General features: G+C 38.4%; 7 protein-coding genes across 8 annotated transcripts in view; 6 read left to right on the top strand and 1 right to left on the bottom strand.

Annotated features, from left to right (window-relative positions):
• The first annotated feature begins 704 nt into the window (after positions 1-704).
• c4b (complement 4B (Chido blood group)) lies at positions 705-30,801 on the top strand. The gene is made up of 41 exons (XM_017471217.3): positions 705-865; positions 1,765-1,954; positions 3,406-3,577; positions 3,879-3,949; positions 4,073-4,161; positions 4,308-4,390; positions 5,412-5,499; positions 9,743-9,860; positions 9,956-10,082; positions 11,778-11,890; positions 11,967-12,128; positions 12,344-12,514; positions 13,964-14,149; positions 14,333-14,500; positions 15,892-16,024; positions 16,162-16,233; positions 16,884-17,087; positions 19,011-19,122; positions 19,291-19,361; positions 19,480-19,619; positions 21,142-21,357; positions 21,436-21,487; positions 21,707-21,790; positions 21,881-22,087; positions 24,248-24,323; positions 24,491-24,671; positions 24,828-24,929; positions 25,629-25,791; positions 25,938-26,152; positions 26,284-26,442; positions 26,644-26,703; positions 26,795-26,885; positions 27,178-27,355; positions 27,492-27,582; positions 27,698-27,772; positions 27,861-27,963; positions 28,247-28,336; positions 28,760-28,846; positions 29,633-29,716; positions 29,829-29,961; positions 30,106-30,801. The coding sequence occupies exons 1-41, from the start codon at positions 801-803 to the stop codon at positions 30,245-30,247; spliced, it is 5,124 nt and encodes a 1,707-aa protein (XP_017326706.1). The 5' UTR covers positions 705-800; the 3' UTR covers positions 30,248-30,801.
• Positions 30,802-33,001: 2,200 nt separating this feature from the next.
• On the top strand, positions 33,002-44,889 carry tnxba (tenascin XBa). 2 transcript variants are annotated; one of them, XM_017484961.3, is made up of 16 exons: positions 33,002-33,442; positions 34,190-35,006; positions 35,934-36,044; positions 36,130-38,150; positions 38,229-38,355; positions 40,069-40,191; positions 40,276-40,419; positions 40,497-40,616; positions 40,701-40,856; positions 41,191-41,315; positions 42,109-42,241; positions 42,328-42,479; positions 42,592-42,688; positions 42,759-42,920; positions 43,001-43,164; positions 44,361-44,889. In XM_017484961.3, exons 2-16 carry the CDS (start codon positions 34,319-34,321, stop codon positions 44,466-44,468), a joined length of 4,431 nt encoding a protein of 1,476 aa, XP_017340450.1. In that variant the 5' UTR covers positions 33,002-33,442; positions 34,190-34,318; the 3' UTR covers positions 44,469-44,889. The 2 variants fall into 2 exon arrangements, with proteins under 2 accessions (XP_017340450.1, XP_017340307.1); XM_017484818.3 differs by having other exon boundaries at positions 33,003-33,442; positions 36,130-38,355.
• Positions 44,890-47,885: 2,996 nt separating this feature from the next.
• LOC108261472 (steroid 21-hydroxylase) lies at positions 47,886-57,464 on the top strand. Its single transcript, XM_017462366.3, has 12 exons — positions 47,886-48,026; positions 49,570-49,752; positions 49,895-49,984; positions 50,099-50,253; positions 50,420-50,515; positions 50,623-50,733; positions 50,874-50,960; positions 51,713-51,799; positions 54,423-54,536; positions 54,707-54,873; positions 56,599-56,702; positions 56,799-57,464. Exons 1-12 carry the CDS (start codon positions 47,897-47,899, stop codon positions 57,038-57,040), a joined length of 1,566 nt encoding a protein of 521 aa, XP_017317855.1. The 5' UTR covers positions 47,886-47,896; the 3' UTR covers positions 57,041-57,464.
• A 1,613-nt stretch (positions 57,465-59,077) lies between these two features.
• Positions 59,078-63,767, top strand: LOC108275085 (uncharacterized). The gene is made up of 3 exons (XM_017485700.3): positions 59,078-59,235; positions 60,987-61,080; positions 62,119-63,767. Exons 1-3 carry the CDS (start codon positions 59,195-59,197, stop codon positions 62,650-62,652), a joined length of 669 nt encoding a protein of 222 aa, XP_017341189.1. The 5' UTR covers positions 59,078-59,194; the 3' UTR covers positions 62,653-63,767.
• Positions 63,768-66,063: 2,296 nt separating this feature from the next.
• Positions 66,064-82,263, top strand: si:ch211-257p13.3 (kinesin-like protein KIFC3). The gene is made up of 19 exons (XM_053681223.1): positions 66,064-66,752; positions 67,233-67,329; positions 67,788-67,954; positions 68,069-68,321; positions 70,432-70,583; positions 70,893-70,958; positions 71,078-71,215; positions 73,043-73,240; positions 73,698-73,871; positions 74,053-74,200; positions 75,137-75,267; positions 76,113-76,224; positions 76,352-76,533; positions 78,087-78,191; positions 79,289-79,419; positions 79,557-79,677; positions 79,779-79,908; positions 81,109-81,338; positions 81,715-82,263. Exons 1-19 carry the CDS (start codon positions 66,654-66,656, stop codon positions 81,844-81,846), a joined length of 2,766 nt encoding a protein of 921 aa, XP_053537198.1. The 5' UTR covers positions 66,064-66,653; the 3' UTR covers positions 81,847-82,263.
• Positions 82,264-85,379: 3,116 nt separating this feature from the next.
• ccdc12 (coiled-coil domain containing 12) lies at positions 85,380-99,295 on the bottom strand. The gene is made up of 7 exons (XM_017479372.3): positions 99,137-99,295; positions 91,947-92,020; positions 88,348-88,427; positions 88,027-88,088; positions 86,461-86,495; positions 86,305-86,381; positions 85,380-85,783 (listed from the first exon to the last, which is right to left on the bottom strand). Exons 1-7 carry the CDS (start codon positions 99,221-99,223, stop codon positions 85,704-85,706), a joined length of 495 nt encoding a protein of 164 aa, XP_017334861.1. The 5' UTR covers positions 99,224-99,295; the 3' UTR covers positions 85,380-85,703.
• Positions 99,296-103,046: 3,751 nt separating this feature from the next.
• The window catches only part of nbeal2 (neurobeachin-like 2), a 66,426-nt gene continuing 47,576 nt past the window's right edge, over positions 103,047-121,896 (top strand). Inside the window, exon 1 of the mRNA XM_053681217.1 lies at positions 103,047-103,453. Coding sequence (XP_053537192.1) covers positions 103,418-103,453 — 36 coding nt within the window. The 5' untranslated portion in view covers positions 103,047-103,417. The remainder of the gene's footprint in view (positions 103,454-121,896) is intronic.

The following is a 121,896-nucleotide window of genomic DNA, read 5'->3' as shown; positions in this document are numbered from 1 at the left end:
ACATATATCAGTACAGTATAAAAGATGATTTAAGATGATTCTCAAATGTTTATATCTCACTTTATCTGGCATATCCAGCTATTGCCTGTCCCTTTACTACTTTATTTCCCCCCTGTATACTATTTAGATGTTCATTCATCAATAAAACTCAATATTACACCAAATCGTGTACATTCCCATGTTTTATGGATTAGAGGCATTTTGCCCCTGTTAGGACTTTATGTGTGTGTCTGTCTTTATAAGAAGGGGAATCTCAGTGTGTTTTATTTCACATATAGTTTAGTTTGATAGCTATAATGATATCCTTGTAAATAAAGTGTCAACAAAAGTTTATGGGACGTGTTTGTTTTCTGATTTCTGAAATGTCTGATTTTCTGTGTCATGGGATAATGCACTGCAATTCCAATATTAAAATGTTTAGAAATAGCCTTATTATTATTATTATTATTATTATTACTACTACTACTACTACTACTACTACTACTACTATTATTATTATTATTATTATTATTATTATTATTATTATACTTTACTTGACAAAATAAACAATTTCGGGGTTATTTTTTTATTGGCACTATATGCATTGTTTTCTGTGAAATCACATGACTTTAGAGAAATTGCACAAGTTATCTTATCCAAATAGGAGTACAGGTTGTGCAATATAATTTCCCGGGGGGAAACTATTTTGGATCCTCCTTTTACCAGATAAAAACTGGTGATATGGAAAAAGCAGCACAACAATCACTGGAGCTCACTTGGAGCACAGACACCATCTCTGAAAGTACAGAGAAAGTGTGAACATGGGTTCTCTTCTGTATCTGCTGCTCTGCTCAGGTTATATTGCACAGCTTGTCTCTGCAGAGGAGTAAGTATACAGTGTGTGATTTGTGGTTTTGTTACTTTGGTGCCTTATCACAGCTTGAGTTCTGTGCTGGTCATTTGAACTACTGTGCAATTTTCTGTTTAAACTCAGTTACCAAGTACTTATTGCAGTGAGAGTGAAACCACTCAGTGCTCAGGGCAGTGGTGACTCAGCGGTTAGGGCTCTGGGATTCTGACTGGGAGCTTGTAAGTTTGAATCCTGGTACTGCCAAGCTTCCACTGCTGGGTTCTTGAGCAAGATCCTTAACTTTCATCTGCATAGATTAATTAATAGTTGCTTTGGATAAAGACATCTGCCAAATGACATAAATATAGATGAATGGGTTAGAATTTAGATTGGATGTGTCCATGCAGGTCTAGGGAATTGTCAAAATTTTACAGACATTTTTTATGTTTCATTTGTGTAGGCAACTGTATTTTACTACCAAATGACCATCAAGTTTGGTATGAAAAATATTTGGGTTTTGTTTTATTGTTTTGTAAACACTTTTCAAAGTGTTTACAATTCACAAAATCTTTTAATAGCTAGTACAAGGCCCTTGAAATAAAGTTCACAGTGCTCGTAAGAGTGAAAAGTGATCCACTAATCCAGACAGTTATTTTAACTAATATAGATGAATTTGCAACAATCTGAAAGTACCTATACCACTGAAACAAATTTAACCCCTATCCCACCAGTCCTGGGAGTGTCATATTGCTGCATATTAAATAGAATAAAATGTTATGCTTCTGGTATTTGGAAATAATTTAGAAGAATGATTAAGCAATCACATGAAAATAACAGAGAAACTGTGGAGTCTATTGAGGAGAAGAACTCCTCAAAAGCCTGGAGTTGAAAACACATGTTTTTTCCATGACTGAAATTTCTTTTGAATATGTTAGATTCCTGGTGACGGCTCCCAGCATTATTCATGTTGGTGTGAAGGAAAAGGTGTCAGTCCAGGTTGGGGAGGGACTGCTGAACGTACCTGTGACCTGTTACTTAGAGCAGGAGGTGGGACGTGTTCTTGTGTCAAAGCGCGAGCCCATATGGATCACTGAAAAAGGAAAAATTGAAACACTAGAGCTTGAGGTAAATAAAATGTGCTTGAATTAAATAAGTCAGACATGGAAACATATATGGTCATGGGGAAAAGAAAGTATACCCTTCTTTACACAAGCGGTGGCTGTGGCTCAGGTAGTAGAGCGGGTTGTCCACTGGTCCCCAGCAAGACATTGAATCCCAAGTTACTCCCAATAGCAAGCAAGCACCTTGCATGGTAGCTCTGCTGTCATTGGTGTGTGTGTGTGTGTGTGAGAGAGAGAGAGAGAGAGAGAGAGAGAGAATGGGTGAATGAGAAACAGCGTAAAGCATTTTGTTGAACCACTAAAAAGGTGCTACTAAGCGCCTTCACTAGGCTTGACAGTTGGTATGAGGTGATTGTGGTGATATGTTGTGTTTGTTTTTTGCCAAACATGGTGCTGAGGATGATTACCACACATCTCCAATTTGGTCTCATCAGTCCAAAGGATACTGTTCCAGAACTTTTGTGGTTTGTTCCTATGCCATATTCGTTTTGGAGAGATGGAGCTGTTTCCTAGTAACCCTTCCATGAAAACCATACTTGTTCAGTATTTTTCAGATTTTTATGCTGAGCAAAAAATGTACTGTGCTTACAGAGTCTTGTGGGTCACATGATGTAGCTTTTGGGTATTCTTTATATCTCTGAGCCTTAAACGGACTGAGCTAGGACTGAATTTGCTTAGATGCCCACTCCTGCATAGATATTGAAATCTGTTGTGCTTTTTGTTGTGACCTAGGGTTAGCCTATTTAATTATTTGTTTGTTTATAGAAGTTGGTGATAGCCACCAAATTGTTATTTAAGCCTTGATAAATAAAAACAGAATTGAGGCAGGGTGTTCTTTCTTTTTCCCATGACCATAACACATTCATTCATTCATCTTCACTAACCATTTTATCCTAGTCAGGGTCAAGGTGGATCTGGAGTCTATACCAGGAACAATGGGGCATCCATTGTGTGTTTCCACCTCATGCCCAATGTTCCTCAAATAGGCTCTGGATCCATGACAATCCTATAGTTTCATGGTTTTGTTGCTTTGAATATTTCATTTTGTGAATTCATCGCATGTATTTTATTTCTTCTCATTTTTTCACATTTTCTTCAAGCTTCATTTACATTAATACCCTAAAGTGTTTACAAATCGTTATGCATATGATGATTATTTCATATCAGTTACCCAATCATGCTCTTGAATACTTATAGCCCCAGAATGAATATAAACCAAGAATATATGTTTTGTTTGCTAATACCAGATCAACAAGTAAATAAAGAAAACCACAAAATAAATTATACACCTTAAAATGGAGTTTGCTATCCTTTCTGTTTAAATGCACTAACACAATTTTTGTTGTTTCTGGAGGGTTTTTAAGCATCTCATAAAAACTTATTCAATATCATGTGTAAATACTTATGACTTGGCCTATATTCTTTACACATATTTTAATTATACTCTTATTAAAGATCTCGACAGACAAAATTGCAGGCTTAATATCGGTCAATGGAGAGCCACCATATCTCAATCTGGTGTGTGATGTTGGTGAAATTAAGAGAAAGACTCGGGTGTTGGTGTCGCAGCACAGAGGCTACATCTTCATTCAGACAGACCAGCCCATGTACAACCCCACACAGAAAGGTACAACAGAAATTACTCAAACTAGAACTATACACTCTGCTGTCTGTTTAATAGATACCTCCAGCTATCAGCTATAGTATCAGATAAACCTTCCATTGGGAAGGGCTGGATGATATAAAGATATTCAATATGTGTACCTGATATACTGTAAATGCCAATGAACTAGCTATACCAAGTACACTGAATGTAATAACAATGTATTAAAACAATGTTGTTGTTGTTACATAACTGTAAATCATAATTCCATGTAAATACATGAAAGCTTAATGAAATGTTAATCATGTGTCAATTTAAATTTCAGTTCGGTACAGGATTTTTACTCTGGATCATGCCATGCGTCCGATATCCGAGATGATACATGTTAACTTAAATGTAAGTGCTTCAAACAGCGATAGATACAATACCTGACAGAAATGAAATGAATAAATAAATAAAATGCAAACAGTTGTGCACCTGTCGTTGCCCATCACCATTTGACTTTGATATCCATTGCAGAATGCAGAAGGGAACACGATCAAGAAAATGCTTGTCAGGTCCAAATCAGGCATTTACAGCAATTATTTCTATATTCCTGATGTTTCACAGTATGTATATATTATCCATTCTATTAGTCACTACTGCTCGTGATTTCTCCCAAATATTTTTGCTCGTAGACCTAAACTGAATCAGTTGGCATTTTATTGAGCATGTGAAAAGCCTTTAAGGTTCTTCATCATCACACTTTCTTCAGGCCAGGTGTGTGGAAGATCAAAGCTTACTACAGAGGTGATGAGAAGAGTGCTACTATTCAGGAATTCAAGGTTCAAAAGTTTGGTACGCAAAAAGAAATGTTCAAAATTTCAAAATTTCTTTGTTGCTTTATTTTTTTTTATTTATTGTTATTAGTAATTATAAGAGCAACACTGTTCTTAAGAAAATAGTTTTATAGCTATGTTTATTAGAATGCAACTGCTAGACATTTACATTTGATATGTCTATCTATACAGTTAAATTTGAAGCAATTTCAGTGTACACAAATACTATGAAGGTGGTCATAAAAAGCTCTAATCCTCCCTCAGGCCTTATTCTTAATCACTCATACATGGTGTATGTGTGCAAATTACTGTAAAAGCATTAACAAACCATGAACACCAGCTAAGCTGCTGGTGAAGCTACTTTGCAGTTGTCAAGCTACAATGTACTCATGACTTAAAATAGCTAAGCTACCACTGAACTACACTTTCATAATGGAGCTAGCTACAGTTCAAGCCACTGAGAAAAAAGTAACAAGCCTTACTTAAGCTACTTTATCAAACTGATTAAAGGGAGAAAGAAGAACATGTTAATGTAACTTTATAACAACAATCGTCAAAATAAGCAACAGATACAGAGAAGGTTCAGGTGGGATCTGGGTCTAAAACAGATCTGCGTTTAGCTTCAGGATATTGAAAATGCATAATTAGATGATATAGTATCTTCTTCATCTTCTTTTTATTATTATTATTATTAATATTATTATTATTGAAAGAAATTACGTTACATGCAAATTATGCATTCAAGTTATATGAAAATCATTAATTTATAAGAGTCATTCAAATATACTCAAGCTGTAGGAATATATATAGTATATACTGTATCTATAGTTAAGTTCTATTGAACCATTTAATTTATTTATTTATTTTTCATTTATTTTTGGTTGAATAATGATTTGTGCAAGCTCATATACATGAGTCATTGGTATTTTTTTTCTAGAAATCTCTTAAGATATTTCAGATATTTCCCCAAATGTAAAATTGCTCAACATTTTCACAATTTCAATTCAAGATGTTCAATTAATCCACAACCTTCTGTTCAGTCCTTCCTAGTTTTGGTGTAACCATCAAGCCTGAAACTGACCATCTACTCATGAGCGCTGAAAACTTTAAATTCTCCATTGATGTTTCGTAAGTTTTAGAAACTATTTCACTTCCTTATTAACTTGTAAAAGCTTTAATGGATATTTCAATGACTCATACTGACTGGTATTACTAATCGTTTCATGTTTGCTTTCAGTTGCTTTTTATTATTATTATTATTATTATTATTATTATTATTATTATTATTATTATTATTATTGATGACATGCAAATAATCCATATTGCAGCAGTACACATCAAATGGCATAGCTAAACATGTCATCATTTTTATATTTTAAACAACCAACAATAAAAAAAAAAGCATCCAAGAAATATCCTGATATGTTTTAAGTTGCTATTTGATGAATACATCTTCACTGACATATGCAGTACACCCCATGGAAATTGTTGGCTTTTTTGACATTTGGACAAGCAAGCATTTGATCATTTTTGGAACAGTGCCTATTAATAAAGTGATATACTATAAAATGACACATAAAATTAACATTTTGAAGTAATTTTCCCAATTTAAAGTAACAAAAAACATATCAGTCGCATGGAAAAAGTAAGTACACCCCTACATTTATCACCCTTCAAATCGATAAAATTAGAATCAGCTGTTGAAGATTGTGTGCCAGTGATTAGAACCTGCTTAAGGAGTGCAGGTGGAACCGGTCTTATTTATACCCCTCTCATATCTAGTGTCTAGTGTTCCCTTTGCTATTGAGGTGCGTGGTGTCATCATGCCCATATCTAAAGAATTCTATAAGGCCTTCAAAAAAAGGTTGTGGATGCCTATGAGTCTGGCAAGGATTTAAAAAGATCTCCAAATTATTTGAAATACATCTGCAATACATTGAAATACATAATCTACAAATGGTGCAGATTTCAAATGACTGCCAATTTGTCCAGTACTAGAGGTCCCAGCAAATTCAGACCCAAGAGCAGACCGTCTGATGTAAAAGGAATTCTCCAAGAACCCCAAAATTTAATCACAGGATCTGCTAGAAAGTCTTGCAACTGTTAGTGTCAAATTGCATGCTTCTACAATCAGAAAGAGATCGCACAAATTTGACTTGCATGGGAAGCGTGCCAGGAAAAACTCTACAGACTACAGACTTTAAAGACATTAAAAGCCTAGTATTTGCCAAAGAGCATTTAGACAAAGACCGTGCCTTTTGGAATAATGTGCTGTGGACAGACGAATCAAAGATAGAGCTGTTTGTCCACAGTAACAGCAGACATGTTTGGTGCAGACCAAAGACAGATTTTCAGAAGAAACACCTCATACCAACTGTGAAGCACGGTAGTGGAAATGTTATGGTTTGGGGTTGCTTCACTGCTTCAGGGTCTGGACAGCTTGCATTCATTGATTCAACTATGAATTCTGCATCATATCAAAGAGTGCTTGAAAATAATGTGAGGTCATCTGTCCAAAAGTTGAAGTTCAACTGAAAGTGGACCTTTTAATAGGATAATGATCCTAAGCACACTAGCATGGAAAAAGAAGGCATGGAGGGCTATTGAAGGGCTTAATCAAAGCCTGGATTTGAATCTTATTGAAATATTATGGTGGGATTTGAAACAGTCAGTACATGCAAGAAAACCCTCAAACATCTTGCAACTGAAAGAATATTGCATGCAAGCGTGGTCAAAAATTCCATCAAGCCGATGTCAGAGACTGGTGGACAATTATGCAAAACCCCTACAAGAAATTATTTCTGCTAAAGGTGGCAATACTCGCTTCTGAAGGCAAGGGTGTACTTACTTTTTGATTATTGTTGATATTTCTGTTGAATAAATGAGTTAAAACAGCAAATTTTTCTTGTGGTTTTGTTCAAGCATATCAACTTTATTAATAGGCATTCTTTTGACTGTCCATGCAATAAAATAAAATATCAGATGCCATGAGTGTGTCTTCTATATGACCATGGGCACTGAGTCTATTGTCAGGCAACTGTTTGACGTCATACACAACAGCGCTACACCTTCGTGCATTCGCTAAGAATAGGCTATTGATTGAGAAGCAGGAATTCAGCCAATAGTTGCTGCAAGCCTTTTATAATTGACCAGTTGGTGTGTGTCAAGGGGGAATGACGGAGAGGGGATAACGCTAATCAAATATGCGCAGACATGTTGTTTTTTATATCATGATTATCTAACTCCATTACATGTATTTCCTTACTCCCCAAGCCTGCACATTGGTTCATGTGACCAATGAACCAGAAAGTCCAAACATCTCTCTCCTGAAGCTTCATACTGACTGTAAAAATCAGTCTATTAGCTTTATTATGTATAAGAAGCATACAGTATTACGAGGAGATTAAAGTAAATCCAGAAAGTATTCCTAGCGCTTCACTTTTTCCATATTTTGTTATGTTACAGCCTTATTCCAAAATGGATTAAATTCATTATTTTCCTAAAAATTCTACAAACAATACCCCATAATGACAACGTGAAAGAAGTTTGTTTGAAATCTTTGCAAATTTATTAAAAGTAAAAAACAAAAAAAAGGACATGTACATAAGTATTCACAGCCTTTGCTCAATACTTTGTTGAAGCACCTTTGGCACCAATTACAGCCTCAAATCTTTCTGAGTATGATGCTACAAGCTTGGCACACCTATTTTTGGGCAGTTTCTCCCATTCTTCTTTGCAGGACCTCTCAAGCTCCATCAGGTTGTATGGGGAGCATCAGTGCACAGCCATTTTCAGATCTCTCCAGAGATGTTCAGTCGGGTTCAGTTGTAACTCCTTTGTTATCTTGGCTGTGTGCTTAGGGTAGTTGTCCTGTGGGAAGATAAACCTTCACCCCAGTCTGAGATCAAGAGTGCTCTGGAGCAGGTTTTCATCAAGGATGTCTCTGTACATTGCTGCATTCATCTTTCCCTCGATCCTGACTAATCTCCCAGTTCCTGTCGCTGAAAACATCCCCACAGCATGATGCTGCCACCACCATGCTTCACTGTAGGGATTGGCCAGGTGATGAGTGGTGCCTGGTTTCCTCCAGACATGATGCTTGCCATTCAGGCCAAAGAGTTCAATCTTTGTTCAATTTTTGGTCTGAGAGTCCTTCAGGTGCCTTACAGGCCTGATTGGTATAGTGCTGCAGAGATGGTTGTTCTTCTGGAAAGTTCTCCTCTCTCCACAGAGACACCCTGGAGCTCTGTCAGTGTGACCATCTGGTTTTTGGTCACCTCCCTGACTAAGGCCCTTCTCCCCCGATCGCTCAGTTTGGCCGGACGGCCAGCTCTAGGAAGAGTCCTGGTGGTTCCAAACTTCTTCCATTTCCGGACGATGGAAGCCACTGTGCTCAGTGGGACCTTCAATGCTGCAGAAATGTTTCTGTGCCCTTCCCCAGATCTGTGCCTCGACACAATCCTGTCTCTGAGGTCTACAGACAATTCCTTGGACTTCATGGCTTGGTTTCTGCTCTGACATGCATTGTTAACTGTGGGACCTTATATAGACAGGTGTGTGCTTTCCAAATTATGTCCAATCAACTGAATTTACCACAGGTGGACTCCAATCAAGTTGTAGAAACATCTCAAGGATGATCAGTGAAAACAGGATGCACCTGAGCTCAATTTTGAGTGTCATAGCAAAGGCTGTGAATACTTATGTACATGTGCTTTTTTTGTTTTTTATTTTTAATAAATTTACAAATATTTCAAACAAACTTCTTTCACGTTGTCATTATGGGGTATTGTTTGTAGAATTTTGAGGAAAATAATTAGTTTAATCCATCTTGGAATAAGGCTGTAACATAACAAAATGGGGAAAAAGTGAAGCGCTGTGAATACTTTCCAGATGCACTGTACGTGGAGCATTCGCCATACAAGGCCCTGTGGATAAGTTGCTTCTTTAGAACATAAACGAATTAGAACGAGTACATTAATATAAATCTGTGATTTATGGAACAGTCAGATCACATGTCGCTGAATATCCCAGAAAGAACCAAGTTATTTTTACTTATATATTGAAATATTGGCTAGTTAGTTCTGTCTGCCATTTTGTTTTTGTTTTTTCTCACTTGGTCCACAACTTTTGTCCTGATTAGTCAGTGGGAAAAAATTTCTTGACATCACTTTGTACTCACCTGCTTTCTGGCTGCCTTGCTCCCACTTTCCATAGGATTAAATGTAAAACGGTCTTTACCAGTTGAGGGAAAATGCCTAGTGTAAAAGCATACTGAAGTCTTTTTAATGAAATTCTGCATTGACTAAGTAAACTTGTCTGCTCTATGATAAAATAATGTGTTGGTAGCTAATGCAATACATTAACTCAATAGATATTCATATGGAAAGAAAATCAGTGGTGGATTTCACTGTCGCTTTGGGGTGAGAAAGGAGAATACAGATGGGCCAGATGAAATCACGTTCATTAAGGGGCTAGAAAAAACTGGACCAGTAAGTCACAGCATTTGTACAATATTAAGTAAAATAAAAGAAAGAGGAATATACACAGAAATCCCTTCTCATTGACCTGTGTTTCTCCCTTTTAGGTAAGAAATGGTGAAGCTGAAATCACTCTTAAAATCTCAGACATCCTGGAGAAACTTGCAAAACTAAAGCTGGAAGCCCAGAATGGAATTAGGTTCTACATTGCTGTTACTGTCACAGATACCATAAGTAAACACATTGGAAAGATCATTTGATGCAAGCTGTTATACGAAAATGAATTATTTATACAATATATTGAGTTTTGTTTCATTTATAGAGCTGTAATTATATTAATTATAATTATATGGCGTTGTTAATATTAGTAAGTGTCAATAGAAGACAGAAGTGGCTCGTGATTATAGATTTTGTTGGGGCATGATGACATTATTAATGAAATAGCCAAACATCAAACAAAATTATGTTGAGAGGCTATCGCACATGACTTATGCTATAGGTTTCTATCTAGTGTATTTTTAGATTAACTCCGTTATTGTCAGAAAGCTGAAACATAGTCATCCAGCATGCAGTCTAGCAGCTGAGTGCATTTAGATGTACCTGTGTTGAACTGCCTTCGATACAGCAAGTTTGTTTTCATTGCCATTGTCTGCAAGGTGCACACAGTAGAGCTATTATCATTAACCAGGGTTGCCAGGTTTAAGCTAAATTTGCAGGCCAACTACATCTCAAAAACCACATGAAAGACCTAATTCTATCCCAAAAAATCAGCCATTGGAAAATGAAGACCCATTTATCTTCCTTTTCTTGACAAGGTCACTGTGGTGCACATGCATTTCTGATGTACAGACATTATTCACTCCGATTTGTTTGCAACAGAAATGTTTCTGTACATCACAGACAAACTGTCTGAAGTTACACTTTTCATCTGTTTGCAAAAAAAATGTTAGATTTAATTTCAGTGAGTTGCTATGAAACAAGATCTTGGTAGCTACGGAATATTTTTAAACAAAACGTTGACAATAGCCACCACCTCATTAACTGTCCTGTCGGTGGCTCATCCTCTGAGCAGGGGGCAGTGTGATTCTAGTCCCAATGGGCCTCTATTTGTGCTTGTTGCAGTTCCTATTTTTGACCACTGGGTGCAGTATTAACTTTATGGAGCTAAATTGCAACAAAAGTTGTGTTCATTTATGAAGATTATGTTGATGAAAAAAACATGTAAGAATCATAAACTTTTGTTGGTCACAGAGCTTATTTTCTGCAATAATCTAAAAACCAATGGAAAAATCCTATTGACTTTTTGCCGAGGGAACCAGGGTTATGCTAACTTCCGGGTTGGCCTACAAAAATACGTCATCCCTACAGCACTCTATTTCAGGAGAATTTAAAATGTAAGCAGTTGTGAATGGGAAGAGAGGAAAATTAACATTTGCCCCTATGGACATGCCACCATTGAATAGAGACGAGATGTTATGTACATGAAGTACAATTATGTCAAGTTGCTGTAGTAAGTGAAAAAAAGGATAAGATGCTGTTTTTTGTTGTTGTTGTTGTTGTTGTTGTTTACAGTAAGATTAGCAACTCCCCGCCCCTGTACCCCCCTGAATGACTCTGATTATGTACTGACTAATTGTCTAAATGTAGGTGGACCTCATGTAACAACTGCAACAATTTGTTTTAAGTGAACATATTTTTTTAAACAATATTTTTATAATTATGTTGCTAATTCAAATTCCCACAAGTTTTATGAAATAGTCTTCCTTTTAATTGTACACAATTTAGCAAAGTAGCAAAAAGCTTCATGAATCAGTCCATTTATTCAAACAGGATGACTTTTTACTTAATTATAAAATCAATATGGATTGACCATTTTGGCTGTTGAAACTAATCATGTTTGAGTGTAAAATGACTTCATGTCCCTGCTAGGTGGTGAGGTACAAGAGTCAGAAATATTACTTCCCATGGTGTCACAGAGATACAAAGTGGACCTGGACAGAACCAGATCATACTATATTCCTAAAATGCCTTTTGAAGTTAAGGTAAGCTTTTCCCTTGTAAGCCTCATTTACTGTAGTCAAGTAATAGTTGTTAAGTTAAGGGTATCTCATTTATTAGGTAGTGGTGCGTACTCCAAATGGCCTGCCAGCTAAAGACGTTCCGGTGAAAATGAGTGTATCACACACCAAAGACAAATCCATAACTGCAAATACAGACAATGAGGGAGTAGCGTTTTCTGTTTTCAATCTTGACGAATCACCGCGATCCATTTCTGTTGAGGTGAGCATTTTAAAACACTTGGATTCCCCCCCACACACCCCAGTAGGATTGATATGTCACAAACATAGAGTGTTTTTTTTATATTCAAGTACAATATTAATACGGTTTATATTTTGATTAACATCATGTTTTGATTAGCTTAAAGTAGCTGAAACTGCTGAAAATGTAATAAAATGATTGTGATAGTGCTTATGTTATGTACCCATATCTGACAGGCAACCGTAGATGGATTTAAGTCAACAAAAGACATACGCATTGCCACTTCCTCAAGCAGTGACTTCTTGCATATCAGTGCAAGCAATAAAGTTTTGGCACCTGGAAATCAGCTGAGTGTTAAGTTTGACGTTGTCAGTGGCCAACCAAATGATGGATACATTTACTACTTGGTAAGAAAACTAAATTGTACCATGTAAATTAAACATGATTGAAGTCATTTGAAATGAATATTGTTTTAAAAAGCCTCTGGGAAACATTGCTAGAACAGGGTTCTGCTGCATGCATTATTCTTAACAGCTGGAAATGGCAAATATAGGGAGTGTTTTAATATATCTTTGATGAAGTTATACAGTAGGTTACTTAATATAAAATGTTTAAAACCACTTAAAGGACTTTAAAATTATATATGTAGTATAATAAATTATATGCCTATGCGAGTTAAACGATTACATGCGTATGATGGCTAAACTTATTAAAATAAACAAACATGATCAAACATTTCAATACAAAACTGCAAATATGCCCAGGTTCTCTAACCCACAAAAATTACAGTAAGGCTACGCTGATAAGCCCATGATGTGTTGTATCAGTGTGGATAAATATACTCTGTGGATAATTTTAAAATGGATGAACTGATGGTTAGGATTCATTGATGTATGGAATGTATTGACCCACACTGTTTCCCAGTCAATATTTCTATTAAGATGAGCCAGATCCGATAACTATACGTTTGCCTTAGGGAAAACATCTGTGTTATGTTCTGTGAGACAAAAGTAAAGATAAGAAACAGTTCCTTTGCTTGGCACATCAAGAATCCAGTTCACTACCGGATGAGTTTGAAGGTTTGTACTCCATGGTACCTTATGGGCTTTTAAAGCTGCATGTTGTTTGAAATGAAGATATAAAGTATTGCAGGAAATATTAAATGTTTTAATTAATTCTTTGAAAACAAGGATTGATTCCTCTCCCTTTATATAATTAAACGTCATAATACCCTTTATCGTCCAAGACGACTGCACATAAGGTTACCAAACCGGAAAGTAAATTCAAATTGTGCCAAATAGGTGTGTGAGTATGCCATGTAATTTAATTGTAAAAGAAACTTCAATCTGTTTTAATGTCTGGATTGTGTAGGATAGTATAGGCCCATAATCTAATGAGCACTTCCTATAGGAGAGGCCAGAAAAGAAAAAAGTCTTGTGAACGAATTGGAGAAATTAACTCTTTTTCTATTTGTTTCCATAAAGTTTGTGAACAAGGATGACATTACTTACTTAATATTCATCCATTTAAATTCAATTTCTGTTCTATAGAGCATTAAGAAATATACTGTATAGCTGAGCATGTGGTTGGTTATTTACTACAAAGCAAAATACATATATAACTCCATATTTTGCATTCAACTTTCTCTTCGAATAATATTCTAATAATATTTTGCAAGCCTTTACAGTCAAATTCTTCAACTTTTCTTAAAACATACACTCACACAAAATCAAATATATTTGTGAAATCTTGATCACATATTGTTTTCATTACAACTTTACACCTAAATTGCTCTTTTCTACTTTTTCAACATTTAAGTATGACTTTTCATTGTACATGATGTGTGCTCTCTTCAGGTCCTCAGCAAAGGTACTCTCAGAAAGTCAAGTTCTGTTGCAATAGGAAATGTAGCCACTATCCAGCTCAACATCAGCCCTGACATGATTCCATCCTTCCGCCTCATTGGATATTATTATAACACACATGGTGAAATTATAGCAGATTCGATCTGGATAGATGTCAAGGATGTGTGTGAAGGAAAGGTAAGCTATATTTTACTTACTGTTTTGTTTTTACTCATAGTTGTTGTTTTTTTTTTAAAGTTACTGTTTCAAGTATGCTATGGCTAAATGTAGGATTAGCAAAGCAACTCTTAATGTAGAAAATGTAGCATCTTACTGCAGGTTAACAGTTTTTATGCAGCTCTTTTTATGTGTCGTGCATAGGTTGTAGTGACAGAAAAGGAACAACATGTTAAAAATTATTACGATCCAGCACAAATCATTAATCTTAACATTGATGTGGGAGACCAACAAGATGCAAGAGTGGCATTACTGGCTGTGGACAAAGCCATCTACAGCCTGAACGCCCAAAACAAACTCACCCCAAAACAGGTACAAAATGCAGATTAAAGAAGCTTATAAGATATTTACAATTACTTTTGTACATTCAATTGTCTACATCCTCATATTTGTTATATATGAGGATATATACAATATATACATACATGATATATACAAATGTATCATGTTATTACAGCAATACTGCAAAAAAAATGGCATCTTAGCATATATCTTGAATATAGTCAAATATAGCTAGTATTTCCTATTATGCCTTTACAATAAACCAAATGTAATTTGGTTTATTAATAAGATTATTAATCTTATATCTAGTTTTTTTTTTTTGAATAGACGTTCTGTTGGCAGATAATTTTGCTCATTTTAAACATTTATTTCTAGAAAGAAGCAACAATTTTCTGCCAATAGAATAAGAACATTTAAAGCTTATCTTTTGTTTTAAAAAATTATAACAATAATAACAATAATAATATTAATAACAACAACACTAATAATAATGATGATAATCATCATCTAGAAATAATTAAATAATATTATATTTGGTTTATTGTAATTTTGACTAAATTTTCATTTGCTAAGTTGCCATTATTTTTGAAGTGAAAGAATATCTACTACGAGCAATCCCAGTTTTAAAATTGTTAAAGTGGAATTCATGATTTTAAAGACAGCTTTCCAAAAAAAAAATTGCGTTGGTTTGTTTTGTACATTAGAATAATTTCCTGAAGGTACATGAAACACACTGTAAATACCGCAAATATACTTTCAACTGTGGAAATTTTTTTCCACCAATATGACATGATAATATTATTTGTAATAAATAAATAAATAAATACATACATACATACATACATACATACATACATACATAAATAAATAAATAAAATCTCCAAAATTATGCATAATTTAAATTAATGGTAAATCCCCCATTTCATACACATTATCATTATCAATACACACTGTGTATAAAAATAAAAATAACCCCACATTTTCTCCCCCAATTTGGTACTGTATTGTCATTTCCCACCCACTTACAAGGTGATTCTCACTTATCACACAACAACTACCAACCAGAGAGGTTGGGACAAGAATGTGCTTCCTCCAAGCAACATGAGCTCACAGACATATGCAGTTGGCTAGTGTTGCTCTGATTGACATGGGAGAGTGAGTAATGCCATCTTTCCCACCCAGAAAGCAATCTTTGCTCCCCTGAATCCCGGCTATGGGTCGCTGTGACATCGTCAGGATTCAAACTCATGATAATAGAGTGAACACATTTCTGTCGCGCCACTCAGGAGCCAAAAATATTTTTAACTTGAGTTTTTTGTGGGTTAATAGCACATCATATAATCTGAGCATATGAAAAATTATTCTGCTTTTAATCAGTGACACTTTTTAATGCAATGCTAAACTGTTTGGTTTCGGTGCAGGTGTTCTCCTCTATGCAGTCTTATGATCTGGGATGTTCGTATGGTGGTGGTGAGAACACTGCTGCAGTATTTAATGATGCTGGACTGACTTTCCTCTCTCACTCTTCAACTGTCAAGTCACAGATGAGGATAGGTATATAGGGCAATATGGGGAAAACCTCAAGTGTGTTAATAAACCGGATAGCTTGTTGATTTTATTGTCTTGGCAAAATTTTAGTAACCAATAGTATATGAAATGTTAGTTACCAATTTGTCCTATTTCCTCTGTAGGATTTGGCTGTGAATCAGGTTTCAGGCGGCAGAGACGTTCCATAGATGTCCAGAAAGAATTGGCACAAAAAGGTGCTGAATTGTTTGAAAGTCCTCGTCACTGTACATCAGTACACTGCAAAAAAAAAAAAAAAAAAAAAAAAGACATTGAAGCAAGTGAAAATATCTTGAACATACTAAAATCAATCTAGTATTTCCTGTTATAAGATTACAGTAAACCTATTACAAGATTATTACACCTATTTTTAAGCTTTTAATCTTGAAATAATCTTGTTCTATTGGCAGATAATTTTGCTAATTTTAAGCATTTATTTCTAGAAAGAAGCAAAATGATCTGGCAATAGAATAAGAAAATTTAAAGCTTGAAATGAGTAGGAATGTCTAGGAATAATCTTATTTGTTTTGTTGTAATCTTATAATAGATAAGTCTTACTATATTCAAGATATTTTCACTTGCTACGATGTCCAGTTGCTGGCACCAACAATCATGCCACAGTCAAAATCAGTGAGATGGTTGATATGAACAACACCCGAAACTGCTGGCCCATATGTGCATGATTTTATACATTGTACTGCTGCCACACTATTGGCTGATTAGATAATTGCATGAATCAATATGCTCTGTGTGAGAGTGCTCACACATGCTCAGAGTGCATGTGTCTGTAAGTTGCTTCTCTATTAACTGTTCAACTCACGTATCTTCCTACTTTTGTCTACAAAAGAAACTGAGTACACAAATGCAGTATTGAAGAAGTGCTGCCGTCATGGCCTAACGCTGCTTCCAATGAAGCTGAGCTGTGAGGAACGAAATAAAAGAATAAATGCAAGTAAAGAATGTGAGGAGGTTTTCCTAAAATGCTGCAACTTTGCTACCCAGCTGAGGGAAAAGAAGAGGCAGGAGGGACTAAAGAGTAGCTATGGCAGAAGTAAGTATTACTAACAGCCTGTGGTCTACTTATTATACACACACACACACACACACACACACACACACACTTCTTTTTATAAATTAAATTGTAGGTCTTCAGTATAGTGCATATAGATGCATGTTGTCGGATCCATGTGCCTAAAGCAATTTTAGGGAACTTATATTTCAAAGTATGATGATGATGCATAAACTACTATCACAAATAAAGAAAGATAAGATTAACACCATAGTTAATCACCTAAATCAGGGCATCTCCAGCCTTTTTTGGCCAGTGACACAAAAATTCTCATGAACATCCCCCCACAAACCATAACTGTGCCATGCTTACTTTTATTTAAAAAGCTACTCTCCAGTGTTAATGATTGACATCACAATATGTTGGGTGTGATGCTGCTATGGTCTGTTATAAACAGGGCTTAAGAGGAACTAATGAATTTTTTTTAGTTGTTTAATTGTTGTTTTAAAATGTTAAACAAATCAATTTAGAGCTACAATATGTGGTTGGTAAAAATAAATAAATAAATAGATCTCCTCAACCCCAAGTTTGAGAAGTTGATCCTATGAGCTAAATGACACTCAAAAAGATTTCAAACTGAACTGTAAAATGTTTAGCCATTTCATATACAGCGATGTTAAACATATTGATGAGCTCTGTCTCTCTTAAAACTTTCCATCATGATAATGATTGTAGTCATCATGAGTTCATCATGAGCTGGGTCTTAAATTGAAAACTCTAACCTGACATGTAAAAGTATTTACTCTATAAAATACAGAAAACTGGTACACTAAACAGACCATTCGGACAGGTTTATAGGCAGGAGTTTCATATCACAGCCAATCAGTAACTCCGTTTCCCAGGAGGCACCGCTAACTACAAACATGGCCGCTGAGGACTACACTTCCCACACACACACGCTCGCCTTCTCTGGAGTTCTAACTACACACACCTGCACCCAATCTCACACACACTCACAACACAGCATATAAGAGACTTTGGGAACATTAAGACTTTGCGAAGTAAATGTTCAGTTGACTTGTTCTCTGCCGTTATCCAAGTCTTAGTTCTCGTGTTCTGCCAAAGTGACTCTGACCATTGCGTTTGCTCTTGACCTCGATTCTCTGCCTTGCCTAGTTTTTTTGTTTGCCTGATTACCCAACCCCTGCCTGCTTATTGACCACGGACTTACCCTTTTGGATTATTGACATTTATCTGCTTACCTGCACTTGCTTCCGTCTCCGCCTACAAAGTGTGATAATGAGAGGCTTTTGAAATTCACACATGAATTGTAATAGGAAAACTGGTTAGTATTAGTACTCAGTAAAGGTCTAGAATAGTACACAATAACATTTCTAATGTTAATTAAATAAATGAATTAAATAAAATTGAAAAAAAAAAATGTAATGAATTTTAAAAAAGAAACTGTGAGCTTCTCTCAATCAAGCGACCCAATGTGGGGACACAACCTGTAGTTTGGGAACCCCTGATTGATTGATTGATTGATTGATTGATTGATTGATTGATTGATTGTGTATGATTATGAACTACTGTCAAAGCTGTATTAATTATTATTAGGTTTGTATTGTTATTGTATTGAGGCCAAACCTCTAGATCTGAATGGTTTTTGAATTAATTCTTTTTGCTATTAACAACAATGTGTTTCTTTTTGTAACCTGTTAAAGCTTTGTAAAGCTCAGTAACTTACAAATTATAATAAACTTCCTCAACTTGAATCTAAATGCAATTTTAATGAAACTAGGGAAAGTGTTGTTAATCTGCTACAAAATGTGTTCTCATGGAGATTTGGTATTTGTTCAACATTGGAACTGTTTAATGTTGTTGTTGTTGTTGTACTGTAACATGCCCATGACAATTTAACTGTGGTCTGCTCTCCTCCCACTACCTCCAACCTCAACCAACCAGCCTCTAGTGCCAGTGATATTGAAAACTTTTTTGACAACGAGGTCCAATATATCCGCCACAGTTTCCCTCCCAGCTTTCAATTTGAAGATATTCATGTGAATGGCCAAACTACGTAAGTACACAGCTGGCACACACACACACACACACACACACACACACACACACACACACACACACACACACACACACACACACACACACACACTTCTGACTCATTATGTTCTCCTGACTATTCTACTGTGGTTGTATGGTTTAATTGGTCTTCTGATGTTTGTTTTAGAAAACCAATCATTCTCCCTGATTCCATCACTACCTGGGAGATACAGGCAGTCAGTGTGTCTAGATCGCATGGTAACCCGAATTTTTTTACTGCCTAATAACTGGTTCACCGATTTAATATAAAAATTTGGATATGATTAAATGGTCATCAGAGACATTTAGCAATGTTACACTTACTTATCACTTTTAGGTTTTTGTGTGGCCGAGCCTCTTGAAATACGTGCCTTTCAGCAGCTCTTTATCTCTTTGCGACTACCCTACTCTGTCAGGAAGAATGAACAAATGGCCATTGTTGTGGTCATCTACAATTATGGCAAGCACGAAAAAGAGGTGTGTGAAAAAAAAAAACTCTAGAACACAATGTTATGTCAATGTTTACAATGGGAAATGAGTTTAAATGAGTTTTTTCTGTACTAGAGGTTTTGAGACAGTGTTTTTCAATAGCATCTAGACTTTTGCCTAAACAAGAGCATTTGCCATTGAGCCTGAAAAAAAGAGAAACGGGGTTAACCAATTAGAATAGTGCATTTTTCCAATTTCTGTTTGAAATCCAGCTCGTAATACTCTGAATTTACTGGTTTACTACAGGAAGAGAAAATGAACAGTAGATAAAATGTAATTTATCATATTAATCACTTTCAGTGGAACTGTCATGAAGGTCATTATGTCAACGTTATTAATATGGTGGGATTGTTTGGTGGTAGATTGTGCCTTACATGATTAGAATAACAAATTTGTATCCTCATCGCATCTGTCACGATTTGGAGGCAGAGATGGGTGCAAGTGCAGATTTTCAGTTTTAATGAATACCAAAACAAAAACTATGAACAGGAAGCAAAGCACTAAGGCAAGAATCAAACGTTAACAAAGACCATGAAAACAAAGACATAAACGACAGCAACGAAAGACAAATGCTAGACTAGGTGTGCAGTGCAAACTGTGGCTATATACACATAGGTGCTTGTTAAGTTAATGAGAATCAGGTGCAGGTAGTTGTGTGATGATGATGCTGCTGTGTGGTGCAGTGGCTGCTGGGAACTGTAGTCCGGAGTCCCTACTGGCATATCCATGACAGCACCTACTTCTGTCTCCTCTTCACATTACATCATGTGCACACTCAAAGTACATGAGATCATATCAATATTATAGTACAGATAAATCAGTCACTTTACTTATCATATTTCATAATTAGCCAATGTTCTGTAGTTTTAGCCTGTTTGGGAATTGTAAACTGTGCATTTGATTTGCATTTGACATGAATTGTCAAAATGTCACTAATATTGTAATGCAGAAATTAAAATTAAAATGTCCCCCACTCTGGTTTTGTAACAAATCGCACCCCGATTTTATCAATAAAACAATTCGGTCTCTGAGTAAAATGGTGTGTCAGATTAAGATGCTGTCTCCACCAATGTCCTCTATCCAGCCATTCATTTTCTGTGACACTTATTTTACATCCTCGGAATATATTTTAAATAACATCCAAGATCATACATTTCAGCATAACATATTGTATTGTGGTTACATCAAATTGTCAGAGGTCTCAATACTGATGTGTGCAGTTTCTCTATTAAATCCTCATTATGCAACTAAACTCTGAATATAGGCCAATACGAACTTCTACAGAATATTTGAGGTGTTTTATGTATGTACTATACAGAAAAACAATATACAGTGAGACAACAGTTTTAAAAAATGAGATATTTAACATATTGCAATTTCTACACAACTAGATGTTTGATATATATATATATATATATATATATATATATATATATATATATATATATATATATATATATATATATATATATATATATATAATTATTTATTTATTTATTTCCCTATACAGCTTGCCGTTCATATGAAACAAATAGATGGCCTGTGTTCACCCGGGGCTTCATCTACTGATTCCTATGTCAACATCAGTTTGGCCAAAGGTAGCTCTGAGACAGTGACCTTTTCTGCTGTTCCTCTGAAGGAGGGTGAATTCCCTATCACTATCCAACTTTATGACAGAGAATATGAGTTGGGTGTGGATGCCATTCAGAAGACACTGTTGGTGATGGTAAGAGGAGCTGGATTGGATATTTGGTAGATTGATTTAACGATGAGAGAGAAATCATGTTCTTTCTTCACTTTGCAGAATGAGGGAGTCCGTGTAAAACAAGAGGAAAGTAAATTAATTAACCTGGATGGTAATTCATAATGATTTCTTTTATTGGTTTTATTCCAACCTCATCATTGTCATGTACTATTTCAAATGCAGGAAAATGATTAAATGCAGGAAAATGAACTTTGAGTGTGTTACAGTTAATTCATATTCACATTCAGATAGCTTACTTAAATTACAAGTTTGATACATAGCGCATTTTACATATGCTAAGAAGATTAATAAAAAAAACTTCTCTACACAGGTAGAAGTGAAATGTATATTGATGGACGGTTACCAAATGGTACAATTCCTGGCTTAGGTGGCAATGTATTTGTCAAAGTTGAAGGTATGGTGACATGATCCTTTTTTTTTCCTATGGTCAAAACAATAAGAAATGTCAGTAAGTAATTATCTCTTATGTCTCAATAATGAACAGATGAGATATTTGGTACAGCAGCAGCTACACCCCTACTTACACCAAGCAGTGTGAAGAAGCTGATCAATGCCCCTCACGGTTGTGCAGAACAAACTATGATCAGGATGTCCCCCACGGCTCTGGCCATCCGTTACCTGGACTCACACAACCGATGGCTGGAACTGGAAGCTGAAATGAGAGACAACGCTTTGGGCTACATAGAGGAGGGTAAACACAGAATCAATGCACTAATCACTAAAAAAAAAGGGGGGGGGGGGGGTGGACTAAATTTAGAAAGTTTTAGGAAGAATTACTACTCTTCTGGAAGATAGATACAAAGCTTTTGAGCAGAGAATATCTGCCTTCCACTGATCTTACTTAAGTAAAAATATGACAAAATGATTGATGTGTACAGTTTTTTTAGTCAATCTTGTTTCCTATTATGTGCACAGAAACTTACATTTTTATTTAGACCTTCAAAGTACTTACAAAACACAAATGTCTCTTCTTCCCTATGCTATAAATCTATTAAATCAGCTCAGTTAAGCATCCAATCATTTCACTTTACCATACAATCAATTTGTCAGTGTAGAATCTGTGGTGACTTTCTTATGCGGTAAAGAATCTAAATATGTTGGAGTAAGTAAATTCTCATTTAAAATCTTTGCCTCCCTAGAAGGCATGAATTCTGAATTCATGAAATCTGATTTAATTAAGCATGTTGAAATAAGTTTAGATAATTTGCTAAAATTAACTGGCTGTATTTAACTGTTAGCTTGTTTTCTTTGCTAATGCAGATTAGGTTAGACTAGCATCGATTCCAGTAGCTAACCTAACTAGATAAGCAGGCTAGTCAAATTGTAATGGTTAATATTGCAAACTTACAGAGAGTGAATTATTGATTTCAGGCAAAATTGCATAGTTTTTGATAAGTAATAAACGTCACTTTTCGCAGAGAACATCAGTTAAAGCATTTATGTAAAATCATAGATTGTAAAATTTAAGGGACAAAGTAGGATACCATGTGCAATGTAGAAAGTGCCATGTGCAATGGTGAAATCTCCAAATAGTGCCGTGAAGTAACAAAAGTTTTCTGTATTAAAATGTTTTAAATGTTCTTAATTAGGTTATTGAGCCACTTGATGGCTAAGGCGTAGAAACTGTGTTGTACCTTGTGGTCAGATAGGTCTGATAATTCTTCCTGACTGGAAGAACAGAGAACAGTGGATGTGCTGGGTGACTGGGGTCTATTAGGAGCCCAGGTGCCTTACTGAGACAGTGTGTGTGATAAATGTACTGCAGTGTGGGAAGTATGTATTGTATAGAGATACCCAGTATACAGTATAATGGGATATACTGTGCATTCCCATTATACATTATACATTCCCAGCATATAATATAATACCTCACAGCCATAGCTGTAAATCATTCAGTAAACTTTTGGGCTGAATGAACATTTACCACAAGAGGGAAGTATTACTCAAGTAAGCTCGGCATGACTCAAGTGAGCTCTGTGATGACCACAGGCAAACATTCAGGGATGCTATGCTGCTTTGGCATTCAAACAGTGAAACAGTGGTTGTGTGATATTGTAACAGTTGTGTTTTAGCGTTATTACATTGTAGCAGATATATTTTGAAATTGTAGCAGTTTAACAGTGTTGTTTTAGAATTGTAACAGTGTTGCTTTGGCATTGTAACAGTGTAACAGTGTAACAGTGTTGCTATGGCATTGTAATGGGATAACAGTGTTGCTTTGGCATTGTAACAGGATCACAGTGGTGCTTTGGCATTGTAACAGGATCACAGTGGTGCTTTGGCATTGTAACAGGATCACAGTGGTGCTTTGGCATTGTAACAGGATCACAGTGATGCTATGGAATTGTAACAGGATCACAGTGATGCTATGGAATTGTAACAGGATCACAGTGGTGCTTTGGCATTGTAACAGGATCACAGTGATGCTATGGCATTGTAACAGGATCACAGTGATGCTATGGAATTGTAACAGGATCACAGTGGTGCTTTGGCATTGTAACAGGATCACAGTGATGCTATGGCATTGTAACAGAATCACAGTGATGCTATGGCATTGTAACAGAATCACAGTGGTGCTTTGGCATTGTAACAGAATCACAGTGGTGCTTTGGCATTGTAACAGGATCATAGTGGTCCTTTGGCATTGTAATAGTGTAACAGTGTTGCTTTGGAATTATGAAAATGTAGTAAATTTGGAATATTACAGTATAATTTGCTTGATTGTAAGGCCAACAATGTACATATGTATGCTTTTATGCTTTCCCTATGGGTTTTTTGTTTGTTTGTTTGTTTGTTTGTTTTCAATTCTACATTAGCACTGTATGTTCCTAACTGCTGATCATTTTAACAGCCTATGACAGGATTTTGACATTCAAAAAGCCCGATGGCTCATATGGAGCATGGACAACATATCCCACCAGTAACTGGTAAGAACTTCTCTAAGCGGGTTACAGAACTACCAGTCTTTGTAAAAACACTATTTTATTTTGTTAAACTACACTGCAGTATACAGACCCACAAGTATATTTAAGAACACAGGTCATGGTGTGGCATAAGGACTTGCATATGATCATCTGCCACTCCTTCCTTCTAGGCTAACTGCCCTGGTAGTGAAGGTGTTATCCCTTGTGTCAGAGTGTGAGTTATCAACAACTGATGGCAGACAGATCGTCTCACAACTCGAAATTCGGAATTCAGTCAAGTTCCTTATTGAACAGCAGAATAAAGATGGGTCATTTGCAGATCCTAATCCAGTCATTCACAGAGAAATGCAGGTCTGGAAATTTATTTTTGATTATATTAGTTTCGCATTACATTACATGAGAAAAGACATGCACAAGATATTTCAAGTTCAAGCACTTTGTTAATAGCAAAAAAACATTTCAGAGTTATATAGACTTTATGTTGCTTTTGTGCTGTTTCTCTTCTAGGGTGGAATTGGGGGTGTTGAACAAGATGCCTCCCTTACTGCTTTCATAGCCATTGCACTTAAACGCTCCCTTCCTTTCTTGGACGAGGAAACTGATTCTGTGGTAAATAGCACTGTGTATGCAGTATCAGTGTATGCAGATAGATGATATTGTACAAGACAATTAAACATTTGACTAAGTAGAAGAATTATCATTGTATTCATGCATTTAATATGTAACACTTAGCATGTACAATGCCCTCCTCTAATATTAGGACCCTTGGTAAATATGAGCAATGAAGGCTGTGAAAAATTGTCTTTATTGTTTCAACTTTTGACAAACTATTCACAAAAATTGTTGCACACCTATATTTAACAATTTATATATATATATATATATATATATATATATATATATATATATATATATATATATATATATATATATATATATATATATAAACCTGTGTTGTGTTTGCAGTTGTTTGGTATCCATGAGAATAGAGTATTTTTGTGAATTTTTTGGAACAAACGATCAAAAGGTTAAACAACGAAGACAATTTTCCACAGCCTTCTTTACTCATATTTACCAAGGGTGCCAATATTAGTGGAAGGCACTGTCAGCGTTACATATTAAATGCAATAATACAATGTTAATACTCCTACTCAGCCAAATGTTTAATTTGTTTTCAATAGAAAATTGGTTTTTTCAATAAAAAAAGAAAATCTCAGTACAGTTTGTAGTTTTTTTTTCTAAAAATAATACATAGTAAGGTAGCATGTTAATTGATTAACATAATTGATTTTTGTCCATAATGTTTAGAACAGTAGCATCTCTCAAGCCACCGGATATCTTAGCTCTCGTGTTGATGAACTACAGAGGCCGTTTTCTCTGGCTATTACAACCTACTGCTTATCAACTTGTCTTGAAGACAAGAACGTGGCTTTGTCAGCTTGGAAGAGACTTAAAAGTCTAGCAATAAAAGGTAATAAATAAAATAATGCCAAAGCATATTTGTTTCATCCAGTTTCTGGACAATAGCACATATCATAATAAATAAAATATTACCTATGACCTGCTCTGGAGAAAAAGGCTAATGTGTAACATTCTCTGCTGTCTTTTACCATTCAGCTGGTGACTGTAAGGTGTGGAAGGATAATGAGGACATGCGATTGCTAGATGAGAAGAAACAATACCTGGTTCCCTCAGTGGTGGCTCTTACAGTTGAGACCACGGCATATGCTCTTCTTACTGCTATAGAACTTAAAGATTTTGAAGAGGCAAAATTGGCTGCCTGCTTCCTGACCTCCCAAGAGAACTATGAAGGCGGGTTCAAATCCACACAGGTGAGCCAGACTCAGGGAGGTCATTATTTCAGGCTTTTACCCTTTATATTGTTTGGCTGTTGGAATGGAAGGCATTCAGTTTTAGTTTAAACTATTGAAACAGTCTGACTAATTGAATTATTTTGTTCTAGGATACAATTATAGCTTTGGAAGCGCTCTCGGAGTATGCAACGCGTTTACCCCCAGTGCCCTTAAATACAATCAGTGTGCAGTTCACCAGTCGGAACAGGAATGAAAAAGAAAGTTTGGTTTTGAACAAGAAAGGCGAGAAAGTGGAGACCGATTTAAAGGTATACCGACTTGTTCTCGGTGGACTGCTGGATAATTTATTCACCCGAAACAGCACATCTGAAACAGCACACCGATCCAGACATTAAACACATTAATCACATCACCAGTGATCATTAATCATTAGAAATCATGATCTCTGTGTTCATTTAGTGCTAGAGCAAGTTTGTTCTTTTGCATCAGTTTTGACGTCTTTGTTTCAGAGACTGCTGGGAAACGACATAATTGCAGAGTTTTCAGGGAACGGACAAGCAAAAGTAAAGGTAATGCAGACATTAACTAATACATTCTGTCTATGAAATGATGACAAGTGTCAGATTAGAATAGATCTGATTTTTCTATTGCTCTTCATAGGTGGTGAAGGCTTACTACGTCCCAGACACTTCCAGCGACTGTAGTCAACTGTCAATAGATGTGACAGTAAAGGGCAAAGTAGAGTACACAAGTAAGGAAATCATGCAATTTGAACTTGTTTTTGCTATTCTTTTTATTTAATCTATATCAAAATTATGGTGAAAATGTAAGGTTGTTTATTAAAAAAAAAGAAAAAGATATGTGATCTCTTTTTCTTCTTTCTTCTTCTGGTTCTATTTCTTTCTTTTGCTCTACTTCTTATTATTCTTATACTTCTACTACATCCTCCTCCTCCGTGAATTATTGTCACTTTACTCATATAGACCTGCAGTGTTGCAAATGAATGATGAAAACTTTGCACTTTACAACTTTCTCTTATCCAGCTCAGGTAACAGAAAACTATGACTATGACTACAGTTACGATGATCCGAATGGAAGGAGGGAGGAGGAAGACTTCCCTCAATCAGCCATCGAGTGGTTCGATGCTCGCACAAGGCGCAGACGGGACACCCAGCAGAGCCAGAACGCTGATGACATAGTCAAATACGAAGTGTGCATCAGGTCAGGAGCTCCCAATACTCTATTTCATTGCATCACTGTTTTCTGAAACTCAGTGGGTTTATAGCCCTAAAGCATGTACGATGTGTGATATCGAGACTTGCAGACTAAAAGCTCCATTTTGTCTCTTCAATTGCAGTCACTCCCTGAAGCTGAAGCTCACAGGCATGGCTATTGCTGATATCACATTACTCAGTGGCTTTGAGCCTAAAACCGAGGATCTGGATTTGGTCAGTGGTAGCATTGGTTTCCATGGTTTACATGTTTACAGATACAGTATGATTAATTTTTTTTTTTTACATATATTATTATATTCACCCAACGTTATATCACCATTTTTAACAGTTAAAGGACGCAGAAACCCAGTACATATCTCACTATGAGTTTGAAAATGGAAGAGTCCTGTTATATTTTAATAAGGTGAGACAAATAAGCCCCCCCACACACACACACGCACATACACACACAAAGAAAAGCAGCTAAGTAACCCTGCCTCCTCTGTCTACAGATATATAATGGCCATGAATGTATTGCATTTGAAGCTGTACAAAAGGTACCAATAGGTTTGCTGCAGCCTGCTCCTGCTACCATCTATGACTATTATGAACCAGGTGGGAACACAACCCTTTCACTGCTTTCCCATGTTACTGAATCAAGTTAATCAAGTTAATTCCATTTTACTGAATCAAGACATCTCCACTGAACTCATTCGACATCTCAGTGGAAAACAGTTAACCGATTTGATTTATTTTCACTGACATTTGAGTCATAACCTACAACTTACTTAGAACATAGCTTACAACTTTTGTATGTGTCAGCTTTTCACACTGTAGTTTTGTGTTGTTCTGTTATAACATGCTGTATGTAAGCTGTTATTCCTACTGTATTTCACAGAAAGAAGATGCACTGTGTTCTATGCAGCCCCAGGCAGGAGCAAGAGGGTGTCTGCACTGTGCTCTAATGAAGTGTGTCAGTGTGCTGAAAGTAGGCCTTAAACTTGTTTTTTTTTTCTTTTTATTAAAACAATATACAGTGTGTGTGCATGTGTGTGTATGTATGTATGTATGTATGTATGTATGTATGTATGTATATATATATATATATATATATATATATATATATATATATATATATATATATATATATATATATGTATATGTATGTATATGTGTGTGTGTGTATCTTACTTATTTAACTTCCATATATTTTTAGCAAATTGATTACAATCCAAACTATTATTTAATGTGAAACATGATGGGAAAGGAGTTCACGTTGTGCCAAACCATAACTCACTATGTTTGAGCAAGGGTTCCCCTGTGCCTTCTCAATTCACGGCAGCCTTACACAAGCACATGGTCCTGTTTGTACAACACGCACACTGGTTGCTAATAACTTATTTGTTTGCAGGGGCCTGTTTCAAAGAAAAACAACAATCAAGTATCCAAGAGGAAGACCGCTTCAGACATGCTTGCTACCAGCCTGTAGCAGATTATGGTTTGTATTTTCATTGAAAAACTACTAGAGCACTAATTCAGTTTTCTAAAATTGTAGAACAATTTAAACACATTAGTTCTGGAATGCATTTTATGTATTTTATTTGAAATTGTAAGTGAAGTTTTTCTTTTTGATTTACGTAACAATGAAATTGGTTTGAAATGCAACTTTTGTGAACGTGTAGAAAATGAAAATAAAGTTTTTTTGGTGGCACAATTCATTTCAGATTCAGATTTTCAAAGCAATTCAATTGGCTCATTGGCTGAAATGGTGGTGGATCAGTTCTTTGCTTTTCCAAAGTGCCAGGATGTAATGTTTTGAAGTTTTTCATCTGAATGATTTGAACAACTGCATTTGAAATGGATTGTGGAAACAAAATTGAATTAGAAACTTCTACACCTGATTACTATAATTGAATTTGAATCCTCAAAGACAAACCATGAAACACAACTGCAGTTTAATGTGAATCACTTGCAAATTCTTGTAAAGGCATAACTGTAACAGATTTGTACATTATCAAAATATATATTGTAGTTTTTTTAAAAAGTGAACAAAGATCTTAAAGTAAGAGAAGCAGTTCTTCTAATGCCGCACACAGATAGAAAAAAATGGATGAAATGATATAGGGATTTATGGTAAAACTTGTAATCTAGGCTTTTAAACAATTTTTGTCTGCAAAGCCTTGACAAGATGAAAAAATATACTCAATTGATATCTGATGTCTGTATGGACCAGCCAAATGGTCCCTGTTTTGTCTTTTGTAATTGTGTTTGGGTTGTGTTGTAGGCTTCATTGTTACTGTGAAATCTGTAGAGGATAAGAAAACCTTTGACTTTTACAACACCCACGTGACTACGGTTCTCAAATTCAGTAAGTCTCTATAGCCCTTTTACTGTGCTTAGTATGGACATGTCTTGGATTTAGGTTTGCAGATTTCAGTACTGTGCACTGCATGTCTAAAATCTGACATTCTGACTCATAGATGGAGATGTCAGTGTGGATGAAGGTAAGACTCGATTTTTTGCCAAGAGGAAACATTGTAAGAGTCAACTGAAACAAGGAGAGACTTACCTGATCATGGGCAAAGATGGCTCTACTACTGACCTCAATGGACAGTGAGTGTTATCTTGCTCTTTAGTGTGATCCTCCAGTTGAAGGATGTGTACTGGATGACAACTGTTCTATATATTTTGCAGTGCTTTATTGTTCAGTATGTAATACAAATTATAAACCACTGACACACACCCTCTCTCTTTCAGAATGCTGTACCTCTTAGATTCACATACATGGGTGGAGCAGAAGCCTACCAAGGAGAAATGTGAAGCAACAACTATGAAGTTATACTGCAAGAAATTTAAAGAGTTCCTAAGAAAATACCAACTTGAAGGCTGTTCCCAGTAATTAAGTCAATCAGTGACAAAGTTATCGTACAGTAAGTACACCTGAATGGAATTACAATAGTACAAATTGATTGCATGTTGGGGACAAACTTGTTTCTGTCACTGAGAATCTTCTCCAACATCCAAAAGTCTAGAAGTTAGCACACTCTTACTGGATAGAAATGGTAGCATAAAATATATATTACTCTCTCCTGACTCAGAAGGAAAGCCTTGTTTGGAAACCTCAATTATTTTCTACACTTTTCAACATAAATGACAACCAATTGCTCCTAATTATTCTTAGTATATGCACCTTTTAGGCAAATTTTATAAATATATTCTACTTAATGTGCTTTTAATGATCTTGTGCAATGCACGGTCAGTTACATATAGTATATATCATCTTGTTATTTTTGCATCTTTGCTGCTGGCTTTTGCAACAAATTATATGTTTACTGACAGTGAAATTCTCTAAAGGCTTCTCAGCTCTGTTTATTTCGAGACTTAAGATATGTACAGATCGTTTGCTCTTATAAAATCTAATATGGTCCCCCAAATAAAATACTTAACCTAAAAGTATTGTGTATGTCATTATTAAAGTAAATTTAAAGTTCAAGTACAATATAAAATGTTTCAGGGTAATAAATCAAGGTTAAGCAATCAAACACAAGTAAAACAGTTTAAAAAGTCATAAACCACTGACCACACACAGGTGACCACATGATAGCATGTGTTTACGTTAGCATTGCCGCACACTTATTTATTTGGCCAGCTCTTTCACCTGTACAAACCCTTCCATTTCATGCTCGTCCTCAGATCGAGCCTCATTCATCAGTTCAGAGTGGGGTGATCCAGTTTTCCTGCCAATACTTTTGTTTATTTTGTTGAAGTTGCCCACCCTCTACCCTCATCATGAGGTGAGGTGTGTGAGAGGAGCCTTTGTGCTCAGGTGAACTCAAAACTGTATGAAAAGGGCAGGACATTCAAACACTGCAAACACTTAATCTTACGATGCTCTTAAAAAAGTATGAGAAATGAATTGCTTAACTAAAATGGCGAGTCGTTTAGTTTAACCTGCTGGGAAAGGCAAAGGGGATTCTTTCAGGTGGAGCAGAAAGTATAGAGAGCAGTGAGAGAGGAGGAGACGAAGCGTGAACAATCAGGAAGGAGAAGGTAAGGAAGGTAATGGGTGGAGGTCAGGAGATTGGGGAGAAGGGTGAGGACTGAGGGGGAACTGGAACAAACCAACGCTTTATGCACTAATATTATTTTAATTTCTGAAAGCCAGTCCAATGTAAGCAACCAGAGGGCTTTGACCATCACTTCAGTCAGGACCAGGTGAATGGCTTCCTTGTCTATCTATCACCATTAAACAGTAAATGCAAATATGAATGTTTTGAAATGCATATATTTTCAGTTGTATAGAAGAAAGGAATCTTTTTATATGACTTTTTATGTGACTAGCGGTGTGTGCTAAAAATGTCCTCCCCAAATACTGTAACGTGGATATGCATTTGGGCATTTTCTTATATATAGGTAGGTGTAAGGGACCAACATTATACATACAAACATACATACAGTAGGTGACTTCAGATTGTAGTTTTGGAGATTTTCTGACCCCAAGACGCAAGTAACGTCTGCAGTTCTCCAGCTGTGATCCTTGGAGTTTTTCTGGCCATTCGAACCATCCTCTTCACAGTGCGTAGAGACAATATAGACACACGTGCTCTTCCAGGTTGATTCATAACATTTCCAGTTGACTAGAACTTCTTAATTATCACCCCAATGGTGGAAATGGGCATTTTCAATGCTTGTGCTATTTTCTTATAGCCACTTCCCATTTTGTGAAGCTCAACAACCTTATGCCGCACATCACAGCTATATTCCTTGGTCTTACCCATTGTAAAATATCAATGGGAATATACTTCAAATATGTTTTTCTCATATGAATTCATAGGGGTGCCAATAATTGTTGCACACATATATTTAACAAAGATTTTTTTGATTAACCTGTGTTGTGTTTGCAATTGTTTGACATCCATGAGAGCAGAGTATTTTTGTGAATTTTTTTTTAACAAAAGATCAAAAGGTTAAATAATAAAAAAAATTTGCTCATATTTACCAAGGGTGCTAATCTTAGTGGAGGTCACTGTACATACATAAATATATAAAACATGAAAATTGCTCACACGTCCCATTTAAATTTTTCTCTCCACTATACAGCAGAATAGCTGATTATGCCTATATTTTATCAGTCCATCAGCAGAGCCACAAGATGCTGCTGCATAAATAAATCCACTTATTTGTTCTCACTTATTATTTTCAAAACTTATTATTTTATAACTTAAGAAATTCTCATTTTTACTTCATTCATCTATAAAATCTCAGTTGTAAATGAGCTTTCATATGTCTGTTTGACCCTGTCTGTTTACATCCATGGCTGCATCAAAGCCTGACATTAACCCAACTGAAAAAAGCAAAGGTCAGCTCAGACACACTGAGGAACTAATGTGGGTCTAATGTAGCATCATGTGAAGCAGGTCCGGGTAGGAATACTATTAAGAACAGACCACCCATCATGGTACAGCCGGGGGTAGTGACAAGCCCTCTTTATGTTCCAGTGGAAAGAGGGGAGGGGGGGAATCCTAGACTGTAACACGTTGGCATACAGCGGGGAAAGTACTCTGCATATCCTATATAGCATGACAAATGAAATTTCATAAATCTGCAGTAAAACAAATTAGGCCACTGAGTGGAGCCTGTGTCAGCATGGGTATATGCTTTAATGCATGTTCATTTGTAGTGCTTTAATATCTGTATCGTGTTCAGTTGTATCACACGTAACAATGAACAGCCATGTATCCAATATAACCTTAGAAAATTTGTCAAGACCACTTACAAATAAAAGGGGTGCCAGATTATTATCATTTCTTTCTTATAATACTTGCATAGGAATGTGTTTAAACTTGCATCATTCTCATTCTAGATCAGTGAAACAGAATAAGTCACATACTTACTGTAAATCAGCTGAGAGGCGGGGAATCTGGATGTTATATTTAAGTCCATAGGTTTGGTTGCCTCCCTCTTCAGGTAGCGGTGTACCTCGTGCAATCTTTCTTCCTGCTAGCTTTCTCAGTCAGTCCATTGGAGATTCTCAAATCAGATGGATGGAGCAACACAATAGCAGCTCAAAACAACAGCTCAAGACAGAACCCAAGTGAGTTTCTATTATAAAAATTATTCTAAGCTTTGATGCATGTTCGCAGTGTTGCTGCTTTAACGGATCAAAAGGATTTATAAGAAAGAAAATGTATACATTAAGTGTTTATGAATGAATGAATTAATAGATGAAAATGTGTAATACATTGTGGATTTCAGACATTCAATTAATTTCCAAACTGGTGACAACCTACTTGACAGAAAGTGTATTAAACACTGATGTATTATTAAATGTTAACCCTGGAAATCTGAACTTCTACCAGAGTAGGTTTTTTGGTGCTTGGAAATGTTAAACTCTCACATTATTTTCGTTACTTTTTGGGGAAAAAGACTTACTAGTAACTCTTTTTAGCTAGAGCTATTTCTAGTAAAACAGTTTATTAGCAATTGCGCTTGGGATCATTCAGTATTCCAAAGATTATATAAGAGTCAAGCCAAAGACATTACCGTCCTTCAGAACCTGAGTACACAGTGTAGCTCTGTTAAGTACAGTCCTGCAGCCAGGTTTTTTTCATGCTAAATATCCAATATTGACCTCATTCCTCTCTTCTGTACACATCAACATTTTTGTAAGGTACGCAGAGTACATTTTTAGCTTTGGCTTTGCATTTCTGGATTTTTGGATTTTTGGATCATGTGGCAGCCCATGAAGGATTCAATATGTTCTATGGTTATCAATATACTGAATATATTTTGATAAATCACTCTTGCTTGTATATTCTAAAAGGCCGTCTTTCTTTTTCAGGTAATACATAAGATTTGGGCAGCAATATCTAAACCAGTATCAGGATTTAATTCTTCTAAAACTGTATAATCAGAGTAGATTTTTGACCTCCACCAAAAGCACTGACTGTTCCCCTTACGTCCACTCATTATGCTCATCTTCCTGACTTTCCTCTTCTTACTAACACCTTTTCCTACTCTTCAAGCCTCAGTAGGTGAGAGGAAAAATGCCACTAAAACAGCATCTCATACTATCACTACACTACCGAATATCAGGCAAAAAACTCCAACCCTCTCTCCTCCCCCAAAAATCAGTAATGTTAGCCAGACACTGTTCTCTACAGCAATGCCTCCTGAGACTCCTAGCATTAAGAAAACCTCCAAAGACAAGCCTCTTCAAGCTTCAGTAGGCGAGAAAAAAAATTCCACCAAAGCAGCACCTCATACTATCACTACACTGCTGAATATCAAACAAAAAACTCCAACCATTTCTCCTCCCCCCAAAATCAGTAATGTTAGTCAGACACTGTTCGCTACAGCAATGCCTCCTGAGACTCCTAGTATTAAGAAAACCTCCAAAGACAAGCCTCCCTCAAGCTTGCCCATCAAAGTTGTCATCACTGAAGGCTGCATTCAGAAGGAGCGTCAGAAAGACATGGTCAACAGCAGCAGAGGGCAAGAAACCGAGCTGAGATTGAAGCCAGGTTCTCCTCTGGTGATGACGCACCACATCAGCCTGGTGTCAGGCTCTTGCACTGGAGGCTGTGAGGCTCAAATGGCTGCACTGAAGGACCGAGTAGAAATCCTGGAAAAGGAAATGTCAGCTTTGAAGAAAAAGTGTAAGATGTCTTAAATACGTATGCGTCACTTGAATGCATTTTGAACAAAAACCACTCAAGGCATTCGACTATAAGTATAAATATGCTGAATTTTGTATATAAATCAGTGCAGGTGGTAACCTGGTGAAAAGTTGTACAATTCTTTAAAACATCTAGGCTGAGATGAATACATTATACATATGAATATGCATAACAAATAACTAAACACCAGGTGGATACTGTGCAGTTTAGATTTCACTAATCTACCACTATTTCGTGGTAGAAATGATCAGCAAGCTGACACCTATTACAGTGAATGTATTTTCTGTCTTCTCTGTCACTTATTAATAGATTTATTTGGAATATTTTAGTGGCAGTGCCACAAACGCAGGGAAGGAGATCAAATATGCCATTATTTGGCAGATAGGGGTAAATGTTCAATGACTAATGTAGACAGAATGACACTTTCCTCTATACAATTATAACATTATTGCCTATTAAAGTTCACAGCATAAAGAAATGCAAGTGTGTTTTTATTATTATTATTAGTAGCAGTAGTAGTAGTAGTAGTAGTAGTAGTATTGAATAATAATTTTATTTGTACTACAATTATAATAATTATTGTGTTTGTGAGATATGGGAAGCTCAGTTTTAGATGAAAGTGGATTGGAAATCCCACTGCACACCTCTTCACCAATGCCAATGAGAAATGTTTTCATTTCTGACCACAGTATTAACAGGAAACACGGGAAAAGAAATTGCTTGACACTCAAGCTGATTAGTAATTAAGAGAATTATGCTAAATGAGTAAAATCCCCTGTGAGCCTTATGAAGTTCTTTGGATAAAGGTTTGTTTGCTAGCAGTACATGAATATTGTATAGCGCCATTCTAATGAAGCATGAATAAATCTGCTGCACTCAAACCACAGAATTTGCCCCTGTGTATAGGCACCATCTGCTCTGGAGTACAGTGCCCAAATAACTGCAACAAGAATGGAAAGTGTGTCAAAGGAAAATGTGTATGTCAGGCTGGTTTCACTGGCATTGACTGCAGCAAAGGTGAGACACATGATGGTTAAACAGACCTGTAGTTTTTTAGAAAGTAATACACTTGTAATGACAAATACAATTTTTATTTTCACAGGTGCTAACAAGGAAAATAAGCTGTCCTCTGATAGTAGCACTGGCAAACAAGAGGCATCAGCCCAGGAACAATCGAAGGCAAACAATACAATAATAACTAAAAAGGACAAAGGGGAAAGGCAAGGAAGAGGTCCAGCAACTGTCGGGAAAAGTCCATTGAACAAAGATTTGCCTCTGAGCAATAATGTGACTCAAAGCACTGTGAAGAAATCTAATGGAACGTTAAAAGTTTTAATGAAACTGGCAAAAAGCACTAAAGAGTCAGCAAATGAAACTGTTCAAACAAATCCAGAAAAAGTGAAGTTGTCAATTTTGTCAACTGTTACTTCTACTAAAAATGACCAAAAGCAATCCCAGGACAGTGTTATGAAGGATCCTAAAGGAGGAACAACTGTTGGAGAACAAAAGTTGGAGAAGCATGCAAATGCAACAGAAGAGTTCAAAGGAAAATATCAAAAGAAACACAAAGGCGATGAAAAGAAAGTTTTGGAAAGGCTTCTAAATATCACTACATCCACTGAGAAAGACAAAAAGCCAATCAAGGAGAGCGTGACACTTTTTAAAGAAGGCTCATCTGGAAAGACATTGGTGGGGAAACACTCAAATGTTACTACTTCCACTGAAAAAGACAGGAAACCAAGCCAGGACAGTGTGACACTTTTTAAAGAAGGCTCATCTGAAAAGACATTGGTGGGGAAACACTCAAATGTTACTACTTACAGGAAACCAAGCCAGGACAGTGTGACACTTTTTAAAGGAGGATCATCTGAAAAGACATTGGTGGGAAAACACTCAGATGTTACTACTTCCATTGAAAAAGACAAAAAGCCAAGCCAGGGCAACATCACACAACCTAAAGAAGGATCATCTGAAAAGAAAATGGTGGAAAAACTTTCAAATGTGACTATTTCCATTAATAAAGACAAGACGTTGCGTCAAAGCAACCACCTACCTAAGGACGGCTCATCAGGAAAGAGAAAAGTAGACAACTTTCAGAATGCTACAGCTGCCAATAACAAAGACAACGAGTTATTAGAGGATGATGAGACAACGCCTAAAAAAAAAGCAACATCTGGAAGCAAAAAGGGGTTAACACATGTACATGTGACTGCTTCCACTGAAAAGGACAAGAAGCTAAACCAGGGCAATGTCAAGCATCTAAATGTAACTAATTTTACTGAAAAAGACAGGAAGAACCAGAGCAAAGTCATACATCGTAAAGAAAAAATTGTTGGAAAAAGGATAGAATGTTTCTTTGGTCAGAAAAGGAAGTTAGGAAAGGAAACAGCACAGAAACTCGTAAACACAATGACCTCTACTGGAAAGGACAATAAGCTACACCAGGGCAATGTTACACTTCATAAAGATGAATCGTCTAGAAAGACAAAGCTAGACAGTGTAATAACATCCACTGAGAAGATAAAAAAGTTACAACAGCGCAATGAGACAAAAGTTCTTAATGACGTTACAACTGAAAAGGAAAGAATGGAAAAATATCTGAATGTGACTACTTTCACTGATAAGGACAAGAAGCGTTACAAGAGTAACACCACACTTATTAAAGAAGGGTCATCTCAGAAGGGAAAGGCTGACAATGTAAATGTAAAAAAGTCCAATGAGAAAGGCAAGAAGTTTCTACAAGGTGATGAGACAACAGCTGTCGCAAAAGTAATATCTGTAACAGAAGAGAAAGGTGTAAATGCAACTACCACCAGTGAAAAAGGCAAGAGTTTGCACCACAGTCACAAAGCAGATGCATCTAGGTTGAACAAAGTAAACAGTGATTTAAAAAATAGCACAATTCCTAAAACTCATGTTGACAGGACAACAAAATTAATTGACATCATACCAGTTGAGGTTCACAACATAACTTCCACTGGGTTTGTTATCACGTGGAATGCTCCTCTGGGATTATTTAGGAATTTCACAGTAACAAGGAAGGAAGCTTGGTCAGAAAGAAGCAGTGAGGATGATGCAGAGGAAGCTGAGAAACGCAAAGGTGGTGATATAAAAGCAGATGAGGTATATAGATCAAACAGAACCTCATCTAAATTCTACAATGCTAAAGCTGATAAAATGATTGCTGAGATGTTCTCACAGGTTCTTACGGGAAGTGCTCGCTCCTATCATTTCAAGAATCTTCGACCACAGAGAAAGTACTCTGTGTCCTTGATCAGCTCTGGGCCTCATGTACAATCCAAAGTTCACCATCTGTTTGTTTCCACAGGTAAATAAACATACTTTCTCTTCTGCACTACAGATCAAGGCAATTAATCTTTTCAGTCCTATGAATGTAAATATCTCTTAAATGGACCTTAAATTGGTGCATTTTAAAAGAGTGTTAATCTATAATGTTTTTGTAGAAAAAATTTAATTATTAGGAATCCAAGCACCAAAGGCGCATAGGCACCCTGTTGTTATTCTACCTTTTCTTCTCCTTCTTCTTCTCCTTCTTCTGGCTATTGTGTATATGGTAGCCCATAAAACCATCTGGTAGTACATTGGAAGTACATTTTTCATTATAACCTCTTCTTCTTCTTCTTCTTCTTCTTCTTCTTCTTCTTCTTCTTCTTCTTCCTCTTATTATTATTATTATTATTATTATTATTATTATTATTATTAGGGGGCCAAGCACCAAAGGTGTTGCCAACACTCTAGCGTCACCATCGGGTCAAACTACTTAATTTGAAAGTACGTTTATGGTCAGAATTTTTTTAACCATGTGTCCAAAATGTAAAAGACCTGGATTCCTGGAACCCTGGATCCCTGCATTCCCTGGGTCGAGACTGGTGCAACGCACCCTATGACGTCATTTTCCGCCTAATTTGATTTTCTGCCATCTTGGATTTTGTCCAAAACTTTTTTTTTTTATCAAAAAAAATTCTATTCTAAAAGGTATGCCTGTAATGGGCCAACAAATCTGATGGCGAAGTCGCCAAACAGGAAGTGAGGCTGTATGACTTTGTGCACTGACACAAATGTTGGTAGGCCACTTCAGGATCATGAGCTGAGGCTATACAACAGATTTCATGCCAGTGCCACCTATTGGTTAAAAGTAACAACAATATGCTTGAGCAAACATGCTCCGAACAAAATTTATCAATATAATATAAAAATAAAATATTATTATTATTATTATTATTATTATTATTATTATTATTATTATTATTATTATTATTATATCTGAGTCCAACATTCTATACAAAGATCTTCTACACTTATAAACTATTTTCTTATTTTGGAGATCATCTGAATATTGCAATATAAGGTGTGTGTTTTATTTTATGGCATTTTTTTCAGTCATTTAGAGAGATTCAACATAAGAAACATCAGCAATATGAATGTGAACGAATCTGAAATAATCATTTAACTGAACAGACCGAAATGACTCGAATCAACAAAAATAGCCAAAAAAATTCATCTCTAATGTTTAATGCCGCCATGTTTAAACCTTTTACACATTTACAATTACTATTTAAAGTTTGTTTCCATTATACATTAATATTTAACATAAACTTTTAAAGCTATTAAATGTTCACATATATTAAATGTTATATTTCATTACTGTATTAAGCACAATTTTGTTTAAATATGGAATGTAAATATAAATAAATCTAAATGTAAAATTTTAATCACAAATTTACATATAGGTAAATGGTAAATTCCTGTACAAATTGCTTCTTATAATTAAGATTTGCAGTTAGGTTTATATTTAACCTATACTTCATGGGATATACTCCAGATCCACCTTGATAAGGATAAAACAGTTACTGAATGAATGAATGAATGAATGAATGAATGAATGAATGAATGGATGAATTTGTCATGTTCTATTGATGATAAGGTTGAAGGATAAGGTTTTTGAAGCACTGTTATTAAAATGATATTTTTCCATTGATCTGTAACAATCCTCACCCTGACTTTCTGTGTCCTCCCCCAGCACCTGAACCACCGACAGAACTGCTGTTCAGCAACATTACAGAAACATCTCTCACCTTGTCTTGGACCAAACCTAAAAGCACAGTAACAGGATTCAAAGTTACATACACCAATTCTGCAAACGGTACTGTAGAGGGTTATAACACTTACTATTTACATGTTTTTAAATGCATTGATTTATGACATGGAGTATACTTTTACTTTTTAGGAGTGACAGGATCCATGTCTGTTGACTCACAGTTGTCGCATGTTCTCATTTCCATGCTCTCTGTTGGTTCCCGGTATGAAATTAGTGTCAGATCAGTTATGGGAGCAATAGAGAGTGAAGCAACCACAGCCTCAGTCGTTACAGGTATACAGTATGCCAGGAGCCTACATGTCTACTGTACATCTGTTTACTATTAGTAATCATCCATTTCTCCTTTCTAGTACCTGACTCTCCCACTGACCTCCAGGCTGTGAATGTCACAGACAGTAAAGCACTGTTGGTATGGAAGCCTGCTCAAGCTAAAGTTGATCATTATATCCTCAGTTATGGTTCTACAAGATGTAAGTGGAGTTCATCTTTGGTGTTTTGAGCTGTCACATCTTGATTGATTCCTTATCCAATTAAGTATATTTCTATTTTTATAGCTCCTAATGTGACAGTGACAGTGATGTTGTCTGGCACTTCTGTGGAGCACCAGCTCCGAGGTCTACAAAGATACACCCTCTATGCAGTAAAGATCATGAGCCAGATCAACAGTCTCCAGAGTAGCTCTGTTTCCACAACCTTCACAACAAAAAGTGGTAAGTCAGAACCTCTAAATAATTAGCCGTCATCCACAGAGCATTAAAAAGTAAGTCTAGTAAACGTCAGATGCACTTCATTGTTACTTTAGTATATGTTAAACATATAAAGCCAGATTTCAGTAGTTAGTGAGGAGTAAGGTGAGTGTTTATTGAACTGGAAACAAAGCACTCGTTCCAAAAATGTGGATTTAAAAAATAAAAAATCTAGATTCCCTTTAAGTTGCTTTGACGTTACTGTCTTGTATTCCCACCACAGCAATTATTTTCTTCTGCCTATTTTAGTTGGTGGAGTTGAGCGTTATCATGTTTTTTCAAAAAAAATGTTTTTCAGGAGTAACGCTTCAGGTAGTGACACCTAGTAAAGTCACCTGGAATTCAGCTTTGATATTATGGAAGACCACTCCTTTAACTTTCAGAAGCTATAGACTTACATACCAGTTTGGAGAAGAGATTAAGGTAAGTATACTGGAAATATATATATATATATATATATATATATATATATATATATATATATATATATATATATATATATATATATATATATATATATATGTGTGTACAAAAGTATGTGGATACCTGACCGTCACACCCATATCCTCTTTGAGAACATTCCCATTCCAGATTTTGTCAAGCCCCACTTTGTTGTTAAAATAACCTCCACCCTTCTGAGAAGACTTTCCACTAGATTTTGGCACGTGGCTGTGGGAATTTCTGCTCATTCAGCCACTAGAGCATTAGTGAGGTCAGGCAGTGATGTTGGGTGAGGAAGTATGGGGTGCAGTCTGCGTTCCAACTCAGTCCAAAGGTGGTCAATGGGGTTGAGGTCAGGGCTCTGTGCAGACCACTCGAGTTCTACAACACCATCCTTGGGAAACCATGTCTTCATGGATGTCACTTTGTGCAGGGGCATTGTCATGCTGGAACAGATTTGCTACTTTGTTCCAGTGAAGAGAAATTGTAAATCTACTGCAAACAGAGACATCCTACACAATTGTGTGCTTTCAATTTTGTGGTAACAGTTTGGGGAAATCCCACATATGGGTGTAATGGTCAGGTGTCCACAAACTTTGGCTATATAGTGTATAACCCTTATATTATAGCTCTTTTATTTGTACCCTAAATAAATGTACGTGCTTACTGTATCCTAGTAACATGTCCATTTACCAAATGAGCACTTGATTTCTTGAGCTTTTAAATACTGTAATGTTATCATATTAGTCACAGCTTGACTTCCTTACATGAACAGGAGCTGATCCTGAGTCCAAATGTGACCCAGTACGAGTTAACTGATCTGGTGGCATCTTCTCACTACACTGTAAAAGTAGATGGAGAAATTGAGGGGCAGTACATCAGTGTCGTTTCTACTGCATTTACAACAGGTTAGCTGGTCACCCTTTCCTGTAAACCCTGGCTTCCTGTATGATTCCTCTAAGTCTGCCATGGTCTCTACCTTCTTCTTCTACAGCGCAATTGCCTTACCCATACCCAGCCGAATGCTCCAAGGTGCAGCTGAATGGCATGAAGAAGTCAGGAGAGGCTGAGATTTACCCTGAGGGCAAAGATGGAGAGGCAGTGTGGGTCTACTGTGATATGGAGACCGATGGAGGAGGCTGGACAGTGGGTTTGACTATTCAGTTTTGCTTAATAGTTTGTTTGTTGCATTCTCTACCACCTGGTATGTTTAAAATTCAAAAGTGTATTGACAAAACCGTGTCTTTTTATTTGCTAGGTATTCCAGAGGCGAGCTGATGGATCTACTGATTTCTTCAGAGACTGGAAAGATTATAGCAAAGGCTTTGGAGAGATGAGTGCAGAATTTTGGCTTGGTATGTTGCTTTGATTACGTTGTATCATCTTCCTCTCTTAGCTTTTCTAACCATCTTTGTCCTATTTCAGGAAATGACGTCCTTCATGCTCTGACCAGCATGGAACCAATGAGCCTGCGCATCGATTTGCGTTTAGGAAATGAAACGGCCTACGCTCATTACTCCAACTTCTCTGTGGGGTCGGAGGTGAACCACTACACGATTGAGCTGTCTGGATACTCTGGCACAGCTGGTAAGAGGAGTGTTGAGAATGGGATATACACATGAAAGAGGTGGGATGTAGTGTAATTTACTGTTTGTGTCTGTTTGCAGGGGATTCATTGAAATACCACAATGGTTCTCCTTTCTCAACTAAGGACAAGGAACCCAGCACTAATAGTGGCCATTGTACAAAGAAATACATGGGAGGTTGGTGGTACAAGAACTGCTACAAAGCCAACCTCAATGGTGCCTATGCCAAATTCTCAATGGACCAGGTATAAACCAGAAATTCTGATTTAATCCGAGTCATGGGTTTAGCATAAGAATATACAGTCTTTATAGATAATGGTTTATTTATAACACATTGATACACTGGACAACAAGTTTTACATTAATTACTCTACAAAAATTGAGGGAAGTTCATAAAATTGACCACAGTAGAAGCAGGAGACAGATGAAATCATTTCATATTATCAATACTATATATTCTGGGGGGGGTTTTCAAGAACTGGTATTTAATATAGCAGTTACTTGCTGTATCAGTGTTTACAATAATCAATGAATTTGAGTTTTCAATAACATTAAACCTATATAGTTTTAGAAATAAAATGTACTGTAATATGATGATTGGCACCCTGTCCAGGGTGTACACCGCCGTGTGCCTGATGCTCCCTGGGATAGGCTCCATGTTCCCCATGACCCTGAATAGGATTAGCGGTATAGAAGATGGATAGATGGATGGATGGATGTAATATGATGCTAGTACTTTATGTTACACATCAAACTGTAAAATAATTTTTGAATGGTCTATAAGAATGGTTCCTAAAACAACTAAGAAAGTTGTATAGCATCAAGAATTGTAATATAATAGTAAGGTTATAATTGCACAATATTAGCAGTCAATTACATAAAATTGTGTTGAATAAAATATACCATGTACCTGGTGATTGAAAAGGTCTGAATAACCGTGCGTTATTCATAATGAAAATCTCAAAACATACACATTAGTAGTCCAAGGGAAAAGGAGTTTGGTTCAATGCAGACCATGAGTGTGTATTATCTGTCTACAGTCAAACTGAGGGTTTGTTTGAAAGAGAATCCTCATTTATCACCCAACTTCACAAGCTCATTAGACTTTCAAGGGCTTCCTTTAGTTGTTTCTGTTTTAAAGATAAACTCCATCCTTTAATTTTCTTTCACTTACTACATGATGCATTAGTGCATAGTAATTTCAATAGATTATCCAATATCCAAGTCCAAACTACCTGTTAACTTCATATTAATTCCACATTTGTGCTAAATTCTGATTAATGGTACCTAGAAAGGGTTTATGCACAGTTTAATACTTTAAATCAGCACCTTAAAATGCAATGTCTTTTACATGGTTAACCTATGAAAAGTGGCAGGTGTGTTTGTGGTTAAGAAAACTGAACAGACTGTGTATTCACTGTGTATTATGTGTATTTATCAGGGAGTGGTGTGGATTGATTGGAAGGGCAAGGACGTCTCCCTCCCATTTACTGAGATGAAGCTGCGGCCTGCCTCGTTGAGTTACGTGACACCGAACACCCAAGGCTAGAACATCTAGCAAAGAGCAGCCGCTGCATGCAGATACACTGTACAACCTTCAACACTTCACATTCTACACTCACACTGTACATAACTTTAGGCAATGTATATCTACTTTTTTTGCAGTTATTATGCCCCATACTGTGACAAAGTTCCTAAATATCTAATATTATATAAATAATCAATCATCCATTGAACATAGTATTTTTTTTCTGCAGGATACATACTGTGTGCCACATTATCTACTTTTTATGACAGTACAGAAGGCTTATGTGCTATCAAAACATTCAGAGGATTTTTTCCTGACTCACACCGCTACTGAAATGAATGCACTGTTGGATGTAAAGGTTACAGACTAGCGTTCTCTTCTGTTCCATTTTTTATAAAGAGGTTTTGTAGAAATACCAAATAAATTGCAAATATTGATCCAATTGGATTGTGAAAGGATTTTTTTTTTGTCCAATACCAACATGTGCACTGTAAAATAAAATTGGTGTAAATGTACAGTATTTCTTTCAGTATTTATAAATGTACAGTACTTCTGTAAAACCTTTTTTTTTTTTTTTTTACAGGATTTTACTGTAAATGATTGGGCAATGCACTGCTTAGCAGTAATATAGCGGAAAAAGCAACGCATAATGGGATATCTAACCTTTTAGGTAGGAGTGAGAACGATTCTCTTTTAGTTAACATCTGCAAATTAGTTAGCTTTTGTGCCCTTTATTTTAGTGTATTTTTAAACAAACACAAACCCTCTTTGGTATAAGTTTATATGCTAGTAAAAAAAATAAACTTCAGTTTAGTATTTTGTATTTGAGTATTTTTTAATCAGTTAGTCGATGGAAGTGATGGCTCAGTGGTTAGGGTTTTGAGCTACAGATTAGAAGGTCATGAGTTCAAATCTTATCACTAACAAACTGCCATAGTTCTTGAGCAAGACTCCTAACCTTCAACTGCATGGTTATATACTGTCTCAGTTGGAAGTTGCTTTGGATAAATGCATTAAGCAGATGTGACAGGTTAGGTTTTATATTGTATATTTCAGTTTATACTGTAATTATACAACCCCAATTCCAAAGAAGTTGGGACTCTCATAAACCCATCTGTTATTCACAATAGAACATAGACAACATATCAAATGTTTCAACTGAGGAAATGTACCATTTTTAGAAAAAAAATAAGGTAACTTTGAATTTGATGGCTGCAACACGTCTCAGAAAAGTGTTACTAAAAAGAAACAGCAGGAGGTTAATTGGCAACAGATCAGGAACAAGATTGTATATAAAAAGAGTATCTTAGAGAGGCAGAGTCTTTCAGAAGTAAAGATGGACAGATGTTCACCAATATGCGAAAATCTGTGTCTATAATTTGTGGAACAATTTCAGAATAATGTTCCTCAACGTAAAATTGCGAATACTATGAATATCTCATCATCTACAGTACAAAATATCATCAAAAGGTTCAGAGAATCTGGATAAATTTCTGTGTGCAAGGGATAAGGGAGAAAATCAATACTGCATGCCCGTGATCTTCAGGTCCTCTGGTGACAATGCATTAAAATCAGGCATGATTCTGTAATGGAGATCATTGCATGGGCTCAGAAACACCTCCAGAACTCACTGTCTGTGAACACAGTTCACCGTGCCATCCACAAATGCTGGTTAAAGCTCTATCATGCAAAGAAGCAGCCGTATATGAACATGATCCAGAAACGTCTTCTCTGGGCCAAAGCTCATTTAAAATGGACCGAAGCAAAGTGGAAAACTGTTCTGTGGTCAGACGAATCGAGATTTTACATTCTCCTTGGAAACCATGGACGCCACGTCCTTTAAACTAAAGAGGACTAAAGAGGACAGGGAAAATCCGGCGTTTTATCACTCAGTTCAAAAGCCTGCATCTCTGATGGTGTGGGGGTGTATTAGTGCCTATGGAATGGGCAGCTTGCACATCTGGAAAGGCATCAATGCTGAAAGGTACAGGTTTTAGAGCAACATATGCTTCCACCCAGATTCCATCCCATCTTTACTTCTGAGATACTCTTTTTATACCCAATCATGTTACTGACCTGTTGCTAATCAACCTAATTAGTTGCAAAATGTTCCTCCACCTGTTTCTTTTTAGTAACACTTACTTTTTCAGCCTTGTGTTGCCCCCGTCCCAAGTTTTTTGACACGTGTTGTGACCATCAAATTCAAAAAATTTTTCCTTAACGTAGCATATTTCTTCAGTTGAAACATTTGACATGTTTTCTATGTTCTATTGTGAATGGGTTTATGGGTTTATGCACTCAGCTGGTTGTAGACTATTGTAAAGTCATCTATATTATGTTACTGGAAACATACAGTTATATACCATAAAAAGTAAAGTAATTACATGTAAGTAGCACATGTAGCAAATTCAAATTATATTGGTCACATACATAACCATACACGGTATGACGTGCAGTGAAGTACTTTTTTCGATTGTCCATGACATAAAAATAGAATTTACATAACCCAAAATTTACTTCTATACAGGTAGGAAAGGAAAAATTGGTGGCAGAAACAATATGACTGTATTTTGAATTTTGACTGTATTTAGCACAGCACATTGCTATTTTGGTTTACTGCTTTATTACAATTATTTGCTGTAAATTTACAGTACTTTACTGGCAACTCTGGAACCAGTAAATGACTGTAAATTTAACAGTAATTTTACAGAGCACCATATAAAATATAAAACTCTATCTACATTGATAAACATATTTGAAAAGTGCAGTATGATCTAAGGGGGATGGAATCCTCACAGAGGCACTATGTGTTCGCTCAGCTGAACAAAGAAGCCATTTTTAATATAGCAGTTTACTAAAACGTCACTTTGGCCAGTTTGGTTTTACAGCAGTGGCTTAAAGCTTGGCTTTTGGTTTGGCTATAAACAGGAATCCACATCAACAGTGCACACCTTTGATTCACTTTTTCAGACTGAACAGTATGCTACACTGTATTAATTATATATATGCTGAATTGCTGTTTTATTTCATATGAATGGTTTCCTTTTCTTTGCCAGGAGCTCCTGGGGTAACATGTCAGGATGTAGTTTGGCTGTTAATATTTTGCACAAAACCCCAGTGTTTACCCTTTTCAGATTCCACTATTCATTCATACTTTGCAAGTACTAAATTTGTCTACACTGTGATAGGCTTCATTTCACATGTAGCTTACTAGATTTCAAATGAATGCAGTAAATATCATCACCCGCATGAATCCAATACCACAGAGAGTCATTCATTTCCTTTACTTTGTGCGACACTGGGCTGATGGTCAAACCAATATTTACCTAGCCTTGATTTAAGAAAGGATCAACAGAAAGCACTGATTGATGTAAAAGATGGAGGAGAAAAATGATTAAAGGAGCAGAGTTTTTTGAATCGCAGACACAAAGACGCAAAGAAGCCACTCCATGTATTCAATAGCAGTGAGTGTAGGAGCAGCTGCATTGCTGTTTGCTCTCTTGGTCATAGTCTACCGTCTTGTAAAGCCACAAAATCTACAAAGTAATGAAGATGGCAAAAGAAGCATTCAGTCTAAAGGTAAGGACATTGCTTAGTTAAATGCAGGTCGCTTTTGCAGGTCATATGTGTTTGGTGTTATATGACAAGGAAGTTAAAATAGGGTGGAGCTATGACAAGTCACTTATAACAAATCAAACGTTTTGTTTTTTTCATCATTTTTTAATTTAATATGCTACAAATGTACAGATGAACTACGTTTTGATCAGGGTCTCATTTACAGTAAAGCCCTGTGAAAACAGCTTATATGTACTCTCAAAAAATGAAATAAATGCACACTTAATTGATTTATTTATTCATTATGCTACACTCTACGCCCAAATGTTTGTGGATACGTGACTATAATGCTTATCGCTGTTTCTATTCCAAATTTAGTCCCCTTTTGCTGTTATAATAACCTCCACTCTTCTGGGAAGGCTTTCTACTACATTTTGGAAAGGTTCATGTGACTTTATCACTTTGTGCACAGAGCACTGTCATGCTGGAACATGTTTGGGCCTCTTAGTTTTAGTGAAGGTAAATTGTAATGCTACAGCATACAAAGACATCTTGTACAATTGTGTGCTTCCAACTGTGTGGCAACAGTTTAGGGAAGAACCACATATAGGTGTGATGGTCAGGTGTCCACAAACCTTTGACCATATAGTATACATGCATCATATAATAAAGTGGTTAAAGAAATTTAAATACTTAATTCCATCCAACAAAGTTAGGCGGCATCTACTGAGTAAAAACAGAAGGTTTCTCTGTTAAGAAAAAAAATATATTGTGATCATCTGCATGTATGTCCAGTCAGGTCATCATGGGACTGTTGTACATGATGGCCACTGACGACAATTAAAACAAATGCATTATTTCACAAATGTTCAAATATAAAAATAGGTGAATAACAAAATAGTGGCATTCAATTTCTATTTTATATATTTATTGTCAGAGTGCATGCAATATATTTAGTCTTAACTTAACCCAAGATACAATATAAACAGAACAAGACTAAATTAATTAAGTTAAGTCATGTGCAGCTCTCACTGAGTTACGTTAAGGTCAGTTATTTTAAACTGGTCAAATTTGGTAATAAATAGGCCTTTACTTTTGGTTTGTTTGTTTTTTTGTTTGTTTGCTTGTTTAAACCCAGTCAAAAGTCAGTCCAAATCAAAGGAGCATTGCAGAAAAAACTGTTTGCAAAGAAAATTTTATAATAGATTAATTGTACACGTAGAACAAGTTAGTTTTTAGATTTAGTCAGCTTTTCAGTAACTCTAAATGCAACAATCGATGTAATATACCTTACAAAAGAATTGCATTTAATATCATCTTCATGAATATTTATAAAGTTTAGCATCAGGGCCTACTATGCTCAAGTGAATGAAATGTTTAATCTGTAGGTTTCGGTACCCATCACTATCCAAATCTATGATCCTGTAGATTTTCTTGCTTTATCACACAGATAAAGGCTTTTTTTAAACACCTTAATCAATAGATCAATTTACCTACAAGAGGTCAGACCACGTTACATTTTTGATCAGATCGCATTGTAACAGTATTGTATCTTTCTTTTCTCTAGCCAAACCTTTGCACTGCCTCTCTCTGCTTTTCCCTCGTTCCCTTGCTCCCTCGCTCCCTGGACCTCCCGCTCTTCCCTTCCTGGGAAACATGTTCGAGCTTAGCCAAGATCATTTGCCCATATACCTGACTGGACTGGCTCGCAGATATGGGAATATCTACCGTCTTCGCTGTGGAAGCACCAGTGAATAATTCATTAATCTTTTCTTAACTTTCACAATTTCAGCTTTAATGCTGTAACTACCTGTATGAATCCAAAACTGACATTTAAAATGTGTTGGTTATGATTGTTGTTTTTTTTTATTATTCCTGTATGTTTTGTGCAGCAATGGTGATTCTGAACAGTAGTGAGCTTATTCGTGAGGCTCTGGTCAAAAAGTGGTCTGATTTTGCAGGAAGACCGCATTCATACACGGGTAACGTCTTATATACACTTTGTATAAATGCATATACTGTAAGCTTAATATAATTGGTGGGCTTACTAGAATTTCATTCTATACCGTCAATCTCTGTATCTGCTCTTCGTCTAGCTGATAAAGTGTCAGGTGGGGGCTACTCCATCTCTCTGGGTGATTACAGCGAGGAGTGGAAGTCCCAGAGGCGCCTGGCCCATAGTGCTTTGCAGCACTGTGTTGCTGAGTCTCTTCACTGTCTGATAGAAGAGCAAGTGCTATACCTCAAACAGGTACAGAATGAAGATAAATTTGTATGGCTTTAAATTATGTTCAGACAGTAGAGAACAATATCAGATTTTTCTTTTGTTTTGGGGTTGAATTTGTGTATGAATTCAAAAGTGAAAATCATAAATGAATGAATCCAAATAATAAATCCAGTTTTTCACTCTTCAACAGGTGTTACTGGACTATAACAAGAAGCCCGTGGACCTGTCTGAAGACTTCACTGTAGCAACCAGTAACATCATTACAATGCTAGCCTTTGGAAAATCAGTTCGTGACAGTGCACTGCCTTTCCTATTATAACATACACTTTCATACCAAAACTAATTCCAGCCTAAATATCAGAACTTATCAATCAGTCTCTTTCTTCTCCTCAGTATGAGAAGAGCTCAGTACATTTTCAGGAGCTACATGGCTGTCTGAATAGGATCGTGTCTCTATGGGGTTCACCGTGGATCTCAGCTCTGGACTCTTTCCCTCTGCTCAGAGTAAAACACAGTCCCTTACTGAATCCCTAAAGCTTACATTATTACATTACATTACATTGCTTACATTATTGTTGTTTTTTTCCTGTGTGGTCAGCTACTATTCTGATCTTATTCACAATATACGAATTATATCCTTCCAGAAGTTCCCAAATGCTTCCTTTACTCGTTTAATGGAAGAGGTATCTAGAAGAGATGAGCTCATTGGCGGCCACTTATATGAGTTAAAGGTACAAATATAGTTTTATATATAAATATATTTATAGTTTTATATATATATATGTGTGTGTGTGTGTGTGTGTGTGTGTGTGTGTGTGTGTGTGTGTGTGTGTATGTATATATATATATATATATATATATATATATATATATATATATATATATATACATACACACACACACACGCACACACACACACACTACTGGTCAAACGTTTAGACACACTCATTCTTTATAATTTTTCCCCCACATTTTAGAATAATAATAAAGTCATCAAATCTCTTTTTTGTTGTGATAAAAAAAATCCAAAATAAATCAAAATAAAAAGTAGCCCTTTTTGCCTAGAATTTCCAGATTTTTTGGGGGGGGGCATTTTCTCAACCGATTTCTTGAGGAATCTCCCTGAGATGCTTTTTAAACAGTATTAAAGGAGTTCCCACTGATACTGGACTCTTACTGGTTGCTATTCAGAATATTTCGCTCCAAGTCGTCCATTAAAAAAAAAAAAATTGTAAATAAAATGTTAGTTTTCTAATGAAAGAAATGAATATATTGGCACAATTATATATTTGCCTACAACACCGATTTCACACATTTAATCATACACCTTCAGATCAAAAGGTTTTTAAGATCATGAGAAACATTTCAGTCAAGTGTCCCCAAACTTTTGACCGGTAGTGTATAAATATTTATAAACGAAAGCAGTATTTGGAAATCTATGCCGTGAATACCACATACTTATATCTTATCTACATTATTCCAGCAAAAGAGAGATAGCAAAGAAGGCCAAGATTTTGCAGCACCCCTCCTACAGTACCTTCAATCACTAGAAGGAAGAGTACCCAAGATGGTAAGCAAGTATGACAGTGGTGAATAAGGATAAGGATAAGGATAACATTTATTGATCCCACACTGGGGAAATACTCTCGTTACAGCAGCTCAGTTACCCAAAAAACAGATAGGAAAGAATACACATTAAAATTAATAAAATTTAAATAAAGTATCTAAAATATATATACAATAGGAATAGAAAAATAAGAATTAGAGTAGTAAAACAATAATAATAATGGTAATATGTACACTATGGACACCTCAGTGTAGGTACAGATGAATACAAATTTGAATTTATAGATGTGTAACACCTTGTTTATATACATGAGTGGATAAATGGATTATTGCACAGTTAACAATAGAGAGGTGAGCAACAAATAATAATAATGTGTGGGTTGATGATGCAAAAAACAGCTAGCAGTGCTACATTATGTTGTTGTTGCATTAAAGAGTCTGACTGCTGTAGGGATGAAGGACCTGGGGTAGCGCTCTTTCTTGCACTGAGGGTGCAACAGTCTGATGCTGAAGGAGCTGCTCAGGGACCCCAGTATGTCATACAGGGGGTGAGAAGAATTGCTCATGATAGACGCCATCTTAGCTAACATCCTCCTCTCCCCCATCACCTCTATGCTGTCCAGAGGGTAGACCAAGACAGAGCTAGCCCTCTTAACCAGTTTGTTGAGACGTTTCCTGTCCCTCTCTGTGCTCCCAACTCCCCAGGAAACTACTGCATATAAGATAGCAGATGCTACCACAGTGTCATAGAAAGTTTTAAGCAGGGTCCTGCACACATCAAAAAACCTCAGTCTCCTCACCAGGTGGAGACGACTTTGGCCCTTTTTGTACAGGACAGCTGTGTTTGTGGACCAGTCCAGTTTATTGTTGAGGTGAACACCCAGGAATTTATATGTCTCCACCCTCTCGATGTCCATACCCTGGATGCTCACCGGCATAGACTGGGTTGGCCTACTGCGGAGGTCGACTACCATCTCCTTTGTCTTGCTGATGTTGAGACGGGGTGGTTTAATTCACACCAGTTGACAAAGTCAGCAATGACCTCCCAGAATTCCTGATCGTTCTCCTCTGATACTCGTTCAACAATGACCGTATCATCAGAGAACTTCTGCATGGGGCAGCTGTTAGTGTTATGCCTGAAGTCCGCCATGTACAGGGTGAGGAGAAATGGAGCAAGCACTGTACCCTGCGGTGCTCCCGTGCTGCTGACCCCCACATCAGACATTCAGTCCTGAAGCCTCACATACTGTGGTCTGTCAGTAAGATAGTTGGTGATGGGTGGAGGGGTGTGAAACCTCCTCGAGTGAGGGATGGTGAGCAGTGGAGAGGTGTGAGCTGTGTAATGCTGATATCTCAGAAGCTCTGAGGTGAGAGTTGGATGATGCCGATATTCCTGGAGCCCTGGGGGTGGAGGAGGGGGTGCCTAATGGCCCAAGAGGGAAAGGTTGAGTCGCTGACAGGTCTGAGGTCTGGTCGGAGGGGGGAGGAGATATTAAAAAACAGATTTAATTCATTTGCCCTGTCACGGTCGCTGGATACAAGGCCCCTCCCATTGTCTTTGTTCTGACCTGAAATTGTTTTTAGTCCCCTCCAGACTTCCCTCATGTTATTCTTTTGAAGGCGCTCCAACTTTTTTTCTGTAGCTGAATGAATATTACATTATAGGACAACAACCGGGCATCATGTCATTTACTGATAGTTATTGCATTGCTCTGAGTATTTGTTACTTGTGAAGTAATGTCCAGAAGTCCAGCTCTGAGTGCACAGAATGACATACTATGAACATATTTGCATCAGATTCATGAAACTGTTGTATGAGATCAAAATGAGCAGTGATTTTAACACAAATTATGAATCCGTTTCAGCTGCATTGATGTCAGCGTCTGCACACTGGTGATTAAGGCAATTAAATGTCATAAACATAAGACCCTCCCTAATTTACCCTCATATACATCTAATTTACATAAAACACACCCTAATTCATATAATATGGAAGCATTTTGGAAGCATATTGACAAAATTCAACAGGAAATGTAGAGTAATATGTCAAATTAATTCCTATATTTGAATTTAAAATTCACAGCAATTGAAAAATATGCAATTTTGGTTTTAATCACAGAATGAGAATTCAGTGATCTCGTTTGCATTTGCCATGTGGTATAGTGGCATTGACATTTCATTTACATGGAAATTTGGCTGTTTTGTAATTTAAATAAATAAATAAATAAATAAATAAATTTCAAATATGTTAGACCAAAAATGGTGTAAAATTGAGAAAATGTCATTTACTTCATACCCATTCACACTCTTTCGTTCAATTTTGTGCATAAAATAAATAAATAAAAACATCTTACTATAAAAATGATCAAATTAAGATGTAAAAAGAGAAACAGTGCTTCTCCAGTTTGCCATAACATAATCTCACTCCTACTGCACTGATTCTCTTGGAAAATGTATTCTGTTTAGCATTTTCAGTTGTCCACACGTCAGTCGGTCATCGGGGCTGGGCGTGCTATGTGAACACTTGTTTTACTATCAGATTTTAACAATATGCAACTTTGATGAAACCTTGATGTGTACTTCTTTATATATTGCTTTGCTCATTCTGTCCTTTTCCTCTCCTACAGACTCTGACAGATAGCCATATACACATGACAACAGTGGACCTGATCATAGGGGGAACAGAGACGACTGCCGCGTGGCTCAGCTGGACCATTGCCTTCCTCTTACATAGGCCAGAGGTAATAATACAAAATGCTGAAAGAAATTTGACACCAAGGTACACAAAACAACATTGAGTTCACATGATTGCTGACTTACACTTAACAGTTTCACACACACACACACACACACACACACACACACACCTTTTCACCTTATTCTCTTTGCTTGATTTTTGATTCCACTCTAGGTTCAGACTAGAGTGTATGAGGAGCTAAACAGCGTGCTGAAGGGTCAGTATCCTCGCTACAGTGACAGACACAGGCTGCCTTATCTGTGTGCAGTGATTAATGAGGTGCTTAGATTGAGGCCTGTGGCTCCACTCGCTGTACCACACAAAGCCATCAGAGACAGCAGGTAACTGCACCAGATCTACAATAGAACACACTGCCAGAGGATTTAAATACCTATGAGGACTTGGACTCGGAGGTATACTCTATGACTTGCAACTTATATTAGAGAACGTCACAGCGGTGTAGCGATAGCACTGCAGCCTTGGGATACTTGGGGTTTGCATGTTACTGGATGCTTTGCATATTACTTACTTTACATGCAGAGAAATCTCAATTATTGTCTAGTCCTACCTATTACAGAAATTGTGTGTTAATAGAAAAGGGGGATTTTATTGAATGCTGGGTAAAAGTGTGCGAACACTTATGTCTAAAGATACGAACAGATAATGATTTTGTTCTATCTGGGTGGTCATGACTATTTTTATACATAGGCAATGAAATAAATGTTCAATACACTATATGGCCAAAAGTATGTGGACACCTGTAGCCCCAAAGTTGGAAGAACACAATAGTCTAGGACGCCTTTGTATGCTGTAGCATTAAGATTTCCTTTCACTGAAATGATGGGGTGTAGCCCAAACATGTTCCAACATGGCAATGCCCCTGTAAACAAAGTGAGCTCCTTGAACACATGGTTTGCCAAGGTTGGAGTGGAAGTCCTTTACAGAACCCTGACTTCAACCCCACTGAACAACTTTGGCATGAACTGAAACACGGACTGTGCATCAGACCTCCTCATCTGACATCAGTGCCCAGTCTCACTAATGCTCTTGCGGCTGAACGAGCAGAAATTCCCACAGCCACGCTCCAAAATCTAGTGGAAAGCCTTCCAAGAAGAGTGGTGGATATTATAACAGCAACGGGGGGCTAAATCTGGAATAGTATGTTCAAAAAGCACATGGGTGCGATCCGACAGGTGTCCACATACTTTTGGCTATATTGCGTATGGCTCTTAAAGACACATTAAGAAAGGCTTGTTAACAATCACATAGAAGTTAGTGGGCTGACATAATATAGTCAGTGTGAATTGGCATGATGATTCAGTCAAGATAAAATAAAATAAGTTTTGTTTTGTCAACTGATCTGATATAATCCATTGTCGCAGAATAATTTTATAGTTTTCAAGACTCAAGAACTACTGTATATCTAAATGGCAAATGGTCTGCACTTATATAGTACCTTTTAGCCTTAGCAGTTCTACAAATAGATTGTTTCTCATTCACCTGCACACCTGCCCACTCACAACACGTGCAAGGCACTAGTCTACCATTAGGAGCAACGCTGGGTTCAGTGACTTGCCCAAAGACACTTTGGCAAGTATAGACGCACGTATAGAGATCAAACCGCGTACATTGCAATTAGTGGACATCCCTTTCTACCACCTGAGCCACAGCCACCCCATCTAGGGCTTAAAAATCTTGATTCCTACTACATAGCCTGGGACTCTCAATTTGGATTCACAGCCGATAACACCTAAAAAGACTTCGATTCAGAAATTAACACATGAACAAACTCTAGGCTTTTTCAAACAACCCATGGGTGGCTGTGGCTCAGGTGGTAGAGCAGGTTGTCCACTAATCGTAGGGTTGGCGGTTTGGTTCCCTCTGCTCTGCTACCATTGGCATGTGAGTAAGTGTAAAAGCGCTATATAAGTGCAGACCGTTTACTTTCTTTACAAACGCTATATACCGGGTCATATCTAACCGTAAGTGGTATAATACATTTAAGAGATATGATAGCAATGTTGCATAGGATGTCATAAGTTTATGAGGTGTGATTGTCCCTTCAGCATTGCAGGATATTTCATCCCTAAAAACACCATTGTTATCCCCAATTTATTTGGAGCTCATCATGATCCAGAGGTTTGGCCTGACCCACACAGCTTTAGACCAGGTATATTAAAATCTAATCTCCTATTATATGGCATATTATACCTCATGAAATCAAACAGAGCTGTATAATGGTGATGGGGAACTTTCTTTATTTAAGAGCGCTTTTTGGAGGGAGATGGGAGCTGTCTCCGGGCTCTAATACCTTTCGGAGGGGGTGCTCGGCTATGCCTCGGGGAGTCTGTAGCTAAAATGGAGATGTTCCTCTTCACTGGATATCTGCTACGGGACTTTCAGTTTCTTCCTGCCAGCTCTGAGGAGCCTCTGCCTGACCTGCGTGGTGTAGCCAGCGTGGTTCTAAAAGCCAAGCCCTACAGCGTTATCGCCTGTCCTAGAGCCTAATAAATCACTGTAGTGAATCTAACTTGTTCTAGGATTTGTGTAGCTCAAACAGGCTTATATTGTAGGACATTGTTTATGGGCTATATCACTGCGTGAAGTCTCAAAATAGATCTATTGCTTCCTTTTTTTTTTCAAAGGAAGTGTATGAGAAATAGATGTTTCTGCTGAAACCGTCGTTGTTAGTGTTGATGAAACTGGTTTGAATTTAGCTTTGTATTTTCTCTTTTAAATGTAAAATAAAAAGAGCTGTGCAAAATGGCAGCTTCTACATTCTTCTAAATCACATAAAATGGATGACACGTTACTCAGAAATATGTATAGAATGACAGTGGCATATTCAAATTTCTAATAAAGTAACGTTTTATGCTGTAATTGTAATTGAAACATGCTGCTGAAATTTACCATTAAAAAAAGCTTAAAATGGTGGTTGTCCATGTGTCAGTCCATGAATGTACAAAAGCTGATAATGAACAGAAATCTCTGTTCAGAAATCTGTGTTCATCAGCAAAGTGTTTTCCCCGCAATAAAACTCAATAGATAATGCTCCCTCCTGAAATTAGCCCAAATCGGTTTGATGGAGGCACAATAGCTGTTTTGCGTTTTGGGTTGAATGTAGGTGCTAAATTCTTTTTCCCATTTACTCTTGACAGAGTCCAAAAGGGGGGGGGGGGGGGGGGGGGGGGGGCTTAATAACCATTAAGTTCTGCCGACTTATATTTTAAACTAATTTGAAAAATCTATTGAATTCAATTAAATTCACTCCAATTTATATAGGCCTAATGGTTTTATCTAAGGACATTGTTACAAAGCAGCTTTACAGATATCTGGATATAGAAACAGATTTTGATTTATCCCAAGTTGCAAGTCAGTGATGGTAGCAAGGAAATACTCTCTGAGACAACATGAGGAAAAAGCCTTGAGAGGACCCTGATTCAAAAGGAAACTCATACTCTTCTAGGTGACACCGGATAGTGCGAATATAAATAATTTCTCTTCAATAACTGTTTACTATAGAGTGCTAAGTGTGTTGGAAAGATATTCAGTGTTAGCATCAGCGTCATTGTTGATTTCAGTAGACTTTTAACTTTAAGTCTATAATATGCAAGTGAAGCGATCCACCATATAATGAAGGAGACTTGAAAACATCACAGTCATCTATAAGGTTCCTCGTGTGATAGGTTACCATCCATAGCAACCTCACGGCAAACAGAGGATGTACACTGTGCAAACAGGTGCAAGCCTAGCGGTGACTGCATAACTAAAAGGGAGAGCAAGAAAGTAACACAAGCATGCACCCTGGGACATAAAGCGGCCTGCCAATCTACTGAATTAAATTTGTGCCAAATGCACTGAACGTAAGTTTTCACGAAACGAACAAAAATACACGATGAGAAAGAAGAAACAAAACTCTGAAACTGAAAATTTGGCACAAATTTAATTCGTCATCATCATTATCATCCTCCTCCTCATCTGGACACTCGAGCTGTCGATCCAAATCTCACCAGCCAATGAGAGTAAAGCGCTGTTAAGCCCACCCACCTGATAGGTTTGTGCCCGAAAGGCGAACGTAAATGAAAAGTTTCAAAAAGCGTAAACGAGAACTCTGGCGGTGTGTTCGTAATCCTTGATTAGTGAAAACGAAGCTTAGAAAGCTATTAAACACAGTTATGCTGTTTATTTGAAGACCATGTTCAATTTTTGCCCCTGACTTCACTGTTTTCAGATTTCGAGTGTTTTTCTTCTTTCTCGTTGTATATTTTTGTTTGTTTCTTGAAAAGTTATGTTCGATAATTCTGGCACAAATTTCACGCCGTAGCATTGGCAAGTCGTCACAAAACGTGAACGGGATGTCCTTCTATCTACCCTTTAGATAGGTCAGTGGGCAAGGTATGTAAGTAGGTAGGTTTTAGGACTTGTTTTGTTTGTTTGTTTGTTTGTTTGTTTTTGTTTCTTTTGTTTTGTTACACAGTGAGAGCCAGCAAATGTGTAATGTGACTCCCATCCACAAAGGGGCAGTACAACACACATGTACACACTGGCCGAATTTGAAATGTCTCTCTGTTTCTTATAGGAAGTGCTGTATATGGAGTAATGGCGAATACACGCGACGGTTCTACTAGAAGGGCTTTGTTTATGCGCGCTATGTAGTGCACTATGAATCCAACAGAAAGCTATTTGGGATTTGACCATTATCCGTAAGTAGTGGACTTACTGTAGTGCACAGCTTGTTCCAAGCCGTGGCTTTGCACATTATATTGTATGTTTTGCGTTATTATATGGTTATAAGGTTGTTTCATGTTATTTCATGCTGTTGTTCATGGTGTTAGTGCTACAGTCGGTGTATAACTCAGATGTTGTTGTTGTTGTTGTTGTAGCTACAGTATGTGTGAGACACATCCTCACAGTAGCCCACCAAATCTTTATTCTTTTAGATTGCAGGTAGTTTACATATTTTGACGTTTATTTGGTCCCTATTTCTTTTATTTTTCTTGACAATCGTTGGTCGTTTTAACATTGCGGAGATGGCGAGTTAGATATCTAGCTGGTTATTAATGTATTTGTGAGCAAACGCATGACTTTTCATCTCTGTTGTTGCTGTAAGTTCTACCAGAGTTTCCTCACACAGTCTATTAGGCAGCTCAGAAATAATGTAACTTTACAGCTATCGAGTATCCTTGAGGGTTTAGAGATTAGACCTCATCAATATACATACACTCACCGAGCATGACACTTTATTAGGAACACCTGTACACCTACTCATTCATGTCATTATCTAATCTGCCAATGGTGTGTCAAAAGTGCAATGCATAGAATCATGCTGGTACGGTCCAGTAGCTTCAGGTCATTTTCACGTCAAACATCATACTCAGTGCAATAAAGAAAACGCATCCAGCGAGCAGCAGTTCTGCAGATGGAAACACCTTGTTGATGAGAGAGGTCAACGGAGAATGGTCAGACTGGTCCGAGCTGACAGAAAGGTTGCAGTAACTCAGATATCCGCTATGTACAATTGTGGTGAGCACAAAAGCATCTCAGAATGCACAACACATCGAATCTTAAAGTGGATGGGCTACAACAGGAGACGACCGCGTCAGGTTCCAATTCTGTCAGCCAGCAACAGAAAGCTGAGGCTGCAGTGGGTACAGACTCACCAAAACTGGATAGGTGAAGACTGGAAAAACGTAGCCTGGTCTGGTGAATCTCGATTTCTGTTGAGAGACACAGATGATAGGGTGAGAATTTGGCCCCAAAAGCATGAATCCATGGATGCAACCTGCTTTGTGTCAGCAGTCCAGACTGGTGGAGGTGGTGTAATGATGTGGGGAATGTTTTCTTGTTCATCAGTGTCCTTCCCAGTCACTGGATCTGAATCCAGTAGAACAGCTTTGGCATGAGGTAGAACGGGAGATTCACAGCATGAAAGAGCAAATGAAAAATCTGAAGAATTGCGTGATGCAATCATGTCAACATGGATCAGAATCTCAAAGAAATGTTTCCTCCATCATGTGGAATCCATGCCACGAAGAATCGAGACTGTTTTGAGAGCAAAAGCAGGCCCTACCCAGTATTAGTATAGTGTTCCTAATAAACTGCTCAGTGAGTGTATATAACTGAATATGTTAAAGATATTTGTACTTGCTAAGATGTCACTTTTACAGTGCATTATTATTATTATTATTATTATTATATATTCATGTAAGACATATTTTACAGACAGTAATCAATAAGAAAAAATGTACGTATAAACTTTTCTAGTGTCTACATTTTAACTAAAACAGATGAGCATCAGCATCTGGTGGCTTATCGTATATAAAATAATAATAAAAAAATCTTTCTGAAACTATGAAAGTCTAGACTTCAGAGTACTCATAGTTATGGCCCTGGGTGTTATTGATGTTATTGTTGTTGAGATTTTGTTTACCAACGGCACATTTTATCTTCACAGGGCATTGATGGACGTTGTACACGAGTTGATCCCACTGTCTGCAAACATCATTCTGTCACTCTCGGCTCTGCCTGCTGCTTTTCACCTGTTCAGGGTAAAATAATGAAGCCTTATTCAGCTGCTCACCTCACTAACTGCTTCCCGCTTTGACCTTTAAGTCAGATGTGAGTTGTGCTTCAGAATACAGTGACTTGCTGTCTGTGCTTTACTGACTGAGCATTTTCGTGTGGTTTACTGTGACTGGGCTTTTATGAAAGAAATCCTCAAACAGATACATGTAGATGTACTTCTCGAGTTTGTATTGAGAGTTGACTTGACTTAGTTGACTACGTTGATGTATGAGGTACGAACACAAATATGGTTTAGGTATACATAGATTACAGGCTTATCTGTTGCATCTCCCTTGTTTTGTGTTTTGTTTGGAAACTATTAGAGCTGAATGATGAAGATGTGTGTGAGGGTTTAAGAAACACAAATATCAGTAGTCATGATCGCAAAAACAATTATTGAGTAACGTAACATTTATGAGTCCATATCAGCATACAGTCATTAGACGATACATTATACGGTCAGTACGGGATTCTGCCGAGTTTTTTTGTGATTGTTGCAGACAAAAAGGCTTAATTTTGCTGCCGCTTATTTCCAAATTTGTGATGCAACTTGCACAGATTTTTTGTGCTTTTTTTGTGGAAAACTACTTGAATTGACGAAATTACAGTTGCACAAATTGTTTTGTAAGTTTTTTTGCAGTGATGTTTGTTGGTAAATGAGACCTTTTAGCTGTACTCATGTTCGACACATGTCATTCAAATAGGGCTTTGGCTGAATGCGCGTTGTGGTGATGTCACATGCCATGCCTTGGCCCAAATCTGCAGAAAATCTGAGGCAATTTTGTAAAATTGGAAGTGCCTCCAAATATTGTGGCGTTTGCTTGATTTTGCGTTCATTCCTGCGATCGTAAAATCCTGGAGGGATTGATTATATGTCAGGTGCATCAATTATTTATTATAATTTAAATGGGGAAAACAGCAAATAGGTTTTTGTAATTATTCCCAATCACATATATGTATAATCCTCTCTCTCTCTCTCTCTCTCTCTCTCTCTCTCTCTCTCTCTCTCTCCCTCTGGGCAGGACCACCGAGCTCCCTCAGTGGGTTTTTTCCTGATTGCCTGCTCTTCATTTCTGGCTGTTATCCCTCTGCCCCCAGCTCTGTCACAAGTCCAGAGAGATCTCGAGTGGGCAGGCGAGATACTGGGCCCGTCCCTGTCTGCCTTCAGCTTTTTGTGGCTCAGTGAAGATCGTTGGACTGCCCATGTACTCCTGATTGGTACAGCGCTTCTTCCGATGCTCTCCGATTGGCTGTCGGAGGACGGCTTGGTGATCATGACGCGCTGTGTGTCCTTATCAGCATTCTCGTGTGCTCTGACAGTGTGCATGTTTGCTGCCAGTGGGACTGGTGTGGTGGGCAGTGTGGCCCTCAGCCTTCCTGCTCTTGTGGCCCCCAGGGTCGGAGCTGGCAGCATGACCTCGCTGATATCTTCACAGGGTGCCAGAGGACTATTGGGGTGGAGTCTGAAAGTCATCATGGCTGTTGGGTGCTGGACAACGAAGTCAGCTTTAAATACATTCCTCCAGGATTTGAAGGGCTGGGACCGAACCCTATGAGTTACCACAACTGGTAAAATGTTTCTTGAAGCTCTTAAACTGATTTTGTTTTACATTACAGTGTGACTCCACAGTGTGCTGCTGTTGCTGTATACCTCATAGGACACAGTGAGTTTGCTGGCTGAAACTGTTGCTTACTGAAGCGATATTTATATACTTGCTACAGCTCATTTCTCCATATCAGCCTTGATAATATATCAGCTGTCATCAGGGTAAGTCAACTAGGGCTGAGGAAGGAATCACATTCAAATTTTCATATTTATGTATTCAAATGTATTCAAAAAGTTTGGCCGAAAGGAAGAAATAACTGCATATAACTGATGATCGTGTAATTAATTTTCATAAATTTACTCATTAATATTTTTTTAAAGTGCCTTAAAAGTAATATTACTTGTAAGCATATAAACATTTACAACAATCACTGTTTTTCAACAGTAGCATCACAAATTGTGTTCTATTGCGCATACAGTGCACTAAGTTGGTTCTTGGTATACTCTATATGAGTGAGCATAAATAGTGTACACAATGCCATTTGGGATTGTGCCTAGACAGCATAATGCCTTATATTAATTTTGCTTGTAATGCCTTATTTTCATCCTGGGTTCTCTAACTCAACAACTTCCACAACAAGAATAAACCATTCAAACTGGGGAATAAATCATAATCTTACCTGTTCAACAAAAAAAAATCAGTCCTGAATTCTTTTCCCTCATGTATTGTACTTTAACCATCTCACACCTGGTTGGCTGCACCTCCTGTCTGTCACTGTGTAGTTTCACTTCTTATAACATTTGATGTATCTGAGCTAGCGTCTGTATGCAAATTTCCGCCAAACCTGACCTCCTGACACAGCACTGCAAATTACTTTTACAGGATTGTCAAGGTGGACCTTATTAGAAAGTGTTTTTTTTTCTCCCATGACTCTTGAGTTTTTTCTTGACAAAGATAAACTGTGTACTGTAGCTTTAAGTAAAAAAGGCTTAAAACTCTTTATTTCTGACTGACCTGGAATCGTGTTGATGTAATGAAGTGTTTGAGACTGAGCTGCTAATGTTAAAAGTCTTGAGGACTTGTAACAAATTCTTAATAAAATTATGAATAAATAAATGAAAGAATTTCTCCCTGTTATTTCTATGTGCCTTTCTTGATCACAGTGTGTTCTACAGGGTGTCCCAAACGTCTCCATACATTAACACTTTTTAGTAAAATGTCTTACAAATTTGTTCATGCTTAGTTTTGTATTCTGTTTCTTTTTTTCAGACAGCGTTTAAGAATGCCTTTGACAAAAGAAAAACGTATTGAAATCATTCTCATGGCTGGATCGGGAAGCTGTCGCAAGGTTGCGATGGACATGGAATTACATGCAAAACACCAGATGTTTTTACACGAGTTCGTTATGAGTGGGACAGATGAGTTCGCGTGTGCTTATAAAGAAATGACGATCATGTAGAAGATGTTTTGTAGATAGTTACATTTTGCTAAAAAGTGTTAAGTTCCCCCATGTATTTAGACTTTTGGTACACACTGTATTTATGTGCAGTAGAAAGCACCATTGACCTTGAAGTTACGCACACTAGGGACTTTCTTTTTTTCTTGTTACTGACGGTGCTTTTTTTGCTCTGGAAGATCCTTAAAAGAGCTATAAACCTTTACAGATCAGCACTTTAACAGCAGCCATTTAAGCACTCTTAATTACACCCTGGCAATTGCTGAGCACTGTGAATGGCTTCATTTACATCTCACAGAAGCAATATGATTAATTATAAAGGCTCATTGATTATGACAATCATGAAAGATTTTAGGTTTATAACATGTCTGTAATAGTTAACCGCCTTTTTTTTATTTTTTATTTTTTTATTTGATCATCCAGCGTATAATTCTGTTTTATAACTCTAAATTTAGTTGGCACATGTTCAGGATCAGGTGGTCTTGTGTAAATGTTCAGCTGATCTGAGGTATTACCAAGAGATTAAACAGAGAACATAGACAGAGGAGGACCACCTGGAGCAATAATGAGAGACAGGGTAATGTCATCACATAGAGCTTGACACCAGTCTCATCTGCTTAAAGTCACAGACCATCATTATACTGAAAAGTTCCCCTTCAGTGTTGGGTTTATTTCATGATGTGAACAAAGGCAACAAAGAATGAAGAAAATTGTTGTGAACAAAAACATTGTTGTAGAAGTAAGTTACCCTTCAGTGCAGGGGTTCTTCTCAAAGATGCTATGACATGCTTCTGTGAGAAAGGACACCGATGTAATAAGAGAACTTACCACAGTGCTGTTGGATGCTTGATTCTGATTGGCCAGAAGGTGAGTCTAAAACATTTTCTAAAACAGCATCATCCTGACAATAGTTCCCACTATAATTAAAATCACAGGTTTAAATGAATGTACTTGTTATTGTTTCCATAGTAACAACTAATTTACAATGACTTCTCTATTTGATGACACATAATATGTGTTATTTAATAAAGCTATTGTTAATATTGTGATGTTTTCTGTAAGGACACGTTTAATTAACATTTATGGAAGGAGTCGCCAGTGTCAGTGCTTATTGACAATCAGAGATAAAGCTGTAATTTTAAGTTTTCCACCAAGGGACGATCTTCAAGACTGAGGTGTTTGCACTTGAGCTATGTCTTAACATCAGGAGATTAGTGGGGGGGAAATGAGGCTGGTGAGGTAATGAGGTTTTTAACTGCCATAAAAATAGTGATAATGGGAACTAATTTGTCTCATGGACGTTCCATCCATCCTTTTTGTGTACCGCTTATCCTACACAGGGTCATGGAGAGCCTCGAGCCTATCCCAGGTGACTTGAGGCACAAGGTGGGGGACACCCTGGACATTGCAGGGCACAATCGCACACCCATTCACACACTACAGACAATTTGGAAATGCCAGTCACACATGTCTACAACACATGGGAGGAAACCAGAGTACCCAGAGGAAACCCCCAAAGCACAGGGAGAACATGCAAACTCCACACACACACACAGGGGCGGAGGCAGGAATTGAACCCCCAACCCGGGAGGTGTGAAGCAAATGTGCTAACCACTAAGCCACCATGCCCCTACTCATGGATGTTCCACAACATTAAATGGAACTATAAACAGCTAAAAGTATGTTATTGTTTAATAAACTAAAACATGTAATTGTTGAAACTTTGCTGTGATATAAGTGGAGTAAAACACTATTACTGGAATATAATCAACTTCGCTTTGGGTCGGACCCCATTACGCCACTCCAGTGTTGATTATTTTCCTAAATCAGCATGCCTCACTGTAGTCTTTTCTTATGGAACAACGGACATATGAAATGCGTCATCCATTAACAGGTTCTTGTTGAACATCGTTCCATTGTATTAACGCAGACCTCCTGACACTGCAGGGCTCACTACGACAACACTGAGTACACTCTCTGCAGCTGGCGTCAGTGAGGGAGGAGGAAAGTAGAGAGGCACACAGTGTCCGTGTTGGAGAAGGAGGGGGAGGAGTAGAAAGAAATCAAGAGGCAGAAGAGCTCGGGCTCATTAGCACCACGTAGAGCTGCAATCGGCGCCAGAAGAATGTAGAGAGAGGAGAATGCTGCTGCTGGAGCAGCTTGATCTATGGGTAAGACTGCAGGCGACCTCAGGGAGCTAAACAATTCATTCCACTGCAAGGACAAAGAGTAGCAATGAAATGTCCTCTGTATGCTGAGTAAGCAGAAGCTCGGCTTCAACCCATCATCAGCTTTTTCACAGAGGAGATATATGTCTTTTGATCCAGCAGATGGGATTAATCTGCTCCTCTTTTTTTTCTGCAGGTGATGGGGATATGACATGGATATGATTACTCTAGACTGCAGATACAGTATGTTTAGCCGGGTATCGCTTGTCCGTGTGTGTGTGTGTGTGTGTGTGTGTGTTGCAGCGCAAGCTGAGTGGGGGATGTTCTAAAGAAACCAGAGTGTGTTTTCCACAGCTGACAGTGTGGTAAAGTGTACCTCGTGGAAGATGTATGCCTTCTACTCTCTGCTGGTCTACATCTTCTACACTGTTTTTAAGAAGGAAGAGGACACTGCACTTGATGGGGCATGTGGAGAGACCACAGAGGTATGTATATCTAAACAAAGAACACACACACACATACACAAATTCAGTATACTCTTACTTACTCCAAATGTGTTCTGTATTATGGTCACTGAATATCACTGGTCATGTAATGTGTAGTGCCAGTCCTATCTACCAGGTATTACTGTAACTGCAGGTTTTCATTCCATCCAAACAGGAAGTTGACCTAATTCCATTTAATCAATTAGTCTCTGTCATTAAATGAGACCAGCGCTTAGCTGATCAGATCTGATACCCTGATCTAGATGCTTTTAACATTCATAAATAAACATCTTCCATCTGCGCTAAAGTATTGCTGAAGGACCAAAAATGTAATGTGACACCGCTTGAAAATGACGTCTCAGTGGCACTTGAAGACACATGGTCAGATGTAAATTTACTGCTATTACTGATATTACTGTTAACACCAATGGAGTTTGACTCTTACATCACATTCTTCTCACGTATGCATTCACACTGTAGGAGCCTGGACATGTTTCCATGGAAACAGGGAGCAGGAGGAAAGGTAGCCACACCCCCAAGTTGAGAAAAAGGCAGTCTGACAGAATCAGTGATTCAAGTAAGTGTTATAATTAGAGATGGCACTGAGCCGATACCCAGGGCCGATACCAGCGAAGAAATGGTGGATCATATATCGGAGGAAAAAAAAAAGAATGAATTTGATCAAATCCTGTAACAAATGGAACTGTAAATGTTTACATACAAAGAAACTTGATTGTATGTGTTGTTTGGATCACTTTAAAATGATATTTGCTCTTTACACTTTATTATATTTGCAATGTAAGTGAACATTGTGGCTTTGTGTAAGCCATGTTTTTAGCTGTGCATTTTTTCCTCTATTTTTTAAGTGTTTCAATTTTTTTTGTAAATGTTTAAAGCATATATGATGGATATCGATATTGGCTGATACTCAAGGTTTCAGTATTGGTACCTCTAGTGTTCTGATTATCATAAAAATAATCATTCATCGTCATATTCACATAAACCTGATGGTCATATTGATGGGTTTTATCCCAGGCAGCAGCAGCAGTGACAGCGATGAACTGTCTCTCAGTGATGAAGATGCCGACGTTGATGACAGTTATACCGTCCCGGCCAAGACACCTTTGGCAGCCTTCCTCTCCTTCAAACAGGAAACGGAAAAGAAGAGAGTTTCCAGCGTCCACACCGAGACAGGGGAAAAGGTAAAGAGCTGTATCTCAAGCTCATATCTGCAGGAATAGCAATAAGTATGCGCAAATAAAGCATAGTAGTAATGAATGTAACACAGCTGTAATTTCTCATATGTCGGTCTGCAGGTGTTCGAGTCTCCTTTGGTGGCTGTGATGTCTCATCTACTGAGCTTCCTGGAGCAGTACTCCCATCTGCAACAGCTGCAGCAGCAGGCTGAGCAGTACCGCATGCAGCTGTGCAGACATCGTGTGCAGCACCGGCGAAAGATGAAAGCCCTGCGCAGCTCCTACAGGCAGCGCCTCCGTGACAAGAGGAGCGTCATTCACAGCCTGGAGGAGGCCATTGCTCAGCAGCAGACCCCTTCACCTGATAACGACAGTAAGGACGTCTGTGTGACTTTGTTTTTCTTTTTCTTTTCTTTTCTTTTTTTTTCTTTAAAAATTCAGACAGAACAGGCGGTGCATATGGTACACTTTTAACCATAAATATTCATTCACTAAGGATGTTAGGCCCCGCCTGCTAAAGTCTACAGCATCTCAGAATTGAGTAATTTCACGTTTACAGTAACATGCCTGATTGAACTTCGAAAACACTGGTCTGCAGTAACGACTATTCTTTTAGTTTTTCTTTCTTTCTTTTTTTTTTAAAATAAAAAATGCTAGCATTTACCTTAGTGAGTTATGGATAGCTGTTGTTTGTGTGGAGCTTTAATAAAGGTTCAGATCTACTGAGTGCTACCCCGAGATGTATGGAAACAGGGAGGGGTTTTGGTTGTGGCAATAGAAGGTGAGAGGGGGAGGGGAGAGAGAAGAACCTTGGAAGAGCAAATGCGAGCAACTTAAAAGGATTGTGCTTTGTGCACTATTCCCTACAAAATGTCCTGTATTCAGTGATCTGAATGGAGAGCATGCATAGCATTCCCTGAGAGCTAATATCAGAAACTCTTTGCATCGCAGTGATATCTATGAGAACGTTCTAAAGCATTACACTATATTTAGATTGAATTTTTCAGGAACTCCAAGAAGTTTACAATAAGTAAAATCAATACGTATAATCAGGGACGTAGTCCCACATTTTACCATGGGGTGGGCAGGTTTGACTCAATGATTTTACAGGGATGGAGCAAAAATACTAATCCACATTAAAAAACAAAATGACATAATTTGGCTACCAATCTGTTTATGGTCTTAATAGAATCCATAGTGCACATAATCTTATCTCGCCTGCTATAAAAACCGCACATGCATCACATCTTTACATTCGGTCAGCAGCCCGTCCTACTTGTAACGTCTTTCTGAGCTTCTGAATTACAAATGAATGTACAAATAAGAGATACCATGTACATACAGTACACCACCCACTTCCCCTGAATATCAGATGCATGGCCTGCATTTGCAGGTTGGAATGTGCTACTATATTTCACGGCATATTAACAGTAGGCATCAGTCGGATGTTCATTACATATTTAACCAATGAGATTTGCAGCTCCTTCGCCTTGTATAAAACTTTCAATGACAGGTTTCATATTATCGACTGGTCTGTGCACTCAAATGAATTTATCTGGAAGATCTTTATAGGGTAGTGTGATTTTAAGGGCACATGCTGGAAAAGGTCCAACTGCTTAGTCAGTTTCTGGACGGAGTTGTTGCTGAAATGCAAAGAAGCAGTCAACCCAAGCCAGAGCAGAGAACAAGTTATTCATTTCCTCATCAGATTACATTGGTAAGAGGTGACGCATGAGGAACAAATGTCAAAAATAACTGATAAAGATGTCTAGACCTAGCTGCTTCAAGTGATTTAGATGCATCAAGTGATTACATACATCACGCTTTTCTGTGGGCTACCAGATGATCTACAGTATCGCTCAAACTGAAGCATTGCAACACTGCCAGAGGAAATTACACATAAATGAATTAGATCTCTCAGATGGCACCAACACCGACAACCGTGTGTGACATTTGAATAGTTTGAATAAAACATAGCGGTTTCAGCTTCTCTTAGTCTTCAAAGTGCACTTACAATAAGAGGGCAGATGCACTCACGTTGCTGTTATATATAGACATGGAAAGGATTTGCCCCTAAATTGTGCTGAATTGCCCCTAAGCATAAATGAGTGTGTGGATGAATGAGTACTCTGCAGTGGTACTCATCTAGATTGTATCTCCTGCCAGTGCGCCCAGTAGAATTACCACCACCCTGACCAGGATAGTGCAATTGCTGAAGATCAATGATGAATTTATATTCACTGATGGCGTGATGTTGAAATATTCTACATGTTAGTTAAACTTTAAACTTGTATGTTTTAGATGCTAATCACTCCATAATCACACATTGTGGTGATGTGATTTATTAGATAATGATCATAATGATGATAATTATACTTGATGATAATAATAATACTGAAAGTATGTACAGTACAACGCAATGCCAGGGAAATTGAATATTATTATTAATTAGTGTGTGCGTGTGTGTGTTTGTGTGTGTGTAGCAGGATCTCCGGGCCTGCATAAGCTGGTGCAGTCTCTGTGTGGCCTGCAAGGAGAGAGGAGTCTGCTGAGAGGCGAGCTGCGTCTCCTCCACTCACAACTTGAGCAGAGAGAGCAGGACCGCCACTCCAAAGTACAAGCCTTCCAACAGCAGGTAATACTAATGCTCTCTCTGTCTCTATCTCTCTCTCACTCTCTCTCTCTCTCTCTCTCTCTTCCCCCATGATGTCATTTTTACCCATCTTTCATCCATCCCATTTCCAGGCCAACATCCCTCCCTGCATGCCCCAGTTTCCAGGCCTTCTAATAGCAGGTACAGCTCTACTTCAGCTTATCCAAGAGGTCCAAAATACCATCTATCCACATATATTTGTATTTTCTTTCATTTGTACACCCACACTGTCTTTGCATCTTTCCAGCCTAAGAAAAATGTCCCAGACCTCATTCTCCTTCTCCTTCATAGATTGATGAGCTGAAGAGCTGCATTGAGGAGCGAGAAGAAGAGATATCCAAACTCCGCATTGCATCTGTAAGCACTCTTCTCTGTCACACCTTCTCTGAAGAATAACAGCGATTATGAAGTAGAATCCATTCCTAAAATTATTCACATGGCAAGATTTGAGCTGGGGCTTTTGTGCTTTGGCTTAGGGAGCAACAGACTCAGAAAAGCGTGTGCTGTGCTTGTCAGCTGAGAATGAGAGTCTGAAACAGAGCCTGTCAGTGACTCAGGGTCTCCTGCAGCAGCTGTCCATCATCCCGTCTCAGTCCAGCTCATTGCTCATTAAGGTGAGACTTACTGGATTTTTTTAAGGTCCTTATCATCTTCCTGTAAATATGGATGAGCATGTATCTAGGCCAGTTTTTGGGTTATGATACCCAGCACGCTGTATACGAAGGTTATATATATATTACATTATTACATAATTGCCAGTGTGAAATGATCTGAACTGATTATTATTATTTTTATTATTATTATTATTATTATTATTATTATTATTATTATTATTATTATTATTATTATTATTATTAGTGGTAGTAGTAGTAGTAGTAGTAGTAGTAGTATATTTGATATAGAGATTGTTGTTTAAACGATATGACAAGAACTTTGGCTTTTTGCCATATCAAATTATTGGTTTGCTTAGGCTTTACTACAATGTTGATACATTTTTGGTACAATGTTGATAACTGAATGTGCATGTGCATTATTACACTATTTCTAGGATTGTATTATAACAATAGCATAAAACAAACAGAAAAGATAATAATCTGTATAGTAATCATCTTCCAAAATTTCAAACCTGTTTCCAACTTGTACAACTATTATGTAGAAAATATGTACTGTATATCAGGCCTGTAGACAACATAGTGGAAGGGGGGGGGGGGGGGGGGGTCCTTTTTTTTTTTTTTTTCAAAAAGTGGACCTTCCTGCAGTTTTCCGACTCATTTTTTATTTACTCAAATATTTCATTTTGGTGACTTTTTATGCACTAATCTGTGCTGGATTAGTTTGTCTGCTGGTATCTTAACGAGCACACTTTTTGATGCACCGAAAATATTTACTACAGTGTTGTCAAATTGCTTACCAAGATCACCTTTTTCAGTCCAAACACACACACACACACACACACACACATACACACACACACACACACCGTTCACAAGCTCAGAGATCACATTAGCAACATAATACATTTAAGGAACTTTATTGGAATACTACTAAACTACAAGTCTGAGTAAACTGAGTAAATAGTATTTCTGGCCATCAGACATCTTATGCACACTCTCTTAGATTTCTTCAACTGATTTCGTGGCCTGAAAAATCCTTGATCATTAAAACATCTCCATCTCCTTATATATATATATATATATATATATATATATATATATATATATATATATATATATATATATATATATATATGTTTGACCTTCCCTGAGCTGTTGTGAATCATCTGTAAATATACAGTATGGGCAATTTATGTAACAAATAGCGTTTGTCAGTTTTTACCCCAACATGAGGCAGCGTACCAGCAAGAATGCACGCTATAGTAGAACAGATCTTTCTGGTCAAATCAAATACATTTTGATTGACATCACTGCTATGTATACAGACACAGTGAGACAAAGTGTACCTGCAGGAACATATTGCATTTGTATACAGAGCTATGAACTGCATATAATGCAAGTAGAAGGCGTGAACATGTGCAACACAAAGGTTCAGGATGGCTGATCAGAGTAGTTGTACGTGCTACCACATTTATGCTTTACTATTATTTAAAAACTGTATTTTGTGTTTATTCAGGTAGTCTTTGTTTTATCTTAGATTTTGTTTTAATTTCTGAAACTATTGAGTATGAGATATACACAAAAGCAAAAAAAAAAAATCAGGATGAGAGCAAATACTTTTTCACAGTGCTGTATATAATGGTGTAATAAAGGTGCTAGCACAAGTGTGCATTTAACATACAGTAATCGTGTTGACATGGTTAAACAGGCTTCACTATGCTGGAAACAATTAATCTTAGAGACCAAGAATTCACAGATCAGCTTTTGCTGTTCAAGGATCTGCTTGCAGCGGCTTCACTGTTGATCCATTTTGCTGTGGCTGTGCAGGAGAATGAGAACCTGCGCAGCCGCGTTCTGCAGCTGGAAAGCACTCTGCAGCAGCGGGTTGAGCAGCTTTCACACCTGGAGCGCCAGAGCGAGCAGGACAAGTGGTGCAGGGGAGAGGAGCTCCGGAGACGAGATGAGAGAGTGAAAGAGCTTCAGCTCGAGCTGGACAAGGAACGCAGCAAGGAGCCTATAGTGAAAGTGAGAGCACACTATACTTCCTATAGTTATCCTTTGATGTCTATTGATTGAGAACATGCAAAAGTATATTATACTCACCAACAGCTTCAGGCTATATATTTATGCCTCACTGTTATAAATATAATTATACATTCCTTATTAGGTTCATTAATTCACAGCAGTTAACGAATAATGAGCTTAAAGATAGAAAACTGTATAATAAGATAGATGGATGGATAGATAGATAGAGCAAAGGGGAACTTGTATATACATACATACATACATATATATATATATATATATATATACTTTGCTAAATTCACCTAATATTTTTATTGTGCTGTGCTCTGTAAACTTAAATGAAAGTTAACATCTCTATCTGTTACACAGAAGAGCACAAACAAACATGTGCATTGATCTTCAATTGTACATAAAGATTGATGGTAGTCGGATTCACTTTAATTTTATTTTCTCACAGTATGTCACTCAGACGGTGGAAGTGGAGTCGCCTTCAACAGTGAGGCAACTCACTGAGACCAGACAGAAAAACGAACAGCTAAAACACAGGTTGTCCAGTCAAAAAGAACGATGCAAACAGCTGGAGGAGAAAATCAGGCTCTCTGATGAAGTTAGCTGCAATCTTCAGCATAAGGTAATTTTAGCACTTGAATCAAAAATCTGGATAGAGTTTGACATTAAAGGTCCATCTGAAGTTGAAATCATATTGGTCATATTTGCTCATGAGATTTATTCATATTTGATCAACGCAAAGAACAACGGCTCCTGCGCAGGGCAATGGAGTCACTGTAATGGGGTCTGAATTTTTACCCCAGATTGCTGCATATGAGAGAGAGATTGGGACTCTACAGGCAGAGCTGATGAAGGAGATCGAGCATCTGGAGGAAAAAAAAGATGAGGCTGTGAAAGCTGCTGCAAACTGTTCACAGGAGCAGTTTCAGAGCCTGCAGGATCAATTCATGAGTGAGTCTGCATTAACACTATACCATACCAGAGTACTCCATGCTAACTTTCTCTGTACCCGGACTCTATGACTACGTTTACATGGACAGCAGTACTCTAATTATTAACCTTGTTCTGAATAAGACAATATTGTGATTAAGGTGTTTACATGAGTTGCTTTTAGAATACTCATGTTCCCATGTTGCACGTTATACAACGTAGATCGATTAACGGCACACGTCATTACGTCCCCACGCCGTCCGACGTTCTCTCCAGAATTTCACGTATCAACATAGAGTTCATCTTCATTATGGTACCGTATACAGTTTTGGGTGTTTTTATTTTTAATTTCATTAATGCTTCAAGTGCAGTTAATAATTTGTCATACTGTACATGCAAATAGACGACTGCTTGAAGCTGTGGGCTGTGTCCAAAACCGCGTACTTACCTACTATATATATATGTGTATTTCCCCTACTACATAATAGGTAAGTACGCGGTTTGGGACGCAACCGTGTTCTCTTGTTTGTCGTCAAATGATTGAGCACTGCCGTGTGTGAACGTGTCCTGTTGCAAAATGCGGTGAAAACTCCCACACGATGTTAATAGTGGGATTTAAGGTGTTTACATGTCTGTAATACACTTCTATAATGCTACTAAAACAGGAATACTCCACGTCTTAATTCGATTTGTGTTTACTCCAAGTATGACTTTAATCAGATTAAGGTCATCAATAATCGCTGTTTACATGCTAGTTTCTTAATCAGAGTATCGTCTTAATCGGGTTAATATCAGAATATTGTTATCCATGTAAATGTACTGTATTGGTGTCACAGCTGTAATGATCTCAAAACACTGTTTGAACATGACCTTTCTAACTCTCATGACAACAGTAGCAGATTTAAATTTTATGCTTGAGTTACAGTCTCACTCTGTGTATGTGTGTGTGATTATCAGCTCTACAGCAGCGGCTGAATGCTCTCCCTCCCACCCTGCGCTCTATGAAGACAGACTATGCCAGCCTGCGCAGTCAGGTCCGCAATTTTGCTGACTTTTATGGATCGGCCATCAAGGAGGCGAAACATCAGGCAAGAAGAAATTATATGTATGATAAAACCCCCAAATATGATTCAATTAGATCAATAAATGAGTCTTGATTCCTGCTGCCATGAGATTTTATTTTTTATTGGAAGAAAATCAATACTACAACTTGTCCATGCAATAATATGGAGCTAATATTAATAGAGGTTTTATTTTGCATGTAAAAAAAAAAAAAAAAAAACCTTTATGATATTATTCTGAACGTGTAACATACTAGTGGAACTTTTAATTTAGTAAGAATTGTAAAGGAGCAGGACAAACACAGGGGTGTATACAGTAAACAATTGATAAGACACAATGAGGTTAGTAATGAAGGACAGAGGTGAACACTAAACTGTGAAAAAAAATTGCAAATAAAAAATTATAATCGCAATTAAATTGCAATTGCAAATAACAGATGGACATCTTTTGGATTAATGTTCATTTACATTTCACTTTTATGTGTAATACACTACATAGGAGATTATACAGTATACTCGGAAAGGATAAAGCTCTTAACACTAGCCCATAGACTAAAGTTGAGTAGTTACTAGTGTAAAAGACTGGGAATGGTCTCATAATGATAAACAGTGTGTGTGCATTAGTAAAGCAGTTTGGAGATAGAGATTCAGCTTCATCAATGCACACACACACACACACACACACACACACACACACACACACACACACACACACACACACACACACACACACCAATCCTGCTGTTGTGTATTATAGTTAGTGTGAATTGAATATGTTGTCTCTACAGATGTTTGACAGTTATGAATGGTTAATTAGTCAGTATCAGTGTGTTTTTTTCTCTACGAGATGTTTTGTGCTGACCCATTCGCAGATTTCAGCAGCAGTAAATGAAATGTCCGAGGCCAATAAGGACCTTCTGGAGAAATACAGGAAAGAGGTTGCCCTTCGCAGGAAATACCACGAGCAGTTGGTAGAGCTGAAAGGTAGCCTGTGTTTCTAATAATATCTAATAAATATTTCTTATTCTGTATGCATACACATTAAACCAAAGTTTTTCTTCTGTTTAGTCAAATTCAAGAAAGCAACGTCATTATGTGTCTCTTCCATCAGGCAACATCCGTGTCCTGTGCCGTGTGAAACCAGTCCTAAAAGAGGACCAGCATGACGAATGCCAGGCCGTCGCTGTGACCACGGACCCACACAATGAATCTGCTCTCACTGTCCTGAGTAAGGGCAAAGCAAAGACCTTTGAATTGGACAAAGTCTTTCACCCTCAGGCTACTCAAGAGGAGGTAAGCATTCTACAGGGTGTCAGAGAAGTCTCCGTACATAGTGGACTATGTATACTAGCACCACATCAGTTGTGTCTTCGTCAGTGGATGTTCGTGGACGTCCACTTCTCGGTTGGTCGGTATCACTTCCAGTCTTGTTGAATTTGTTAATAAGTTTGGCAGCAGTGTTGTGCGTGTGTGATGTGCTCGGCATGTTTCTTGTTAAAGTCCTTCGGAACTTTGTGACGGATTCCTGATCCATCCATGAGAATGATTTCAATACACTTTTCTTTTGTCAAAGGCATTCTTAACCTTTTCTGGACATTTCTAATCAGTAAAAACAAATGAATTATTTTATTGCCGCACATCTCTAACACTGTTTGGTTCCTGTGTGTAGAGTATCAGGGCGATGGGAGAAGGGGGGGGGGGGGGGGGGTGAGCTGGGCAAACAATTCACACCTCTCCATAATAACATCGGTACAGAGATAAAAACAGACAGCACAACTAAAGTTATATACACACACTTTTGGGCACCCTGTGTATGTGGGTCACCATTTGAGCTGAAAATAATGGTTCATTGTGGTAAAAAAAAAATATGATTAGACAGGATTCCTCTTTTGCTTGTTGTTGTACACATATAAAGCACTTTGTGTCTTCATCTTTTTGACACTGGTTTATAAATGTGTGCACAGGAAGAAGTGTAGTGGTGATACTTGGATCATGAAGTAGCTTAGAGGCCTTCTGTATTAGAATAGTATTCAATACTATTATAACGCATGGGACCCAGAGACAGTAGGACATGTGTGAAGTGTCTTTATTTATCTTTTTACATAAAGCATTTGTGAATGTTTTATAGAACGCAAACAGATACATTTATTCATTCATTTGTTCATATTCAGTAAGCGCTTTATTCTTTATTCTATTCGGGAACACTGTGTGAGGCAGGGATGCACTCTTTATGGGACCTCTGTACATTTCAGTATACCATGCATACGCGCAGACACACACACACACACATACATTCTCACCTATGCTGCTTTAGAGTAGTTTAGTCTAGCCAATCCACCCAGCAACAGGGAGGTAAGAGGAAACTAGAGAACCGAGAGAAAACCAACACATACACAGGGAGAACAAATGAAACTTTACACAGACAGTAAGTAAGCTGAGCTCAGGATTACCCTGGAGCTGTGAGGTGCTGTTTCCACTGTTCTGCCCAGAATTTAAATTAGTTCAACCAAGGCAAAAGTCTAAACCAGGCTAGCTTGATAAATACAGGAACAGGAAGTAAAATACAGACAGAGGAACTAGCAACGCTATTTACTGTTTAAAATGTCTATACAAAGAAAATAAATTAAAAAGAAGAACAAGTACTGATCACGTTTCATTTCAGGACGACCACATGAATGTGTATAATCTTGATAGCACAATGAGACTAATAATGACTGACATAGCTAAACTATGAAAAAACAAAAAGTAGTAGGAAAGTATAACTTGGTAACATTTTCTAAACATAATAAATGATCATAATCAAATAATCAATGAAACGTCCTTATCTGTCCAATGTCCATACTCAGGTGTTCCAAGAAATCGAGCCCCTGATCACCTCCTGCATAGATGGCTATCATGTCTGCATCTTTGCTTACGGCCAGACAGGCTCAGGGAAGACCTACACCATGGAGGTACAGTGACCTAAATGATGAGGAAAAGCAGTCCAGTAAAGATTTAGGAACATGTTGTCGTGAACTGATCATTGCAATCCATGTGTGGCCACTTTTTTTGTTTTGTTTTGTTTGACTGAAAATGCTTTATTGTTGTGGTTTTATTAAGTTACAGCTCCATTCAGAACCAAACCAGTGGAATTCATGCATACGGTCAAAAATTTTGCATAGACAAAGACGATGAAACAACTTGTTACAAAACATTTGATGTGCTTCTTCATAATTACAACAAAAATGAAACAGCTATGTATGTTAAACTGTAACTTGTCCGTGCAGGATTTCGTGGAGGGTTTTAGGGGTTTTTTGTGATTGCTGCAGACAAAAATGCTTGATTTTCCTGCAGCTTTTTTTCTAAATTTGTGATGCAACTTGCGGAGTTTTTTCTGCTTTTCTTTCTTTCTTTTTTTTTTTTTTTAGCCAAAAACTACTTGAATTGACGAAATTGCAATTGCATGAAATTGTTTTGTACGGTCTTTCACAGTGATGTTTGTTGGTAAATGACACCTTTTAGCCGTACTTGTGCAGTGCACATGAATCTAAAGGCTTTGCCTGAATCTTGGCCCAAATCTGCGGTATTTCTGAAATATTACAAATATTGCAGAGTTTACTTGATTTTGCATTCATTTCTGTGATCACAAAATCCTGGAGGGACTGATTAATAGACCAGTTTTTTTTGTTTTTTTTTGACACAGCACTGCCAGACGACAAGCACTACTTTCTTCAAACCACACTAAGAAAGACACAACACTTAGTTTTCTGTTGATTTTGCTTTATGTTAGAGAAAAAAAATTTTAACGGTACATTTTACATTTTAAAAAATCCATAATAGATGCAATCTTTTGTCCTTACCTCTACGTCCATTAATTAGTCAGTAATACTTCTTTAAGATGCTTAATAGCATAATTTTTCCATACAAATTTTGTCTTTAGTATGTACTTCGATTATTTTTCCCCTATCTATATGATATTTGACTGCATGGATTTGCATGTATACATATTTAAAAAAAACTCGATACACACTATATGAGCACAGAAATGATAAGATGTCGTACTATCCAGGGTCCTGTGGAGAACCCAGGCATCAACCAGCGAGCTCTGAAGCACCTTTTCAATGAGATCGAGGAAAGGAAAGACATGTGGACCTACACGGTCAATGTCAGTTCAGTGGAGATCTACAATGAGGTTCTCAGGTATCATATCCTGTCTAAGAATTGGAAAATTGAAACGGAGGCAAATTGTTCATCTCCTCTTGCAAGTAATGTATTGACAAACCAAGTGGGGTGAAAATCATATACATGAAATATTGTCTTTTTCCTCGAAATCTCAGAGACCTGCTGAGTAAAGATGGAGAGAAGCTGGACATCAAAATCAATCCCGATGGCACAGGTCAGCTACATGTGCCTGGTCTCAGGATCAAAGAAGTCAAAAACTTTCAGCATATCAAAAAAGTGAGTCTCTCAGTGTACTGTAGTTTCAATCAATAATCTTGTAAGCATAAAGAACATATTTCTGGATGATCTAGTAATTTATTAATTGTGTGTTCCTGCAGATTCTGGCAACAGCGCGGAGACACAGGATAACATTTGGAACACAAATGAACCAGCACAGCTCTCGTTCACATGCTCTGCTCACCATCACAGTGCAGGGAACAGACCTCGCCACTGGCACCAAAACCACTGGTCAGCGTCACAGTCGAAATATATATAGTGCCTTACATAAATATTCATTCCCCTTGAATGTTTCCACATTTTTTATCATTAGTACCTCAAACCTAATAGGGATTATGTGGTAGCTCAGTAGTTAAGATGTTGGACTTGGTTGTGCGTTCAAATCCCAGCACTGCCAAGCTGCCACTGTTAGGCCCTGGAGCAAGGGCTTTAACCCTCAACTCCCCAGTTGTACAACGGAGACATAAATGTAAGTTGCTCTGGACAAGGCCGTCTGCCAAATGCCATAAATGTAAACTATGTTATGAATCTACTGTACACAGAATGTCCCATAATATTGAAGTGGGATGAAGGGGGAAATATCAATACAATACATTCTCAAAATTATTTCTAATAAATTTTTGCTTGTCCTGACTAAATCCCTTCATACCCAGTCACTGATATTCAGTGGATGGCGTCCTCTTAAGCAGTCCCAGTTGTGCCAGATTTTATCACACATCTATTTATATTGAGATCACTTGGCAACTCCATTCAACTAATTATATGACTTCACATAGTAGCTAGTAGTAGCTAGATAGTAGGGCACCAGAACTAATTCCTGGTGTAATGTTGGTGAATACCTATGCAATCACAATTTCAAATTGTTTATTATTAAATCAGTTTGCAAACTATATAGAATTGTTCCCACACTTCACCATTATGGGCTATTTTGCATTGATGCATGATATATAATCCCAATTATATCCACTTATTCCGGATTATATCACTACAAAATGTGGAAAAATTTCAAAGGCGTGAATACTTATGCAAGGTATGGTACATGCCTTATTCTAATGAGTGGGATGGAAAGTAATTCAACTGTACTCACATTATATACTGAAGAGAATGTGCCATTTGTCCAAGGAGCCTCTTGTGATTCTTCTCATAGAAAACCTAAGCCTAGTCATAGGCTAAAAATATCAGCTGAATTAGTGAACAAGATAAGCTTGCACTGCTTGCACAATTCGTCCTATGAGAGAGCCTGCATACCACTTTCACAAAAACCAAAGATTTATCTTCAGTTGCTCCATTTTTAAAAATGACCAGAATGACTAAAGCCACCTTTGACATCTTTAGGCTTGGGATTAAACACAAGTTTTCTATGTTAAATATCTGTAGAATGAACAGATTTCTTTCTATTAAGCCCAATCCTCCAGTGCATCTCTGCTCCAGGTAAGCTGAATCTGGTGGACCTGGCTGGTTCGGAGCGTGTGTCCAAGTCAGGTGCGGAGGGTGAGCGGCTGAAGGAGGCCCAGAACATCAATCGCTCATTGCTGGCACTGGGAGACGTGATCCAGGCCCTGAGGGGCCGCCACACTTACATCCCCTTCAGGAACTCACGCCTCACATATCTGCTGCAGGACTCACTGGGCAAGGGCAACAAAACAGCCATGGTGGTGCAGGTAAAGCATGTGTCTGTATTCAGTACTGCAGTAGATAACAATAGTAAGAGTAAGGAGGATAAAATACCCAACGATACTTAGGCGATAAACAACGGCATTTAAGAAATATATAATCTCTTGAAACTTGAACTATGTTGTGTACATTACTTTCTCCTTAGTGGTTATTAGTTGTAGTAATACGTTTGGTTATTACAGCAATAAATCAGTTATTTCACACAGGAAGTAAATTGTTTAAAAAGGAATGCTCTCATATAAAGATAAAGAGGCTTATTTTCTCAATCTGAACACTCACAAGGAGATGCATCAAACCAGACTAACGCACACACAGTGCAAGTTCACCTCTCCAACCCTTTACGCTTTTCTTTATCATTTTCAGATTTCCTCACTGGAGAGGAATGTTGAAGAGACCCTGTGTTCGCTGAAGTTCGCGCAGCGTGTGTGTAAAGTGGAGCTGGGCCCTGCTGCACGCAAGATTGAAAGTGGAGGCCATTGTGAAAACTACTCCTAAAGCTAACTGCACCTGCACACTTCTGCAACTAGAAATCCAGGATGGTTTTTATTTTTGCTTTGTCTGAGATTTCTAATGAGACTTCCATTTTATTTTAAGGGCTATGGTTCGGGAAGCCACACAAGTAGCATCTATTTCTTACTGCTCAGTATTCTCAAGAGCCATGGTTAATACCTGATAGCATGAACAGCAGTGGCTCCTTTCTTCAGGCTGTGCAGCATGTCCGAGTGCAATATGCAGAATGCACTTTTACCAGATACTAGAAAACCACACCGTCCTGCTTGATAAAGGACATTTTATTGATCGGACACTCTTGGGTGCATCAAAAAAATAAAAATAAAAGGTCATTACAGTTTATCCACTATAACGACTGTACTGTCACTTTCTAGGTTTCCGCCATCACTTCCTCACTCGTCTGGATGCTGCTGTAATGACCCTTTTAGACATTTTCAGGTTAATGATGTGACGTGTGTCAGTAGCTGATCTACGCGGAGAAGATTAAGAGCTTTTGTGATTATGTAACTGTATGAAGCTAGTTTTTGTGTTCACTCCATTATATCTGTGTACTGAGGAGCAGTCATGGTAGACTGTCAAATGTGTGGCAGTCTGGGAAACCTATCAGGCATTGCTGTGGAAGAACAGGAACTTGGCCTTTGACTTGGCCACTACAAAAATTGTCTTGGATCATTGTCTTGCTGCATAATCCAGTTGCGCTTGAGTTTCAACTTATGGACTGAAGACTGGACATTCTCCTTCAGGATTTTCTGGTAGAGAGCAGAATTCATGTTTTCCTCAATTATTGCAAGTTGCCCAGGCCCTGAAGCAGCAAAGCATCCCCACACCATCACACTTCCACCACCATGCTTGACCATAGGTATGATATGACCATAGGTTCCACTTTCGACTCATTAATCCACAGAAAATTCTCCCAAAAGGTTTGAGCATCATCAAGGTGTGTTTTGGCAAAATTCAGATCAGCCTTAATGATCTTCTTGGTTAGCAGTGCCTTTCACCTCACTACTCTTCCATTCATGCAAGTGTATTTCTGATAGTGCAGTCATGAGCACTGACTTATTGATGCAAGAGAGGCCTGTAGATCCTTTTGATGTTGTCCTTTGCTCTTTTGCGACTTCCTGGCAAGTAGTTGCTGTGAGTAGTTGCTTTGCTCTTGGAGGACTTTTGGAATTTCGGCCACTTCTGGGAAGGTTCATTACTGTGCTGAGTTTTTCCATTTGGAGATATCGGCTCTGACTGTGGTTCTTTGGAGTTCCAGAGCCTTTGAAATAGCTTTGTAACCCTTCCCAGACTGATTTATTTCAATCACCTTCTTCCTCATCATTTCTGGAATTTCTTTCAACTTAGGCATAGTGTGTTACTGTGTAAAACCTTTTAACCAACTTCATGCTGTTGAAAAAGTTCTATTTAAGTGTTGATTTGATTGAACAGGGTTTGCAGTAATCAGGCCTGGTTGTGTCTAGTCCAACTGAACCCCATTATGAATGCAGTTTCATAGATTTGGGGAATTAGTAACTATGGGGGAAAATACATTTTCACACAGGCCCAGTGTTGGATAACTTTTTTGCCTCAGTAAATAACATTATCATTTAAAAACTGTATTTTGTGTTTACTCAGGTTGCCTTCGTTTTATCTTAGTTTGTTTTAATTTCTGAAACAATGAATCAGTACAATGAACCTTGAAGTCTTCCTGTCCACATGATGTAAAAGTAAACGTGATTCATCTGACTAGACCATCTTCTTTCATTTCTCCATGGTCCAGTTCTGATGCTCACGTGCCCATTATAGGTGCTTTCGGCAGTGAACAGAGGTCAGCAGGGACACTCTGAACCGGTCTGCAGCTATGCAGCCCCATACACAGCAAGCTGTGTGTTCTGGCCCCTTTCAATCATAGCCAGCATTAACTTTTTCAGCATTTTGTGCTACAGTAGCTTTTCTGTGGGTTTGGACAAGACGGGCTAGCCTTCACTCCTCACGTGCATCAATGAGCCTTGCGTGCCCATGACCCTGTCACAGTTCACCTGTTGTCCTTCCTTGGACCATTTTTGGTCAGCACTAACCACTGCATACCAGGAACACTCCACAAGACCTGATGTTTTGTTGATGCTCTAAACCAGTCGTCTAGCCATCACAATTTGTCCAGTGTCAGAGTTGCTCAGATCCTTACACTTGCCCATTTTCCCTGCTTCCAATACATTAACTTCCACCCCTTAACATGTGCCACTGTAACGAGATAATCAATGTTATGCACTTCACCTGTCGGTGGTTTTAATGTTCTGTCTGATCGATTTATTTCACCAAAAGCATGTGGAAATTGTTTTATTCATTTTAATCTTTTCTCTGCTTTCTGTTTGCAAGAAAATGCCAAAAGGTCGTGAAGAGTTTTCCCAGGCTGCCACACAAACAAGAGCCAGAACCTACCACACTTTCACACTCTGTGTGTGGTAAAATCAAGTTTCCATAATTCTCCTCATTTAACCCAGCATTGTTTACTTCTATATAATCAGGTCATTTGAATAATTCTCTGTGCAATGTCTGTGGGAGGTTCATAAAAGAGTAATGTGAGTAATGATTATTGTAGGATGTTTCTTCTTCAAGGCCTGAGCAGATGTTTTATTAGCCATTATTATTATTGTAGCGAATGAGAAATGCACTTTATTTCCAACATAAAACTAGGTGCTTTGTCCATAGAACTAGTGAATATTTCAACTATTGTTTTTGAATTTAGTTTGCTTGTGCCATTTTCTCTTAGTAGATAAATTAATACTTATATACAAGATTTAATGTAGATGGACCAATATTTATTTCATCTGATATGAACAACATATTGCTGGGTCTCAGAATGATGAGAAATTGTAGATTCCTGAATGGAAGGTGAACACACAGCCATATTATAACCACTAAATTATGATTTATTCAATCAAAAAAGGATTTAATTCGGTTTCTATATTTCAGGTGAGTAAAGCGATTTTTAATAAAGACAAGTATTATATTAGCTTGTTATTAAAGGCAAAAAGAGAACCAGCGTTTTCCTTATAAACGCATGGACTGTCTTTAGCATTACAGATTTCTACAATAACTGACTTTGGGCCTTGAAACGTTCCTGATCACTTGTATATCAGTTACACCAGAGAGAAATAAAATCTAACAACGTCCCTTGGCTCCTTTATTTATAACCTTGCGACTTTTGGAGGTGACCTTCAATTCATTAAAACTAAACATTTGTGACTGAACTGCTTACAAAGAGCAACTTAACATCCACATGAAATCAGTAATGAAGTTTTGTGACTTTTAGTATGAATATGTTAGCCTTAAGTTTATTTTTAAGCTAGTGTGCTCCAAAACAATGACAACATTTGGAAGATGTACAAATTCAATAATTACCCGAGTGTTAGATTAGACTTAATCTACATCTGTAACACCCGCTGAACATGTTCTATGAATAACACCTATTAAGAAACTAACATACCAATTTCTTCTAATTCTAACTCGGACAAACAGCAAAAGAATAATCGAAATAGGAAAAAAAATATTTTATTTATGAAAAAATGGCGCACACACACACACACACACACACACACACACACACACACACACACACACACACACACACACACACACACACACACACACACACACACACACACACACACACACACACACACACACACACACACACACACACACACACACACACACACACACACACACACACACACACAATCCAGTCAACTCCCGAGTGGACCAGATCTCAACTCTGATGCTCAGCATCCCTGTTCATGTCACATGCTGAATTTGAGAGCTACACTCGTCTTCCAGAAGGATGCGTATCTCCAGAAGACTCAGTCTGAATCTGCCTCTTCTATAGTGACTGATCCGACAACACTAGCCAGCTCTGCTTCGCTCCCCTTCAGCCGCTCCCCTGCACACATACAGAACACAGCTGAGAAAACAGCTCAGAAAGTGTTCAATGCTTTATCAGGCATTAAGCAAAGAAACATGCGTAGAGTACATGCATAATTGGGTCAGTGCAGCCACTAAAGATGACCAATTCCTGTTTTTAGGGAAAAGATTTTAGCCATGGCCTAAATGTTATTTTTAGCAGTGTTGTCACATCCATGTTTTTCATTCCTGGAGGACACTGTGTATGAGAATGTGCTTTATAAATAACATTCATTAAAACGTGGTGGGCTGGTGAAATATCTCGGTCATGGTCAGTTCTGTTTGGCATTGAGAGGGAAACCACACACATGATGTCATCATGAGCAACGAAATCTCAAGGGCTTAGAAAACCACACAGCAATTACCCTTAAAACATGATCGTTACAGTATGCGCTTGCTAGTACTGATTAGGACACATTACTACTGGAGTCTGACTGCTATTTTAGTAAAGTGGCTGACACAGACTACCGCATCAATCTGAAGATTTTATATCATACTTACTGATAAGTTCAGCAATGGCTTTCTGGGTTCTTTTCTCTAGTTTTTCCAGCTTTTTTGCAACATCCCTCTTTAGATCCCTACCAAAAGACAGGGGTTAGTGACAAAGATGTACCAAATAAATAAATACAGAGAGTGTGGATGTTTTAAATTGTTTACCAGTCTGGTTTCCTTGGAGCTAAATTGGCCAGATCCTAAGGGAAAAACACACATCCGTAACAGTCAGTCAGCTAGTCACATGTATTACTTATACCACTTTTCACCATACAATCCGGCAAAGCTCCGCAAATGACCTGTAAACTCCTGCACTGCCGCTATTTCCACCACCAAGCAGGCCATACTGCACTTAAGTACCCAGGCTAAACTGAGTTACTCTTAACACCCGGGTACCATACAAGCTGAGCAGGGATATACGGGTGGAGTTAAAACTAGTGCAGACCATCGAGTGATCAAACAGTCGCGCAGACGACATGATTAATGTCTCTCATAAACCGGTGCTAGTGTAGTGTACCGCCTGTCTGCCAGCATTCCTTGCACTTTTCAAAAGTGTGCGATTTAATGTTTCAGATTCATTTTTATTTATTTACACTCAGTAATGTTTTTTTTTTTTAATCGCTATGTAGCTTGATCTTCCCCATATAAAATCCAGTATCTTCTAGTTGGGGTTTATCTCAAATGGCTTCCTATTCACTTTGTTTGCGCCCTACATGGAGTATAACAGAATGGCGCTTAACATGTTACCTTGTTCCCTCATGAATAGTGTAGAGACATTTGAGATTCAGCCCCATTGCCCGCGTGCAGAGGCACGGTGGCTTAGTGGTTAACAGGTCTGCCTCACAACTCCAGGGTTGGGGGTTTGAAACCCACCTCTGTCCTGTGTGCGCAGAGTTTGCATGTTCTCCCCGTGCTTCGGGGGTTTCCTCCCCCAGTCCAAAGGAATGCGTTGTAAACTGACTGGCATCTCTAAATTATCTAGAGATGCCAGTCTCTAGATAATTCTCACATTTATTTAAATGTGTAAATGGGTGTGTGAGTGAGTGTGTGCAAACGTGCATGGCAATAGGTTGGCACGCCTTGTGCCCCGAGTCCCCTGGCATAGTCCCCACGACCCTGTCTATAATAAGCGATACAGCTGTCATAATTACTGTATGCTCTGCTATTAAAACAAACTCGCTGTTTCCTCGTGCTTCCCTTCACTTTACGAGACAAAAACCCTGCAGTACCATGCATAATATTAAATGACAACTTATTTCATTTCAAAATCGTTTCTTTGAATTTTAAAGTTATATATATATATATATTTTTTTTACTATTCATGCGGCTTAGCCGTTCACCACCGGATTAACTCCAGGGAATCTCGAAACTCTTTATATATTCCTGATTAGATTTATGCAAAGAACAAACGAAATACACTCAGTCAGGATAGAGATGGCATTTGTAGCCGAGCAATGGTGTTCGATGGAGAAGCGCTATTACTCTACATCAGTGGTCATCAACCTTGTTCCTGGAGATCTACCTTCCTGAAGACTTTAGCTCTAACTATAATCGTGTCCACCTGACCATCTAATCATTGCCTTAACAAGTTCTCGATCAGCTACAACCTGTGTGTTAGATTTTGGCTGGAGGCGAAACCTGCTGGAAAGTAGATCTCAAGGAAGAGGGTTGGTGACCACTGCTCTACAGTTACACCAAAGCTCTGACGTTTGCAGGTGTGATCCCACTCACCACTTCCTCTATAACGGGCTCTGGGTTTGCGGCTTCCAGCTGGTCTTTAACTTTATCTTCCACTGCGGGGATAGAAAACCAGAACAGGTCAGACTGCATGCACTCCAACCTACCAGCACTCCTTGTACAAACCTATTCAAAACACCCATTACTCAGAACTCAATAACATGTACTAAACCAAGAACACGGACGGTAACAAACTGAACGCTTAAGATCTTATAGCAACGCTTGCGTTTCCTAAGCTGTAGTTCTGCTGAGAATTTCATGAAGAAGTAATACAACAGTGCACAGCTGAGCATGTAGAAGAGAGCTAATCCTCACCTGATGCAGGTTTAGCTTTGGGAACCTGTCTCTCTTTTAGCTCTTCATCTTCTGGAGTGTAGTTCCTCAGCTTCAGGTCTCTACACACACACACACACACACACACACACACACAAAATTGCATTTTATCTGTATAACTTGAACTAAAAATAAATTAATGTCAATCTGAGACAGTCAATGACCGACCCCAATATATAAATGTAGCCCTTTGGTTCCTCACTTGTACATGAAATAAATAAAAAAGGTGCGGCATTTTTGTTTGTTTGTTCAGTTACACTGACTTGTTCTTCTTCTTACAGGAGAAAATAGACCTCCTCTGAAAGCTTTTCTTGTTAAAAACGGTGCGTTTCCTGTATGATTTACCCTCATACAAAACGCCACTATCTGACAGGCTACAGATAGGTGATTAACACAGACAGGAGTTACACCCAAGCACTAAAAGTGATATCTGAAATCTTGCAGGACTTGTTCATAAATACAGAACTGTCACACAAAACTGGCGTGACTCATAATATCCCCAAGCAGCTTCAATACGACCCATGACCAGTAGGCAGCAGTGCAGGCCAACATCATGATCGGTTCTATTCTAGGCCATGAGACTGGTGCAACCTGGGTAATCTAACCAGGCATGTATACAAAGGCTTCCTTCATTCTCTTCGCACACGCTAATTAGCATGTAGCACCTGTTCTGTGGGCTGCATCTGGGGAGTGCAGTACCCCAGCTGAGATCGAGTCAATACATGCCCAATTATGTCATCTCTTACCTCTTTGCAAATTACAGCTATTTTCTAAACCTCCTGGTAGTCATAAAAGGGCTCTCAGTGAGTGAGCAAACAAGGCAGACACGGAGCTTCATGTCATCACATCTCATACTTCGGGGGATTGAAAGTTCATTTTCGGCGATTTCTCAGCAGCGAGTCTGCAGTGATGTGTGCGGATTCTGTGCTGATTAATAAAAGGACAGGCTACAACTGGGCCTACATTCATCAACCCACACATTAAGAGCGTCGGCACACTGGCGGACCTTTTATGGTAAACCTCTGAGACCAAAATAAGACAACAGCCATCAGACAATGCCAATTTGTCTCAAACATAAAGAGCTATTTTTCAGTGAGACGTCACCCAAAAACTACAGACCCCAAACAAGAGCACTAAAGGAAAAATAAAAATCAGTTAAGTAAGAAAAAGAGACAAAGGACTAGGAACCCCTCCAACTCCCAAGTTTCCTGGAGATACTTCCTGACCACCTGCTAGAACAATACGGCTCTGCTGCCATTCTTCACGTACATGCAGCCGCCAAACAACACAGTGCAACTTGAACGTCAACAGTCGTTTGTCCAGCACGTTCTCCAGAGTTCGACCTGCTAAAAACTTCTAGCCTTTAGGACAGCCCTGTATCTGATTCTGACAGCTTATGTTTTCCAACGTAGTAACATCACACCAAAAATCTAAGCAGGAAAAGAAACTGATTTTGATCATAGAGACGACAGCACAGAAACAACAAAAGCCTGGATTACACATTATGACATGTTCAAACTGCTCAGCTGTAAGCCTGTGTTACATACATAAATGAAGGCCTCGTTAAGGACAACTCCTTTCATTCAAGGAGGATGATTTCAGTTTGCATTTAAAAAAAAAAAAAAAAAAAAAAAATCTGTGCTCTTGCTTAATAATCTGTAACTTCAGCATTGCAGAAGTTTAGAATAAATAATGTGACGAACCTTACCTAGTGCCTCACCCTGTGTTTTTGGCAGCCTACGCAAAAATGCAGTACAATTACACACATACCATAGTCACGCACTGACATCCTCAGTATGCTGGGAAACATGCAACACCTCTACAGAAAACTAAATCAACTAAACTGCCGAGCTGAGGAGAATATGGTACAACTAGTAAGACCGCTGTGTTTCCCCGAGTATGTTCTGGGGTTCATATACAATACTGCGAACACTGATTTCTTCTGTTTAACCATGTCAATACAGTTTATTGCATGTTAAATGCCCACTTGTGCTAGCACCTTTACTACACCATCATATACAACGATGTGAAAAAGTATTTGCTCTCATCCTGATTTCTTCTGTTTTTGTGTATATCTCATACTCAATAATTTCAGAAATTAAAACAAAATCAACCCAAGTCCCTAGTGTCTGATGGTGCCCTGTGATGGGTTCGCACCCCGTCCAGGGTTTCCCCCCGCCTTGTGCCCTGATGTCAGTGGACGTTCGTGGACGTCCACTTTTCGGTTAATCCGCAACAGTTCCAGTGTTTCTGAATTTGTTAATAAGTTTGGCAACTGTGTCCTGTGTCCACTGCATCAGCTTCCCAATCCAGCCACGAGAATGATTTCAATACATTCTTCTTTTGTTAAAGCCATTCTTAAAGGCTATCTAAACATACATACATACATACATACATACATACATACATACACACACACACACATAGATATATCTATATATACACACACATACACATATACATACACACACACACACACACATATACATATATATATATATATATATATACACACGCGCGCGCACACACACAGTTTTATATATATGTACGAAAGTATGAAATTTTAGAAGACATTTTGCTCAAATAAATAAATAATTAATTTTTAAAAATTCAGTGTTATTTTCCTCTATGTATGGAGACTTTTGGGATGACTCGTTTCCATAAATTGTCTGATTTCCTGGTGGTGCAGAGCACAAAGATAATAATTAAACGGAAATTTCACACCCACATTTTTTTGGCAAATCAGCTATTTGAAAAATGCTCTTCTCATTTCATTTCATGTGATACACCTTTTACAAGAACTAAAGCAAATTTAGAACAAGCCAGTTTAGAAGTGTCGGGCAACCTGTTATTTCATGACTGTAACTCATCATGATCTTTTAACGCCATGTAAATGGACCGAATCGCGACCTCAAACCTACAGATTAAAGATGTCATAACTACTGTGCTTACGCCCGCGTTTTCCTAGGGCAGTGGTGCAGTATTTAGAAAACAATGCAGACAGGAGGTATAAGCTGGGAGGTGCTCTTCACCCATCTGTGGGATCATTGTTTTGCAATCGGAGCGCCACTGCAAATTTAATGATGCGTGCTTAGTCACAAGAGACACTCCTTAAAACTTTCCAGCTGAGATAACACCTCAATTATGAATGCCAATAGGACGGCTTATGGCTTTTATGAATTCAGTCACAACAAAAACGCAAAAAGCATTTATTTTCACGAACACCTCGGTCACACATCAACTACGCAGGATGAAGCGTTTCTATACACTGCAAACAAGAATACTGAATAGACTCAAAACAGTACCTTAACACTCTCAGAGAGAGAGGGAGAGAGAACTAAGGTTCTATCAAGTATAAACAATGAGTATAAACAATGGAAAATATCCACTGAAAGCCTTGCCTGAAATAGAGCTGAGAGAAACTGCGGACCCACAGCACTAGCTCGTGTAAACACTGGACGCACACTAGTAATACTCGTCATGTTCTCATGCACAGAAAAGAGTGGGACAGTGAAAACATGCATTTATGGAACTGACTGGACTGTATTTGGTGCAAAAACTGGATGCGTGTTTGGTTTTACCTGTGTCTTTCTTCTGTCTCTACTTCTTCTACTGCTCTCTTGCAATCAGGTTGTCCTACTGCTTGTTCCCTCCCCTATGAAGAAAAACTGGATTAGTGTAACGGCAGATTGAGTGTCATTATATCTGCAAGGAGCCACCCACAATTAGTGAGCGCACTGTAGAGTGAACTATAAAAACATCGTTTAGAACAGCCAGAAAGCTAGAGCAATTATGTCCACTAGATTCATCTTGATAAGTCCCCAGCTAATTTGACTTACGCAGTGTCTATGGATTTGGAAATGTTGCACTGTGGAGGAAGTTGGCTTTGCACGCCACACACAGAGCAAACAGCAATACATTCCACGCTACAGTATAATGTACGTGATTCGGAAAAAGAAAAACCTGACCCGTGTTCCAAAGGCATTTGAAAATCACTTTCAGGTCCGCCAACAGATGATAAAAAGTACTTACACCACAGTGCTGATGATTGGGTTTGATTAATTCTCTGACAGTAGAGCGGGCTGCAATTCAAATCATTTATGCAAATTCAGATGTTCTACTACGTTATTATTTCTATAGTAACAACTCAGTCACATGTAGGGCAAACAATGTAGGCTACATAACCTAAGACTAATAATAAACAAATGATTTGTTATTTAACAAAGAAAGGCATACAATCGTTGCTGTGGGGACGCTTCGTCTTAGATGTTTATTTAACATTTATGGAAGGAGTGTCCAGTGTCAGTGCTTTGTAAGAGGCAGTAGGTCTTTGTGCTTGCACGGACTTAAGCCTCGTCTACACTAGTGCGTTTTTGTTTTAAAACACATAACTTTTGCTACGGTTACGCCTGTCGTCCACACTACTCTGAGACTTTTGGAAATGCCAAAGACCCCGTTTTAGTTTGAAAACTCCGGGCTCGCGTTTCAGTGTAAACAGACCAAAACAAAGACTTTTGAAAAGGAAGGCATGGCTCCGCCCATCATTCACCCCCTGATTGGCTCTTCTGGATCATTGCGTAAGAATAAGAGAGGTCTGAAAAACTTATTATTACTGTAAATAGAAGGGCTGCACGATTATGGCCAAATTGATAATCCCGATTATTTTGATCAATATTGAGATCTCTATTATTTATCACGATTATTAATTGATTTTAGTGACAACATATTTTTATTTTATTTTTTTTTTATTTTTTTTATTGCATCTCCGCCGACGCCGGTCCCAAGCCCGGGTGAAAAAGGAGGAGGGTTGGGCATCAGGCTAGCACCCTGATCCCGTAAAATCTATCTTGCTACGGAAACAACAAGCAAAAACCAGCGAGCCCGCTGGCGAATGCTTGTTGCCCGATGCGCCCCGCTGCGCGGACGGAACTAACTACTACTACTACTATATTTTTATTGCACTTTCACATTTATTAAGTTTTCTCATTCCACAATATAACACACAAGTAGGCATGAGAAAACCTGAGCTGGTCAATGATGACAGAATTTAGGAACATAGTGTGAGCCATGACAAATTAATTTACCTTCTGATAGACTACATTTAATATTTTCAGTTCATTTTACAGACTGAATGAAAAAAAAAACGTTAACCTGTTCCACCTTGTAAACAAATACAATAAACATCGATGTTCAGTGTTTGAAGTCTGCTCCTCTTAAATATATTTAAAGCTGCCCTATTAGGCATTTTCCACGGTCATGGTTCTGGGCTGGAGTCAGTTCTTGAACCATTCTGTGTATATTGTGTATAAATCTGAATAATTTCATATAGGATGTGATTGGGTGAGTTCATTTACCCGTCAGATGCAAAGCATTTTAGTTTAATGGTGTTCATTACTGATGCTCCGATCAGGATTTTTACAGCCGAAACCGATCCAGATGCCAATCTTTTTTGTTTAAACTTTAATCAGGAGGTCTGTCATAAACAGGTAAATGTAAGCTCTCTGCTCATGGTCACTGTTAATTGAGTTAAAATAATAGCAATGAGAAATACTGTTGGTTAATTGATAAATAAACAAGCATAAAACATTTATTTTTAAATATCTTAAACAATAGGAGAGTCCTAATTAAAAGTAGACTAACACAAGCATGATCCATATTAGGAAAAAGGCTAATATCTTTCTAAGGAAATAGCTTAGTAAGCTTAATGTCAAATTGATATTAAATGCAACCCATAGTAATTAAACATTATTTCATTTCTCATTTTATTTATATTTAATGAAGTTATTATATATATTTTTGTATTAAATGATTTATTTACAACTAAGCACATTTTCTGTCTTTACATTTTAGTAGTTTTTTTTGTTTGTTTGTTTATCAGTTTTAGATTGGTTCCCCCAGTACAGTGTCCATGTCTGCTGATAATATTGTGTTTTGGGGGATTAAACCAAAACATGGAGACTGGAGTTGACTTTTCTAGTGATATCTGGCAACCGTGAGTTTAAATTGAGTGAATTAGAGTTAGTGAAGCAGAGCGGCAGTGTTCTGTATGTTTACAGACTGAACAGTTGCTACTCTTGATTATGATTGGTGAGGAATTTTTTAATAAAGAAGTTTGAATTAAACCCACCTTGTAGTGCTAGCATTATTATTAATTTACTCCGCCCGATGCTGTGTCTACACGAGCAGGTGAAAGTTCAGGTCATTTTGCGGAAACAATAAAAGATGGCGGTTTGTGAAACCAGGAAATTGAAGCAGATGTTCAGTGTTACTTGTCATCATAGTGGCTTCTTTGCAATATTTCCACACTTGTTCGGTTGACTGAGGAGATGAAAAGCAGTGTGAAAATAACTGTTGTGTGGTGTAGATGTATTTTGGACTTCCTGTAGTTTTGATTCCGATTATATTATACAACTCCGAACAGGTCACTCGCACCGGTGTGAATAAATATTATATATTATATATAGTCGCACAAAATACTTTTCAGTCGCAAACACGAGTGAAATGGTCACACTGTAGAGCCCTGAGTTTTTCTGCAAAGTTTTTTCCCGTTCGGCATGATGAGGTTTAATGGCCCCGACAACCTCTATAGTGCCATTTAGCATCATGTTAATTTCATGATTTTCCCTCGCGCAAGCGCTGGAGCTCGAAGTGAAGCTGGCAGCTCGAGGGCTAAAATGCTAACTCCGCTTTGGCACGACAAAACGACGTCATCCCTGCGCCGCTCTATGGTGATAGGCTGTAAGTGTAGGAAGCGCTTGATTTGATCTGTAGTGGAGTTTTCTATGAGCGGAGGACGAACTTTAAACGTTAACATCACAGTCTATCATGTTCATTTAATCGTGGGCAGTCAAAATCGTAATCGAGATCGACATGCGATTAATTGTGCAGCCCTAGTAAATAGACAACAGATTTGGTTGAGATGCAAATGTTGAACGTGTGAGTTAAGGCTTCTGGGAAGGTAGGTGGTAGCTCAGTGGTTAAGACGTTGAACTACTGATCGGAAGGTCGCGAGTTCCAATCCCAGCACTCTCCCACTGCTGGGCCCTTGGGCAAGGCCCTTAAAGGCTCTGGTATACTTCGTTTATTTATGCGTACGCTATCGTATGTGCACAGTCGTATGCATAGCCTTTCAAAATATATTTGACATATACATGGTTGACGCATGCGCATTACGACAACTTGCACTACCCGTCCTGACCTACAGGTGTCAGTACAGAGCAGAGAAGCAGGTCTTCTGGTGTGAAGGACGACAACGAAAAAGAATCACAACACCACAAAGAACAATGCTCGGGCAATCTCTCGCCACAATTAGCACCCATATACAAATCCTCTTTAAGGCTAGAATTATACAAATGCGGGTACTTTCTAACCGGCACTTGTTTCCATCTCTACCGTATTTTTCTTCAACTACCTTGAGAATCAACGGCCCTGGGTCACTGCTGCCACCTTGTGGAATAACTAAATAGTGCAAAAGAATTAAATGCACGTGTGACCTGCACGCACAAAGTACATGCTGCTCAAAAATTTTTTAAAAAAATTTTTAAAAAAAATAAATAAATAAAAAAATTTAAAAAAAAACCTCAGGCGCCACACATTATCTACTGATGAGAAATTTGCGTCACGCGTACTGTGCGCTGTTCCTAGCGTACGCGTAAAACGTGAAGCATACTTTCTACTTAACCCTCAACTGCTCAGTTGTATAAATGAGATACATGTAAGTCGCTCTGGATAAGGGCGTCTGCCAAATGCCATAAAAGCAGTATGACGTCCAGACACCTTTCCGATTGTCAAGTGGATCGAATAAGCCTCAAAAATCAGCTCAAATATCCTCGTCGTTATTTTGAGTCATCGTGCATGAACGATATTACAAGGGCGATTACATTCGGTTATTATGTTTGAGAAGCTGCCATGATTCCAGTTATAATACTTTTCTAAATGTACCTTGCAAGAAAGAAAAAGTGTAATTTACCAGTGTAAATGAGGTGCTGAGTCGTTAGCGCTTACTCCAGTCATGGAGTATGTAACCATCTTCAGCACAGGTGGCATGTAACAGACACTGTGGGATGTAGGCACTGACTACCATACATTAAAAAATTAAGTGTATACGGTCATGTGATAACTGTTGTCTTAACACCCAAACTGTCAGTGCGTTTACATGGACAACAGTAGTCCACTATTAACCCAATTAAGACGATACTCTGATTAAGAAACTTCCATGTAAACAGCAATTTTTTATTACCTTAATCCGACTAAAGTCATACTCGAAGTAAACACAAATGGAATTAAGACATGTGGAGTACTCCTGTTTTAGTCACATTATCGACATGTGTCACATTATTAACGTCGTGTGAGTTTTCACCGCATTTTGAGACAGGACACATACACACCCGGCAGTGCTCAACCGTTTTACGGCAAAAAAAGAGAGCATGGCTGCGTCCAAAACCGCGTACTTACCTACTACAGGCTTGTAGTATTAGAAATACATGTATCTCGGCTACTATATAGATGGTAAGAACGCAGTTTGTGACGCAGCCCATGGCTTCAAGCAGTCGTCTATTTGCACATACAGCATGACAAATAATTAACCGCACTTGAAGTGACGTGTGATGTTAATCAAACTATGTTCTATAACATGTAAAACGGGTAGATGAGAGGAGTATTCTAAAAGCGACTCATGTAAACACCTTAATCACAATATTGTCTTACTCAGAGTAAGGTCAATAATTAGATTACTGCTGTCCATGTAAACGTAGTCTGTGTCAACAATATTATCATTTTGTTGCCGAATGAAACCTGACCCATATAATGATGTCACACACATTGTATTGGGAGCTTAAATTTGGACTAGCTGGTCCAGACTGGAATTACTGGAGTCACTTTAACGGCTCAGTCAACTGTAAGTCAGTGTATTACGTACTTCCATTTCAGTCAAAACACCAATATGGGTAATGAATTTGTTATGCAATGTATTGCTCAGCAAGATCTGCTACTCATTCGTTTCAAACAGGTTCAATCAGTTCTGGAAAAGCACATGTAAACTCAACTAGAACAGCCGGACCAGGTTGTCTGAGATAATTGCGTAGTGCCTGAACTGCCTGGAAAGCGCAGAGATATCAAGACTCAAAGAGATCACTACATCAATCGCTGGTTAATGAGAAAGGCAAGAGGAAGAGCTCAGTTCTTTTCACACTGTTAGAAGGTTAGCAATCGAGGCAAACCAGAAAATGCAGCTGAGACACTAAAAGAAGAGAAATTCATTGATTTTAGCAACGAGGTCCAATCCGTCCAACCCAACTAATTCCACAGTAATCAACATATGAAAGAAACATGGCTCAGTTCTGCAGATTTCCTGTTGCACATTTTGTGTTTATGATGCCTTGTGACTAAACGTAGAGCGACAACTGGTTTCACAACCTGGCCAGAAGGTTCTGTTGATTAACCAAAATGCTCAGAATGTCAGAGCTCTGTTATTGAAAGAAATAGGATCGCGTTCTTGAGCTCATGCTTCACTGTTCCCTACTGTCCTTCTCCTTTCCTAAAACACGTGACCATTCATTTCTTTTTCTAGTGCCTGAACAGTGTCCACTACGACAGTGGTTCTCACAAAAGTGGGGTCCAGGGAAGCATAACCAACTTTTTTATTTATTTATTTTATTAATTTAGTTATAGGGGTGAAAAATCACAACCCACTGTTATCAAAGTTAATAATGTAATAAAGAATATCAACTTCCACCTCAGTGGAAAACGTCAGGAATAGGAAACTTTGGCGACTATAACTGTGTCCCTATGTTTGGAGACGTTTTAGACCCCTTTAAAAACTATTTAAGCAGAGAATATCAACTGTCCTGTAATCGCCATGTACACCACAACCGCTGGTCATACGTGTGGAGAGTGCAGGTTCAGTGTTCCAGTAGAACAGCTTTGGGATGAGGCAGAACGGGAGACTCACAGCATGAAAATGCACCTGAAAAATCTGCAGGGATTGCGTGATGTAATCATGTCAACATGGACCACAATCTCAAAGCAATGTTTATAAAATCCATGCCACAAAGAATTCAGGCTATTTTGAGAGCAAAGTGCGACCCAGTATTAATATAGTGTTCCTAATAAAGTGATCCGTGAGTGCGTATGTAATTAATATTAATATGTAATATTATAATAATGTTAACATTTTTATATTAACATTCTACTCTATTCTGTTATAAGTGTTTTCGGAAATCTTTCCCTTTCGTGTAACGTTTTGATATGCAAATGATTATGCAAATTAGCCAACGCGTCATCTGGCAACATCATGCATTAGCTACTTTCCCCTGAAAACGACCTTGGCGACCCTTATTATTTGAAACATTTCAGTCATATTTAATGTAATAAATCTGTTCGTCGAATTTATTTCATGGTAATATAACGTTTAAGAACCCCTGCACTAGGTTAGCACACAGCCGACTACCTAGCAAGCTTACAAGCTAAACATACAAACGTGTTTGCTACTAAAACACACACACACACACACACACACACACACACACACTCACTCACTCACGTTATGAACTTCATCCAAAAAATTAAAAAAAATTTAAGTAAGTAATCACCGAATCTGTTTATTGTGCTAATTAGCTGCTAGCAAGCTAGTAGCCATCCTTTACTGCATTGTACAACGTTTGTTTGCTAGTTAGCTAGCCAGTTAGCATTGAGTGAACCATAGCACTGTATGAAACACCCTGATAAAATTCCTACGTGTGGAATATGATAATAATAATTTTATTGAACTCACATGAAGCTGTCGTTCTCTAAGGGCTTTTAGCTTTTCTTTCCTTTTCAGAGCTTGCGCTTGTAAGGCGCTTATAGCCTGCTGCTCCATGATTATTTCACTGGAATAAAGTTGGCCTGACGTTGCACGTTCGATATTCGCGGACGTGAGGAAATTAAGGGACCGTCTCTAAAGTTACATACGACATTGTTAAACACGTTTCTAACTTCAATAACATTTGAAGGGAATGACTTACAGCCATATAACCAACTGTAAAGTGTTCATGTAGGTGTCAGCTATAATGCACACCTTTGAGATTTTTGTTATTTAACAAAATAAACTATTAAATCATATGTAAAATTGCCATGTATTGTATTACTGCATGGGCTCACACACAGAATATACCATTATTTAAAGCTCAATAGCATTTGAATGGAATGATGTACAGTCACAAAACCAAATGTAAAGTGTTCGACTATCTGTCAGGTATGACGCACACCTTTTAGATTTTTGATATTTAACCCTACAATGCATGAACCAAAAAACCTTCACGAATGCATAAAGGGGGTCAAAATGACCCGTACTGGATTGAATGGTTTTCTTCAAAAAATAGCTGTCCTGTTAATGAAATAATTAAAAGAACTGATGATCCATGAATGTTTTAATATTTCAAACATTTTTATTTTTATTTGTAATCCTCATCCCTCCTTTCTTCTGTACCATCCAGCCTCTATACCGCTTATCCTTCTCAGGGTTACAGGAAACCTGGAGCCTGACAGGGTGCCAATTGTATGAGCCCATGCAGTATTAAAAAAAATACATGGCTAATTTTATATATGATTTAATAGTTTATTTTGTTAAATATCAAAAATCTCAAAGGTGTGCCTTATAGCTGACACCTACATGAACACTTTACAGTTGGTTATATGACTCTAAGTCATTCCCTTCAAATGCTATTGAAGTTAGTGTTAACGTGTTTAACAATGTCGTATGTAACTTTTGAGACGGTCCCTTAATTTCCGTTTATCTGCGAATAGCGAACGTGCAATGTCAGGCCAACTTTGTGCCAGTGATGGTTTCTATCTGACATCGACTGTCTGTCCTGCCACAGACATCTAGCAGCGAACAGAACTCATCGATTTTTGTCAGCTGCTTTGAATGCTGTAAATGTGTACTGAGCAGGATGGCATTCACAGAAGCGACAGAAGTGTATGAAAGCGTGGATGAGAAGAATATAAGATAACAAGATGAAAACTATAGACCTTCTACTTCTTGGATCACTGGTCCCATAAATAATAGTGCTGTTAGCCTGCAGCTGAGGCATACACACAGCAGCACACTGGTCACTAGTTTGTACATATAACTCAAGATACTTTTTTGTTTTGCTTAATAAACTATTAGATTCTAATAATGACTGAACAGCAAGCTAAACTAAAGTAGAAGATTCATTCAGGGTCGGAGAGAGCATGGCACCAGGCAGATCTGGTACTGAATGTAGGCCAGTGCCATGGCAGTACAGCTGCTTCGAGGTCCATTTTTTTCTCATGAGGAAACAGCAGTTTAAAAAGCAAAGGAATCTTGCATTGTTTAAGCAATTATCCACATCTAAAGGATATACTTGCAGATATCACTGAGATGCAGTTTTGTACTCTGACACTGACAGGGGATGAGATGTTTGAACAGTTGAATATTAATAATATTGCACAGAAATACCCAGCAAATAGGCCTAACAAATGTCAATCAGGTAGGAATGAGTGAAAAAGAACATAGACGATAATAATTTTTAATGAAAAGAGTCCATTATGATATCTGTGCTTGGCTGGTAAAATAAAGCATACAAAGGAATTTCTGCTAATGCTGAATCGGCAGAGCTGGGTAAAGCTGCAAAAGATAGGCTTTCCGAGGTGACGCCACTGAAATTCAGCTCTGTCACTTTTTCATTTGCATTGTGTTTACATAGGTCAGAAAGGTTTAGCAGGTCTTAGAGCTTTGTTTTGAAAGTTGGATGTCATTTGCAATCAAAATTTTCCGCAATCTTAAAAAAAATTGCTAGATCTCAATGCTAATGAAATGTAGCCTATACATAAATATGTATCATGTAAATACATACAGGGCTAACGATGCCTTGTAATAAGTAAGTTATACTATCATTTTAAATAATTACATGTACACACTGCTTAGAGGAATGGCTTTCAGTAGATGTTTGAGGTATTATCACCTACTGAGAGTTGTCCTCACTGTAAGATGTCTGTAAGAGCTTTTTTGTGCTTGCGAATGAATAATTATATTTGAACGAGTCTGTTAAGTGACGCGATGAGGCAAATTAGCAACAACTAATTCAGTGACTCTAAACCAGGTCCTGTAGTGCATATGTGAATATATAGTGAATATATGAATATATGGTGAATATGTATGTGTTGTTGCTTGCGTTGACACAGACGTTGACTCAGGGAGGGGGAGGTTGCAGAGGCTTAGTAGTTGGTACAGTTACCTCACACCTCCGGATTTGGGGCTTGATTCCCACCTCCTGTGTGCACATGTTCTCCCCGTGCTTCGGGGGTTTCCTCAGGGTACTCTGGTTTCCTCCCCCGGTCCAAAGACATGCTTTGGAGGCTGATTGGCATCTCTAAATTGTCTGTAGTGTATGAATAGGTGTGTGAATATATGTGCGTTTGTGCCCTATAATGGGTTGGCACCCTGTCCATAGTGTCCCCTGCCTTGTGCCACGAGTCCCCTGGGATAGGCTCCAGGCTCCCCGTGACTCTGTGTAGAATAAGCAGTACAGACATTGGATGGAGGAATCTTTTACAAAACTTTTGAAGAGCTACATAGTACTGTGCAAAAGTTTTAAGCACATGCAAAAAAAAAAACCAAATTCTGTAGAGCAAAGATGCCTTCAAAATAATGAAATTAAATGTTTCTATCCATCTATCCATCCATCCATCCATCCATCCATCTATCTTCTACCACTTACTCCTTCTTCAGGGTCGCGGGGGAACCTGGCGCCTATCCCAGGGAGCATCAGGCACAAGGCAGGGTACACCTTGGACAGGGTTAAATGTTTCTACATTTTTTAAATACCATAAAGAGCAGTACAATGTGTTCAATTTTATAAGGAAATGAGTTGTAAGTTTTATTGAGCATCTTGCAGAACCAGTCACGGTTCTTCTGGAGACGTTGACTGTCTCACTCGCTTCTTATTTTTGCAGCAAAATCCAGCAGCCTTCATTGTGGGTTTTTTTTTTGTCTGAAAAATGTCTCTTACCACTTAAGAATCTGCTTTCTTTACTGACATACAAAAATTTTTCTGTAACATTTAATTTTGTGCTGGAAAACTAATGTTTGGGAATCTAACATGTTTATGTGCTGATTTGATAATCTAGCAGTCATTAAATAAAAGTCTATAACAAAGTTTGTACCAGAAAAAATAGGATGCATAAAACTTTTGCACAATACTATGTGTGTGTGTGTATATATATATATATATATATATATATATATATATATATATATATGTATATGTGTGTGTGTGTGTGTGTGTGTGTGTGTGTGTGTGTGTGTGTGTGTGCGTGTGTGTGTGTACATGCGCTATGTTATCAGTCTTGTCAATGCGGTTTTACAGCATATACAGTCTGTTATTAACACTTAAACAGGACTGGGAGTGGTGTCGACTAATAATTGTTTGTAAATGAAAAGAAATTATAAAGGTATGTTCTTTCCTATCTAAAACAATAGGATTCACATAGTCCAAGTAATAGTGTCAAACTGTATGAACCCGTCAATGTGGGTTACTCTAGGGGAAAAATTGTAGCCATTTCTGGACGCAGGCGTGAACACTGAACGAGTTAGATTCACAGCAACCGATTCATTTGATAGAATCGAAGCGCTGAAATGACTCGTTCAGACCATCACTAGCGCTCTCTACCGTCACGCTGAAAAAGCTCTGGATTTTGGAGGTGTGCGTTGGGCGGAAAGTCAACCTTGCGTTTTGCTGGAAGTTTGCAAGGATCCTCCGGACAGGGATGCCTGTTTCCACAAGCTCTTTTCTCTCGTGTTGTTCGCAGACGTCTCGCGCTACAGTATGTGTGGGGGGGTTTTCTGACACCAGGTCATGCGCGATCAAAGCCGTGTAACTTTGGGAGAGCTGGCCGAGCAGGTTGCCTCCCGCTGAGAAGAGGAGCATGCGATTCCTCACCGGCTGGACCCGTCGCCACTTCTCCACCTCGCATGTAACGACTCGGCTCGGAAAAAGTTCAATGGTTTAATTTCTTCCTGAGAGAGCCGAAGCAGCAGGGCGGCAGGAGAATGGCTTCGAGTGAGCTCTGGATGTTATATACCAAGGTGAGTGCGACTAGCAGAACCAAAGCATGGCACCTGTTGCTGTCTGGGAGTTTGTCTCGAAAACACACAGTGTACAGCGTGCTTACATTTTCACTTATAACAACAACAACATCATCGTTTTTTGTCGTGTTATGAGAAGAGCTACCTTGCTGGCTTCTGTAAACCATTCATGTGCCTGTCTCGCGCAACAACAACAAAACCCCCAGCAGCAGATTCAGGAAGTAAGTGTAAACATACTCAATGTGGACAGCACTCTGGAGCGTACACTATGTGCTGTCCCAAATATTTATGATAACGAGATTAAAGTGTTCAAAATCGTTGTGCTGGATGGCAAAACAATGTCATCTGAGAAACTTTACAGTAGGAAAATCTTGTTACCTGGCAGTCAGGTAGGCTGTGCTCAGCTCAGCTCAGCTCAGATCAGATCAGCTGCTCTACTTCCTTATTGCTTCATTACAACTATAGCTCTCAGGCTTTAAGAGACACAGTCTGAAAATAAAATATAATCAAATGACCTCCACAATATTAGTGCCGCTTTGTTTCTTCAGGATCAGTGTCTATTTTAACACTCTTTACCAGATATCTGTACATTTCCAGCATGCATAAACTGTATTACACGGATGAATCTCGCTATATTGTTTTCACAGGGCTTTGCAGGTATAGATATAGTCTTTCAATTCGATTTATTTCTATAGATTTTTAAAAAAAAATTTATATATATAAAATTTGGCAGTGACATGTTTACACTAACAGTTTGGTGTGATAGGCTGCATGAGTCCTAAAGACCCTTTCATTCAATGAACAGTGCTACATTTCACTAATCATTTGATTAAAAATATAATAATAATAATAAGTTGCTTATATCTCTTGAGAAACACTGCTGAAGGAAGAACGACTCGTTTCTAAATAAATAAGTCAATCAATAAATACCGCGCTGATTGGCTGCTTTCTGTGAGGCACACCCTCTAGTGGTCCGTGTTCACACATTAAAGGAGGATACAGGTTTTATCCTCCGAATGAAAACGATTAAACTGGCATGTAACTGTGTAGAATATGTTTCTGAAGAAGATGAAAAAAAAACATTTCTAGGAATTATTCATTGAATTGAGCTGTTTGGTGCGTGTTTTCCTTTGAGTTTGGTGTAACATGAGCTGTGCGTGCTTCGTGCCAGTGTGCTGGTTAAGGGTTGGTTATGAATGGTTGCCATGGAAACGGAGAGAGCAGGTGCAGGATGCTAGCTAGCGTAATGCTGATCATCCTGATACTGATGCTAATGATGCTAACGTCTCTCATGTGTGCTTAAGTAAGAGTAGATCTACACAGTGTCAGCAGAATTTACTGAGAAGGAACACATTTATTTTAGTTGTTACACGGTTTGTTGGTTGGTTTGTTTGTTTTTGTTTTCACCACTTCATCTCTCTCGCTTTTCTTTGCCCTTGTGATGCAGATATACTTTTATATTGAGCTAAATTCTTTATTTGTTGCTTATCAATAACTGAGGAGCGGTTATAGGATCCCTTATAGAATTTGTAATGGTTTTAATGGTTATAATGGGAATTGTGATGGTTTTAATGGAAACTGAAATGGTCCCTGCGGGTCTCTACTGGTAACATTTTGACTTCATATGGTCGCATGTTAATGGTCTAATGGAGACCATTAAGGATCAGTAAAGGTAAGGTGATGGTTTGTAAAGGTATTTGTAGTGGAAACCATTTGAATTTCTGTGATGGTTTCTATGGTTTGTTTGTTTTTCCAGCAGGGATGATCAGGGCTGTAGCACCTTTTTTTGATCTGGCCTATTTTAAATACCAATTGATATTACATTATTAATGAAATTATATTACACTGTATGTGTGGGTTCGGGGGCAGCGTGGTGGTGCAGTGACATCATCACTTCACAGCTCCAGGGTTCAAGGGTTTGATCTTGCGCTTGGGTCACGGTCCATGTGGAGTTTTGCATGTTCTCCGTGTGTTTTGCGTGGGCTCTCCAGTTTCCACCCACTTTCCAAACACATGGCTGTGCTACGTTAAATTGCCCCTAGGTGTGAATCAGTGTGAGCGTAATGGCCTGGTGAATTCTTCTGCCTTGCCTTCTGGATCCACCCTGACCAGGATAAAGCTATTACTGAAGATGAATTCATTAATTTGTGTGTGTCTGTGCGGCAAATGAAATCAACGAGAGCTACAGTATGTGCTATATTGTTTTGATAAATGACTGTAAGACAAGAACAAGATAAGAAGGAGCCTTGTAACAAATCTGATTTAATGCGATTTATTCACATCCTGTTAGAAGACAAAGTTGTAAGCAGACGCATTAGGTTTTCTTGGACAGCAGCTGAATCATACCAAGAAATCATCATATCATTCCACCTGCTTTGTTTTTCCTTGAATGCATGCTTGACTGTACAGGCCATTCCTATGCCCTTGAATGTTAAGAGCTCAACACTCTCTTTGTTTGTATCAGCTGGCTGGTATTTTGGGTTTGAAGATTCTTACTGCATAAAGGTCGTGGCTTTAAAAACCTGACTGGCTTGCAAGTGTCCTTCATCTCGACTGTAAAACAAGCATTCGCAACGATCGGCAAAGATTTGAAAGCATTTATACCACCTGTATGTAATAAATGTTTAATAAATGTTCATCAATTAATGCACAGTGCTGGGCCTTTTGTAACACTTCTCTAGTATTAGCGTGTCAGTCTCAGCTGAATTAGTCCTTCCTTACTGGTAATTGATAGTATTTTCAAACCCTTAATTACTACTGTTTGTCTCACTGTCTGTCAGAAAGCAATGTGCCCAGTTAAGGGTGTTATTAAGAGCTCATCTTAATTTGAGCTCATTCAACCGACTTGACACTATAGAGGTTTTATGAATTTCCATTTTATATCGATATCTATCTATCTATCTATATATATATATATATATATATATATATATATATATATATATATATATACTGTGACTGGGTGAAAGTTTTCTACACCGTGACATTTTAATTAGCATTAGCACACAGTGTGCACATTTAGGATGTCCCAGAGGTAAAGCCACACATAGACTGCGCTGTTTTTGTGCCAAGTCTGTGTATAACCTGTTATAGCAAAAAGATGCCTCTATGTCAGACCACTTCCTCCTGCCTGTGCTGCACTAAGGACTTCAGTGATGTGATAAAACCCACTTCCTGTTATGGCTGCTATCATTGGTAACCTCTTAGAACAACCTGTTTCTGTGTGATCATTAAAGACATGCCAGAAAGTGTTCGTGAATTCAGGGCTGGATCAAATGAGGGAGGGCCTTTTGCATGGTAAAAGGCTTTTTGCACATCGATGCTGGGCTTGCTGCTGGGAAAACCATTTCCATCATTCAGCAATATAGATCACACGCATACAGGGCAGCTGATTCTACAGTATTCTACAGTATACGTGTCAAATAACTTTGTTTTGCAGAGTAATAGAGCTATAAGGATGTTTATAAACAATAAACCGAGTCATTGTAAGGATTCAATATTTCACTGCCATAGACGTCGAATGAACACATCGTTTAATGTGTTTAGTCCAATTTTATAGTGACAGACAAGATTAACCAATCGTAATCATTCCAGCTAGCGACAGTCTGAGGACAGGGATGTCAAGGTGATGGCTGATGAAGTGCTGAAGGGGTTTGCTGAAGGAGGAGAAAGAGAAGTGTAGATCTGGTTTTATGTGATTAAAAATTAGCTTTCACCTGTTAAAGGTATTTATAGCTGGCCAGGAGTACAGTAGAGGTAGAGCAAAATTGCCCATGCTCAGGGAGCGAGGGATGGCATACTCTCTCTCCCCTATCAGTCATAGCGAAAGTAGCCAATCGTGGGCGTTTGTGAGCTCATGCATGCAGAAGGGAGCGGATAGTACTTTCCTCCGAGTGTGTTATGCCGACCCGGGATGCATCACATGTCTCAGAAGAATCACCCGACAACCTTCACCCTCCTGGATCGGTATGATAGAGAAGACCTAACGTGTGAGTGAGAATTGGCAAAGACAAAAAAAATTATGGAGACAATCTGGTGGTTAGCACATTAGTTTCACACCTCTAGGGTTGGGGGTTCTATTCCTCCCTGTGTGTGCGGAGTTTGCGTGTTCCCCCCCGTACTTCAGGGCTTTTCTCCGGGTACTCCGCTTTCCTCACTCAATCCAAAAGTGGCTGACCGGCATCTCTAAATTGTCCGTAGTGTGTGAAAATGTAGTAGTGTACGAATGTGCCCTGCGATGGATTCGCACCCCGTCCAGGGTGTCTCCTGTCTTGGGTCCTGAGTCCCCTGGGACAGGATCCAGGCTTCCCATGACCCTGTGTAAGATAAGCAGTACAGGAAATAGATGGATGGTTGACGGTAGATCGTGCCTTACCACTTACTACTGTTTGCCATTCAACCAAAAAGCATGTTCATTATTAATATAACCGCACAGACGATTTTATTTAGTATTTCCTCATTCCCCCCTGAAATGAATTCCTGGCTGTGAGTCTGCCAATACCGTATCATCATTTTGACGAGTTTGCTTTAAAGCTGAACGTCAGAGTATAAACAGTTGTGATCTGAGTAAGCCGAGGGCTTCTATTGGTTTTTTGCCCTTTCAACATGTGCAACACAGATCTGCTGCTTAATAACGCCCAAACAGGTTTCTGTCTTAGTAAATTTGTGCGGTAGTGCAATGTGCTTATTGTGCTAAAATGATGCGTATCTCAGAGGACGTAATGATTTACACTTGAGAATTTCTCACGAGGCGACTCTGTTGGAAATCTTTTGTCATGCACCAGAAGGACAGGTTCTGATGCTTAATGGCACCTTTTGAGCTAGGCGGTTGATGATGTGCCATTCCAAGTAAACTAGGAATTCAGGTTATTAAGATGACGCCTGTGATGCACATGCTCATTATGTGTCGAAGCTAGCTTTCTTTCACCTTTGATATATTAATTAAGGATTGTTCCTTATTTTTAGACATCACAAAACATTTGTTTACGCTCACGTCTTCTACGGGCATTTATAATGCCGTAATACCTCGGTGCTGCTGAATTTTGAAACCTGATCAGAAGGTGTTGATTCATTTTCCAAAACGGCAGTACTGAGCATTTTTGGTGTTATTGCAAAATTGTAACGCTGTATCATTACACCTACACACTTTTCAAAATGCTAAATAGTCCTCTAGTTTTGAGTTCCTGTTTACAGTCAAACTGAGCATTCCATTCAGCAGAAAAGTTTGCGGGGCGTTTAGCTGCTGGTGAATCACTGGCATCCATTATTGGAGGTGTAGTCTATGCACCAAATGATCTTGAGATTAACAGGCTGAATTGGGTGGAACTAAATATGTTCCTGAGCCCAGGGTTGCTGTGATGATTCTCTGCAACATGCCTGTATGAAATGAGCTTTTTTGTTGTTGTTGTTGGTATGCTTTGAATGTGAAAAGAAAAGAAAAGAAAGATTTGCCTTCACAGCAGTGAGGCAAAAAACAAAACACGAGTTTCAGTAGGTATAATGTGAATCTTCATAGGTATATCAATGCCCTAATTACCTTAATTAATTACATTAAGATTGATATTAATTCTAAGAAATGAGTGTTTCTATAGTAACATCTCATTCACAGAGACACTCTCATAATTTAAGCCTTACAATAAACAAATAAAAAAATAACAGTGGCATGTAATAATGAAAAACTCATTGCTGTGAAAAAGTATTTGTTCTCATCCTGATTTCTTCTGGTTTTGTGTATATCTCATACTAAATTGCTTCAGAAATTAAAACCAAAATGTAAGAGAAAACAAAGGCAACCAGAGTAAACACAAAATACAGTTTTTAAATGATAATGTTATTTACTGAAGCAAAAAAGTTATCCAGTACCACCTGGGCCTGTGTGAAAATGTATTTGCTCCCTGTAGTTGCTAATTCGCAAAATTTATGAAACTGCGTTGATAATGGGGTTCAGCTGGACTAGACACAACCAGGCCTGATTACTGCAAACCCTGTTCTATCAAATCAACACTTAAACGGTCACGAAACCTCCCTCTTTCAGCTCAAGTCTACGTCTCAATGTTTTTGAAAAATGCAACTTAAATGGGCGTGGATTGCTGTGCGAAGAAGGGAGGGGGAATGGGCGTGGCAAGGGAGGAAGAGGGGGCGGGCCTTTGGGCCTCTGATGAGGCAGAGGACTTCTCTCCTCCTGATTCCCTAGGGCTACTTGGGGACTCAATAGATAGATGGAATAGACTGATAGACTGTTTTACCAGTAGATAAAACAGAACCGGATGGAAGGAGTGTTGGAATGGTAGTTAGCTAATAGGCTTGAGCTTTTCATGAATAAAAGAGGGAAGGCTCTTCCCTTCAACACAGACTCTCGTTGTATAGTTTTACAAGCGGTTTAATTAGCTCAAAAGGCAAGTAAAACTGTTAAAAATTAGACACATACCTCATTTGAAAGGATGGAAAAGTCCTCGGGACTGAGTACCGCATCATCGTGTAGACGCAAACTGCTTTCATGAGCAAGTCCGAAGTCCACCTTTCTCCAGTTCTCATAGCTCTCCAGAATAAACACACTCAAACTCTTACACCACTGAAACGAACACCTGCGACCCATTTGAACGCCTCTCTCATCAACTACATCTGTAGGAAAGCACCATGTGCTGTCATGAATAATTAAGAGACAGCATCTTCTCATAGGATAAGAACATGCAGGATCATGACACACGAGTCACCGACACGTCATCAAAGTACTATAGTACATTGCCATGTCACTGCCTGTGACGTGTGACAGGACGAGATTTTAAACCCAGAAGTAGCTGGAAAAAGCTCAAAATTAACCAGTTTTCTGCTACGATTAAAATTAACGGATGCAAAGATTGTCTTTTATGATGTGCAATAAGAACACCTCTGATAAAATCTCAGAAAATGTAGTTTAGTGTTTCATGACGCTTTAAATAGAACGATTTCAACAAGATGAAGTTGGTTAAAAGGTCTTACCCAGTAACACAATATGCCAAAGTTGAAAGAAATTCCAGAAATAATGATGAAGAAGGTGATTGAAATACATCAGTCTGGGAAGGGTTACAAAGCTATTTCAAAGGCTCTGGGACACCAAAGGATCACAGTGAGAGCCGATATCTCCAAATGGAAAAAACTCAGCACAGTAGTGAACCTTCCCAAAAGTGTCTGACCTTCCAAAAGTCCTGGATCCCTGGATTATGCAGCAAGACATAGGAGTAAGTTCTAGTCCTAGAAGTAAGTGAAAGACTGATCTCCAGTAGGTGTTTGGTTGCAGTTATTGTTGCTAAAGGTGGCGCAACCAGAGTTTATGTTTAAGGGGGCAATTCGTTTTTCACACAGTTAATAGGTGTGAAAAAAACCTGTATAGTGTGTTTATTCAAGTTGCCTTTGTTTTATGTTGTATTTCGTTTGAAGATCTAAAATGATTTAGTATGAGTTATACACAAATACAGACAAATTCACAGCAGTGTATAGGTTGCACTTTTTCACAGTGCTGCATACATTGCTTTCTGTAAGGAGATATTTATTTAACATTAATGGGCAGTGAATTAATGGAAAATGAGGTTAAAAAATCAGCAGAAATCAGTTTCATGGATGTTCCTCTACATTAAATGTAGCTAGAAAGAGATGGAAAAGTACTATATGTCATTGTTTAATAAATAAAAAATGAAATTGCTCGGGGCTCCTGAGTGTACAGTAAAAAGAGTTCGCCCTATAGTCTGAAGATCGCAATGAGGCCAAAGCGATCTGTGGTCGGTTCTAGGGCTTCATGTGTCTTGGAGGAACCTTTCCCAATTGGTAGCTGTCATATGATGGGGAGAGCTGGCTGGTGGGAGCGAATTGGCAGTTGACCAAATTGTTAACTGTTAACTGTTGTTAATTGTTGGGAAATTGCTTTGATAAAAGAGGAATAAAACACTTTGGGAAATGCTGCTATAGGAAAATAAAATATGCATTGTCATGTTTTATTCCTTACTTATGGCATGGCTTTCTGGAATACTTAATTCTCATGGGATAACCAAGGTATTTCATTATCAAGGTCCGTTATTCCTAAAGAACTTTTGTTGTGGCTTTTTCCAAAACTACCTGAATCGGTGAAATTGCAATTGCACAAAATTGTCTGTTCTTTCTGATGTCTTTTTGATGATGTTTGTGGGTAAATGAGAACTTTTAGCTGTACCCATGTTCGAAGCACACGAATCGCAGAGGGCTTTGGCTGAATGCGCGTTGTGCTGACATCACGTGATGCATCTTTGCGCAAATTTGTGGAGTTTGCTTGATTTGGCATTAATTTCTGCGATCGCGAAATCACGAAATCCTGGAGGGACTGACAACAATAATAATTATTGTCGTAGTCATAATCATACTCAGGACAGTTTACACTGAACTTTTATTTTGAGTCCAAATTCTTCAAATGCTTTGCATGTATAAAACTAAATACGTTAATTAAAATACAGTTGGGGTCAGTTTCACTGCAGTTTCCATAAAATGCAAGATTAACATGGAACTGTCTAAAGATAAAAGCACTTTATAAACTTTTTTACAATTTTTTAACATTTTTATTAAATGTTAAAGAGTAAAGCTGCCAAAATGCCCAAAATGATATCTTTGTGGTCTGCTGTTAGAGGGTGTAAATCTTGGTTCTGCACTGGATTCATTGTGTGTACATTTGGCATTATAGGGGAAAATCCAGGGATACCTCCCTACTATTAATTACTGGTTAAAAGAATTGGGAGAAACTATTACCTTTATGGAGGAAAGAATCCTCAGGAGAGAACTTCTATGAATGCTATGTTATGTTAGGTTAGGTTCAGCTTTATTGTCATTGTCAGCGTACGATACTCGGAGAAGCAATGAAATGCAGTTAGCATCCAGCCAGTAGTGCAAATAAGTTCAGTGATAACAGTTAAATGATAAATGATAACAGTGAACAGGCAAACAGTATGCAAATGACAGTTAGGTTAAATGAAATAAATGGGAATTATGGTGTAAGTTGAGATCAACAGTATACAGGTAGAGTTAAACAGCACGATGCATGTAATATGATACAGTAGATACATACAGTTGATTACAGCGAGTGCGGTTGTTGTACCATAGTGTGATGCGGTTTTGGTGGGGCAGGACGACAATAATAACGACAATGCCTAAAAAGAAAAAAAAAAAAGCAGAGAAGATGTCACACCTGACTTATTCTATAGGCTACAATCTATTGGCTTTTTAGAGCAACCCCATAATTCTGAAGTCATCCAGCAAACAATCTAGCGGCTCGGAATGGTTTTAGACGCACCTTTGTACCATCCGTGTTTGATACAGTAGGTGTGTGTCCTGTTGAGGTGCACGTTAGAGTTAATATCATCAACCAGAGTTGCCAGGTGTAATCAAAAACTTCCATCCCAAATACATCTCAAAAATCACACAAAATACCTGAAACTAGTTCAGTAAAATTGGGGAGTAGAAAAGGAAGACACACTTTCACGTTTCTCTCAGCCTTTCTGTGGAAAACAAAGACACTGTAGTGCACATACATTTCTACCTTATGGACATGATCTACTCCCGTTTACTTTTCCTAATCTTTGCTATATGTCTTACAGGAGAAATGGTTCTGTACTGTACATTCTGATTATTTGCTAGAAAAGGTCTTAGTGGCCACAGAGTATTTTAAAACGCACCTATTATGGTTTTGAAATATGCCTAATTTTGTTTTAAAGGCCTCATACAATAGATTTACATGCATCCAAGATCAAAAAACACTTTCATGTGCTCATAATTTAAACTGAAGCATTACCTTTTTTCCCCCAGTGTCACAAACGACTCGTTCAATGATCCGTTCTAAAGGATTCATTCTAAACTCCTCCTTTCAGAGAGCATACTCTGCTCTGATTGGTCAGATGTCCCAGTCTGTTGTGATTGGTCTACCACTGTCAGCATGTTTCAAAAAGGAAACGCCCACTACCTTAACGAGTTTCAGCACCGTTTGTACGCGAGCAGTCGAAGACCAGAGGCGGGGCTTTTTATTACAAACCTGCGTAGGTTATTACAGGAAGTAAAGTCTGGAATTACTAACGACTCGTTTCAGCTGTTCAGAATCGCTTCCTTCTTTCTGGAGTCAATCACTCCATTTGTCGTGTGCTTTGATTTTTTAAACTTTGCAGACTTTTTACGTTCACAAACAGCTCTATAACACATTACATGAAAGGTAATATTTGAAAAACCATAATAGGTGCACTTTAAAATATAGCCCAAGCGGGGCAAATTGATTCCTGCCCCAGTGGTCCTCAATTAGTGCTTGTTGCAGTTCCGATTTTTTTTTTCACCACTAGGTGCAATAATAGCTCTAGGGAGCTAAAAAAGGGGCAGTGAACATGCTGCCAAACAATCTTGCAACATCTAGAAAGGCGACCAAATCGATGGAACATCAGCTTTTGTCTGTAACATTACTTTAAAAGTCTTGGTCATTTAAAATGTATGGAGCTGTGAATAAGGAGTTTATGTTGATTAACTTTTGCTGAATGGCTGATAAGCCACCACTTGTATTATTTTGGCTCTTTCTCAAAAGATAAACTGTTTAAGACATGTCAGGTATGTGGGGAAAAAATGATCAGCTAGCTCTCCTCCATCAAATGACCGATACCAACCAGCGAGGGGGAAGGCTCAAATGTGCTCCCTCCAAGACACGTAAAGCTATCCAAGGTGGTTTTCACACTAGGCACGTTTGCTGCGGTCCAAATCCGAGTTCGATTGTTCCTGGCGCCCCCTGCAGCATTGGTCTGGTTTCAGACTGACTTGATTCTATTGAATCCCGGTGCATTAGCTTGTATCTTACGTCGTCATAAACATCCACACACAACTGGACTCACCATTTAATTTTTTTTTATTATTCTGGTGCTATTATGTGCAGCAGTGGACCTCTTCCGTGTCCCACAATGGTACACGTGTGTTGTAGAAACTAATGATGTCCTAATCAGCTAAAACGCGTGCAGGTTACTTTGCTTCCTGAAAAAGTGTAAGTACAAGTTGCATTCATATTGACGGGAATGACGGCACAGATGCAGTGAAACCGAACTAGAGGTAGCCTTGGGTTCAGTAGCCCGGTGTGCATCCCGGTCTACTGTGCCTTCACATTACCAATTGTTCATGCAAACCGTGCTCTGTTTCAAACTAAACTGCCAGTGTGAAAGCCCCCTAACACATTTTGAACTGCTGCTCATGCTAGATCACATGTCAGCGTAACACACTCAGAGGAAAGTGCTAACTGCACTCGGCACACACGAGCACACATTCTGTACTCCCCTGTCAGTCTGTCAGTTAGCCTGTCAGGTAATACCTGCCTCTCAGACAGCACAGCCGATTTTATTCTCCGCCACATATGGCTGTAGCATCATTGGGATTCCAACTCACTATCTCCTGACAATAGGGCAAACACTTGGGTGATGCAATTTAATTGTAATCTTTAAAATGAAATGATAAAACATGTAAATGAAGTGTACCTTTTTATTATTATCCTTCCACCCATTTTCTGTGTCGCGTATACTACACAGGGTCGCAGGGAGACTGAAGCCTATCCCAGGGGACTCAAGCAGAAAGTATTCTTCACTTTTTACACATACGCGTAATGAAAATTTCGTCATCAACACCGTTTTTTAACCGCGCGTACTTTGTACATGCGCATTTAATTCTTTTGCACTATTTAGTTGTTCCACAAGGTGGCAGCAGTGACCCAGGGACATTGATTCTCAAGGTAGTTGAAGAAAAAAATGGAAGAGACGGAAACGAGTGCAGGTTAGAAAGTACCCGCATTTGTATAATTCTAGCCTTAAAGAGTATAAGGATTTGTATATGGGTGCTAATCGTGGCGAGAGATTGCCCGAGCATTGTTCTTCATGCTGTTGGGATTCTTCTTTGTTGTCGTCCTTCACACCAGAAGACCTGCTTCACTGCTCTGTACTGACACCTGTAGGTCAGGACGGGTAGTGCAAGTTGTCGTAACGCGCATGCGTCGACCGCCTGTGTATGCGTACATGTCAAATGGAGTATATTTTGAAAAGCTATGCGTACGACCGTGCACCTACGCTAGCATAGCGAAGTATACCAGAGGCTTCAGGGCACAAGGCGGGAGACACCCTGGACGGGGTGCCAACCCATTGCAGGGCACCAACACACACTACGGACAATTTTTAGAAATGCCAATCAGCCTACAACACATGTCGTACTGGAGGAGGAAACCGGAGTACCCTGAGGAAACCCCCAACCCCCAATCAAACCCCCAACCCCTGGAGGTGCGAGACAAACCGAAGTGTTTAAAAATAATCCCTAGGGCCTTCTGTCAACATGCAAATCAGCATGCAGATGCTTTTCTTTTTGTCCCAGAGATATGTTCAAAGTTACTTCAATCTGAACCCGCAAGACAAACGATCAGTCACTTCTTTTGAATGTGAAACCCGATGTAACTTTAATTAGCTCAACTTGTTTCGCCTCAAGGCCAGGCTGTTCCTCACACATATAATCTTCTTTCTGAATTTATCCACATGTCCCGACACAGCAACTGATCACTTAATGATAGACCGTCACAGTCAACAAATCCTGATGATGAACTCCGTTATGAGGAATTTGCGTCACAAAGCAGTTCTTGGAGTTTTTTCTCCTGGTATTTGTTGCGATAACGATATCAGTGATGATATAAATATTGTACCATTCACCACTGTTCTTGGCTACAAGTGACAGCTGCATGCAGTCTTGAGAGCCTCAGAAACACAAACATTGATCTAAAAGTAAAACTGATTTTCTGTAAGCAAACCAGTTCCAGATTGTAGAGGTAGCTCCTCGTTTAGCGATGAACTCCTCCTCAGCTTCACGTCCGCCTTCCGCCGTACTTGTTTTCGCTCTGCACGTGGGCTACAAACGGCTCGCAGACCGTCGCACACAGAAATATGTCATCGACTTGGCTTTATTGTTATTATCGCGGGAAGACTAATTCTTATTGTGGGGAGAATTTCTACCGGTATATCGCAAACGAGAAGATATTGCCCATCCTTACCTCGCACCTGGGCTAGATGCCCATCTTTGCACCTTTAACGCATCTGGATAACAGGACCTTACCTTGTGTCTATGTGCTTCTGATTGTGCAAGGGTTCACAAGTCCTCACCTGCCTGTGAAAGTATTCAATAACATCATATTTCACTTGGAAATGTTTCAGAAGCAGAAATCTACTCTATAGTAGCCCTTGTCTGTCTTTCGAGGTATTGAAAAGGTATATATTGCCTGACTATTCAGCTGTGTTAGCTGCTTCAGAGGCCCACTACAATAGCTTGAGTTAATTAAGTAATTCGAATTATTGTCTGTACTCATTGCACACTATAGCTAAAGGCTGAAGGGTATCTGGTAAACAGCAGGGAAATCCACCCGTTCTTCAGGGACATTTCCACCAAGAACGACTGTTAAATCTCTCTCAGAGGGACGAGTCCAGGCCTGCTGATGATGATCAGCTCCAGTACTTTCCACCTCCCTCTTGAGGCTATGATTTAGCTATATTTAGCTCTCTTCAACTCATTTAGTATCATTTGTTCTTTGTACTCTTAAGCAAGGCAAAACTGTGAGTGCTACAATCTGTGATCTCTGCTATATCTTTGTTTGTTATCAAAGCCTAGGCGCTTTAACGTTTGATGAACTAAAGATGTATCTAAACGGCTCTAAATGGCTTTATTCTCTCTCTTCGTCTACTCACACCCCGTTTTCCCTAAAGCACTGTTAACCTACATTAACGCATGTGACCTAAATGAACAGAATCTGTTTCCCTAATTCCCATCCCCGGCCTTTAGTGTTAAACTCTTGTTTATGTGGTTTTACTACATCACATATCACATTTCATTGCTTGTATTGCTGGCTGGTAAAGTGTTTGGTTTTTATAGGAAGTTATTTTAGAAAAAGCAGCTGTGGTTTGGCTGCAACTGTGGAAGCTTCTTTAATTAGTCCAGACAATTAGCTCTGTGAAGAATAATCTAGTGCTGTACTTGTTAAGTAGTGATCACTAGCCCTATTCTTGGACATGTACTGAGTTTAGTTTCAGCCCTGATCTGATAACGCTGATCCGGCCGATGAAGTAGACCATTCATCCGGAGCAGGTGTACTGGATTGGGGTGGGCACCGAATCCCGCTGGAACGTAGATTTCCAGTCACAGGGTTAGTGAACATTGTAAACAAACCATTTTATTCCTAGTTTCATCCTCAGCACGTGGATCAAAGGGCATCTGATACAGTTTGTACACTTTTCTGGCATCATAATGTTCATGGTAGGTTCACACATAAGAGATTTTATCGCTGCAAGTGGCATTCGCTGTACTATGAAGTTCTTTCTACTGGTTGCCATAGTAACATTTTATCAGTGGGTGGTGCAACTAGCTTTCCACTTTTGACAACAAACCCGTTTTCTTGGAGTTAAAATGAAACATTCAGGGAGGGAGGGCGTTTGTATATAAAATTCACCAGTGTACTACAGTGTATGCATTATATCATATGAGATGAAGAAACAGTTCAGACTCAGAGGCAGCGTGGCGGATCACGGATCGTACGCGCTCTACTGTCTTCACTCCGACTGGTAGGCGCTCCACCAAGTCATTCCAAATTTACATAAAGTTACTCTTTTTCTCTTTCGCCGGACACGCCCACATCTAGTCGCCAAATGGTCTCCGTTGCTCAAGTCGCCAGCTCTCATTGAAAATGAATCGTCTCCAGTCGCTTTGTCGCTGTGAATCGCTGTTTACGTGAACGTACCTTCAAGGTTGCAATCTGATTGGCTCTCCGCTCTTCTATGTTTTCCTATTCCCACGGGAAACCAAACTTTTCAACACTGTGACACAATAAACCTTTTGGAGCAAGATACAGTCAGTGGACTGAACAGAACCTTGTCTTTAAAAGCGGTTAAATATTCGAAGCAGTTGGTGGTGAGCAAACAGGATAGTTTGCATGTTTGCAGACAAGCTACAGGAAAAGGTCTCTGGTTGGTCATAAAGTAGGTGGTACTTTATACATTGACGAAACGTACCAGACGTTATACTGTAGTCTAGCATGTGAGGCCACTTTAATCCTAAAGCGAACTTGCCCTGACCTTTAGTTTTAACCTATTGACCTATAAAACATAACCATAGAGTGAGCGCTCCAGATTCAGAATCTAGCCCTATAAACTCCCCAGCGAGACCAGACTTAGCATTGCTCATTCTGGTATCTACAAGACTTTTCTTATTAGTTTCATAGGTACTGAGTATTTTATAGTAGTTGCTGAATAATATGCTTCAAATAAATAAATAAAGGGTTACTGTATATTTTTAAATGCTATAACCTAGTGGAAGTTCCACAAATACATGTGCGCACACACACACTATTGTATATGACAACCTCTAATCCCTCACGTATATGTGCTCTTAATTAGGTTTTAAATGGCTCTTTCATACATGCTCGTGCTGTGTGTTTGCTAACAGAAAGCTGAACGGGGAACCTTAGAGAAACAGTCTTTGTGTCTGCTCAGCTGTTGCCGGAGTCAGAGTCGCTCAGCATGTCAAACACCAAGGACAGCTGCTTATTCAGCCATATTTCTATCCAGGCTGAATTCAAACTCTGCTTTTATACGGCAGAATCATGGCATCCGGTTGTAAATCCATTCAGAATTGAATTTTGAAATCTCGAGCCTGTCATACGTCACCGCTCGGTTTGTTTTTGCGCTCTAAGAGGACGGGTGAGTTCCCCTATCAGCAGGTGCCAGTAGTAACGTATGAAGCTGCCTTTACAATGGAAGGTACCGTTATTTCTTCTGGGTTTCACTTCTGATATCTTTTATACGACATTTTCATTTCCCGCTATTGTTGAATTTCTGCTCTTCCACACTGCGGCAGTTAGCTTGGGTAACAAATTTGGGGAAATGTGGGGTTGTTTATGGATCGAGTAGGTTTACACCCTAGACCAAGCTGTTCACTTTGTGAAGAGTCAAGTCGAGCATTACGAGAAATGAACTACTTGCCTGTCAGTCTTGGTTAGTGCAGAATTTGAAAGTCTAGTACGTCTAATGACCCAGATTACTTTCCGCATCAGTGTGCGTGCTGTTCTGTTGGCGGTCTAGATGGCAGCGTTTAAACCAGCTGATTCAGCTTTATATAGTGGTGGTGGAGTTAAAATGGAAAATTCATTAAGGTTGACTTTTCTCACTGGTGCCTGCTAAGCCCATGGAACTACACCGTTGGCCTTCACCCCAGTTCCAATGCCTTGTGCCTCATGGGATTAACCGTAATACTCACTACTGACACATACATGTATTCTCGCTGAGCAGTTTTCCTCTTGTGGGGGTAATAATTATGGTGCAGGAAGAGCTATTAGAAACCAGTCACAGCATGTCCATTTACACCTCTTGTTATTATTAGTATTATTATTTGCACCTTATAGAGCTCTGGGCCTTTGTTACTTAATCTGGTCCTTTCCCCTAAGACGCTTATTCGTCATTGTAGTATCTTTGTAGTACTTTTGAGAAGCATCCCTGTAAAGTCTCAGTGTTCTCAAGTAATGAGATTGTATAAATGAGCTAACCATAGAGACGTTTCTTTGTGTTAAGGTTAGAGTGCGCAACGTTGTTCTTCCTTGCAGTTTTCTGTCTATATATAATGACGTACTGAGGGAGAAATGTACAAGCTGCTGGAAGTCCACCAATAAGAAGTAAGACAGCGACAGTGGCAGAAACGGAAGCAGCGATGAGAGGAAATGTGCTGCGCTTAAAGTGACTTGGCATTTCCTGGTTGCTTCACAGAAGCAGAGAGACAAGACAGAAAGTCAAAGAGAGACAGTGAGTGAGTGAGAGAGAGAGACAGAGAGAGAGTAAGTTAGTGTGAGTTTGTATGAGGTAGAACTAGAAGTATGTGCCGGAAGACATGAGTGAGGGTAAATGTTCCTGAGAGTTGTATCCGTGGTTCCTCTGAAGAGCCTGGGGTTCCAGTGCCCCCCTTCATCTTCCCTCAACTGCCATGAGACATGGACTGGCCCCTAACAGAACACCAACTGGTAAACGTCAGCCTTCTGTTTTTCCTAAGGATGCAAAATAGCTACGACCGAGTGTTTTTAACATAGCGCGTCGTCTTGTCTCGCTTCTCAATAGACTTGTGGCGTTGTGTTTATCTCAAGCATATGACTTGTTTGTGGTGAGGTCGATGATGAGCCAGTTTCCTCTATACACTGATCAAGCTGTATCACGGCATCATGTTGTCTACGCACTGCATGTTTTCCCAGCGAGCATCACACGTTAAATGCTTTTTTCAGGATGTTCTTGCTCTATGACTCAGTTCCACACTTCGGTGGAAGATGCGGTGTAGGCTGTTGACATCTTGCCGGCTCCAGAGATAAATGATTCTGGTGGCTTCTTGTTTGACAAAAGCAAGAATAAATGACAGGCTGAGGACATCTGTGCTGCGATCAGTAGGGCTGCAGGACATTTGTGAAATGCCGCAATTAGTAATGAATTTGATTACAGGGAGTATTTTAGTAGGAGGTGAGATAAGATCTCGTACTCCATGGCAAATTGTTTTAGTTTTCAATTCGTCATATCTCCACTGAATGCTGTAATGTGACATGAAGAAAAACGAGATGGTATGAAAACAATGGCTTTTCATGAGTTTTACAGGTAAGCATTGTTAAATGAACATGAACTGAATGGTCCTAATGGGGTTGTGATATTAAATCTTGTGCTAATCTGATCGTAAAATCAGGTATAACATCATCCCAGTAGGATAATTCAAGACAAATCAAGGATAAAGCCTGAAATGGCGTTTGCTCCATTAGTTAATGGCAAAAGGGTAATGAACTCTGAACTTCATCACATCACATCGTCATCCCTTGATGAAAATATTGCACTTCCCTCTTTGATTTTTGGTTTTTGCACAAGTTTGGGAGTTGCGAAACCCGAGTGATGGTGTAAAGGCTTGACCGTTTTTCTGAACCATTTAAGACAAATCTAGGTTCTCACGTTTCGCAGTACCAGTCAAACATGCGGTTTGTGTCTTGCAATACTCTCCCAGTGACATCACACGGAAGCACCCACTGCAACATCCTGTTTCACCAACGACAGTCCTAGCAAACCCTGGAGATAATGTGCAGTGTAAAACAACTCGCACTGTGGCTTCACAACTTCCTGCACAAACATCCACGCAGCTCCTGTGAAAACGGTGAAAGAGGAAGGACGCCTTGCTTGAATCTTCACCTACGCTTTTAGCACTCTTTGTCTTTTCATTTCTAAGCATTGAGCATCCTGGAGAGGTTTGTTTTGTGTGAGACTTGTGGCCAAAAAAGCTTGCTTTGCTGCGGCTTTTTCGAAACAAATCGCACAAAATTGTTTTGCACTGTCTTTATGACGTGTGAGATGGTCTTTGACAGTGATGTTTGTCGGTAAACGAGACCTTTTAGCTGTACTCGT

This window comes from Ictalurus punctatus, chromosome 1 (genome assembly GCF_001660625.3).
Source record: "Ictalurus punctatus breed USDA103 chromosome 1, Coco_2.0, whole genome shotgun sequence".
In the NCBI taxonomy this organism is placed as follows: Eukaryota; Metazoa; Chordata; class Actinopteri; order Siluriformes; family Ictaluridae; genus Ictalurus; species Ictalurus punctatus.
The sequence above is the reverse complement of the archived record's forward strand: the minus strand, read 5'-3'. Positions and strand labels throughout refer to the sequence as shown.

Excerpts from the sequence above, each read along its gene's own strand:
- LOC108275085 (XM_017485700.3), top strand. The coding sequence starts at position 59,195 with ATGAATCCAACAGAAAGCTATTTGGGATTTGACCATTATCC. Across the intron at positions 59,236-60,986 it reads TTGGGATTTGACCATTATCC|GGCATTGATGGACGTTGTAC; the intron begins GTAAGTAGTGGA and ends TTATCTTCACAG. Across the intron at positions 61,081-62,118 it reads CTGCTTTTCACCTGTTCAGG|GACCACCGAGCTCCCTCAGT; the intron begins GTAAAATAATGA and ends CCCTCTGGGCAG.
- ccdc12 (XM_017479372.3), bottom strand. The coding sequence starts at position 99,223 with ATGGAGCAGCAGGCTATAAGCGCCTTACAAGCGCAAGCTCTGAAAAGG. Across the intron at positions 88,089-88,347 it reads CAAAGCTAAACCTGCATCAG|TGGAAGATAAAGTTAAAGAC; the intron begins GTGAGGATTAGC and ends CTATCCCCGCAG. Across the intron at positions 86,382-86,460 it reads GCTCCAAGGAAACCAGACTG|GGATCTAAAGAGGGATGTTG; the intron begins GTAAACAATTTA and ends GTCTTTTGGTAG.
- LOC108261472 (XM_017462366.3), top strand. The coding sequence starts at position 47,897 with ATGTATTCAATAGCAGTGAGTGTAGGAGCAGCTGCATTGCTGTTTGCT. Across the intron at positions 48,027-49,569 it reads AAGAAGCATTCAGTCTAAAG|CCAAACCTTTGCACTGCCTC; the intron begins GTAAGGACATTG and ends TCTTTTCTCTAG. Across the intron at positions 51,800-54,422 it reads AAGGAAGAGTACCCAAGATG|ACTCTGACAGATAGCCATAT; the intron begins GTAAGCAAGTAT and ends CCTCTCCTACAG.
- c4b (XM_017471217.3), top strand. The coding sequence starts at position 801 with ATGGGTTCTCTTCTGTATCTGCTGCTCTGCTCAGGTTATATTGCACAG. Across the intron at positions 25,792-25,937 it reads TAAAAGTCTAGCAATAAAAG|CTGGTGACTGTAAGGTGTGG; the intron begins GTAATAAATAAA and ends TTTACCATTCAG. Across the intron at positions 27,773-27,860 it reads TCCTGTTATATTTTAATAAG|ATATATAATGGCCATGAATG; the intron begins GTGAGACAAATA and ends CTCTGTCTACAG.
- si:ch211-257p13.3 (XM_053681223.1), top strand. The coding sequence starts at position 66,654 with ATGTATGCCTTCTACTCTCTGCTGGTCTACATCTTCTACACTGTTTTT. Across the intron at positions 73,872-74,052 it reads GCTGCAATCTTCAGCATAAG|ATTGCTGCATATGAGAGAGA; the intron begins GTAATTTTAGCA and ends TTTTTACCCCAG. Across the intron at positions 79,678-79,778 it reads ACTTTCAGCATATCAAAAAA|ATTCTGGCAACAGCGCGGAG; the intron begins GTGAGTCTCTCA and ends GTGTTCCTGCAG.
- tnxba (XM_017484818.3), top strand. The coding sequence starts at position 34,319 with ATGCTCATCTTCCTGACTTTCCTCTTCTTACTAACACCTTTTCCTACT. Across the intron at positions 40,192-40,275 it reads ATACACCAATTCTGCAAACG|GAGTGACAGGATCCATGTCT; the intron begins GTACTGTAGAGG and ends TTTACTTTTTAG. Across the intron at positions 40,857-41,190 it reads AACCTTCACAACAAAAAGTG|GAGTAACGCTTCAGGTAGTG; the intron begins GTAAGTCAGAAC and ends AATGTTTTTCAG.